The 116,732-nt window shown below is 39.8% G+C and overlaps 5 protein-coding genes across 8 annotated transcripts in view; 3 read left to right on the forward strand and 2 right to left on the reverse strand.

Moving 5' to 3' along the window:
• aup1 (AUP1 lipid droplet regulating VLDL assembly factor) overlaps positions 1-4,865 on the forward strand; it is an 11,483-nt gene extending 6,618 nt beyond the window's left edge. For both annotated transcript variants that reach the window (XM_069171794.1, XM_069171793.1), the window contains exons 6-12: positions 1-51; positions 399-465; positions 729-831; positions 941-1,078; positions 1,233-1,372; positions 2,683-2,771; positions 4,498-4,865. The exon at positions 1-51 is cut by the window's left edge and continues 23 nt beyond it. In XM_069171794.1, coding sequence (XP_069027895.1) covers positions 1-51; positions 399-465; positions 729-831; positions 941-1,078; positions 1,233-1,372; positions 2,683-2,771; positions 4,498-4,543 — 634 coding nt within the window. In that variant the 3' untranslated portion in view covers positions 4,544-4,865. The remainder of the gene's footprint in view (positions 52-398; positions 466-728; positions 832-940; positions 1,079-1,232; positions 1,373-2,682; positions 2,772-4,497) is intronic.
• A 998-nt stretch (positions 4,866-5,863) lies between these two features.
• Positions 5,864-11,659, forward strand: fnta (farnesyltransferase, CAAX box, subunit alpha). The gene is made up of 9 exons (XM_069171206.1): positions 5,864-6,040; positions 6,419-6,504; positions 6,887-7,001; positions 8,198-8,302; positions 8,406-8,532; positions 8,766-8,914; positions 9,392-9,454; positions 9,728-9,920; positions 10,071-11,659. Exons 1-9 carry the CDS (start codon positions 5,913-5,915, stop codon positions 10,236-10,238), a joined length of 1,134 nt encoding a protein of 377 aa, XP_069027307.1. The 5' UTR covers positions 5,864-5,912; the 3' UTR covers positions 10,239-11,659.
• A 7,910-nt stretch (positions 11,660-19,569) lies between these two features.
• LOC138211508 (transmembrane protein 271) lies at positions 19,570-29,611 on the forward strand. Of its 2 annotated transcripts, none has more exons than XM_069171459.1 (2): positions 19,570-19,587; positions 20,549-29,611. In XM_069171459.1, exon 2 carries the CDS (start codon positions 20,721-20,723, stop codon positions 21,507-21,509), a length of 789 nt encoding a protein of 262 aa, XP_069027560.1. In that variant the 5' UTR covers positions 19,570-19,587; positions 20,549-20,720; the 3' UTR covers positions 21,510-29,611. The 2 variants fall into 2 exon arrangements, with proteins under 2 accessions (XP_069027560.1, XP_069027559.1); XM_069171458.1 differs by lacking the exon at positions 19,570-19,587 and adding an exon at positions 20,338-20,452.
• Positions 29,612-34,281: 4,670 nt separating this feature from the next.
• pigg (phosphatidylinositol glycan anchor biosynthesis class G (EMM blood group)) lies at positions 34,282-99,648 on the reverse strand. 2 transcript variants are annotated; one of them, XM_069171069.1, is made up of 14 exons: positions 99,278-99,648; positions 98,998-99,203; positions 89,610-89,819; positions 86,801-86,989; positions 80,449-80,587; positions 76,780-76,992; positions 72,010-72,227; positions 71,364-71,648; positions 63,820-64,223; positions 60,296-60,487; positions 59,880-59,909; positions 48,356-48,665; positions 44,753-44,916; positions 34,282-40,243 (listed from the first exon to the last, which is right to left on the reverse strand). In XM_069171069.1, the coding sequence occupies exons 1-14, from the start codon at positions 99,429-99,431 to the stop codon at positions 40,003-40,005; spliced, it is 2,955 nt and encodes a 984-aa protein (XP_069027170.1). In that variant the 5' UTR covers positions 99,432-99,648; the 3' UTR covers positions 34,282-40,002. The 2 variants fall into 2 exon arrangements, with proteins under 2 accessions (XP_069027170.1, XP_069027171.1); XM_069171070.1 differs by lacking the exon at positions 59,880-59,909.
• Positions 99,649-102,559: 2,911 nt separating this feature from the next.
• Positions 102,560-114,486, reverse strand: guf1 (GTP binding elongation factor GUF1). Its single transcript, XM_069171446.1, has 17 exons — positions 114,088-114,486; positions 113,681-113,792; positions 113,155-113,303; positions 112,802-112,882; positions 112,637-112,714; positions 112,462-112,545; positions 111,469-111,533; positions 111,166-111,369; positions 109,884-110,023; positions 109,490-109,613; positions 108,917-109,049; positions 107,850-107,993; positions 107,263-107,396; positions 105,959-106,060; positions 103,126-103,245; positions 102,916-102,952; positions 102,560-102,818 (listed from the first exon to the last, which is right to left on the reverse strand). The coding sequence occupies exons 1-17, from the start codon at positions 114,274-114,276 to the stop codon at positions 102,684-102,686; spliced, it is 2,031 nt and encodes a 676-aa protein (XP_069027547.1). The 5' UTR covers positions 114,277-114,486; the 3' UTR covers positions 102,560-102,683.
• Between the last annotated feature and the right edge of the window lie 2,246 nt (positions 114,487-116,732).

The raw sequence follows: 116,732 nt of genomic DNA on the forward strand, positions 1-116,732 counted from the left end.
GATGGAGCTCTTATGGACATTTTTCGCTCCATGTACTGTGTATCATGTAAGGTACTAAATAATTTGTGTCATTATTTCTATCAGCTGTTGCTTCCTCTTGATATTTTACTTTCCTTGTAAACTTGTAAAAATGTTGTTTTCTTGAGATGTGGATTATGTAAAGTAGAGCTAAAAACTGATGAAAAAACTTGGCTTTGGCACAAGTAACAACCCCAGGCTCATCTGCTCCAGCCAGTAATGCTAATTAATGAGTATGTTATACTTGTTATGTTCTAAATTAAGTTTTTGACATGCTCTCTTGTTGAATTTGGGCCTTTCTGTTTCCATAAGTGTTGCCAGATTTACTTCTTATCCTTGCTTTTTTTTGTTGTTGTTGTGTTTCTTCATTTTTATCCCAGTTGGCTGCCACCAGTGTCCAGACAAGATGGCGAGTCCACGCAGGAGTTTGCCAACAAAGTCCAGGAGGTGAGACTAATGTTTGCCAGTTGAGAGCTTTCATACGGGTTATATTTGTGATGGTCAAAACAAATATGTGGAAAAGTTATAGAGTAATACAAATTATGCAAATCCCCGACTCCAGCATCTACCGCCAGATCAGTCTTTAGTATATTGCAGTATAGTGAATGATAGATCCCTAAAAGTACAGCTTTAATAGATTCATGATTTTCCACCTTTTTTTTTTTTTTTTTTGCTTCCCTTCCTCCTTTAAAATGTGTCTTGTTTTTCAGCTATTAGCAGGTGAACTCGGTCTGGTCTCCACCAAGATCACTAAAGCCGATAAAGCAGAGCACATCAAAAGGAAAAGACATTCTGCACCACAAACATCTACAAGTAAGTAAACAACATACTTTTGCAGTGAGTCAGATTCTGTACATGTGGAACATCCAGCTTCTTGTATTTGAGTTATGGGGAAAGTCAGCTGTTCTTTTACTTACCCGAGGTGTCACCCCCGGCTCTATTGGGCTCGGATTCATGGTCCAGAGTTTGGGCGCAGATGATCACAGGATTGCTAAAATGGCCCAACAGGTGAAGGACGTGCTGCCTCATGTCCCACTGAATGTCATTACAAAGGATTTGGGTAGGTCACTGTTTCAATGCATGTTCATATTTTGGCCACACATCCACATCACCTGGAATATATTTTCATGTTCATCATTCCTCCGAATTTGAACACATCCTTTAATAAGGCTTAATTTGCCATACACTTACAGTTGTTTCTTGATTGTGTACAGCAAAAACCAATTGTGTTGACACCACCATAACAAATCTGCTGGAGAACAAGGATGAAGCTCCAATGGAAGCCAGCGGGACGTTGACATTTGGGGCCTCTAAGATCAGATCCTATTCTTCTGTTTCTGCTCCCACCATCAAGGTTTGTCCACTCTAAATGAGATTATTAATAAATAAGCATCAGTAATGTGGATGTAATGGTTAAGTGGGTAAAAGCGAATAATAGAAGAGCTAGAACAGTCTGGTGAGCCCAGAAAATGGGTTCACTTTACTGTCATGCAGCCTTTAAAACCAGGAAAAGACAACAGTGGTGTCATATTACAAAATCTAAAATCCAAAAAAGGTGATGAGTAGTCACATATTATGATATGATCTTATATTATTTAACGCCCAGCCCTGTGTAAACCTATGAAGTTCATATTTCCTCAAATTGAACTAAGGATTATACTTTTTTTTAAATTTATTTCAGTTGGGTTACTTTATGTTGTGTCACTGATTAATTTTCTTTGTACTGATGAGACAAAACATTAAGACCACTCCTGCCTAAGAAGCTGTTGGTTCTTTGTGTGCAGTCAAAATGCTTTAATCCACAGAGGCATCAACTTCACAAGACCTCTGAAGGTACTCTGGTATCTGACATCAGCACGCTCACAGCAGGTTTTTTTTAAGTTGAGTTGGAGCTTCTGTGGATCAGCCTTGTTCCAGCACATCAACCAGCACCTCGTTAATTTGTCATGCATGTAAAACCTTTGCCTTCTACAGCGCTGATGAAAAGCTTGTCTCGAGCTATCATCTTTAAAATACGGACCATTGTTTGCTCAGCACGTCTAACATCAAACTTAGTTTGACTGGTGACAAAGCCAGCCATTGATTGTTGATCTGCGGATGTCTGCTCAGTGCTTCGATCTTAAATGCTGTGGCAGACTGATATTCTATCTTCACAGCACAGTTTAAGCACCACCGTATTTTCATTTATTTTTTGAAGGACACAGAACTTTTTGATGGTTGTAGTCCTTGGTACCGTAACATTGAATTGGACAGCACCAAACACATTTTACCCTAGCCTTGTAGTTCTGCGTTCTTCTCTTCCATTTTTGTTGTTCAAACAAAAGTGGAAATAGCAAACAGCTTGGAGGTGCATTACCGCCACTTTCTGGTGGTAGTAAAACAATTTACCAGTGAAATCAAGGCAAATGAGATGATAGTGACACAAACTATAATTTTTTTAAATTTTCTAATGACTGTTTGAAAATCATAACCCATCTTTAGGGCCTGCCTGCATCCAACACTGAAAACAACAACTATAAACTACAAACAAAATAATCAACTTTATCAACTTTATTCACTTTATCTAAGAGGTCGCAGTGTTTTGGCTCATCAGTGTTTGTTCAAATACAATCTATCTTTTTGGTTTTTGCTGAACTGATCATTCCACTTTCTCCTCATCTACAGCCTGCTTCCAAAAGTTTTGGGAAATCACCAGCTGACCGACATATGTCTCTCCAAGAAAGAAAAGAAGCGCTGTATAATTTTGCACGAAGGTGAGATTTTCTTGGCATTAGCCATATCTCCTCAGAGATTATTTTAGTATTTGCAAGAGGAGCAGAATTTGTTTGAACATTCCAGCAGCAGCTGCCAAATATGGTGGAGTTCATTTTTCCATTCGTCTCTTGACTGTTGTTTTAATCAGAGGTTTCTAGACTCTATTTCTTTTGCTCCATGTCTGTGCAGTTCATGTTAATAAGACACCTTAGACAACAGCCAAAACGGCTTCATTATGCACAAGATCTCACACTTGTGCTGTGCTGAATATTTATGTAATATTCATTTGGCTTGAGATTTGCTTTGAACACATTTCTTGAGTCGTGTCTCGTGCTCAATACTGATTCTACACCGTGTTACAGCTGTTTTATCCAAAAGAACAACTGTCTTACACAAATTTAGACCCGACAGGTTTGCTCTGAAATCCAGACTGTGTCTGAAACAGCAGTCGGAGAGCATTGAGCCATAGACAGGAAAGATGAGTGACCAACATCTCCAAACTGTTGTGTCTCTTTACATGAAGCATTGTCAGTCAATAGCACCTGAAAATATTCTGGGTCATGAAGTTCCACATTTTTATCAGATATCTAACTGCATCGGCAATGTCACTGATTAATAGTGCAATTTAAAGCTACACTTATCTATAGTTTTATCCTAAAAGTGGATCAAATTACTCTCATTAATGTGAAAAGGCTCGGTTGTAATGGCAAACTCTCAGGTTACACTAGATTGTTTTATGTCCTTTTAGCTTATTGTTTCGGTTTTATGGCCTGCAAATTCAATGTTTTGGTTCACTTACATCTGTCCCTGCATTGTTTACATTTACAGCCAGCAGTTGTTTACAGTTGAAGAGCTCAGATTAATGAACTCAGTCTCTCGGCCGCTTGAGCTCAGCAGAGAGCACCAAGTTAGCAACTGGCTGCTAAACATAATGGAGCATGTAGCAGCTAAAGATAGCAAGACCTCATATATTTTCATCTGGAGTCCGTGGAAAGCTAAACATAGCTTGAAATGAATGCTGTCAACTTGATGTGACCGAGAATTAAGGCCACAGTAAGGAGAAAAAAGAGAAAAGGAGAGGATTATTTTTATTTTGCTATTTGAGAATAATTTGGAAATGTCAAGAATAAAGTTGAAATACTATTTTGAGAATGAAGTTGAAATGTGTGGCTGGCACGGATACCAAAAGTTCAACTTCATCCTCAACATTTAGACTTTTATTCTTAAAATGGTTCTAGTAACTTTATGATCTTTTAAGATCAGTGTTGTGTTTAAAAGTTGTTGTGCTGCCCGCAAGTGGACAAAAATATATCATGATCTTTTTAATTAAAGGCAAGAAAAATGTATAAAATGGGAAAAAAAATTCCTTCAGTAAGCATCAGTTTCATGTGTTAGTTTTATGACACAGTATTACAGGTATGTGAGCAATAAACCATGACAGCTGAAAATAGTCTTGGACAAACTAACTCTAGGACTCGAGGGACCTTAAAATGTGGCAGATTACTGGTACAGCTTGAGAGAGTTTGACCATAAATCACTGCATTCAGTTTAATTTGGTCCAAGACGGGGACAAGACCACATTTATGCATTTACAGTGAGTCCAGAAGCAGTTAGACTGTCTGTCATGAAGTGTGTGTGTCATGTGCAGCATCTATAGGTGTGTGTTAAAATCTTGAAACATGAAACTCACATGAAGTGAAGTAAACATCTGCTTTTCTCTTCCAGGCGCTACATTGAAAAGCACGGATTGGATCAAGAAGACAGTCAGTGAAGACACTTTGGGTCAAGCCATTATTGAACACTTGTCAGAAAGAATCATATTCAACTTGCATAACTGTCTAATTTGAATGGTGATTTTATATTCCCTCGACCAGTTCTGTTGAAATAAGCAGATTTTATTATTTGCAAATGATGGCGACAAGTATTCAGAAACATGTATGAATTCATTGAACGGTGATTATGCATGTTTAATTCGTTCTGGCTGATACATGATTTTGATAACAGTTTGTATTACGATCCACTGACTGTGAATCATCTATTTATTTTTATAATGTCCAGAATCGTTGATGAAAATAAAGTTCAGCTTGACCTTGCTTTCATGAACTTCTTTCAGACAGATGTGGATTCATGTTATTGAGGGACTGTAGTGTAATTAAGATCTCCTAAGTTTAACATAAACAAGTATTTAAAGCAGGCTTGAGCAGGAAACCTCAAATAAAATGTATATACAATTTGTATAATATTAGTATGACAATAATAGTTTCAATTGTTATATTTCTTGTGTGTAATGCGTGCAAAACAACCAAATTCTGCCATAAGAGGGAGCCAGACAGTTGTTATTATGTACTTCTGAAGCTACAGACTATATGAAAGTGATCCCATTATGTTTTTTAAGGAAGATAGTCTGGCGTCTCCTCTGTCGTCTGCAGCTCTGAAGACATTTAAAATGGACACTGAAACACCCAAACATAGAAGAAACAAGACAAAAAAACAATTGTCTAAGAGAATGGTGAATCATGGATTTCAAGAATTTTACACGATGTCAACAAATGTGGAAATTTCACATCTAATTGAAACACACTTGCAACCCAGCAGAGTGATAAAAGGTTGAAAACAAATGTGACTGAAGAGTGGACTGAATGGGATAATTAATTGCAGTGTGGATGGATGTTGTTGACATGCAGATCAAATCGTCCAGACAGTAAATTAGGAGTTGCAAGTTGAAAGCTGAGATAAAAAAAAAAAAAAAAAAAAAAAAAAAACTTTACAGTGTTCTACATTTATAGTAAATATTTTCTGTATATAAAGCAAAGACATTTCAGCATGACCCAATAGAATTGTTCATTACTGCGACTATTTGAATGTTATTTGTCCTAAACGTCGCATTTGGACACCTCGTGTGTCAGACAGACACTGTCCCGGGACAGGTCCACAGACGAACACCGGTCGTGTTGGTTGTTTTAACAGCAGCTTCCCTGCGGCTGTGCAGCTGGCAGTATTTGATAAGTATTTCCAGACACGGCGGTGATGACCAGATGTCCGTGTTTCTTGCAGTACGTAAACGCACCTCTCCGCCACACCGGATGTGACGTTTCCTTCCGTCCTCAGAATACAGCCGCGATTAAGCTAGCCAGTTAGCAATGTCAGGTGTTGAGGAAACTTTAAATGAATCTGTAGAGGTTAAAGAAGACAAAGAGTTTGATGGAGAGGCTGAGGACCAACTCGGGGATGATTATGGTCTCGATCCGACTCGATATATGTTTTACAGGTAGTGTTTGGTTATCAGTTTCTCTAAATGTTCGGGTGGCTAACTTAGCTTTGTTAGCTGCACTGTTTAGCAAGTTCTTCTCCATTAACTTCAGTTTATTATAACTTGTTATACAAATATAATAACATTACCACCGGTGTCTTAGGAAGTGGAAGTTCAACTTTAAACAATTATTGACTGGAATACCTTTCTGCTTATTGAACAACCCGGTTCATCCCAACACAACACAAGTCGTCTGAATATTGACTGAAGATTCAATTAAAAACTTAAAACGTGTAAAAGTCTCCATGTACGTCATCAACGCCTTTGTTTGATGACGTGCTGTAACCAGCTGTGTCATTACGGTCAGACAGACCCACCGGCGTGTTTGTGTTTCAGAGACCGGAAGGAGTGGACAGACCTGGAGCCTGTCCCTCAGGACGATGGACCAAGTCCTGTCGTGAAGATCGCCTACTCTGAAAAGTGTAAGAGATGTTCACATACAGTCAAAACATAATCACATTAGTTGTTTAAAAAATAAATATATGTATATGTATATATATATATATATATATATATTTATTTATATATATATATATATATATATATATATATATATATATAAAGATAAACGACCAGTAAACACTAGATCATCTTTTCGTACATACATGTGCTTATTTATTTAGTTAAGCAAGTTATCGGTGTTTCCTACCTCCTGAATTTGATAGCAGGTGTATTTGCTGTTATTTTTGTCACCTTTTGCATTTTGTCGTGCACCGCGACACCCAGACACATTTCTTGTACGTGGAAATTTCCTCGACTGTAAACTTGATTCTGTTTGTAATGTACGTGTCTTTCTTCCAACAGTCTCAGATGTTTACAACTATTTCCGCGCCCTCCTAAAGAACGATGAAAAAAGCGAACGGGCTTTCGCTTTGACAGCAGATGCCATCGAGTTGAATGCTGCAAACTACACAGTCTGGTGAGCACGTTGATTGTTGAGAATATGGAAAGACAATGATGCGATACAATTTTCACAACATGATGGGAAACAAGAGCAAAAGAGGCCGTTCATAGATTTAAGCTTACTAGTGGTTAGGGTTGCAGCGGTATACCGTGATACAAACATCGGTGCTTACTATACTACGTACAATCGCATATGACCCTTATTGAAAAACATACAACAAACGGAGATTCTTGCCTGCGTGTTGCCGTCACTTTTCGTCCTTGACTTCCTGCCAGACTGTAATTAAAACCAGAGGGATAACTTTGAACATCCCACAAATGAATGTGGGGTTGCCCACAAGGATGGATATCCCATTTGCTGAAAAGCGTGGACACAGTGGCTTCTGATGCAGCAACATGTCAAACATTTTTGAGAATCGGCACGGATCAAATGTGTCCTGTTTAAATCCCAAATGATTAAAAAACCTCTGAACATTTGACCTTTTATCATAAAATGTGCGATCAAAATAATTCTCCAAATCCTGGTGCTGACAAACTGTGTGAGTTGAAGGTAATTAACAACTATTTTGATAGTTGTTAATTTACTGACTATTCCTGACCGCTTTTCATTGTTTAGAGAACATGTGACGACATTTCTCCTTATGTTTAGAATTTTTACAAACCAAACTATTAATCAATTGTTGGACAAAATATTTAGCATTAGTTGCAGTTGGATACAAAATAGTTCAAAAACCCTCCTCAACCAACTACAACAGTAAAAGTAATTATTTGTAGAAGACTTTTTAAACACGGCACCATTTAAGCCATATTTCTTGTAGTTTGTACAGGAAACTCGAATGTTTCAGATTTCAACTATAACTATGAAAAATAACCTTTCTGTTTTTGTTCCTTTAAGAGCAGTTGTACTTGATTATAATAACAATTGTAAAATACTTCTATATTGTGATATTTTTTGAGACGCTTATCCTACCATGAAAAACCATAGTTCAACCCTTCTAGTGGTGTTATGTTTATGCCAAAAAAATAACTTAGTCATTGTTCGTATGGATTTTTTTTTATTGGTGTTCAGTTTCACAATTTCTCATATAGTGACATAATTTACATGCTGTATTATCTAGCTTTTAAATAAAACAAAGAAACACCAATACATGATTGATATGTTAAAAAATGAGTGTCCTCTGGGAGTGTAACATTGGGTTTGGGAATGTCCAGGCACTACAGGCGAGTGCTCCTGCAGGCCCTATCAAAAGACCTGAGGGAGGAGATGAGGTACATTACTAACATCATCGAGGAACAACCCAAAAACTATCAAGTCTGGTGAGTGCTGGCGGCTGGGGGGAGGAGGGGGGGAGGGAGGGAGGGAGAAGGACACTCGGAAAACATTCAGTTTCATGAAAACACTTCCAAACTCCTCTCCCAGGCATCACAGACGTATGGTGGTGGAGTGGCTGAATGACCCCTCGGCGGAACTGGAGTTCATTGCAGACATTCTCAGCCAAGATGCGAAGAACTACCACGCCTGGCAGCACAGACAGTGGGTCATCCAGGTAGGTGTTTCTCTTAGCAGAATTTGGCTTCAAAACTGAGGAATGAGGTCCAGTTTTCTGCCCACAGCGAGCCTCTCTGCCAGACTGAATCCTTCGCTTATTAATTTGGTAATTTGTTGGTGTGCTGTTTCTTGTCCCTGTGGTCAGTATTTATCTCATGCATTGCAGCGACACTACTAAAAGTGATTACACAAACAAGACTGTTGCCAACATTTGTCCTATATGATCTTCAGGAGTACAAACTGTGGGACAGCGAGCTGGAGTTTGTGGAAAGTCTTTTGGAAGATGATGTGAGGAATAACTCTGCATGGAACCAGAGGCATTTTGTCATTTCTCACACTACAGGTTTCTCTGATCCGGCTGTCGTCGGGAGAGAAATACAGTGAGTGCTTTTTCTAAAGATCTGGACACACAATTCATTTTCACTTTTCAAGGTGGATGAAAAGTGATAGAAGTTACCATCAATAGCTTATTTAGCTTGATTAACATCAGCATCCTCATGTTTTTGAGACCACTGGTTCATGCGCATTTTTATTTGACCATGAACCTGAAACCAGAGAAATTATACATTTGGTGTCGAACTCGGGCAATCGACAACAGAAACCCTTGAAATGCAAATCTGCACGAACCGGTGATCACAGTCTTGTTCTACTGTACATGGTTGAGGAAACAATTCATTTGATATGAAATGACTACATTTAAGAAAATGTTCCTGTTTTTACTTTAAAAACTATAGACGTCTTATGAATAAGCTCTTTGATGAGTCCAAGTTTCTAATAACCTTACCATTGTCCTTCCTTCCATTTGTGCATTAATGTTTCTGATGCATACATTAGACTGATCTTTCTCTCTGTGTCAGGTATTGTCTGAACCAGATCAAGAAGGCTCCTCACAATGAAAGTGCATGGAATTATTTGAAAGGGTAAGACGTAAAACTCACAAAAGAGGATTATTTTCTATTGTAAAGTGTCTAAATGCCAGGAAATGTGTAAGGAGCAAAAATGTGTCCAATTTTCTTTGATGTATGAATTAATTTGTTCTCTTCATAATCTGAATTCAAGAATATTTCAGTGATTCAGACATTCACAATGTATAGCATGCTACAGAGGTGAAACCAGGTAGAGATTCAGTTATTAAATATAAAGAAGCTCACTGACAATATTCCCTCTTTTTCTTTCCGTTTTCTCCCCCAAAGGATGCTGCAAGATCGAGGCATGTCGTCTCAGCCCGGTCTGCTGGAGAGGGTTCTGGAGCTGAAGGAGACGCATTGCTCACCTTACCTTCTAGCATTTCTCTTTGATTGCTATGAGGATGCCTTAGAGAGCATCATGCAAGAGAAACATGTGGAGGAAGAGAAACAAAGGGAGATTTTGAGAAAGGCTCTAGAAGTAAGTGCTTCTGCAAACTTAGAAATACAAGTTAGAACTTTGCCGTAATAATTTTCTCATTAAAACTGAGGCCTGAAATTATGCCATTAATGCTGTTGTCTGACCCTTGTGTTTGTTGTCGTCCCCCCCTTCCGCCCCCACCCTTTGAAGATTTGTGAACATCTGGCAGAGGAGAAGGACACCATCCGTAAGGAGTACTGGCAGTTTTTGGGACGTTCTTTACAAAGCAAATGCGGAAGCGGCGATTCCTCTGACGAGCCTGTGGCAGACAATCCTGAGTTCTCGGTCCCAGCATCTGGACCACAGGAGATCAGCTAGACCTCCAGGAGACTTGCACCATCGCCACTCCCTGTACTGCTTCATCAACACGGTCGGCAGAATCAGTCCCCCTGACGTTTAGTATTGCTGTAAATGACTACAATGTATATTTCTGACAAAGTTTCCAAAAATCACAGCGAACATGAGGTCATGCATGCGAATGCCTTGATTTTGAAATACATAGAAATCTCCCTCTTACAATAGTTTAATTAGATTTGCACGGGAAAAGCAAAGTTCGTTTCATAAATAGGATTAAAAATGGATCATGTCTCCTTTTTTTCTACCATAAAGCAGGCGTCAGAAGCACAGCTGTGTCATACATCTGGATTTGACAGTCAGTTTATCGCCAGACTGCTTTTCCTCATTCTGTCTAAATACAGATGTCTTCACTGTCTTCTAAAATGTTGTCATGGTTACTGATACACCTCTGCATCACGCCAGAGGATGTAATACACCCGTCAGTCCACTAGAGGAAACCGTATCAATGTCATGTTTGGCCTCACACAGGCGTGAAAAGTACACGCATGCGTGATTGATAAAGTCTGTGTAGACAGCAGGTTGCAGATGGTTGGATGGAACAAACACGGGACAGTAACCCAGACGACAGGTGTTCAAGTTTGTGAGAAAGCAGAAGTCAACACTGATTTCTGTTACGTAATGCAAGTAAGTTACTTATGTAACGCTACATATTTAACATAGGTAATGTACATTAACATAGCTATATGACGTCATGTAACATAAAGTTACATATTGAACTCAAACTGATCTTTTGGTGCCTAAAATGAAGGCACCTTACTTTACTACCGAGAGAAAACGTGACTCTGACACGACACCCTCTAGTGGACCGGTGGGTGTATTACACACGTTGGTGTGCTACCGAGTTGTCCTCCAAGTATTTGAGTGCAAACCAATATCCGTTCACAGTCTTGAAAGTTGGTAGTTAAGATACTAGTAGAAACTAAATCTACGTAGGTCTTTTTCCCGCTTGACATTTTGACTTATTGTACGGAAAATACCACCGGTGTGTTAATGATGGCTGCATTCCATTGGTGAGGTCCTGCTTTTGTGCATGTTGGTCCACTCATGGTTTACTGGGACAGAGCCATCATTAATACACCTGTTCTGTCTCCACAATGACAAGTCAAAATGTCTGCTGTGAGAAAAGTTTATATGACGAAGAGCATTTCAACTGATGTTTATGTAATAGAAAGAAAAAAAAATAACTTAGTGGACATACGTTAACTCCAAAACTTTCATTTTGTTTGCAAACCCACATACATCATCTTGTTGCTTGTATGTTCGATGGTTGTCAGAGAATTCGTGTGTTTGTGTTTTAACACAATAATAACAGTTTGTAGTCGTACTGACATTTGGTTTGTCCAACTTTTATTCCGTGATAATAAATCAGTTGAGAGATGAAATGCGGTTTTACACTGCTGCATTCTGATCAATGACTCCCACAACATCACAGCCTCCCCTTCTTCCCAAATCTATATCGCTCACTTTAAGTGAGCCACTTTCTTGCTATTAGGCAGAGTTTGTTGTGTTTGGTCCTCCGAACTGTGCTGCAGGGACAAAAGTGAACGAAGCAGCACACAGCACATGCATCGACACTCATAAGCTCATGTCCTGGACTCCCTCGGAGCAAGGAAATGGATTTACTCCACGAGATGCAGCTGTTTCTACTTCTGCTGACACTACAACACAATCCATACCCCGACAGTTTCTAACCAAGCGGCCAGCGGTGTGTAATTAGAGCTTCTGTAGATCGTTGATATGAGAGTAGGACTGCTCGCTTTTCTCTGATTTTTCTCCGCCGTGTGAAGGAGCCTGTGATCAGCAAGCTCACGTCATATGACACCGACATGATACCACACAGCAGTGGAAGAAGTTTTCAGATACTTTACTTAAGTATTATATACAATGTAAAAATATGTCATTATAAGTAAAAGTCCTGCATGAAAAATCCTACTTGAGTACAGAAGTTTCAACAGCAACATGTAGTTAAATTATTAGAGTAGAAATACTGGTTTACTCCCTCTGACTGATATATTATTACATATGACATCATTAATACTGAAGTGTTGCAGCTGCTGCAGGTGGAGCTGGTTTAAACTACGTTATATCCAGTTTTATATCCAGCAGATAAATGTGAGGGGTCATCAGATGATTACTGACAGAAAAAACTGTTCTGATCCACAAATCTGTTTTCAAGTTTTGGACTTTTTTTCTCTAATCTTTGGTTTTTGTTGACATTTAGGATCATTTGAACTTTAATTGAAATGAAACCATGTGAGAAGTTTAGAGGGAAAAATGACCATTTGGTGGAGCTGATAACAACTTTTAGACATCTTAAATGTGACTCGTCTACACGCTGATTTTTGTCAGACATCAGAAGACAAACCGGTTGGAAAACACTGGTTCCATCTTTAACGATGTGGTGTAGAGTAGAAGTTGTTGTATTATCTATTGTGTCAAATCTTCATCTGGAAACTAACTGAAGCAATATCAATAACAATATTTCCCTCTAAAATCTAGTGCAGTGTAAATGTAAATGTAAATATTCAAATAAAGTAAAAATATCTCAAAATTGTACTTAAATACAGTTCTTAGTTACTTTTCACCTCACGTAGAAAAAAAAAATGCAAATTTACCAGTGAAGTGGAAAGCATTTCTCCTCTGGTCCTTGAAGAAAATCTTTTGAACTTTGGGTCGATCTGCATGAGTGTGAAGCTGCTACTTCAGTAAGTGACAGCTGGCTTAATGAACCCGGAGACACAATCCAGGCCGCTCAGTGAAGATGAATATTGGCCACGCTGTTTAAACTTATTAAACAAAACACATCAGATACCTGGTGCATCCCTTCAAGCAGTGTTTGGAGGACAGTGCTCCCTAGTGGTTAAACCCAGAACAAAAGGGATCGAGACAGTGTAATTAAAATACTAATTAAACTCAGCACAAGTCAAAACAAACCGGCCAGATTGCCTTTCATTCTGCTGGCTGTGGGAGTTCTTGAATGCAGGTGAGGAAGGCAGACTGCAGCCAATTGTTTTATGTGACGTCCATAACAGCAGCTGTAAGTGAAGGCTTGTATCGCCTGCTTTTTAAAATGCATGCACAGACACAGTGGATTAGCAGGAGGCCAGTGTATCGGTGTCGAGTCCTGGACGAGATCCAGGTCGGTTCTGAGACATCTGCTTCTTGTAAATGGCGGAAAAGGCAGCTAATCCTGTGTGGGATTCTGCAGCCTCTCTATTCATCAACGAGTGAGCCACGTGTCTGCGGTACACTCAGACACAGGAGCACTCGCATTAAAGACATGCAGCACATGTGCAGCTTCTGAGGGCGTGTGCATGAATCCTGTGCATGAATCCTGTGTTTTCACACGATCTCGGATAAAAGTAAGTTTAACAGAAGCGGTGACAAACTCGTGCCTTTATTTCTATCGCCTGATCATCGTCTTCTCCAGCAGTTTGAACACCTGAAAATAATATGCTATGTTTGTTGAGAAGGTTTTAATTATGACCAAAGAATACCCAAAACACAGATATGTTGAAGGTAAATCTGTTTATTATTGACAATAGAATTTGGATCGTGAACACCGACTCTTTGCTGTAAATTGTAACAGAAAAAAAAATGTAAATAAATACAATAAATAAATGAGTAAATACATCAATTATACAATAAAGCATGTGACGCTGTGGGAATATATGTAGAGATGCCAGAGGGAGGTATTTGTCACAAAATACATACATTAATGAATATACTGTCACTACACAGCATATCAGCATCGATTGAAAATCTGTTGTACAAAATTGGCATGCATTCACACGACTCAGCTCTCTAGTGAGAAACAACACAAGAACAACAAAATCCTTAAAAGAGGTCCAACGAAGTGAAAGCTAATGATAGATATTGGTGGATGTTTTTTTTTCCAGCTGTTTGCTTCGTGGTTGTTTGAACATTGTTTAAAAGCGAATCCATTAAAGTACAAAAAGAATAATTACATCTAACTCGATGCACTCAAACTACAAAAGACAGACAAATTATAAATATAAATTATGCAGAATAAAATTGAGAATAAATTGAACCTGAAGAAGTTCTGGTTCCTCATCAGCCAAATATTTCTTTGACTGCTGATTAACTTGAGCAAAACGTCTTTGTTCTGTACATGAATTCGGTCAAAATAGCTCATAATCTTTAAGATTCATTCCAAATATATAAAAATAGTCTACTTTGAACTGAAAAGTAATTCGAGTCCGTTAATAAGAAAAAAAAAAAAAATCTCTGAAATTTACATCAATACTTCCTCCTTCATTGAAATATCCAGACTGTAAATATGAGAGCATTGGACCACAAAATTGTCCTCAGACCTCAGCAGGTGAACGTGAAGGCAGCTTTATAGTGTCAAACTCTGCACACACATCAGTGAAGCTCCAGCACTGAAGTGAGAGGACAAATATTAAAGAACATTTTAGATCACGGGAGCCCACTGAAGTCACTGTAAACAAAAGTCGGCCTCGCGTGTCATCTCCCAGATGTGCTGCGATGCACAAAGAAAGAGACTTTTTGTCTGTAGGCTCGGCCCCTTGCTTCACATCTGTTCTCTGTATAGCATCATTTATCAGTTTCATTTAACCGGATGAACAAGGTGACTGATCACATTTAATTTGAACCTTCTTAAAGAAAATGACAAGAGGCAGCCTGGAGGACAAGAGGGAGGAAACTGGACGGGTCATTCTGAACCGTTAAATGTTCACAGGCACTTTGTGACACTTCATTTATGCGTCAGTACGAAACGGATATTTATGGCTACAACAGTGGTTAAAAGAACGATTGGGAATGAATGAGAAGCATTGTGGATATTATAAATCACAAATTTTCAATGACAGAAATGCACCGTGCTTACATGTCTAATGTCCAAGTACAATGACACAATCTGGAATCAAATGTTTTGTGTTGTTTACATCCTTTAATGCTGATCTAATGAGCAGACACTGGCGATGAGTAGGACCTGTAGTGATCTAGTAAAGTGGATCATTACCTTATTTGTATTTTCAAAATGGTGATTTAAAAGGTGACTGTGGAGAAACGGCTCCCCTGTAGACCGTGTTTGTGCCTCTTACATGTGATCTTCATCATTACTGGACATTCCCTCTTATCGTCACCTTTTCCTTCCTATTAATGAACCGCCGTAATGGTCTGATCATCATCATTACCTTCGTCATCATCCCAGCGCTCCTCTGGAAAGGAGAAGGACATTTTTCTTTGTAAAAAATGAATATCAATTTTTTTAAAATACCACTATTAATCCTCTTTAAGGCGCAGCAGAACAATCACAGTGATGGTACTGGATGTGGAGGGAATGTACTTCAGGTATCAATCAACTTTCAGCATCTGCTGTCTCCAGAGCAGGCCGCCAGGGCTGAAGGACGAGTCGTCATGTTCTTAGTCAACAAAATAAAGGGAGTGAGATGTTGAATGAGACGCTGCTCCAGCATCAACATGATTTAAACCTATTTCCTGGTGTGAAATGTGTATCACACTAACTTTGTTCTCAAATTTGACTCAAACTACAGTTTTCCAGAATTGATGAAGAATTTATAGAGTTGGGTGGTGAAGATTATATTATAACAATGGTGGAACACCAGCGACAGTCCTGATGATGGGATGTTGATGGCGGTTATTTTCAATTGATATTTTGAAGGATGATGCTTTGTTTTAAGATGTTTTAGTATTCAGTGTTTGTTGTTTTTATTCTCTATGTTTTGTTTCTTACAGATTGTTTTTCTCCTGATGATAAAACAACCTGATCAAAACCTGAAGGTATATTTTAGTAATCTAATCGAAAGAAAGAAACATGACCATACAATCATACAAGCAGAACTATTTGAAAACATGACATTAACATATTAAAGTTGATATGGCTAAAACATAGTTGCTTACATTCAGCATACATTAACAAACATCAGTATTAATTTGGTAAATCCAATATTTGTTCCTTTTTTAGTTCTGTTTTGGTCTCCACTAACTGCTACACAAGGTTTTCCAGCTCTTTAGCGTCTAAATTCTTTTCAATGTTCACCAGCTGATGTTTGTTCTTTTTGGTCGAGGGACCATACAGTATATTTTTCTTAGACTTTGTGCTGACAACACGAAGCTGTAGTAGCTGTAAATAAGGTTGTTAAGAGTAGAAGTTGCATTCTGGGAAAACAAAACTATTACCTAAAAGACGCTAAAAAGCTCTTTGAACTTACACAGACATTTAACCCATCTTTAACAGAAAAACATTGATTAGTGCAGCTTTGAATAACACTGGTTATTTGACCTACTTGCTTCATTGTTCATTTTCCTTACAGTCCACCCCACCTGACAGCTCCTGTCCGTGGTCTGACCCTGGTCTGACCCCGGTCTGAACCAGGTCTGTCCCCGGTCTGACCCCGGTCCGTCCTCAGTCTGAACCAGGTCTGTCCCCGGTCTGACCCTGGTCTGAACCCTGACCCCGGTCTGAACCAGGTCTGTCCTTGGTCAGACCCTGGTCTGAACCCTGACCCCGGTCTGTCCCCAGTCTGAACCTGGACTGACCCCGGTTTGAACCTGCAGCTCCTCAGCTTGTCTAGTAATCCCACAGTCTTGAGTCAGTTCCCCTCTTTAAGATAAACACTGTTTGAGTCCCTACCAGTTCCAGCCCTCAACAGTGGTGACTGCTCGAGGCTCATTAATATTTATAGGCTAACACAGGACTTTACAGGCTGACCTGTCACCGCTGTTGTAACTGCTGCTGTAAAATTGCACCTCGGATGCCGAAGCAGTCCCTTCACAGCTGAGTCTTGGCACGGCTGAAGCAATGGGCCACAAACACTCACACAAATTCACACACACAAACTGTGACTAGTAAGCAATTTAAGTTAAAAGGCTGCTCTTGAAAGGGGAAAAGGGTGATTTTACCACAGTGTTGGGGATCTGTGTGCGTTGTTGTGTGTCGCTGAGTGGGCCGAGTTATTTCCTACACTGCTGACTGAAAACTACAAAGTGGTAACACATTGGAGTCAAAAATGTCCTCCACATTCAAATTAAGCCGATTCAGGTGATTCTTCTGTGGTCGGCAGCCCTTCACCTCACAGCCTTGTGTGTGAGAGGGGCGATTTTACCTATTAGGATGGGAATTACTTTCCTCTTCAGTGACAGTATCTTCCAGGTTTGTGACCATGACAAGGAAATTGTCTGTGTTATGGAGGTGAGTGGGGCTCTCCTTGTGCCCTGATGAAAGACATATGCTGTTAACAACTTCTGCTTCATCAGATTTGTCGGGCAATTCAATCCAGTGGCTGAGATTAAAATGCATGCTGTGTACCGGTGGCAGCTCCTACTGTGAGTCAACTGAAGCCCTTTTCCTGAGATGCCCTGGTCCAGCTTTGGTTGTATCGCTCTCAATCACAGTTACAGTCTCAAAATGCTTCTCAACGCCCACATTATGGAAGAACAAATGTGGAAACTGGTTTGAATCTGCTGCCACACGAAGCCTGGATGTTCAACAGAGCTGGAACAGAAGGGATGACTCAGAGCTGGTTCTTCCTGCTTACAACTGCTCTGTTAGGGTCAAAATGATGCGAGGTAGCGGGTCCACTCAGTCGCATTGTTGTTGCTGATGGCGTTCGACATCCACAGCGCTGCCAATGGACTGACCCGCACTGGCAGAGACACCAACTGCCAGCAAGCAGGACTGCCAATCAATCAACCAATCACCAGATCATCAGCTCATCATTCACAGCATCTTTTCTTATCTGCAAACCTCTGCAAAGTGACCTAATTAGAGTGACACTCACACTTACTGGCAGCTGCACTGGTACAGTCAATGAGGTGGCTCATTGTGATGAATGGATGGGCCGGGGGCTTTCCCTCGTGTAATTCTCTCACCTGCACCGCTCAAACATTTGGTTAATTAAGTCGAGAACTCGAGTTTGTCCTCTGAGAGTTTTTCTCATCCAGGTAAAATGAACTGGAAACAATTCAGCTTCAACAGTTCTGCCAGGAGGTCCCAGCAAGGAATAGTTTTACATATCCTTGAACTTTTTTCACACAGTTGACTCTTAGGTTTGGAAATCAATGTTCAGTGAGCCCTGCTTCAATGACATATCTTTGTTGTTTGTTATTCTGGCAACATGTTTCTGAATGGTTGTCAGTCCGTTGGTCAGTCCACCGCTTTGTCCGGACTGAAATGTCTCGAGAACCGATGGATGGACCGCCATGAAATTTTGCACAGATGTTTGTAGTTCAGCCAGGAAGATAGAGACTTTGATGATCGTTGAACTTTTCCTCTGATGCCACCATGAGGTTGTGGTTTTGAGAAAAATGACTCAAGAAATTTGAAAGGATTGTCAGAACATTTGGTTCAGGCTTTCATGTTCCCCTCAGGACAAATTGAAATAACTCTATAACATTTTAGGGTAAGAACTGTTCTCTGAGGTAAGTTTGGCTCCAGGAAAAATCAACTGAATGGTTTGTCTGTCAAGACAGATGACCACAAAACTCCCAGACCATTGCTTTATTGAACTTCTAGCAGGATTGGACTGGTTTGGAACTTTTTATATATAATAACGGAAGAAAAAGAACATAAACAATCACGTTGATCTACATTTTAACATGTTCCCTTGACTAAATTAATTAACATCATTAAGATCATGCAAATGCTAACTTAAACAAATAAACCAAATATAATTCTAACATTAGTCACTGCTGAAACAAACGCAACAGTTCAGAAAGTAAATCTAATCACTATTTACCCATTAAAAGAAGACAAACTCACATTTGATTTCCAGTCCAAACATCACATTCACAAAACATTCACTTTTTAGTTTTATACTTTTTAAACTATTTAGCTTTATTCATTAATCTGTTTTATGGACATGGGCGTAAGTGTGACTTTGAATAGCTTACAGGCTACTTTCAAATTGGAAGTTCATGACTTTATTAACTAAGATAGTGAGGTGCTAACTGGTGAACACAAGGCCTCAGCATGTTTAACTGTGGACTTATTAGCATGCTGATGTTAGCACTTAGCTCAAAGCACTGCTGTGCCTCATAGGGCTGTTAGCGTGGCTGGAGACTGTCGGCCTCACTGTGATCCTCAAGTCAAGCTGAAAACTGAATGAGGTTTGGGACAAAATAAAATCTCTGAAATGTTCTCAACACATTTTAAGAGGAATTAATTACTTCTCTCTTTCATCTGCTCCCTCTATTTGTCTTTTATTAGGAACCATATTGGACTTCACACTCAAACATTTACATTTCGACTGTGGGCTGTAGCTTCTGTTCAGCATTACAGCATGGACTCTGGATGACTCACACGGTATGTCCTGAAAGACTGTCTCTAAACAGTCATCCACCCTTCATCACCATCACTTTTTTTGTAGTCCTATATTCACCATGCCAAGGTCATTTGGGCAGACAGTGACCAGAGGCTCCCACCTACACAACATGTTATTAAATCTGTTTAAAATAAAACGTGAGAAGTGTGTTTTTATGTGTGTTTTCAGCATGTTGGTGGAAGATGTGGACGAGTTGAGCTGTGTTTTCAGCACCATGGACAGCGCCGCTCCTCCTCCTATTGATGCTTTTGTTTATGATTTCCAGATAGAAAAAACACCTAACAAATAACAGCCCTCATGAGAAATGATGCACAGATGACATAGACAATGTATAGTGTGTATGCGGCCCATATATAACAGGTTATGAGGGAATGTACCATGGTTTTATAGAGATAGTGATTCCACTAAAACTCGTTTATTTAAGAGCACAATTTACCCCTTGCACAAATGAAATAACCTCCCAAACTGATTTTACTACACGGCTTAGGACTTTAAGGGTAAATTAATGCTCCTGAAAGTACATTTTTTTCTGTTACCGTTGGTGATTGTTTGCTTGATCACCTACCAAAAGTCGCTAAGCCTGCTTTTAATTTAACACTTCGTCGCTATAAAGTCATTACGCAGCACCTCGGCCACATTCGAGTCCCTGTAGGAGTGTTTGAGGGCCTCTAGGTCATTGGTCATTGGTCAACAAGACCCCTGAGCTTGACAGCAGCCGCCTCCTTCTCTGCCACAAAATCACCACACAGCATTCAACCCGACGACTTTGTAGACGGCAGATGAGTCTCTCTTCAGGAGGAGAAAAACGGACAAAACTTTTGGTCGGGAGAGCGCTTCGAGAGTCTGGTGGGCGGTTAGGTGATCTGGGGTGAAGTGATCATTGGTTGTGTATGGATTATCGATAAATGCAGTGCCATTAATTATTTATATATTCCTGTAAAGCGGCGGGTATGCGAGAGAGACGCCGCAGCGGCGAGGATCGCCCGCTCTGAACCGGAGGAGTCACCGGCGGATGATGTCCCGATGTGAGAGTGCTTCCAGAGGAGACGAAGGAGAGGACGAAGGAGGATGAAGAAGGGGGGAGAGGGATCGAGAGCGGCAGAGGTGGAATATAATGAAGTTGAGTGGGAAAGGACTGTGCACCGTCTTCTCCAGCACCCTCCTCTTCGTGTGCGCCCTGAGCGAAGTTGTCGTTGGATTAAGATGCGTCTCGCTGGGATCTACAGTGAAAGCGCATTTCCACCTCGGCGCCGCGGCCGGGGCTTTCTACTCCGGGCTACTTGTGGGAATCGGGCAGGTCCTGCTGGGCTGCGCGCTGCTCTGGTGCATGGAGAAGCCCGGCTGCAGGAATTTCTTTCTCCTCGGTGTTGTTGTCTTCTTGTTGGGAGTCCTCACCGCCTTCTCCGGCGCGGTGGTGGACGGGGACACAGCTTCTCTGGTGGAGAGGAAATATTCCCATTACTGCTTCCACTCTGTGGTTGTGAACCCTGCCTGCCAGCAGCTGAGGGATTACCAGCGGAGTCTGGTCATCTCCACTGTTCTCAGCACCTTGGAGTGCGTCCTCGGGCTCATCAACCTGGTGGTCATCAAAAGGTACAAAACAGAGCAGTTTTCTAGGAGGAGGTGTCAGCGGCGGAGCGCCGGTGCGATCTTCTTCAGCGAGGAGCGGGACTGCTCCTCGGCGGATTTCCAGCCGGTGTCTTACATCAATTTGGGTGTTTTTAATGTGTTTGACGAGACAGGTGCCGAAGTGCAGTGTGGGGGACACCCGTCCATCGAGCTGCCGGGATACTCGCCCACGGACCCGGAGCTCAATCACTGCTTCCCTTTCTCTTACCCGATCCCCAGTGAACTGCCACCCGCGTACGAAGACATTTTCCCCGTTGAGGCATGCAACACATAGCCGCTCTGGAGCAGCCCCGGCAGCGCGTCCCTCTGCTGTGACAATCAATTACTTTTTGCTTAAACAACCCCCTCCTCTTCCTCTTCCGACACAAAACAGTAAGTTACACAGGAGGACAGCAGCAGTGGATTTTAATTCATCTGATTCCTTCTCATCCTGATGAGTTTCTTACATCTTATAGCTTATATCGTACATCCAGTCCAACTGATCAAAGTGACATAGGCCCAGACAGTGCAGCCAGATCAAAGCCCATAAACGCAACAGCTTGCTAGTATAACAAAAGCAGAGTTTGTGTTTTGAATGTTTGCTGTTTTTACTGTGAATAAAATGTGTATTTAACCTCATCTGAAGTCATGAAGCTGCTGCCGGTAGAGCTTTTGGGAAGCTCTGTAATGGTGTGTGTTCAGTCAAAATGAATTGATCGTTTTATTGATATATTAATCAAGAGCCATTAGTGGTCAACTATATGAGCAGTTATTTTCTAATCCATAATTCATAATTTCTGGGGAAAATACCTGGAGCACATCATCATCATCACGCTCCAGTGTTAAGAAGGGAAAGGGCTCTGCTGCATCTCACACTGTGTGCTGTCCACTTTAAAAGGCACACTCCAGTGATTTGTTCTTGCACTTTAATAAAGCTTGGGGTCTAAAAAGAGAGTTGAAGTAGAATGGATAAAATCCAAGGAGCGGGGCCACCAAAGTGTGGGTTAAGCTCTAAAAACACTGACCTCCTACATTTCCCTTAATGCACCTGCAAAGTATTTTCATTAGGCCCTTATTGCCAAGTAAAAAATTGAATTACTCCACACCCTCAGGTTCTATTGCAGCCTTTCTAACCCTGACGACGTCATGACGACAGCATCAGGGTTATCATTTCTCATTGGACTACATTATTCAACTGTTTTTACAGTCCTGATGAGGAGGGAACTGCAGCTTGATGTGGGATTGTGAAAATGACACAGCAGATTATAATAATGATGGTAATGTGGGATTTAGAGGGAAGCAGAAGGTCAGCGGCGGGGTAATGATACTAAATCCCTCCTTTTAGAGCGTCTTTGTTGCACTCCAAGATGGGCCAGGCTGTCCGGGTATGATACAGACTGAAGGTGGTAAGGCACTGTTTCCAATTTAAAAGATTCACACTGAGCAGAGCTGCATCCCATATTGTTCCATTTGATGTGGCCTGAAGTCATTTATAAACCTCACCACACACAAACAACCACATCAGTTCTCAGCATGGATCCTCCCTGGACCATGAAAAGCTTTTCAACCTCACTGTTGCTAATTTCACTGAGCAGCCAGAACAGACAAACGGTAGATGTGCCTGTCATGATTGCGTGCCTACCTTGCTGCTGTGCGGTGAATTATATTGAAATGATTCCTTTTCCCTAAATGAGTATCCGTGGCTGAATGTCTGTCTCGGGGCACTTTGATGAGTGCTCTGTGATGAAGAACCTTTAAGAAGTATTTCACTGGCTCATTGTAATAATCCCAGTATTATCCTTTTCAAAACTGTGTGATGATGCTCTCCGCTGCTTCAGCTGGGCTTTACAAGCCACAGCTGAATACCGGTTAGGAAAAAAGGTGCTGCTCTGGTCTTCTCTGTTAAATTTACTGCCTGTAAAAAATGTGCCTATAACCTAAGATTAACTCAGCAGCCAAGCGGAGAACAAAAGAGGTCTTCAGGGAGTTGGTGCCCTAAAAGTTTCAGAGAGGGTTGTCCAAAGAAAGCTGCAAACGAAGCTAATGGTACGGGCTGTGGAAAAGTCACCTGCTGTGGCTGTGCATCGACAAAAAAAATCACAAGAGGAAACAAGGCTTTCGGTTCAGACCCTAAAAGAAAAGATGATTCCAGCAGCAGGAAGAAGGCTGCTGATCTGGAGCACACATGTCCAGGTCAGATGTATCACAACAGGCTTCATGACTTATCTGGCCTGAATATCCCTTTTAGAAAAAAAACTGGAGTTTCCCATGTTTTACACGTCATCACATGTATGACACATGTTTAAAATATGTGGAACATTTTTCACATGGGAATCTACATGGGCTGTACAACATGAAAATGTTCCAAAACCACATGTTTCACGTGTATGTGGTCACATATGATCATGAGTTCTTGCACATGTGGAATTCATGTGTTTTTTCTGTAAGGGATGTTTCAAGTCTGTTTTGTTTTTTCTATTCTATTTGACAGGTTTAAATGTACGTTTTTAGACAAATGTTTCTGTCTTCTCTCTTGGCTCTAAACACCTCAAAATATTGTACAATATCACATTGTGTAAGGATCACCCAAAGGGAGCGGCTTTTGTTTCGTCTATGTTTACTATGCATGGGGCTTCTTACTGCAGCAGAAATGGTCTAACATTCAATAACTGAAGTCAAAATGAGACCAAAGTAGCCGAGGTAAACGGGCATCATTTGGTTTTACTTGAATGCTTTCAGATGAGATCTTTAGGAGGCTGAATGTGGCATAAATAAAGCTCACATTTAGCTGGTGAAATAAGCTGTGGGTGAAGCTCCAGTCTGAAGGTATATGATCCCTCCTATTAAATCACTGGACCTGCAGTAATGGCTTGTTTGCATTTAGAGTTATTGGACTGAGGATATTTTCCACTTCCATTTTCCAGTTGATTGTGTGGTTTAGCGATGCATAGAGGTTTTATGTTTTTTCCAGGAAGCACAAGGTCACACATGACATACTTTAAAAAACCCAGAGTATACTTCCTCACTGCAGGTCGAACTTTGCATAAACATCATCACGGAATGGAGATAAAATGCTGCTTATATCTTCAAACTTATGGGGACACAATCATGCACATCGCATTTGCTGACATTTAGTGATGCAATCTATTGCAGTGATAACACAGGGGCATTAACTGGCAGACTGGACTCCAGAAAACATCATTATTAAGTACAAGTTTTTCAATAGAAAAAAGCATGTATTAACTTACTACGAGCTAAGTTAGCTCATTTCCACACGTTGCAGTTTAACTTACAAACTGAATGTGATGGACACTTCATTAATACCTCTACTTATGTGGCTTTAGTGCCTCTCTCAGTGTTTCCTAACTAAAAGTAGTGAAGGAGTTTGCTTTTGTTTGCAAATGTGGTCAGCTGAAAACGCAAAGAAATTATAGGTGCAAAAAAAAAATCAATTGCTTGCTCAAATTAAACTTCTCTTCACAGCATGATCATTTTTCTACACCATATGTTTCATCCCCAATGTGGCACAAACAACTCTTATTTTATTCAGACTTATTTTATCCAGCAGTTTTTCCAGTGGTGGTAATTAATGTAATACCGTTATTTAAGTCCTGCACTTAAGTACAGTTTTAAGGTACTTGTTCTTTACTTGAGTATTTCCATTTAAGGCTACTATATACTTCCACATTTCAGAGGGAAGTATTGTACTTCCTCCTCCACTACATTTATCTGAAAGATTTAGTTGCTTTCCAGAGGAAGATTTGACACCATCAACAGGCCTTTTAGAAATATATCACATTGCTAAAGATGAAACCAACTTTTTGACTTCTAATATACAAAACATTTGTGTACAGTCTACAGTCTACAGTCTAAAAGTTGTTAACAGTTCCACCAAAGATGTTCCACTCTATTCTTCAAATGATCCAATATCTCAGCAAAAATCAAAGATTAGAGAAAAAGTCCAAAAGATGAAAACAGATTTGTGGATCAAACTTAATTTTTTCTTCTCTACTCTCCCAGTAATCATCTGACGACCCCTCACATTTATCTGCTGGATATTAAACTGGATATAAAGTAGTTCAAACTAGCTCCACCTGCAGCAGCTCCAACACGAACATGCTGCTGACACACTGATGCTTCAGTATTAATGATCTCATGATGTCATTTATAATACTTATAATATCAGTCGGAGGGAATTACCCAGGACTTTTACTTTAATACTTTAATTACATTTCGCTGCTAATGTACTTCTGTACTTTTACTTCAGTAGGATTTTGCATGCACGACTCTTACATGTAACGGAGTATGTTCACATTGCTGTATTGATACTTCACTTTACTATCTGAATATTTTCCACTGCTGCTGTTTGTAAATATCAGCTCCCTCAGACACATGAACAAAATGACAAAGTGAATTCACCTTTACAAGTAATAGAAGGAGAGATTAACGTTGTAAAAGTCACCAGTGCTCTATCGTGGCAAACTGCATCTCGTACATCTCAGTGCTTGTTAACAAATGTCACCTGCCTGTTCACTGGAAAGAAAATCTCACATCACACCATAAATCTAATCTGTATTTATCCAGGAGAGTTGACTGAGCCTGGATGTTGTTTCCAAACAGATTCACACTGAGAGCCGAGGCAGTGCAGCCGGAGTCTGATGGCCGTCGAGCTGCTACATAAGGGAAGACGCGGGTTAAGTGCCTTGCTTAATGGCACCTTTACAAGCCTAAATCTGTGTTAAAACATCTCAATCCAGGAAAGGAGAATTCAAACAGAGCTGACAGATGTTTTAGAAATGTCATGTGTTATTTAATCACCAGTTTGTTGCTACTTTTAATGGCTAATGAAATGTCAAAAAAGCTTTAAAATGCCATTGACGGTGTGTATCTGTAAGTAAGTATCTCCATTAATGTTAATATATTAACTGTGCCTTTGAAGATAGCCAATGATATCCTTTCTACTTTATGGAAAAGTCCTGCTGCTTCACAGGTCTAATGATGAGTAATTGCACATTTAAAAAAAGCTAAGACATGTCAGGTTGTAATGTAGGGCAGTCCATTATCCTAAGATCTGTGTTCTCTGCAGTCCGGAGGCTTTTTTTCTTCTTCTTTATTCTCCTGGTGACAGATTCTTTGTTGGATAGCAGAGCTGCATTAGTGTAATGACAGCCTGCGGCTCTGGTCACACAAAGTGAAAAACCGCTGACTTGCATCTGAAAGTTCCTCACTCTGAGGCCTAGAAGGGAAGGTTTCTGCACAAGTGATTACTCTGCAGATATTTGGATGAATGATGTACGTGGACAGGAGCAGCCGTGGTGAACCCCGAGGCGAGGAAGCCACATCAAAAATGTCTTTAGCGCTACTTGAGACTTGGTTCCAATTATCTCATTAAAGTGTCTGTGTAATAACTTTTGAGATGCCGTAGTGCCACGTTTCTTTCCGGTGGCCACACACGGAAAATAATAGTGTTGCAGGGTTGACACACACATATCTTCAGCTACATTTTTTTTTCCATCTGCATACTTGTCCGAATGTATGTCAAGGACAAAACTGCCAACCGTACTTATGGAAAAAAAAAAATCAATACCCCCTAAAAGCCTTTCATTAGAAACCTATCCATTTGCTGTGTGCGGCTGCCAGGGAAAGTTGTGTCTGGAAAAGCTCCAGTGGCTTTTTAAAAGCTAACACTGGGCCTTTCCTGATAAAAATGTGGTTCATTGCCCGTGTGTGGGCTTCTAAGCAATGAGACTCGCCTGCGCCCATTTCTCAAAGGCTTGATTCTTCTTCATGATCTCTAATTTATCAATTTGAAGTTTCTGATTCTCACTTTTCTTACCAGGAGCAACAGTGTTAGTCCTCTCATTATGACTGAATTGAGCGCACAGTGACAAACAAGAGAAAAGCCCCATTGCAGAGGCCTTTATTTTTCAACTATCGGTTTACTGTGTCCACAATGTTGGCAAATAATGAAGAATCGATGGCTTGAAGCTCGATGTGCTGGAATCATGAGCAAAAAACCCTTCTGCTTTAGATTGAGTTAATAAAAGATCATTAATATCACACTGATACTGTATGCTTGGATACTATACAGTATGAGGTTGGCACCAAACAGCTCAAAGGAGTTGAAGCTGGCTCTGTGCTTTCAACATACTATTCACTGCACTGCTACAGTGGCACCAAAACATATTTGGACACTTAAGTCACAATTTAAAATGTATGAATGTTATTGTGTTAGAAAGCAGAAAGTAAAGGGTATTTTTTTTGTTTGAAGAATGATTGCCTATAGCATACCTGCTAAGAAGATAAAAGATAAAACAAGAGATTTAAAGTTCAAAATAAAAACAAAAAAGTCTTTAGAAACTAAATAGTTGGCTTCAATAAAAATCCCACTCAGATCCTCTCTGTGCTCTGTGGGATTTAGATCTAATTAAAATAGTCTTTCAGCTGATGAAAGATCCACTTCTGTCCCATGAATTCAGTTTTGGTTGATTTCTTTAAGTGCCCATCCAAAATAAATCCATTGTAATAAAAACATTCTCAGACTTTAACTCTCCCACCGTCACCATTTCTGGACCTCTTGTCCAGTCTGGTTGCAGCTCTTCTTCCACACCAACTTTCTACCATCACATTCATGGAGGTTGAATCTGGACTCAGCATCTCAGCTGTCTTTGATCTTATGATGGTTTCTGCTGTATCTCGCTCCCTCTGTACTCACACTTGTCGATCCTACTTTTAATAGTGTGTGAACCGACTTGTAGCTGGTCATTCTTGTTTTTCTCTACAGTGATCCAAGCTGCTGTTTCTCGCCCGTTTTTGTTAATTTTATTCACAATTCTGTTTTTGATTTTTTTGGGGTCCAGCTGTGGACCTTGTGTTCTTGTCACAAATCCTCCCATCAAGAACGTGTTGAAAACATGTTCGCTCCTCTGTCAAACAGAGTGGCCTTCTTTGTGCAAACAAACAATGCTTGACCTTTTCTCTGAGCTCACTTCACTTGTCTCTGACATTTTTGTTGCAGCTTTTAACTAAACGAGGTCATTTAGTAGATGAAGTCAGTTACCCTGAAGTTCACACAAGCAGAGGTGTAGTTCATCACAGTCAGATCGGATATGTTCCACGAACTTTAACAATCTGACTTGTCCAAATACTTTTTCATTTTCATTCAGAGGAGGATGTTCACGTTGTCTCAAGTGAGAACCTGATTTATTTATTTATTAGACAATATTTGGTTACAGTTGAGCTAAATGTGTTTTTATATGGATGATTGTTTTTAAACATGATGAACCTCCTGTAAATTAGATCATAGTCTGGAGGTGCAATATGTAAGATTATGATTAAGATTAAAATCATTTAATACCACTTTGTTAAGAGATGATACTGAGTCACTGCAGCAGCCGGTCAGTCTGCCTTCAGTCCGGCACTCTTGGTCAAATTTAGTGTATTCTGGTCCTGCCGTTAGTCTGGAGATGGCTTTTTTTCCCTTTTCAACTGATGATGTTAAAGTTAGTATGGACCCTCCAGTGGATTGTCTCGGAAAAGAGTTGCAAGAAAACAGCCACAGAAAAATCCCCCGTTAAGAATGCTTCTCTGAGGTTTGTGTTGTCATCAGCTGCTCTAAAGATCAGTTCTGAATCATCCAAACAAAGTCAGTCTGCTTGGTTTGGTAGATTGATAATTGAGCTGATCACATACACGAGTCTTACTGGTCTGAATCGCATGTCAACAAACAGCTAACTTAAAACATGAACTCTGTCGGTAACATTAAACAGTTTGTTATCTTTACAAGCAATCGCTACATGGCCAACGTCAGCATTAACAACCGCTAGTTACCCGTCGAGAAGAAATATTGAGAGTTCATTCCTCTACTCACCAGCAGCTGTCTGTAGTTTCACACCAAAGTTCACTCTGTTCAGCTCCTATTTTACTAAGAGTTTCAGTACAGTTGTGTTTACCATATTATCATAACCGGAGGTTATGCGACTTCTTCCTCCGTTGGACTGAGGCCAAACCGGATGGTACGGAGACTCTTTATTGGCGCTTGAGTTGTGGGGTTGTATTACGAGATGGGACGGGCTTGTGCTAGCTGGTTAGCATGCTGACTTCAATAGATACCTCTGCAACACAGAGATGTTTGACAAAACGTCAAAACTGTTATTTTTTCTCATTGTGTGGAAAATCTTAGCAAATGATTGAATGTTTTTAAACTAAAAATCTGCCATGCTGTACCTTTAACCGTCCAAGTACTTCTTTCTGGGTCTTCTGTACAAACAGCAGGTAGCAAACTGAGAAGTTATTATATAAATCAGCAAAGTTATGAACTTAGGTTTAAATGATCTCAAACATCTGATAATACAAATGTTCATGTTAAAATTTGAAATGTCAAAGATGATTAATAAAACATTTTCCAAACTCAATGTCCACTTACTAGCTTTTTTTTTCTCCTCGACTTAAGTTTGAATCCTAAAGTCTACATCAGTAGATAACGTTTGCTCAGTTATCACGGCGATGGATCTGTTGATATGATGGTTGATTAGATTTCTTGGGCTGCTTCTAACAACCTTTTTCATGATACAGGCTCACGATCTGATCGTATATATTATAAATTGATCTGGCAACTGAATGACTGACTAATTCTGTCAACTTTTAAGACTTCTTGTCAGTGTTTGCTCATAAAAGAGTTCTCTCTTGAAAAAATAACAACAATGCAAACTCAAGGTCCACCGACGAGATTTTTGTTGAGCTTTCAACTACAGCCCATTGTCCTCAACTGGGGCCGGGACAAGCTCACATATACATATAAACAGATCTGTTTCCATAGCAATTGAGAAAACGCCATTCACTGATGAAGACCATTTGTTTCCATTAAAAGCTCCAGAAAAGCTAGTGAGTGCACTTTGTGGTACAATTGTGGTTGTTGATCAGGAGCCCAGCAGTGGTTTCACATCCTGAGATGTCTGGTTGTTTTCCATCACAGTCCTATTTCAAAATGTACAGAGGATGAACAGACTTTTTACAGGAGAAAAAGTTCCATTATTTTCTTTCAGGTCACCTAAAAGAGGTCGATGAGCGTCAAGGATGACTTAGCAGCCCTTTATTAGCGACTTGGACCCCACCATCATTGACCTGCAGCTCACATGGCAACCTGCTGAAATTATATTTAATGAATGCTCCTCTTCACTGTTACAGTTGAAATATCTTTTATACTAAAGCAAACACTGCACTTAATTAGTCTGTTTCCTCTATTTGTCTTCAAATTAATGAGCACCTTGTGCTGGCTAGGTGTTTTATGTTATTGCTAACTCCTGCCTGGTTTGTTGTGATCTGTTTCTTCATACTGAAAATGTATAGAAAGTTAAGAGCAATGAAGAGTGCTGTATTTCTCACCTAAAACTTCTCCAAGAGAGACGTTGCAATATTTACAGAATGATTATATAAGCATCTGAAAGTGTTCACAGAGTCACCTCTTTGTTTTCACAGTGACTTCTTACACATAATCAGAGCAGCTCTAACTGATTTATCAGTGAAGATGCCTTGATTTAGAGGGTTTAATGAAGTTCATGAGGGGTTAACAAGCAGCTTCTCCACTGCTGTGTAAGTGTGGCCAGTAGTAATTTTATGCAAACAGCAAGTGTTTCCCTCCAGGTTTCTTAACGACTGAGCAGAGTTTTAGTGAGCTGGATTCCTCTCAGTAGCTTGGAACAGAAAGTGTGGCAGAGATGCAGTGAAGGGAGAAGGGGAACCCTGGCAGCAACTGCAGCCACCGAGTGAGTTGTGCGTCAATCAATAACTCCTGCAGTGACTGTGTTTTCAGAGGGAGCCAGCTCCAAACTTGCAATAACCTCTTTGGCTGACTGCCATCTGCCACTTAGCAGACAGCTCCTGGAGCATCAGAAGAGCGGAGCGGTGCCGCTGAGGTAAGGTCGCTTTCACCGAGAAAGCTCCAGCTCAAACGCACAACTTTAATTTAGTTCTCCAGCTGCTCCGTACCTGTAATTAGTTTTGTATTTTCTGCTGGACCGCCAGAACCGACAATGAAAGAGTGATGAAAAGCACATGCAAATCACGTGCTTCACATATGTATTCAAACAGAATACATGCTGAGAAGGTGCAAAGTGCTTACTGATTCATGAGAGCATGATTTATGGCTTTTCACATGGGCACAAACACAAGTGTCGGATGTTATAAAGAGACATTGCACCGCAACGTGAGGAAGTATCATTTCACACATTTTGTTTTTCTTCACTTTAGCTAAAATATTATTATATATAGAAATATAGAGATGTATTTCTAAACCTTTTACACATTTTTTTTTTTTTTGCATTATTAAAGAATTGCTTGTTATATAACAAGCGGCAGTAAAAATAAGATGGATTATGAATATTCACCTTCCACCATTTCCAGGGAAAATGTGGCTGTTCAGCTGCTAAATGCTCCACATTGTTCACCAGCTAGTTGATAAATTGGTCTGCCTTTGGTTTGGAGTTTGGCAGATTGTGCAGTCAGTTCTTTTTTTAACAACACAGATGTGTACTGCATCTGAAAATGATGCTGATTAGAGTGAAACAAAACAGTTATGGGGTCAGAAAACCAAAAGAATCAGCTGCAAGATGCTAAAAAAAACAACCTGTAGGGAACTGTAAAGTCTCACATACAAGTACTGACTGTATTTAATCCATTATTGTTATAAATATAATGATAATAGCAATCACTGATCCGTCTGTTTTGAGAAAGATTTACAATTGAATGGGGGAGATTGGATTTCATGAACAACATGGTGAAAGCTCTGTTATGAAACCGACTGAAATATGTGAAAAAAATTTATTTGTCTAACATTGGCTCTTGCCAATGTGATTGAATGTAAAAAAAAAATAAAAATAAAAGACTCTATCTTTACATCAGCAGGCGTGGACAGGAACCAGAAGCCTTCCTTTCACACAGACCCTGAGGTAAAACGTGGTAGCCAGATGTAGGGATATTCATGAGCTCCTGGCTGAGCACTGCAGCATTGGAGTTTGTCACAAAATACAAGCGCATCACCTCGATGTAACTGCAAGTCTCAGAGAGAAAGTCTCTGACTGTTATCTCTGCCTACATATGCAACATTTTACAGTTGCTGGTCTTCTCGTAGCCTTTTGGTTACCTGAAGTTGGTCACCTGGGCAACAACCCTGAGAGGGGCTGGGAGAAATGAGATGCTTGATCTGAACCCGAGCACTTAAATCAGATGTATGCGTTTCAGAGTGATGTTGACCTGGTAACAGAACACCTCAGGTTAAAAAGAGACTGGGCACAAACATGTGTCACCATGTTAAAGCCTTCATTGCATCAGTGCTGTGACCACAAGGTCACATGTGCGTTATCGTCATTCCTGGCAAACCAGAGAAGCAGGGTTTCACTCCCACACGCCTGTGGAGAGTGAAGTGTGTCTGTTTGATGACACTTGACTGTAACTTTGCAACAAAAGGAGCCAGTTGGACCCACCAACCTCAAAGGAGACCCAGGCGCAGGCTCTGACCCACCTGGAGATTACATATCCTTTTGAGCTCCAGAACACTTTCAGATCTCCCACAATAATAAGAGGTCCTGCAAAGAAGAATGGGAGAAACTGCCCAAGAATAGGTGCCAAGCTTGTAGCATCGTACTCAAAAAGACTTGAGGCTGTAATTGTTGCCAAAGGTGCTTCAACAAAGTATTGAGCAAAGGCTGTGAATACTTATGTACGAGTTATATTTTCGTTCTTTATTTTTAATAGATTTGCTAAAATTTTAAACAAACTTTTTTCACTGTCATTATGGGGTAACAACAAAATGTGGAAAAAGTGAAGCGCTGTGAATACTTTCCGGATGTACTGTAAATGTAGTTCCAACAACAACAGTGGAAGAGCTCGATGAAGTCATATGAACAGATGCAGCAACACCAGCGAATGTTGACGAATGGAAGCCGGAGTACACAAACTCTTGCCAACATGACGTTGCACTGCTCACACCGGGGGAGAGTCTCTGCTGTTTACAGCTTGATGAGTTTCGGCGCACAACATACATCATGATGGTCACTGCTGCTCCAATAGCCTCAAAATTGACCCTAAGCAATACACAATGGAGTCAGTCCATCTATTCATTCGGTGAGCTGGGGTCTGGTAAAACCAGCATAGGAGGACATGGCTCGGGTAGCTCAAAACTGTGACCCAAAACTGCTGGAAAATGGTTGGATTGAACATAAAATGGAGATTAAAATAACGAGTGAAAGTTAGTGACCAAATGAAGTGAACGGTGGTTTAATTAAGTCACAAATCGATCGCTGACAGGAAGCCTCAGGCAAAATTGGATGTAATGGAGATAAATCCTAAATACAATTTGCAGTTATTGAGGTCTACATGAAAGACTGGATATTAAAAATTGAAAAAGTAAGGGTAAAAACATTTGTCCTTATGTTTGAAACAAAACTGTACAAACACACGTCTAACATTTCTGGACATGTTCCATCTCAAACTGACCGAATTCAGCTTTGCGTGCTTCACATTTTGTGATGTCAGGGCAACAGTACATCTTTGGTGCATCATCACTTCAGAGATTTTAAGAGAGACTCCTACTCAGAAGTGAGCACAACATGGATTGTGTGGTTCCTTTAATGGTGGCATTGAAGTCCAGCTCCTGAAGGCATAAAATAATTATTTAGTGGGTGGATAGTAGATAAAAGGATGATTACTAAATTATCATCCTCCCACTACTACGCGGCATGTAAAGATGCACCATGTGCACTTTCACAGATGGTTTCTTGTCCAGTTTTACAAAGTCAGTAGGAAACTGACACGAGAAACTCCAGCAGAAAAAAGTGCATCATATGTCATCCGTCCTTCAGAGCGGGCCGGGCCTCAAGACAGATGGCCTCCGCCCAGACTGCACAAAGCTGAAAGACAATTTAATGGGCAGCTAATCACTAATATCACAGGAGGAATGTGCGCGGATTCTTATTAAAATGTCTGCTTAAAAGATGTGTGCATTCAGCCAGAGTCAGGCTTTGAAAGTTCTTCTAGTTTTTACAGCTGATTAAATCACAAAGAAACCTGAATAATGTTGTAAAAGAAGTCCTTTATTTCATTAAGAACATAAAGAATGCTTACAAAGGAATTCGGAAAATCTATCACTTTCCTTTCAGTTCACATTTGGCGCAGCGCTTTGCAACAAAGAAGCCAAAACCTCAGTTAGAAAATACAGAAATTAAAGCAGATAAAAAGCTGCATTGGTGATTTCATCAAGTTCCACGTTGAATTTAACAAAGAGGGATCACAGACAGACGGAGCGGTAAAAACGCCTGAATACATAAACAGGAGGATTTGTACAGTTTCCATACACTACATAAAAACAACAACAAGTGGGATGTTACCAGAAGTACATTTTAGTCACTAACAGGAAACACAATTTGGAGCCGTTTGTGTGTGTCTTTACAATCAGACATTTAAATATGAAACAAAACAAAAGTTATTTAAAACAGATTTTTTTTATCTACAGGATAGTGAAGTATGTAAACCTCATGATCAGCCACACGGTGTCTAAATTCAACACACATGTAACCGCAGGGTCATACAGAAATACAAGTTATCTCAACAGAAACTATGGAAAATAAAATCACAGTCCAGTTCTGATGTGATGTATGACACATGCTTGGAAGCTCTCAAACGTGTGACCAAAACAATTATTCTGATCAATTTCACGGGCTGCTGGATGTCTGGATACAGAGGAGTGATTTCACACACTAAGTGTTGCCCCATCAGATTTGAGAAGCTGCTTTGAGGCTTCTCCTTGCACCGGTGCAGACATCGTTTACAGACGATCCGTGAAGTTTTGGAAAACAATAACTGACTTACGAACCCATTACTGAGATTTATGTCTCCTCCGTGTGAATTTGATATATTTTAATGTTTTTAAAGCGACGACTTGTGACCTCAGTGTTGATAAAACACTTTACTTTCATCCGACCACAGATTATTGCCTTGTCATGAGAGGCTTCACATTTGTTGTTCCAGACACTCGCAGTCTTGTAGTTTTGTTTAAGAAGTGATGCTCTTTTTTTTTTTTTTTTTTTTTAAACTTCTGGTTTGTTTAGAATTAACAGATCAATAACTATGTAAGAAAAAAAAATAGCAGAAAAATCCCCCGTGACGAGACGAGACCAAAACGTCGAGTGACTGTTGCGTACGAACGGAGTGCAGCTCAGTAATACACACGGAGCAGGTGGAAGCTGTAACCTTCGTGGGTAAGTAGTCCAAGTTATCACACTCGATCAACATCGGCACCTGCGTTACACATGTCTTTGTGATCACTGCTATGTGTGCAATTTGCTATCGACTTGAGCAGAGAGCACACGTCAAATTTGCGTCAATTTTTCAGAAAGCCGACGGTAACGAAGCGACGAGCCGGGCGAGGTGTTGAGTGGCATTCACATTTCAAGGGGGGCGGTGCGTCACTGTCGGAGACCGAAAAGGTGCGTCGTGCGAGGAGAGCAACCAGGTGGGTTTTCTTTGACGTTTGCAGGCTGTGAATTCTTCCCCCAGAGTCCGACTGTCAACACCGAGTTCTGCTGTGACGTTCGGAGAGAAAATGACGCCGCTCACGGTGCATTGATGACGTGCAAGTTTCCAGCCCACAACAAATACTCACTAGATTTGGCTCCCTGCAAGTTATTTCCGTTCCCCAAAAGTTTGACACAGCAAGTTTTCTGTGCGCTCTCTGCTCAAGTTTTAGGACAATGCTGAAATTGCAAATGCACATGTTCTAAAAGGTCAAAAATGCATTTAACTCAGGTGATAACTTGCCAAACTTATTGCTTCCGCCTGCCTCGGTGTCAGAACTTTTTGATCACACCTCGTATAGAAACCCCCCCAAAAATCACCACCACATAAATTATATGATCAAATCAGAGTCCCAAAACACGACAGGCGTTTCATGAACCTCCCAGAACTGATCAGTTTTATAAAGTGTCACAGACTTTTCTTTTCAGAGGCTGATATAATGCAGATGGATGTCACTCGATGAAGCATAATTCATCTTCAGTACTGCAGAAACCCACTGAGCAGTCTGTAACAACAGCCCTTTTTATACCTCACAACAGAAAATCGATCTCCATCTGAGAAAATATATTGCTGTTCATTCTAAATTATTCTAAATCACCTTCAAGAATAACAATCACAGGAGTAATTCACACACACACACACACACACACACACACACACACACACACACACACACACACACACACACACACACACACACACACACACAAACACTCTCTCTCTTCTGGGCTCCCAGGTACCATCTGGTTGGTTTAACTGCTCAGTTTGCAGGAACATGGTGAAGGCTATCGGACAGGAGCAGTGATGTGAAGCATTCCAAACACTGACAAAGGAATCCTCACGAGTGTTTGCTGTAGATTATTATCTGCTTCATAAACTATCTACATCACACTTTGTTTGAAGTCTGTGTGAGACTCCTTGTTCGACTAAAGACAGGAAAAGGCACTTGACAATAGTGTGCTGCCAGAGTCTGGGAGAAGGTGTGTGTCGCTTTGAGCCTCGTTACCTCAAAACGAAATGCGTCCTGCCTCTGATGCAATCCAGCCGACCTGCAGTGATCCATATGCAGCGTGTGTCTGCCACTGACCCTGTGCATTCAGATGCAAATCCTGTTGTTTGTCTGACTTTCCAATGATGCTGGGGACATTTAAATTCCATTTTATGTCGGTGTAGTCAGCAGTGAGGTCCCTGTCAGGGTCAGTCACAGTAACAACTACGATGGCAGAGAAACAAACAGCCAAGCTCGTCTTGCATCAGAAGAAATCTATTCAAAAACACACCGACCGCCAGCTTTTTGTTTTTTCTCCCCCTTTTCCCGGTTTGGCATCTGCTTCTCTGACGCCCGTGGCGGCTGGGGGGGATGTCAGTGATCTTGGCCTCGGGCGAGATGCTGTTTCAAGCCAGACAGCCCATCAAGGTGAGTGACAAGTGTTGGGGCGGGAACTCACGGTTCACTTTTCTGCCTGGGGGTGATACGTTGCACACTGTAGCTTTAACGCTCATTCTTTCAACTTGCTTTTTTATGGTCAAATCCTAAAGGGTGGTGATGTTCGCACTGCCAGGTTATAATCAACAAGGAGCTTTGAAGCAGTCACAGCTGTTCATCGACATCACAGATGCCCAGTAGTCAACAGAATAAGGGCCGGGATGGAAGTCTTTGCTTTACGTTACGTACCGCTGCAATAAAAGTCTTTAAGTCCTGCATACTGGAGGTGGGAACACTTCTATAACACAAATGAACAAACATGATGAAGAGTTTCGGCCGTGCAGGATGAGACTTGGACACCAGTCTTCACTGTAGCTGCTTTGGACTTGTCCATTTTCAGATTTCACTTTCAAAGCAAGAGTCCAACACGGTGAGCTCCAGTAGCACTTGGACTGTGACACATTGTTTGCTCTTTTGGCTCCATACTCTTATTGCTTTGGATCGAAGCCAGCTTACTTGCCAGCTTCACTCTGGTGTTATCCTCAGTGATACTGAAGCAACAGATTGGGTGGACGTTAAAGAACTTTATGAGTCCGCAGCAAACATATAAACTCAGTAAATTATGTGATTTGTGCGACCAGATGCAAACGAAAATATTTTAACGATGTGAAATAAAACCAAAAATGAACGAAAAGGAAAGTGTTCGTAATTAGTTGACACTTTCTGGAAATTATGTTGCATTCTTTATCAACATTGACTTCAGTATTTGTGATTTTCACCTTTTAACTACATTTCACATCCTTGCTCAGTACAAATTTAACAATATATGTTGAATTAACTCTGACAGTGTTTCTCACAGGCTACCTTAACTTAGAGATTTTGTGACTATAACTTAATCCTCATTGACAGTGATAATAAAGGGCTAAAGGGGCAGAAAAGTGTGTGGTGTCTTAAAATGGTCGCATTTCTGTAGTTGTTATTGAATGCAGCAAAAATAATTGCAAACCATGGCTACTGGATTTTTAAGGCATCATATTTGATTTTTGTGTTGGCTAACTTTGGTCAGACCAGTTAACTATACTGGATGTCTGTAGAAAACTGTAATGGGAACTATATGGGAATCAGATTTTTTACTGATTTTTTTACATTTAGATTGTTAGAGGTTAATAATGCACAATTTGAAAAAACTGTTTTCTTGTCCAGCTCTCACCTTAATAAAGCAGCAAACAGGCACCTAAAGCTAACGTCGGTACTAAGAAGTTTGTTGGCTCACATCTACAGTCGGGTGACCTAGTTTATATACCACAACATTTTGTTGACGCTTCTAAAATGTCACCAGTGAGGGGAGGGTTAAATTCATATGAGGGTGAAAGAGGACAGAAAGAAGAAAAAAAAAACCCAATCATATAATATTTTACCTAATGGTCTGTGCAGCATATTGAAAATGTTCTTAAGAGAAATGACTGTAATATCTTGAGTGTCTGCACCCTCATGTTCCACCCACACAGGTGCTTCACTCATCCTGCCTAATAATTTCTCAGGACACACACACACACACACACACACACACACACACACACACACACACACACACACACACACACACACACACACACACACACACACAGAGCCTGATTAACAGGTTTGTTGTACCTTTTAGGGCAACACAAGATGAAGTAGTGATTAGGAAAACGTGTTACTAATAACATGAACAATGGCTGTGTAGTATTCAGCACCCATTTACCCCTGTGATCTTCCTACTTCCTATTGAGTTTGGTGACCTCACATATTTCCCAGCATTGTTCGACCTGCCTTCAGACAGAATAAGTGAGAACTACTATGAAACTGAAAACTAAAGTATTATTTTAAATTCATTCATAATATATTAAACTTACATAACACGCATCACGTAACCTGCTGACTTTAACCCAAACCTTTCCCAAAACCTAACCAACTAGTTTTGTTGCCTAAAACATAAACTGTGTATAAAATGAATGGAGCATCCGGGTCTGAAAAGTGAAGCTTTTGTCAAAGTGTCTTAAGGTGCAATTCCACTGAGGGCCACTAGGGGCTGGCTACAAAAAACCTCTGGCTCCGACAGACTCTCGTTCAAAAAGCATTAACGTCACTCATAAAATGCAAAGTAAATAGGCTACATTTCACTAAATCACTCCTTCTGATCAGTGTTCTCGTGGTCCCTCTGAAAATAACTTCACAAGTGATTATACATTCGGCCTCAAAGAGAGGGATGTTTGTGGGTGTGCCTGATTTGATTGACAGGCCCGGGGTGAAGTCAAGTTGCCGGCTTCAAAACGTTGCCAAACCGTGACTGTGTCATAAGGTGTTTATTACTATTACCATGACAACGAAGAGCCAGTGTGGTTGTAACTGGTCCCGTCCAACGGTTATATATGTCGATGTTACTGAGCTGACTGGGAAATGAAGGAAGGCCCACTAGCCAACGCTGTGGTCCCGATGGCCACCGATAACGGCCTTTTAATGAACTCGTCCCTGAGGTAATACACAACCTAAAAACGTTATTCTTCTTCAAAAATCTTTACATCATCTCACCTTTACTCATTCTCAAACTGTTTTTTTCTTAAAAGACTGAAATATTTAAATAGACTGTTCAAAAATACATTATAAGTGCATTCCTTAAGTATTTTTTGGAAATCCAAAAGATGGACTCGTTCTTAAACATCTATTCACATATTGTGAACAGAAGAGTATAAATTCCAGAGTGTGAGCGTATTGTAGTGAAGTCTCCACAGTATCAGTGACCAAGTCCGACCCTTTAGGGAAGATTCTCAGTCTTTGGCTTACTGGAGTCGTGGCTTTGCTCCATGGTGATGAAGAAGAGACAGACGCCTGCAGTCAGCAGGAGGTGCATCGACTCGTACAGTAATTTGGGTGAGAAAACGCTCCATATGAAGAGATGATAGCGCAGAACAGTTACCAACACGATGTAGGCTGCAGCTGGCACAGACCTCAGCAGGGCCAAACAGTAGCAGCCATGGCCGACCGCAACCGGGCTCCTGCGGAGAGAAAGATTCATCAGAGAGGAGGAAGCGCTGCAGAGAGCGAAGCAGGCAGCTCTGTGCTGTGAATAACAGGAAAAGTTCCTGAAGAGCAACACAGAAAAGTTTTGATGTAAACCAAAGTCAGTCTAAGCCGCTTCATTTTTTTTCTACGTGACACGTGATGACGTGGATTCAGTGCAGATGCAGATTGTTTAATGATTCATAACCACAATTTCACATTTATACCTTACATGTGTACCTAGGAGAAGAGCCTGATCCAATTATCTCCTCTCAATAACGCGGATTGCTGGCAAATTCTGATAAAGAAGTTAATGACTTTAAAAGCTGCATGATGGGAGGACGGACGCAGCAGGGAGATTAGGAGATGATGATGCAAAGCCCAAACACACAGATACACAAAGTTTTGTGTGCACGTACGCTGAGGCTTCATCCCTGATGCACTGAAACACATGCGTAAATTAGCACATGGATTTTGTTTCATTGCAACAGGCAAACTCCCAGCTGAGGGGGAGGAACGTGAAGCCTTCTCCCAAGACAAGAAGGCGAGCTGATGGAGTAGGAGACTTGGTAGGTTGTCCAGTTCGGAGGAGAACAGACCAGATTCACACAAATGTTGGCCAAGAATCTATTAAAAAGTGACCAATACCATTAATCAATAATATATTTTCTGATGCAGTGGACAACAGAGAAAAGAAAATGTTAGATTACAAGTTTGTGAAGCTACAGTGATCTCCTGTTTACTTATCAAATTACTTTAACTGTTCATCACTACAGATGTTTTTTAGCCACCAAATGACAGTTTGTTCTACTAGTCAGGTCGTGTGTTATGTTTTAATGGTGCCACACAACTTGATGAATCACTAGTTTGGCTCCTGCTAATAGTTCATCAAACCTTTTGATAGTGGAACCCCATCTGGATTTGGATGAATCAGAAACATGAACCACTCGTTTGGAAGTGAAAATAAATATCAACATACTTGAAAATGTCCATTACATTCATTCAATCAATAACTTCCGTTAAAAACTGTTTCCATGCATTAATGCATCCATTAAGAACAGCAGGTTAAAGGTGAACCAGTAATTATTCTTTGAACTTTGATGAATATTTCTAAAGGACAGTTTAGATAATAATATTAACATTCCCCTGTATTTCTTCATGGTCCGTGTAAGAGGCCGAGTTGATACATTCAAACATGTCTAGCTGCTTGCGCTGCCCTGATGGACTCATTTGTAAAACTGTGACTGACAAAGTCAGCATGTCCTCAGATGAATAGAAATAAAGTTGGTGAGTTTCATGTCATGTCAGAGTAACTTAAAATACATGAAATAACACAGGTAATAAAACCCCGAACGCCTCTACTCTGATCAGCGGTTAGCCTCCTCAGTTCAGGGCTTACTTCCCCGGTAGAGGTGGTAGAGACGCTTTTCAAAACAGCCTAACTTTATTTCTGTGTGCTGCCTCAAAGAGCTACTAAAACATTCATGCAGGACCGCTCAGGGGAAACCAGTGTAAACAGGCAGTCTGTGGAAACCTGCCAGCAACTTATTCTCTCATAGACAAGAAGCACATGTGATGTCCGCTCTAATTAAAAGATTTAGAAATGAATGCGATGGAGAGGCTGAAGCTTCATGCTTTAGCTTCATGACACTTATCCAAAGCATGTGGCTAAAACAGTAAAAATTATATAACGAAATTACCAAACTGAAGAAAAAGGCCTGGGTATAATTCAGGAAAAAAACAGATTTTTCTGCTGTCAAAGAAGTGCAATATAACGAATAAATGAGGAACTGAATGAGGACCCTCAACCACGGGACATCCTACACCCAGACACTGAAACAAAAATTATATTTCAGTAAACCACTTTACCTTTGAGGTCACAAAGCAGCAAGCGGCAGAAAAAAAAAAAAGAATCAACACATGTCACGATCTCCACGTTTTTATGTTTCCACAGCTGTCAACACAGGTAAGTTCAAAGAGGTGATGGAGTTTCCTGGAATTCGAGTACGTGGTGAAAATGGTTTGACGTGAAGATGCCTACTGGTACTTGTATTTATGTCAGATAATGAGAGTTTACAGGCAAGTTTAATGATGAAAGTACGGCCGAGGTGCACCTCCCTGATTGGTCAGATCTGAACATCTAGAGTAATTATGTGGACGAAAACAATGCAAACATTCCCTGGCTTGATGGTGTGGAGGGAAACCCGCTGAGCAGCTATCGATCAGAGGCCATTTCCAGTACTTGGCTTGCGGTCGAGCTGCTGATGCTGCAGAGTGAATTCTAAATGAGCGGAGACTATTTTAGATCCATTCGTCACGATATCTCTGAGTGCACATTACAGGTGAGGTCTCTGTGGGTGAGTGATGACTGTGAGGCGAGGCGGTCACATATCCTGCACTGTAATGCAGCACGTCATGTTTACAAGCCGGAGGAGAATCATAGAGGAAAGTGAAACGCCCTCCAGAGGCTGCAGTGTTCATCTCAGCCCACATACACACAACATCCCGGAGATTCAGCCACTCGAGGGTCAAACCACAGCGAATCTGGCGACCATCACCTCCCATAGTCGTCTGTTTGAAGGCAGATCAATTCTGCCATTGGTCTCAATATAATTTACTGCCTTTCATTGTTGCAGTTCAGGTTCTCGTGCGAAACGGATCAATGCAGATGTAGCTACTCTGCAAAGATGATGGAAGTTGCAGTTCTCACCCGGGAACCACACATGCTGACTACATGTTGATATTTCTGTGTAAAAGTGGACATTCTGGAGCGCTGATGGTGAAAACCTTAGGGAGGGTTTCATAATTTACTGTAATGAATGGAACTCTTGGTCACTTTTACCGGACATTAGTGCGAGATGAAATGTCATGGCGGGAGCCAATCTGGACTAAAGTGTTGGATGTTTTGATCAACTTTGTTGTCTCTCTGCTCCGCCGGAAGCAGCACTAAAGTTTTAAGCTGGATAGAACTTTTTAATCAGTGACTGTCTGCACTACTGAAATGTTAAACACAGCATATTCAAATGTGGAACCAAAGATGATTCAGAATATAAATCATGTAGGGCATATTCCCCGTCTGCAGACTTCTCTCTATGTGACCTTTGTGTCAATAAAATTAAAATAAATGTCTACATAAAGCAAGGATTTATTAGTAAATCACAATCTTTCAGCCTTAGATCTATTCTTGCATTTCTGTTACCGGTATCTTAAACACCAGGTTAAACAAACTACTTTTTATACAAACAGCGTTCATACATTTAAAGAAGCAGTTTAGTTTTGTCTCTATCAGCAGGGCAGCTGTTGTCCAGCCACAGACCTCATCACTCATCACTGTGCTGGGGTCCCATGCCGAGGGGACGCTGCACTGATTGGCTGCTTTCACACACATACAGCAACACAGCTACTGGCCTCTCTCCAGTTCAGGTGTTATGCAGGTTAAACTGTTTACATGCATTTCTCCTTGTCGCTTTGAGTAAACCAATTAACAGAATATTTGTGTTCACCTGCACTGCCTCACCCACAGGGAGGGTTCATACTGAAAAAGTAAAAAAAACAACAACAACACTCAAAAGCAACCGGGATAGTGATGACAGTGTTTGGCAGCGCCGGCAGAGTCAAAATAAAACAAAGTAAAAGAGAGGAGCGTGTTTGAATTCAGTTGTAACACGCAGCAGTGCTTTCCAACAGTTCACCTCTACTCACCTTTCAGATGAGCTTAAGTACTCCTCCATCAGTCTCACATAGTGTGTGCTCTTATAAATCGATTAAACATAATTATAATTGTCGCTTATAAAAAGATATGACTACAATATTGTTTTTATGCACCTGCAATGTCAGTGTAGAGGATACCATGGAAAAGTTAGAAATCATCTGATTACCGTTCAATGTGAGAAGCTGGACATTTCAACCATTCATAATTTCTGTTAGTAAACTTCTTGAGCAGTTTTTTCCATTTCGTTAGTAAACCAGTTCCAAAACATTTCAACCATTACTTGCAGCTAATAATTTAAATCATTAATTTGTTACTTTTAGCCAATTATTCCAACTGTTTATTCCATTTCTTCTTCCTATATTTACCACTAATTATTTAACAATTTCAACTTCTCTGCTTGCATGTTTAGTCAATAACATGCACCAACATCAAGTTGATGGGCAGCTTGCTGGTTATTAACAATATAGAAGTGAAGATCAACATCACAGCAGTTTCTAATCCTATTTTCTTCCATCACACAAATGTAGCTACATATTTTAATCTAATGAGAACATCTATTTTTTGGCTGCAGCAATACAATGTGCGATCAAAACGAACAAACAGAGCACAGCAGTATAATGTGCAGCGAGCAGAAAGAAGCAATAATTTTGTAAAATCCAAGTATTTCAAGCTGCAGTTCTTGATCAACATCAGCACCTGTTAGATGGGTTTTTGGAACTTTTTGATCGCACCTTGTACAAACACCCCTGATTGGGTGGTACTGCCACATAGATACTTTTAAAGTGACACTTACCGGTCTCTCTCTGAGCTGAGGTAGCAGACAAGGTGACACGCCCAAAGCAGGGGACCAGCGTAGGTGCTGAGAGCGGTTAAGAAGATGGCAGGTGCTTCAACGTAGCTCTCCAGTCCAACAAAACCAACTGAAATGTCCACGGTGGCTATGTTGTTGGAATTGCCCTGCAGGCGCACAAAGAAATCTTCTTTTAGAGTTGCAGAGGGCACAGAAATAACTTCCACAGCATACACATAGATCTGTGGATGAAGCTTTGTAAGCACTTCAGAGCTCTAAAGAACTGGGCCTTTGCTTCATCATCATTACTCTGAGCTTCTGGCGGCTTCCCAGCGGCCCAGTTGTTTGTGTTTTCCGGTCCCAGACCAGAGCAACACCCTAGAATCTGCGTCTGGAGCCGGACTTACAACCACTCAGGCTGCTGCGTAAGTCTGTGTACTTCATTTTCTTTTTTTTAAAACAACAGATTTCCAACTTATTTGACTTTATAACTAATTTCTCTGGAACAAGATAAACACGCCTGCAGTGAAGTGAAATTATTCCATGTTTCAAACTTGAGCTGCTCAGGTGGTTAATCTGATTTCTTGTTGGCACATTGAAATAGCTGATATCACCTGCGTCCTGATCGTGCCTCTGACATGCAGCCCTGAGACATATCGAGCACTGAGCCACAGGCCTCTGAGACCTGCAGTCCTGTGCGCTCACATCTTCTCTGACAGGCTTATTTACAGTAATCTATTTTGGTTTACTTAAAGTCAACCTACTATTGCGTAGCAAATGATACTTAGATTTAAAATTCATAGTGTTGGTTAGGCTGCTGAATGTTTGCTTCGCCCTCATCGTGCACACTAACGAGGAAACGGAGAATCACCGGGAATCGGCAGAGATCAAAAGGTGGCTTTCTGGTTAAATGTGAACGCAATGATGATCCAGAAGCAGCAACACATCAAGTAATGGTTTCTTTCGCTTCCGCGCATGCGTCTCTGATCACAGAGGAAGAAAACACTAACAGCTGGCTCCATTTTAAACAAACACAGAGGATATCAGTGAGCATGGTGGAGGCTGCGTGTGGATATTTTCTACCTGCCTACTTGCTGAAATCCTGCTGTGATCTTTCAAATGTCATTTTGAACTATCAACAAATGTTGTATGCCGATCATGAAAAAACAGAACAGTGACACGTTATTTCTGAATATAAGTTTCAGACAAAATTGAGTTTCAACAGAACTGTGGCGTCGGTCTACGGCTGCTCCTTGATGGCTCCTTCATATACTTTGGTATAAAGAACAGAAAACATACTGAAGTCTGAAATATGTGTGACAAAAAGGATCGTTGTCAGCATGAATGTTATGTGTGCCAAAATCCATAACCAAACATATATCCACTGTACGTTGTTGAGTGTTATTGGAATTAATCAATGAAATGTAAGTGTACTTTTAGTTCTGAGCTCTAAAAACATCCTCCCGATGAGTCATGTTTTCTACAGAAGGATGTTTCGTTGCCTCTGACTTCATCCCGTGGAGTGAATCGTTCCTTCTCATGTGGCAAAATTTGCAAAAACTGTCTCATTCCTGAAGAATAAACACCTCCTCTCTGACCATCTGGTTTTGGGACGGCGATAAATCCAGAGAAAATCCACTGCAGACTCGTCCATCACTCCCAATGATGGAGACAGCTGAATGCAGACGGCCAAATATTCTCCTGTGATACAGTTCTACTGTATTGTAGCATCAGTAATATCTGCAGCTAATGTTACCTGGAATATTTCCCATAATCCTCCTGTGTTTTTATGTGTTTGGCTGCCAGAAAACAAGGACACATTGAAAACAATAACTTTCTGCCAAACAATTATAATAAAGCTTCTGATAACACAACAGACAAAGCAGCTACGTTTCAACATTAATATCTTACATCTCAGTTCAATTTGGACCCTGGTGCTCACCAATAAACTGTAACAGCTGATTACAATTGAATTCAACATCATGTTGATTATTCTCATGACACTAGGTTTCGCTTCAGAGCAACAAACTTAAATTGCATATGTCGCTGCTTTACACATCCATTATGTTTAAAGCTGTGTTGAGAACGCCGTTACTCAAAGGTCTGTAATTACACGCCTAGACGCCGAGACGGAAAATTGTCTGGTGGCGGCGTATTCCCGATCCCATCACAGTATTAATGACCCAAGGGTGATGAGGGTTATTAAATTGTTAGGGATGTGGAAGTTCAGCGTTGACAACAATACACAGTTGTCAACCTAATATCTGTCGGAGGTGGAAGTTAAATCAAAAGGCAGGTATCATATCTGCATTTGAGGAGCAGTCATCCACGGGAAACAACTTGTCCAGTTGGCCTCCGTGACGGAAATATGATTTACACCCTAACACTTCCTCTGCCCAGAACTGCACCTCCTGCAGGATCTAACACCTTATCGGTGCTGCTAGCGTTCCTAATTGTTACTCCACTCTGTGTCACAGCGCTAAATTAGATGTCGCTTACAATCAGACAAGAAACACTTGCTTACCGTTTTGTTGTTCCCTGAACTTTCTTCTGCATATACGGTATAGGAGGAGGTGACTTTGGCTCTGATGCACAGATTCACACACACATCTCTTCTTTTAGCATCCGCACCGATAAATGTTTGTTTAATCTTTGTTGTATTTAAGGAAGTGTCACTGGTAGCAGTCTCCTCTCTTTCGGGAAGGCCCTGTTCATCTTACGTTTACTGTTTTCTCTGCACTGTGCTGTTTAGTGATATTTATTTTCTCCTGATTTTAAAACAGCAAAAAACAGCTGTCTGAACTAACAAACTTGCTCACGGCCACATTGGACTCTCTAGATTTCTGTTCCATCACAACAGCCCCACCAACATGTTTTCTATTGGTCCACGATGCAAATTTGGGTGTCAAATTTGACCAAATTTGAAATTGAGAATAAAAAAACATGTGCCACTGATTCCATTGGATTGATTTGATTCTGCTGTAAAATTTCAACATTAAATGCTGTGGCGGCCACACTCCCATTTCTCCAATATCAACACAGCTATTAGTGTATATTACTGGCTAGCCTTGTGGAGAAATGTTACTTTGTGGTTTTGGTGTCTAGCCACTCAAAACATCAACAAACTTAACAAGTACAGTTGACATAAAAAGACAGATTTTTTTTATTTTTATGTTAGAGCAATTTAAATTCACATGTTCTCTTACTTTATGCACCTTCCCTTGTACAATAGGTTATTTAAAGATCCCATATTTTACATATTCCTGTCGTTTTATTTGCAGTCTTGAGATCCATCCATCTTAATATAGTTTTACTTCTCTCTCTTAAGCTTTCCTCTGGAACTCCGCCAAGAACAGGCTGTTTAGTGTCTTTGTCATGAGGCATGTTGATATCAATCGTCCTTCCCAGGCCAACCACAAACTTTTTGTTTGTGTGTATCTCAGTGTGGACTGAGTGTTTTGACACAGTATTTATAGCAACCGAGAAACTTCATAATAAAACCCCCCCCCAAAAAAACTGAAGTCAGAATTTTTAACAATATGGGACCTTTAACAGACAAACTTTCTCTTAAAACTAGTAACTTTTGACCTCATTACTGTTACTTACCTGAAAGTAAAAAAAGGCCTGACCAAACCAGTAGTGCATGATTGTGGTCTGGGCTGCATCATAGTGTAGTTTCTTCCAGATAAACTGTGCCATGAGTGTCTGGATCAACAGGCAGCAGCAGAGGACCGGCAGGTTGTGAGTGCGAAACAACAGTGACACCAGCAAAACCAAGCCACTGTAAATCTCCCATAAGCCCCTGCTCTTCAGTTTGGCATCTGCTGTGATGATCTGGGATCGCAACAGGTCCTTGGAGCCCGTGAAGAGGATGCCCAAAACAAAGACATAAACAAATCGTGCCTCCACTGTTCCCCTAAAAGAGAAAGATTAAAGACTGTGTCATTTTCACATTTGCAGTTAACCTGTATTGATTTTCTTCCCCACAAAACTTCTCCTTCAATATTCAAGTAATTATGGTAAGTGACTGAGATGTGGATCCTGGCAGTCTTGCTGTAACTATCCATGTGTTAAGCAATTAAAAATCAAGAGATGGATACTGTAACATGAGGAAAATGATTAAATCCAGGCTCTGTACAGTACACTGAATGATAAAGGAAAGGTGCATCATCAGACTACCAAACAATCTGAATACATCAAAAGCTATAAACCCCAACAAACATCTTTCTAACAAAGGCAATTCACACAAACAAAACAAAACATTGCATGTGTTAATATGACTTAAAACAAGGCAGTGAAGTACCGTGTAGCACACACGTGTGTCATACATATTTCAGGCGGACCTTTTGGTTTAATAGGTTTTCAAAGTTCACCACTTTAATTAATTTCATATCCCCGTCTCTTGTTAGACAGCATTCCTTATATTTCTGTGACTCATAACCCTTCCTTCGTTCAGTATGCAGTGTGTCAATGTAACATTAATAATTAAAGCTTTGAGACTGGAAGACAGAATGAATCGCCGCAGGAAAACAGACTTTCTCACACCCATCACTTTGTCTATCGAGGTTTCTCCACTCCTATAATTTGAGAAATGTGGTATTAACATATTTTTTTGCACATTTTAAGGTCGTGTGACATTTTATCAAATTTCTCTTTCATGAGTGGAGAACCGCAGGTTGTAAGAAGAACGTGTAACAACGGTGGGAGTGAAACAACCCAGACGACAGAGAAATTTGCTCTGGGACTTTATAACAGCTGATCTGCAATGCTAAAAAGCTTCACGGGTATAATTTGAGTCTTTCTTTTGTCATTAATGACAGTGAAAGGTCTCAGCTCATGGATTAATTATACAGGTAGGTACCGGTACAAGGCTCCTACACGTTGCTTTCACTCAGGTGTCTCTGTGCCAGACCAATTGGTCGCCCTGGAACCTCTCACTCTCTGGACGGGCTATCATTGCCTCATTCCAGACATTTTGGTTCTGCACTTGTCCTCCAGGACATTCACCCTCTTCTCCTCTTGTCTCTCTCTCTCTCTCTCTCTCTCTCTCTCTCTCTCTCTCTCTCTCTCTCTCTCTCTCTCTCTCTCTCATGCAGTGGTTTCCTTCTCTGTTGCTCTCCTGAAGTTGTTTTTACTCGTCCGAGTCGAGGGTTGAAGGTCAGAAGAGGCGATGTGCTGTGCAGACTGTGAAGCCCCCTGAAGCAAATTTGTGATATTGGGTCATATCAGTAAAATGGATTTGACATCAGGACTGTACAGCAGGTCAGACAGGAATATAAGGGTTTGGAAAAATAGCATTCTGGGTGTTTCAGGGATGCATCTGTTTGAACATACTGTACTGCCGGGGCTATCTTTGTGTACATCTCCCATTTTTGACAAGAAGTTTAAAGTAAATAATGGAAAAGATTAGAAAAACAAACCAAGACTAACTGAGGGCACTAAGGAACATTATGGACAAATATTGATATAGGGAAGGAGAAAAAAAAACACCAAAAGTGTATGGTTAGCAGTTTGTTTCTTGAAATGACAAATTTGATACATTAATTTTTTTGAGTAATTAAGAGTATTTACCTTAAACTATCACTATAATAAAGACTATTCAATTATTTACTATCTATGCAAATTTCTGCTCAATATATATAATTATAATATATTATCCTAAATGAAAAAAGGGTAGGCCTCATGGCAAAAATAATCCACAAGATTGGATTTGCTCTCAGTTTGCGAAAAAGGACAATTAATAAACATAATCTGAAGATAACAGCCAAATCAGAGAGGAATGTTTTCATCATGAGTTTGTCAAAAACTCACAATAGGCTTCAATGACAATAGCAATGCAGTTATGTATGTGAATATACACTGAGCTCCCAGTTTATTAGGTACAGGCAAAAACCAATACAGGTCAGAGAAAAGTGTTTTTAAAATCATCCTAACCTCATTGATATAAATGTTGTAGATTAAATATAGAATAATATCAGTGTAACAATAGAAACCCCACAGCACCACAGTCTGTGACTGATTAAGCAGCTGAATTAACACCCCTCGACAACTGTTTCAACTAAAACTGATGACTGTATTCGTGCATTCAGGCAGCTGGGACATCAGAAAGTTCCCATTTGGGAACGTCCCACATCATGAGGAGTACAAACAGGCAACATGGCCTCCCCCACAAAGTGTGCTCTAATTCTGCTGTCAGAACACAGAAAAGAGCCAAACAACATCATCATCATCATCAGCATAAACCGGCACAGAGACTAAATTAATCTCAGGGGGTCAAAAATATTTGTACACAATGTTTCGAAACATTTTGATGTACAGTAGCTTTTAACATTGAATTACCAAACTAGGGAGGCTAACCAGGTCTGGCACATTTCTTCTCTTCAACACAAACTCTGCCATGTCAAGAGACGTCTAACCTACTGAGCTCTGAAAACCTCCACCTTTCCTGGTGGGATATTTCTAGTTTGACAGATGTTCACACTTTCTACCACTTAGCGGTCCTAACTTTCCCACTTCTAAGTTGTTACTGAACGCACCATAACTGTCATGAAGGCAGGATTTGTTTGCAAACTATTTTATTTGACTGCAAAGCCAGAGTCTCTAAAAAACAGAAAACTGACTGTCTACATTTTTGAATTTTGAATATGGGCCTCTAATTATATATAAAAAAAGAAAAGAAATAGTCAACATGGTTTCACGAAGCATGAAATGTTTGCCAACATTAAATGTCCAACACACAGATCCTTTCAATGACTCTGGCTGATTGGACCTGCACTCAGGTTGAAGTTGGGTGGAGCTGTGGAGGAATAACGTGATCAGGGCTGTAACCATCATGACATTTTTGTTGACGATTAATTATCATACAAATAATTGCGACTAATGATTATCCTTTTCTGTTCATTGCGACAGGCCTAACAGTGATGTGACAAAACTCTGGACCAATAAGGTTGACAGCAGGGTGCAACCAGTTGCAACAAAAATAACTTGAGAGCAAAGGACATCAAGTAATGTCCTGAAAGGAGGTCTCATCAGGTAACTTAGGTGAAAATACATGTGTGTAACTTTTCTGTGACTTTCTGCCTGTGTAAAACAGGAGTAACCTAAGGTTATTGCTTACTACAGTTGTGAAAACAATACATTTGTATTTTGTATCCAGCGTTTCTAATTGCCATTTTTTTAAGGTTTTCCTTGATTGGAAGAAGGATGTGAGGGAGGCCAGCAGGATTTAAAGATGGACGAGGACATTAATGTGGTGTACAACTATAAGCCTCAGTCTGCAAACTACTGCAAGGTTAAAAACACGTTTCCTGAAGCTCTTCTTCTTCTGAAAGGCTTACTCCACAAAAAACCTTTTCGAGATATCAATAATTTATATAGTGGAAAAGTCCCAAATTGAGGCTTTAAAGAAAAAGTGCTTTCGATTATGAAGGCAATTACATTTATTCTAATTTCCATTTCAGGCATTCAGCATGTGCTCTTATCCACAGAGACTTAAATGAAAAGATTTTGCCCCTAACATCTGCTGTTCAATTAACTTACATTTATTAATATTTGTACAAAAATGAGCAATACGTAGATTAGCCTTAAAAAAAAAAAAAAAAAAAAAAAAAAAAAAAAAAAAAAAAAAAAAACACGCAAAAAAGAACAACAAAAGAGCTGTGGCAACAATAAGTTGGTTTACCAAATTCTATAATGGATGGCGGGAAGGATGAGGAGGTAATGAAGTGAAGGATTTTCAAGGAGTGTAAATGAGGCTTAAATATATTCTGTGCAAACATGTGCAGATCAAAACAGTCATTAAGAGCACACTGCTTCTTATTTCTCACTTGTAAACCTTTTTTGAAGCAGATATTTAGATTTGACTTCGCAGTTAAAAGCACTGACAGGTGGAATTAAAACCATTAATGGCTCAGTTCCATTTAACGTCCGAATGAACCGTTCCCATGAGCCAACATGCACAATAGCACAACCTTCTCTGACTGGAACGCAGTCGTCATTAATGTGACAGAATCCATCAATGCTTTTTGTCGCTCCGACAGGTCGAAATGCCTGCTGTGAAAAAGCTCTATTCACGACCAAAAACCCAGATGATCTTTGGAGTAATCACTCACATTCATTTAAAGTTGTTTGATTGTATTTTCAAACTTCGACAGCTCAAAAGCGATTTTACACGTGAAGAGAGTCTCCTGCTCACAAGCGTGAATTCTCTTCAGCCACGCAGTAAAGGGTCATTTCTTTTGCAGCGTCAAAGCTGCAAAAGTACTACAGGATAATAACTGACCCAGAAGGAGTTCAGCAAGTATTGGACATATATTATTAATCAGTGTGTTTTATGGAAACCTGTTCCAACAGAGAAAGAGAGCAGAGTAATATGCTCGATACAGCATTATTCTTTATAATTCACAACTGTCCAAACAATATGGCAGGGACTGCAGTCATTATTATTTTATACAAAGGTAAGAGCAGAAAATGGATTGTGATTTTATGCGAGGGGAGTGTTGAGTGTGGGCTGTCGGTTTTACATGGTACTAGTAATACAAAATTTGGCAAAATGCACAAGCTGTCCTCCTTGTCTGAGCAATAAAGGCTATTTGTTATTTATGTAATTTTGCCTAACTGCAGCCCCTCAAAAAGTGGCTGCAGTTGTTTCAAGTGTCTCCTGATTACAGTCAATCACACAGAGCTGTTTTTGGTGCACAGTGTAAATGAGAGATTTTCTCCTATCAGGTTCCTAAACTTTCCCAGCTCTTACTTAAATGACATGAGTCATTTAGCTAAGGGAGTTTTATGTCATCTGTAATTCCCATACAACTTGAGAGACAGGCAGCTGGCAACAGGAAACACATTAATGTGGATGTTTCCATGGTATCGGAATTCTTTATCGTAAATGACATTTTCTGATAGTAGATGGTACCAAAGCAATTCTGTCGGTGCCATAAAAGTCAAAAGTTCAGCATCTCTGTAATTGACATAAATAAAGTTGTGGGTTTCCAATAGAGACATGCAAGCAGGCTGACAGCCAGTTCAAGATGGAGCATGTAAACATGGCAAATGCTGGGTTAATAATGCAGCTTTCTAATGAGAGCAAATGTGCTTTTGATGCGTGCCTGGATGTGACGGTATGTAAAATTACCTGGAACTGCAGTCTGAAGAGAGGTTTTGTTTCACACTACAGCCAGTGAAACTAAATCAGTCCCTCTTCAGATATGTTGTCATTTTGTATTGACGGATTTGTAAAAGTCCTTAGCTCTCTGGCCTGCTGCACTTCAGACCACCAAGTAAAGAAAGCTCACAGGAAGCTCGGCCTTATTCCAGAACAATAACAAAGAAGAGGGCAGAGTCGTTATGAAAATGGTGTTCAGCTGTGTCTTCCACATTTATCATAAAGAACAATGCTAAGAGTGCATTTTGTTGCTTTTGGCGTCATTTGCTGAGATTGCTTGTGGATCTGAGAACTACACTCGCAAACAAAACAGATCGTTGGTCCAGAGAGAGCCACTATCAGATTAAAAAGGAAAGACAGGACATTAACCATTTATTAAAGCAGATGCAGCAATAGTTACTGTAGCCTCAATGTACTCTTTAATCACGGGATCAAAGTTTATCTCATCAGGTATATACATAAAAAATGACTCAAAACAGCATTACTGACACACTGAATCTGGCATCACTTTAATACTATTTACTATTTATCACAGCTTTATAATTTCCATTTAAAAAGTTCCCAGACTATTTCTGCTGCACATGACTCAGAAATGCCATGGAGCAGGGCGAAGTAAATACCTTTATGAGTAATTACTCCAAGTTACATCACTTCGTCCACAGCAGCTCCTGAGTTACATATTGTTTTGTGATTTCACCATGGACCTGAAAATTGAGCAGGGAGTGCACATTCAAGTTTGTGTCAAATTCTGGAAACTGGCAGCTGAGACGCTTGAAACACTACAGAAAACCTACGGCAACGAAACAGTGAGCGAGGTGAGCTTGAGTGGCATTAATGCTTCAAAAGAGGCAAAACTTCAAGACCCCTCCAGGGTCAGACTGTCACAGTAGAACTACATCTGAGAAAACATTTGGCGCGAACAACTGACACTGTGGCACAGTGGCCATTGCTGGCTGAATTCGTCTCCCTGCGACTTCTTTCTGTTCCCCAAAATAAAGTTTAAGCTGAAGTGTCGCCGTTTTGACACCAGGGAGAAGATCCAGTGTGAACCGCAGAAGGTGTTCGACGCGCTTACAGAGCGAGATTTCCAGGAAGCGTTTAAGTGTGGCAGGAGCGCCGAGGCTTGTGTTGCTGCACAAGCAGACTACTTTGAAGATGATGGAAGCCAGATGTAAATCAGTTACTGGTTTTAGTTGTCGTGGCACAATCTCAGAACTTTTGATAGCACCTGGTATTTACCATCAATGTTTCTGAAGAAAGCCTATTGATCAAAATAACATCTTCTCTCAACCAAATCCTCACTATAGAATTCCTAACAGTGTTGGAACAGTTAAGTTTTTCTGTGTTCGTCTTCTTACTGGTTTGCAGTGGGTGCGGCTAAATGTGCAGCCTCAGCAGACAATCAGACGTGATGTCTTAAAGTCGCTCAGTATTCCTTTTACAACAAACACTAAAAAGTTCACTGCTCTATAACAAACCAGTAATTTAAGAATTATCAGTCAGCATCATTTTGCATAATCACCATCTGGTTCTGTATCACATGACACACCTGACAAGTTGCACTATGGGATTGTCCATCAAATCACACCAACACATCTGTGAAGCAGGAGGATAACTGTGTATGAAACTCCTCATAATTAATACCATTGGAAGTTTTTTTTGTCCAACGTTTAAGTTTGATTGCTCTCTATTTTGTCATAAATATTTAATGTTATTGAAAACAATTTCAGATTTGAAACTCAATTTTTAGGGGCTTTAAAGCCTTGGGGAATCCTTCACACTGTTTGATGAGGAGGAGCCACGAGTCCAATCAATATTATCTTCTTTACTGCCTTTTGTGATGTTAATAGTCTTAACAGTGGACAGAAAATAGTAGTTTGACAAGATACAGCGCTGCCTGGATTTCATGTTACCTTGGAAACAAGCGCTGAGTGCTCCAGCAAGTGAATAAGAAAAGGTAAGGCTACGTCCAATCCCCTTAACATGTTTGGTATGTCCCCTTCATCAATCACCTGCATCAGGCAAGCACTTACAGTATATCAGACAAAACAAGTAATTCAGTGCCAGAGGATGACAAGGGTCTGCCTGCTTCGTCTGAGCCCTTGTCTCTCTGTGGGATAAAGCTGAGCATGTCCAAGTGGCAACTATTAAAAAGCCACAGGGACTAAGAGGAAGACTTAAAAAACAGTTCCAGACAAAACATCTAATTACACAACAAGCAGTGAGATCAATAGCTGCTTTGCTGGCAGCATGTCCTGGTGTCTTTTGTTCTTCAGCTTTACGGTAGATTTTAAAACAGCATTTAAATCAGCATTACCCACAAAGATAGAATACAGGAAATGCAGTTTTACATCCAATGCTCTGTCAGTCAGTGGAGGATAGTCATTTGTTAAATGTTACCACTGATATACTGTACTAACACAGTATTGACTTTGAAAAAGAGCTATAAAATGCTCTACCTCCTGGGTAATAAAACTGAAGTCTCTCTGTGTGTGTGTGTGTGTGTGTGTGTGTGTGTGTGTGTGTGTGTGTGTGTGCGCGTGTGTGTGTGCGTGGCAAGGGTTCACAGGTGTTTTGAGGCGAGTTTGAATACATTTCCATTTTTAAGCGGGATCGGTATGCATGAATATTTTTAAATTGGAGAAAGCGCACAACAGTCCCCCTCTCTAGATGGAGCACTACATGATAAAATGGGTCATGTTTTGTGCAGGTGTGAAGCGCACACACACAAACACATGCATAAACATTGTAACTGCTTGTTGTAGCTTTATGTTTGGTAGAAAATGTGCCATAAATGCAGAGAATGGGGACGGAAGTTGGAAACAAACTTTAGCTATGATGCACACAGGCTCAGACAGGTTTGGCCCTCAGCCGGCTGCTTTGATGTTGAGCTACTTCCTACTGCAACATTCAATTTAATTCCTCTTTCATGTTACCTTTATTGTACCTTTTTCCAGACGCTTTATGTTGTTAGTGCTTCGGTAGTAATCTGTGATCCCTTCAGTTCAATACCAATAATGCAAAGGACATACTTGCTCTGTCAGTTGTCTATTTTTAGGTTCATTTCTGACAAAGCCATAAGGCAGCGTGTGTGTGGCAGAGAGAGCAAAAACAGACAGCAAACTGCATCCACAGTGACATCCAAGTAACTCTGTGAGCCCTTTAAAGTGAGCAGCACTGGCTGTTCTCCTCCCCATTAGCCATTTTGAAAGATGCAACAGCGCAATTAGGCAGTTGACACAAAGGGAAGGCGAGGGGGGGACCGGGGAGGTGTCAGGGGGGGCTTCACTGTGATAAAACACACAGAATGAGTAACCCAAGAAGACCAGACATTAAAAAGGGTCATTATAGAGAACTCTGGCTTTTTTACAAACACATTACAGAGTGAAGGAAAAAAAACATAGTCGTGAAAGTGAATGTGACATTTTTTGCCTTCTTTTCGTTTCTGAGAGACTGTTCTGATATCATGTGTAAAATAACCATCAATTACACAAGAAGGTTGTTCAAAAATACCAAACAAAACAAATCAGACCAATAAGAAATGATTAGGTTCCTCAACCACTGGAAGCTACTGGACTATATTTAAAGCACTACTTTAGTCTAACATTTCCTTCCCGTCAAAATACAGCAACTGAGACAGACAGCGTGCGATTGTCATAAATCCCAAGACTAAAGTTTGTCTATATAAAGAGCTTAGCCCAAGTAGCTGCAGTGTGAACCAAATCTAAAATAAACCCTTGAGGCGGAGCACTGTAAAGATCAATGTGGTGAGGTCTGAAGAAAAAGCTGAGGGACCGGGTGAACCGTCAAACCTTGTCAATCATACAGTTCGTCAAAAGCAGCCAGAGTCCCTGCGTGGCTTCAGTCAGGTGTCTTTGCATGGGTAAGGGTGAGAGGTTGAGTTTTTAATTAGGCGAGCAGGTAGGAGAGACTGCCAAGGAGAACAGGAAAGGTGAGAGAGGGCCAGGTACCGGTGCTAGATGAAGGGAGGTCAGGAGAACTAGACAGGAGAAGTGTGTGCAGTCCTGCGCGCTCATTATTTTCTGACGGGGGTTACTAGTCGATAACTCTGTGCCAAGCTACAGTCTGCACAATGAAAAATTACAACACTTAGGGGCTGCTAGACTCATGTTTCCTCTTTCTGGACAATGCTAACAACAACTAAATATCGACTGTACTGAAGGGTTAGATATATATATAGTGCACAGAGGAATCAGTCTTGGAGAATATCGATGCTTTTAAGGCCCACGTTAACATGATTCTTCATTATTCAGGCCGAGTTCAACGGGCACACTTAATATCCCAAATGCACCGGACACTGAAGGGTTGGCACCAGATGAAATGTTTTATCATCTGTGTAAAATGAACATGATTATGCACCTGGTATGCTTGATTAAGATTGGAGGGTCTAGGAGGGAAGACTCTTACCTTCAGGGATACACCAGGAAGGTTTCAATGCATTTGCAGGTTTAAGAAATCTAAACTCTTCTCAAGATTTATCTTTTAATGATAGCAGGGGGATCTGAGGGCCATTTTTAGAACGGAGATAAGAAAACCACAGAGATGGAAAAAAAAAAAGCACCAGCCTTATTAGGCCACAGTATTGTTGGTGGCAACATTTCTTGATGTCGAAGCTCAGCATTCATTTTCATTTCAGGACAAATATCTCAAATTATTGTTGTTATTGTTCTTGTTGTCTCAATTGCAGCCTGGCTTAATGCACCTATTGCTCACAGATTCAGTCTTTGCTGTTCACATGGAAGTTTGCTCAGCCAATCAGCAGTCAGTGCGATGACATTGAAGTCAAGCAATTGTTTGTAAATGTAGTTCCAACAATGATGGTGATGGGAGATGAAGCGCTACAAACAGTTGAACCAACACTGGCAAATATAAAGGAATTGAAGCTGGAAAAAGAGCAGTGACTAAAATTAAAACAAATATTTCATTGGCCATTTACCATTCCTATGATGGTCAATACTGATTGGTTAAAGGCTGCTACAATAGTTGCATCTTAATGGGCAGATAGACCCATCAGGATGCAATGATTGGAAACAATCTCCAATGCAGCGAGGCCTGTCCATTCACACAGAGAATTCAGACCTTGTAATACCATACTATCTCCATTCTGCCTGCAATGTGATCCTAATAAGTACATTAGTTGGGCTTGGCTGGCTGACATTTCAACACAAATAGCCCCCTGGTCAGAGTACTAATGCTGCTGTGGGGACTTTTCCTGTTACTACCTGAAGTGTTTGTCTATCTTGCTTGACATAGAGGTGCAGAAAGAGGCAGAGTTAAGTGACGTTTCAACATGTGAGACTCATGTTTCTTCAAGATGTGGTCAAGCTGTAGCGATTACATTTATATCTGCTGAGATTCATTCAGGATGTGAACCGAACCGATCCGACTGATTCGACTGCATTCTGATCTCAATTTGCATGAAAATGTATCACATAGGTATCAATTTATGATCTCACTTTAATGTGTTAGAGTGCTAATTGTGATAACGAGCGCTAAACTCAGATTAGGTTTGTGTGAATGTCGTCAGTGGTTCAAGTATTTGGTTAGAAACTAAACCAACTGGCCCAGGCCAGGCTAGAGGATCACCACAGTTATCACAATTTATTTATTACATTAATGTCTGCACCAAATTTCATTGCAATCTATCGAAAAGTTGTGAGATTTTTTACTCAAAACCACAAATATGAACCTCTTTTTGTGGATTGCAATGTGCTTTGCACATCTTGAGACTTTTTACTCCTCAGCAATGTAGAGAAATTCAGGGTCCTATATTTCAGCCATGAAAGCTACAAATATTCAAATTCAAATTAAAACCAGACAAAAAGCAAATTTACAAAACTATACAAAAACTATTCCAACATCCCTGCATATATTCCTACTCACTGCACTAATTATCTAGCTTACTGGTCTGTGATGTAAAAATGTGACTTTGGTTTCATCACTTACACGAGACAGGAGGGGAGGATGGGGTTCCGGCTGTGCCAGAGAGACATGTGTTAGAGGAGAAAAGACTTGTCGATACTCCTGCAAATTCCTGCTGCCTGCCAATTCAAATCAACAGTCATGGATTGCTGGATGCCTCTTTCAATGTAATTAATTAAATTTAAGACACTGTAACTTTTTTAGGGCCTGAAGGTAGACCAGGAGATTTACTGTAGGTAGATGTAAAGAAAAGAAAGTACAACAGTAAACGATGTTGCCTGAGCTTTTGTCCCAGAGGAAGAACTACAGCCTGCACGCTCATCTGCATCATAGCTTGACCTGGCACTCCTGCACTTTAAATCATGTCACTATCGGGGGACAGCAATTTGCTAACAGTTATGGTGAATGACATCATGGTTCCCTGGTTCACAAAAACTTACTTGGATGTAGTTCGACTAGAGTGTTGCCAGGGAAACAAGACATTGCCGACAGCTGCCCGGTAGCTGTAGACACCCAGGAGTCCGAGGGCGAGGGCAACCTTGGAAACCCACGAGCACCGTCTTTGAACCAGGAGGTAGATAAGAACCAAACAGAAGGCTGACAGTAGGGAGAGGATCATCTTGTGTTCAGAGCTAGAAAGAGACAACAGACAGACAAATGGTGTGAAAAATAATAAATGCAATTCTGAAGTTTGACACTGAAATTTGTTCATATTCTCCAGTTTTAATGTATTTCTATATTTCAGTACAAATATAGGATGAGCAAAAATTAAGTAAGTCATTCAGTTAACCAAAAACTGAAAGGTGAAATGTTGAAGCTGAGTATTAATGGAGCAACAGAGAATTTCTGATGAAATGAAACACTGTCAGTCATACTGTATCCTCCAGCATTAGATTAAACTTTAAAAAGACACGGATCTTCAATTGTTCACTGGATTTAAGGCTATAGAGTCTGAAATTACGCCACACTGAGCACAGACAGGAAATAATAAGACCTCAAAGGACATATCAAAGTTGAATAGAAAACGTGTATCTAGCCATTAGCTGGATCAGACAGCAGTGGAAGTTGGGTACTTTGAGACAAGATGAGGCATAACGCTACCTAGATCTCATTATCCAAGCAACAGGCAGTGCAGGTAGGAAGAAAGGGCAACGCTGGACAGGGAAAAGGTCAGAATCCACATCTCTATTCCACAATGTGATGCATGTTAAAGAACAAACTATAATCCCCTGCGCCGTGCTGTTGTCAGAATTTTAATGGCTCTGAAACAGTCACAGTTTTACTAAGAAATCACAGTTTTCCTAAAGCCTGAGCAATCACAGAAGGCGATTTTCCATTCCTAAATCTTTTTCAAAGAATGCTAAGTGGAGACTGCTGTCAGTTTCTCAGACAGAAAAACACCTCTAAAATGTTCCTGTGTCGGAAGAGACTTTCCTTCATCTGTTACTAGCATTAGTGTAATATATATATAGATTATTTGTCTACTACAGTAGGTGATATCCTATATCTCCCGCGGCTTTCAGTTCAGAAATAAATGCCACTTGATCTTTTACACTCGTGTAGATGGAGACAAATGGAGATTGAAAATTGTGTTGCTGCCTTGCATTCTAGTCTACTGAGAATACTTTCTTCAGACAAATTGGTGTATGCCTTTTTATAATTAATTTATTCCCAAGTGACTGTTGAACTTCTGTCCTTAAACAGTGAAAGAAGCCTCACTTTAACTCACTAAAACCACATGTTTACCACACATTTTTTTTTCTTTCCTCACCCTCAACTACAGCTGTGTTGAAAAGGAGTTCTTATGTCCTTTCACCTTCGTGTTCACACATATCCACATAAAAAAGATAAATATATATACAGTACACTGTACCACAAGACTAAGAGTCCTCAGCTCTACAGCAGCTCCATGTGTACCACAACCCCACAACAGAATAGTGGTTATAACAACAAACAATATTTCTGAAGGGTTTACAGTCAAATTTTATCAGTTGTAAAGTTTGCCCCAAGTCAAAAGAGAAAAATATTGGAGTGTTTCTCTACAGATTTCAGATTTACTTTTGAACTTCTGGATAATTGCTTTACGCATCATGTTCCGATTTGTTGCTTAATAGAAAACTCAGTGAAGAGCCACACCAGTCCATCTTTTTGCCATTCATTGAGTGCAGCGTCTTTCTCTCAGGGAACACCTTAAGAGTCCTAATTCTGCCAAGCTACTTCTGCATCAGCCAAGTAGCTGTTGCTGTTAACTCGCTCTCTTTCCAAAAACAGCATAGATGGCGAGCTACGTAGCATCACGAGCTTTATAGGGTGAAAGATGCTTAAATCAATATTTGTGTATTAACAAGGGAAAAGACGACTGTATAGGATGAGAGGTATCACTTGAAGTGACAAACACAAATAACTGTCATTCAACTCTAAAGCTCACCTCAACTTTATGGAGTTTCATAATATCTTTCAGCATATTGTGGTTTTACGGCACACAACTTTACTGTTTTGGTTGGCTCACTTTTCTCATCAATATCAACCCTAAGTTGCTGTCCGTCAAAAAGCTCCGATGAACCCACTGCCCACCACTTGCTCAGCACCAAAAGTGACACAAAGTTACTTGGGTTTTTTAACGGGCGTGGGTCCATCACATCGCATGAGTGACGCTGTTTTGCTCCGTTCTCAGCTTGGCTTCAGACCCCACCAGGAGAGCTGCAGAAGCAAAGTGATTTCCTTTTTTTATTTTTGATCAGATTTTTTTGCTTCTAGCAGTTTTGTTTTTGTTTGTTTATTTTGTGACTATTGTTATTATTTCCTACTTTGTGCTGTAGCCTACAAAGTTAATGGAGTTTCCTGTGTTTTAGTTGTCATATTTCCCTGAAGTAGTTGGTGGAAACCAAAACTGAGCAAAAAGAAGAATGAATGTTGGACATCAGGTGACCAGAAATATGACTCTAAATGAATGCTAATGTTGCTCTGCGTTGATTCACTGCCCTTAAAGGGATAGGTCGGTTACTTTGAAGTGGGGTTGCGGTCTGCGTATCACCAGAAGCCGACAGCTGCATCGGCACAGAAGTTAAACAATGTAATGCTGTGAACAAGGTCAATAAGAAAATTAATTTTAGAAACCTAAAGAAGTCAATATCTGTTTAAAAGTATGCTGCATTTAGATTATTTTCTCCGCTGTACCTTGCTGTTGGCCAACTCTTTCCGACAGAGAACTGCGCTGTTCAATCCAACTATGCACTTTTTAAAAACACCGAGCTCCATTAACAAAAACAGGAATCGTACATTGCACAACACAGAAGGTTCGGGTCTACCACTGCCTCCACCAGGTAGTTTGTTTTTGTTATCGTGTGAATTTGGTGATGTTTTGAAAAGTTTGTTCGAATCAGGAATAACACCAAGACGCCAAAGTACTATCCACAGCAGTAGGTTGCTTAGTGCCAGTGCAGCTGTCTGCTTTTCCAAAGTGGAGATGTGCCAACCCACTACTGCAGGAAACACACTGACTATGGACACTTCATACTTCCCACTTAAAAAAAAACCAAAAAACTAACTATCTCTTTAGGAGGCCAAAATAAATCAGTTATTCCAGGTTTAATTAAAATGTTCGAATTTTATAACATGATTGTTTCACGGTATTTAGAGCATCTGCTACATGGCTGATTCAGATATACTTTGGTATTGTAGTTGTTCAAGGTAACAGGAGCTCGCCGGCTAATTTGGTTGCAGTTGCCAGCTTCCTATGAATGTGCAAGGGTGTGATGGCTGTGGGGTCAGAACACTTAAACATAATCAAACCAATTTATTCAATCTTTTTTCTTTTCTGAATATTTCTAGTTAAATTGGAAGTATTTATTTATGTATTTATTATTGGCTATTTTGGAGCACTGCGCTTTAAAACCACTTTATTGCTGTTTGAATTAACTTTTAACAGCATATTGCATGTTTTTAGAAGATGGTTAAACCCAACCTGTTAAGCCAATGGCTGACGTCAGGAAGATGAGCCCACTGCACCCCAGTTTGGTTGAGGGAGCGCAGTATTCTGCAGCAGACCAGAGTGAAGGGTGGCGTGGCTAATGCTAGCCACTTTTCTGAGCAAATTTCTCCTCCTGGGTGAGCAGAGGGATGACAGTCTTTTGAAGGGAGGATATGCTCCTCTTCATCTCCAGAACCACTCTGCTCTCTGAAGTACTTGCGGCAGACATCCTGGAAGACGGTGAGGCAGAGTGTGTTGAGCAGAAAGTACCAGGTTTGATGCTCCTCCTCTACAAAACTGCTGGCCGCCAAGCTGAGAGTGTGGCCGATGGTGCCAGCCAGCAGCAGAACATCCAGTTCAGACAGAGACCACTCACCACCACTGCTCCTCACTGGAGACTATGAGAGAGAAGAAAAGTACATCACAACAGAACCTTTAAAACAGAGTAAAAGAAAGTACAAAATGTGAATGTTTACTTTAAGAGAGACACATTTACATCTGACAAAAATGTAGTTATTGTCCTTGTCTGTTTAACTCCATCAGTGGAATGTCTCATAACCCGAAGAATAGATTCCTAAGACATTTTGCAGAAGCAGGTCTTGGGCCCAGAAATATATGATAAAAGTTTGGTAAAGATTCTAGATCAGATATCTTCACTTGAGATGATTATTCTGTCTGTAGCTAAAAGTATAAGACCATTTATATTTGATACAATTTAGATATGGTGGAAGAGGCGACTACAACCACACAAGCCTGACTACACACTCAACCTATTTTCACCTCGCCCACCTCTGTACAATGGCATCATTATTTTCAGTGGGATAATTGGCTGGATCAAACTACCGCTTGGGTGATTCATACCGATGTACTTCAATATTGAAAATCTCATCCCGTGACACATTAAATGGCTCATGTACTTCACAATAAAACATTCCAATTTGCAGCCACTTGCAGGTTTACCAGCTCTCCTCATGGAGACCAAATAGAGAATATTGTACCCGCTGATGCACAAGACAATCACACTGAAAGTTAGACCACTATTCAGACTACTGTTTATGATGAAATGATTTTTGGTTAAAACATGAGGCTATCCATCACATGTCACTACTGGATGTATAGCAGTTATTTACTGCCTTGGCACTGCAGAGTGACCATGACCTGTCGCTCATAAATCGTGGTCCGTCTCTTATGGATGCTTCCATTCAATTTTTAAGATTGGTGTTTGTCCAATTGCATACTTGTATGCAAATTATTTTATTCAGTGCATGAGAAGTTCAAACGGAGTTCAGCCAACCTCTTTGCTCAGCACTAATATTTTAGCTCAACGAACAACAGACATACATCTTTGCTTGTGTTCACCTTGATGACGAAGAGAGGCTGAGCTGCTACATTCACTACCTGCAGGCTACAGTGGTGGGTTCACTCTGGGACTGAGCTGATTCGGTATTGTTTTTTTTACCTACAAAAGTACAGGTTATTTTTGAGGCCAGCTTTCATCATGTACAAAATGCTGTGATGTTAAATATTTCATTCTGGTAGTTAAGTCCAAAAAAGAGCAAAATATCACTCAACTGTGGCCCATTTAGGAAAGACAAATCTTGGCTGCATATATTTTTATGCATTGACAGTATTGAGGATATGTTTTTATGAAACACTCTTCAATCATAATTTTACTTTCCAAGTTTTCCTGAATGTCTTCAAGATTAAAACCCCTGTGTGCAAATAAATTGTGTCAAAATATAGTTCTCCATTCCTCAAATATTTCAGGGTTGTATAGACCTTTGGCTAAGTAAAGATTGTTCATTCATTCCTTGTACAAAACTCTGAGCCTTGCCTGCATTACTGAGTGGAGATTGATGTCCTGTATGCCTACAACTTTCTCTGTTTCTGAGATAAAAGATGTCACGGCCCAAAGGGAGCTAGGGGTGTTTTTCCAGCTCACAGCTCACAGCTCTGTGTCTCTGTGTGTCTCTGTCTCTCTCTCTCTCTCTCTCTCTCTCTCTCTCTCCTCCAGTAGTTGGAAAATTGTGAAATCAGAAAAAGCCACGATTCAAAATGTTTTCCTTTGTGGAGTAAACTTTTTGTATACTCATTTCTGCCCACGGTTTTGAAGTAAATTGAATACATACCTAATTACTTAAAAAAAATAATAAAAAGCCATTATATAGAATGAATAATACTTATTAGTAGAGTACATTAGGACATACATTTCTGATTGAAGGTAAGTATCAAATTTAACATAATAACCACAACAAAGGACTCAAGAGATATTTTAGTTTATCCTAAAGTTATTGTAAAAAGAGAAATATCACTGGCATATAAAAACACCTGCTCCACTCGCTGTGTGGAGGTGGTAATCACAATTCATTAAATTTTCCAGGCAAAATTTATATTCTGCAATAATTAGATCTTACTTCTCCTTTTAACACTTTGGATCATGTCCTGCTTTTGGACAGGTCTGAAAACTGGGTTGGGCTCCAAGGTGTGGTACTAAACTGGTTACGCTCCAATTTACAGACAGACTTAAGACAAGAATATATTTTCCTCCAATGTCAATTTCGTAATTTCCATCCCAAGTTAAGTACCACAAATATCCATAAATGGCCCCTTTCTGTTTAATATATACAATATATGTTTTCAAAGCATCTATATCAATCACCATACTTATGCTGATGATACTCAATTCTACATTTGATTATAGTAACTTAGTCTTTGTCTGTAAAGTGTAAGTCATTCTTCCTGAACACGTAGGCTACTGTTACAGAAAAACATATTACACCTATTTGAGTTGGTTAACAATATCAGATTCAATTTCAAAACATTGCTACTGGTCTATAAATCACCAAGTGGGTGAGGACCAAATTATATTCCTGTCATGCTTTCACTGTGTGAAACGTGTGTCTGCTGACTGTTCCAACCAGCAGAGTCAAGAAAGTTACTTTTGCCAGTCAAAAAAACCATCCTGGCACAGGGACACTTGTAAAAAGCAAATTGTAGTTTTTACACACTAAACAAATACGATTAAGTAGTGAGCTCTAGAGGTCCTGGGACGTGCATTAGCCATTTCCCTGCCATTTCGTGTCTTTGTTTAAAGCCAAGATAAACAGCTTCAGGCTGCATATACATCAAAGGTATAGATACAAGTGGTACTGATCTTGCCATTTACGTCTGCACCATAGAGAAAACCTAAATATAAAAAAATGACATGCTATTCCTTAAATTATCATTACTATTGAAACAATAAAAGACAGCTGAGATGTGCTCTTCAGTTGTCTTGACAAGCGTAAATGGGATGAATATTTTCTGAGCATCCTCAAGGCCTGCATGTGCAGAAGAACATGAATCAATCAAAACATGAACTGAAGCCTAATGTGCTGAAGAAGGATATTGCTCTCCTCCCCTGTCAAAAGCCTTCTCTGCTTCATGACAAAGCGAAGTGACAGAAAGAATGACCTTTTTGTCTAAAATGCAATATTTTGCCTGAAAAATCATTAGAGGATGTTTGGTGCCATCTTTGGTTCTATGCCCGTTAGTATCATATTACATATTTTAGCTCTATGATACCGATAACTCAGTTGTGATGCCTTTGAAAATACTTCAGTAAGTCTTTTATCGTGATCTACTGGCATACAACTGAACCTGCCTTTCCATCATGCAGCTGTGCAGCAGTATCGCTGACTCAGCCCTTGGTAATGACTTCCCAGCTTTCTCATTTTAATTATAATAATTTTCATTCAGGACAAAAAATATTATTAAATACTTACTGTTAAATCGTACTGTTTTAAAACTTAAGCAAGCTGCTTACAAAAGTTATGAGAGATTTAAATCATTTGTTAAAAGGGTCTTAGTCCTTTTTAAATATTACTGGTATTTCACACTGGTATTTCTGCAAGTTCACCTCCTTTATAGAAATAAGGTATACTCACCTTTACGTCATTAAAATTAATCCAGCTGGAATTTTAATCACATTTTATTGGAGTAGCGAGTTAGTTAGTGCGCTTAATCTTTGACTTTTTCCATCTAGGAGAGAAACTAATCAGAATACCTCTCAAACATTTTGGATGCCGCCCATAGTGCACTCATTTGTCAAGTCAAACCAGGCACAGCCCTGCATTTAGATCCACTCTTATTACACTGAATACGTATCCACATTGTACCCGAAGATAACTTCTTACCCTATTTTTCTTTTCCGTCCTTTTACATTTCGTAGCTTTACTTCCTGCTTCTGATTTGAATATTTTTTATTACTTTGGGGTTAGAAATGGACAGGTAGGTGAAGTCTGTCCAACGAGATGGTTGACGAGCAAAATCAGACCTAATGTTCAGAGGACTTCAAGCAAATTCAATAATTTCATGAACCAATACTGCTGTAGTTTAACAATAAACCAGCACCATTATTTAATCTCAATATCAAAATTAATTTCAGTCAGTCATGATTTAGAGGACATGGAGTCCACTAATTGTATTTCCTCACACAGGTTATTAAAAAGATTTTGGCTGTGAAGATGGGCCACGACTGAAAGCTTAATCAGCATTTTTGGAACAAGTTATAAAACATGGCAGGATACAGTGTAAGACAGCACTTCTGTATATGTCCTTCAAAAGCAGCAGGAACAAATCCATATGGCTTTAAATCAATCAATTAGAATTTAAAATTCAAAACCTCAACAGGAAGTCTATATTTTGAAGCTGAAATGCAAAGTTTACTGAACATGGTCTGAAACAGGATTCACGCAACTAGTAGTTTATAGTTGGGGACAAAATTACAGCAAGAGTTAATGAATAATTTTAGGAGCCTTTACAGCCTATTTTTAAGAAGCTTTTTGTGGAATTCCTAACAAAAGACAACAAAAGAAAATCAATGCAGCACTGAAATGAAGCACTTTCTGCAGATAAACTCTAAATGTTTCTATACACGTTAAACTTGCCAATCAGGTTCCAGCAGTGTTATTCTTCTGTAAGTGTTTCTCACCAAATGCATTTAAGATATATTATAACAGCACACAGAGACAACTGAAAGTTTTGGAAATTAATTAGTCATATCAATCAAAACGCCAAAACAATTTCTAAGTCAAAGGTGTAAAGATTTGCTTATTTCTGTTTTACATCGTTATATGTTGCATATCTTTGTATTTATGTGTGGACTTTTGCATCTTTCACTATTCACTGACATTTAATACACTAAACAATTGTTCAATCAAAACGTTTGATCATTACCTGTCTAATTAACTATGGACAAATGTTTTTTGACATTTGAGAGGTGTTTAAACTTGAAGAAAACATTTCAGAGTCTTTTCCAGGACACCTGCGTCACAGCAGCAGCTACAGCAGGGACGGTGGATTTTTTTTTTATACCTCATAGTATCGTAATATTTTGCATGGTATGCATAAAAATGACTGCAGTGATATGAACAAAGTAAAAAAAAAACAACAGATGTTGACAAAGTTTTCCTTTGGTGATAATTTGCAGTTGAAAAAAGGTAATAAGTCCCAATATAACGCCATACATATCATTACAATACTCAAAGTATCACAAAATGCTTAAAATCACTATTTTGTTGTATCATGACATAAGTATCAGGATGCTATCGTATCGTGGGATGTAATTTACAGCACTGTATAACTCCTCCACATGCTCTGCTCTATAGATTCGGGGGGTTATTTCCTCACCCAGCGTAATGGCCCAAGTGGATTTCTTTTGACTTTTTTGCCGTGTCAGCACTTTCTCCAAGTTCTCCCAGAAGGGAAATGAGATGTAACCTTTACAGATAATTTGTAATGAGCAAAGAGGTGCAGCAGGAAAGAGGAGTTACCTTTCAAGCCATTTAAACAAACACTTAAGACTGAAAGCTTCCACTTTCTGAATAACTACTGCCACTATGTATGATTGATTACTCACATTTAGAGAACCAATCTACATATTGATGGAAATAACTTGAATTTCTTGAGGTAAAATTCAACATGGGAAGGGAGGGGTAAGATACAATTCATAAAACAAGTTTGAATTGACAAAAAACATTGAAAGCACTGCCACAGCAGTGTATTCCTAAACCCCCTGTAGACTAGGATTTCACTCTGTTCGTCATGAAGATGGTTTCTATGACAATCTAAATCTTTTTTATTTTTTTTATTCGATGAGTGCACCAGCAGTGTGGGCTGAGATGCCCTGGCCCCTTTTCTCTGTTAATTTTCAACTTAGTTTGACAAGTTGTAAAAAATGCAAATACACGGATTGTCTGAGAACTGGCATTCATCAAAAATATGACCGATGTAAAGAGTTTGTATCTAGGATTACGTTACTACTGAGTCAAAGTCAATAGTAATAGTATGTCTATAATTCAGTGAAGGATACTAAATGTATTGATTTATTAGTTTAACTGTTGGTGAAATCAAACACTCCATCTGTCCTTTGTATTAATGTGGCTTTATTTATCGAGTAAATGAGGTCCAACTACTGTATGAACAACTGGCATGTTGATGATTTTGATGTCGTGATTTTAACAATTATGTTAAATGTGTGTGTGTGTGTGTGTGCATGTGTGTGGCGGTAGTGGGGAATGTCTCTTTGAATAACAGTCAAATAGTTTGTAGTAAATATGGAATTGTATGTTTGCTTAAAATGCCCATCGCTCGGCTGGCTAAACAACACATATGCTATTTAGAATAAAGGATTACATTCATGTGTGTGTTTCAGAAATATGTTTTAAATGGATTTTGAAATCAAGAAGAGCTTGTGACTTCTGGGATGTAGAGTAAACTTGCTTCTGCAACAAATCCATATTTCTTTTCTGTTCCTCCAACAGTCACTCTATTGAGAAAAGATTTCCATTCATAAGTGTGTCAGCATTAACCAATATCATTTGTTCATTTGTTCATGTGTAAAACCGTTCCCTTCCTTGTACCCTATCATTTTCCTGTGCAATTAAGGAGTAATTGAGGTGTCTTGTTGCAATCTTCGATTAAAAACACAACAAGGTGAGCATACAGCCAAGCACTGTTGATGAATATAAATGTTGCCCACAGTCGCAAATCGACTACAAGGCGCTGGCTGATTTTTCAGTTGTCACAGACCCAAGAAAATCCACTAAACCTTTTTCTGAGAGCTTTGTTTCACAGTGCAAAAGCATTGAAATGATTTAGAACTACATTTGTAAAGACTTTGCTAACTTAACTAAATCACAAAGTGGGTGAGCAATACGTGAGAGTGCACCTCCACCGAGCCCCAACAGATTTACTAGGTTTTCTCTCATAGATTCTGATAGTCTCAGAGCTGCTGCTTCTCCGCCCACAGGAAGTGAAAACTTTTAATGTAAGAGATATATACGAAAAATCTACAAGAATTCACTTTCATTAGATACTTTTCTTCATTGTCCCTTTAATATTCTGTGCTATAAAGCAATGACAGACCAACTGAACAAGTTACATTGCATATTCAAGCTTCACATGCAGCTCACTACGTGCGGGATTCGTCTCTGAAGGCAAACATCTGTTACAGTCTGTACTTGTGTTTGGGGATATATCTAAGTAGACTTACTCACCTTCCCGTGAATCTTCAGCCCCAGGGGTAGTCTCCGTGTTGCTATAGAGACCAGGATACAAAACATAGCCGAGGAGAAGGCAACAGCAGCAAACACCAGACCCCAGGAGAGGCTGCAGAAGTAACAGGAGCTCTCGGCAGATGTGCACACCAAGACGTGCACCGAGGCAAGAAGCAGGCACAAGAGGTAGAAAGGCAGGGAGAGCAGGGCTGAGAGGACGGGGAGGTCCACTGCTGCTGCACCACTGAGGGCTTCAGGCATCGCCAGCAGTAAGACCAACAGGAGCTTAAAGGCCAGGTGAGAGGGAGGAAAAAGGAGAGAAGCAAGTTTTTAACTTTGATCAACTGTTTGTGCAACAAATGCAACCACGGAAACCTGCAGCTGGATGGTTTGACCAATTCATGTGACCAGTGGAGACCATATTTGTGTATTTTGGCAGGTAAGAGATATTTGAAACAGAACAAACATACGATGCATGCAGGGCAGTTCAGTACATGTATAAAGTTGACATTCAAAAAGAATGTCAACATGACACTTTAGTTTTCTTTTCTTTCGTTTCCTGCACACGTGACTTCCACACAACTCTGACCTCCCGATCTCTCAGGTTTTAGAGAGCTTAGAATGAATGAAATTCCTCAGTACTCACCTGGAACAGGAAGACCATGCCTGCGATCATGGAGTACATGTCATATTTGCCCAGCTGTTTGCTGAGAGCAGAGCTCATGGCAGCTAAGGCCTCCAGATACTGCTTCAGGACCTTTTTGCCCATGTTGGTCAGCACCTCAGAGGTGTTTCCTTCCAGGTAGAGCTTCATCCAGCTCCCATGAGCCTTTTCTGCCACGCGAAACTGCTCAAAACCTGCCTCTGGATTGAAAAAAAAAAGAAATAAATAAAAAAAAAAAGAAGGGGGGGCATGTTTTAATGCACTGTAGTTTGATAGTGGAAATTCTCAATTGCTCTGCACCTGTGTGGTTCCCTCTTACCACTCAACTGACCCTAATTCTTAAATGTTTTCTTGTTGCTGTTGTTGTATTTTGTAGACCATATTAGCTATTATAATTTTCTACTTGTCAAAAGGAGGAGGACCTTCAAAGCATCTAATTTGTTTACACCGTATGTGGAATGTCATCAGTTTGTTGTTGTTGTTGTTTTTTAACAAAGTTTACTTGTCACACAATTACTGTTTGCTGCCATTTGATTAATCAGGACAATCAAACCTTTTTAAGACAATACACAAACTAAGGTTTAATCTTCTAATAATGAAACCAAACTTCATAATCTTCCTCCCTACAGCAGGAGAGTAATATTCCTAGTATTACAGGATAGTACAGATGTCAACTGGTGCCATTATGTTCTTGTGTATAATAACAATCGTTCCCCATATTGTGACTAGGGCTGCAAAAAACAATTGTCATTCTTGATCAATCTGTCGATTATTTTCTCAATTAATAACTTTGTTATTTGGTCTTTAAAAATGTCAAAAAAATGTCAAAAGGATCAGCCAAAAATGATTCTGACCTGACCAACAGTACACAAAGACTATTTAGTTTATGATCATGAAGGACTAAAGCAGCCATAATATATTCACATTTAATCTGCAAATTTGATCATTTTTACATTACAAAATGACTTAAATTAATGAATTGTATATAAAAATAACAGATTTTCTGCCAATCAACGAATTGATTAATTGACTAATCGCTGCTGCTCTAATTGTGACATATTAATAACTTCAGAACCAAGGATGAATTCTAAGCTACAGTTGGCTAAAGTTGGGACGGCTAGCAGAAAAGCCAATATGTTAAGGTGAACTTATTCAAAAACTAAATGGATCCATAAAATAAGTGAAGAAAAGTTGAGGCAGTCTGCAGTGCTTCATCTCACTTCAGAAAAACCTTCTTCAGACCTGCTGTATTTCATCATGAACATATTACAGACATTTTATAACTGTTTGTTTCCCTACAAACACAAGATCAGTAATCCTATTGATGACTTCATCAATCATCATAATGTATGTTGGATGTTTTTTCGAATGTGAAATCAATTAAATTTCTTTTTCTGCTTCCTGTGTGTCGATAATGTTCCTTAAATTGAAAAGACAATATGGCCCTGGTAAAACCCATTTGGTCTTGCAGAAAGCAATGTACAATTTGTCAGGATGCTAAGTACAGTATGACAAGCGATGACTCATTCACATGTTTACTCAAAGCAGAGGAAACAATGTCCACGTTCATTTTACTTCAGTGCTTTGGGAGCCTGTTCAAGGACAAAGCAATGTGGAGGTTTGATTTGTGGTATACTTCAAATGAAACACACGCATACACTCCTAAAAACAATATTTTGCAGTATAACACCTATCTCGGCAGCATAGGCATCGAGGTGATAAATAGTGACTGTGGCTTTGCCAGACAGAGGCGTTGGTAGAAATATTAGAACCTTAAGCCACGGGCATGAATCATACAGTATCGATGGCCCTGGCCATGTTTCATCTGTCTAAAAGAACAACGATTGGTTAATGGCCCTCCGAGATGCCGGAGGTTAGAAAAACATCATGTGAAGATTGAAACAAAGCAAACAGACATGAAGCAGCGAGATGAAGGCAGAACAAGGTTGTTAAAACTTTGTATCACATGTCTGTCACGTTATTCTCACTTTGGGACTGAGGAAAGTGACTGTAAAAACTTTGAAGGGACTGCACAGCCATGACAAAATCATTAAATCTGGCTGGCAAAAACAAATCCTTGCTAAATGATTGCTTAATTGAGGCACTTTTTGCCTCGTCTATGAAACATATTTAAAGACTGATATCAGATGCATTTCTTTTCAGACAGAAGGCAGTTTTTTTCTTTTAGGCGACTTCTTTCACTCCCAGAAAGGTTTGACCCCAACAGGTGTCCAACAGCCATGCTACTTAAAATATCATCCCAGGCGAATTTCCCAGCAGTGACAACTATTACACCCTTCTGCATAACAGCTTCATGATTACCCAAGTGGACAAATTAAAAAAAAAAATCAACACATCCAAATGTAGGTCTGCTGAAATAATTTCCCTTTCATCCCATCACTATGGAAACCAGGGACCAAAATAGAGAGATGGAGAATGTGCCGCCAGCGCAGTGAGTTTTTTTTTTTAATGTGACAGGAAGTTGTTTTCTTCAAGTTTTTTAAATGTTTGGTAAACAGTTAGCGTCTGTTCAACTGATGCGTTTTTTTGTGTGTTTTTTTTTGTCATTTGTTTGACATTTTAACATAAGATTGGAACAACAACAGTGTTATTATCACCAGCATGCAGTGAACTGACCACTGGGAAAACGTACAACTGTGCGTGGGCCTAAAGATGAGCAGTGCTTTGGGCTAACTGTTAACGTCTTCCGGGATGCTAACATGCTGCTGCTGCTGTAAAAGCGAGTAAAAGTTTACCATGTTCACTAGTTCAGTGTGTTAGCATGCTCATGTTTGCAAATTAGCACTAAACACAACACGCAGATGAGTCTCATGGGAATGTTATTAGTTTAAAAGTGTTTTGTCATACACCAAATTATTTGATCAAATTTGGACATTATTCAAGTATTTGGACAGAATTGAACAGAAATGTGTTGAATTTCTGTGCACACATGGTGGTTGACTAACCGACTGATATTGCCGTCCTTAAAGCTATGCCGCTAGCAGGTCGAAAAATGTATTTACATTCCTGTTAAAAATCTTCGTCATACGTCATATTTGCAAAAAATAAGTACCCCTTCTGAAATACACGACTCAGCCTTGTAATGCTCGTCAAGGATTTCTCACATTATTTTTTATTTAATTACCGAATCTTAAATTGTCACGTGAAATTATTTGTATATTTTCCCTGAGCCTCTTTGTTCCTGGCACATTTAAAGAGATAAGACAAATTACCTTGGACCCATCATACATTAGCAATGCTAATCGCTGCCATTGGTGTATCGAATGTTTGTGAAAGTGAAGGACAAGCAACAGAGAGACGGAAGGAGAGGGAGACAGATAAGAGGGCTGGAGGAGCGGCTCAAAGATGGATAACTCTGACAAACAGTGTGACCCCGAGATATAAGTAGGGAGCAAAACCATGTGAGGATATGTGCATGCATTTGCACAAAGACCAGTAAGCATTAATTTTCAAGACCAGATCACAGACTCTAAGTCTCCTGCTTGGAGTTTTCACAGTTATATATTCATATGTGGTTCTAATGGGAGCTGTTATCTAACCACTAGAGACCATTAACCAATCTAAAACACAAATTTTCATCTGAAACAAGTTGAAATATTCCAAAATTGAAATGACAGAGTCTGTATTTCTGCTAAGGATTACAGCATTAATGAGCTTTAATGGGTTTAATCTTTTTAACTTGTAAGATGATTCTTCCCTTGTTTTAATCACGCTGCTTCAGGTTAAAAGCTCTTCAGGAGCTGGTTTGAAGCACTCAACAACATGGAGACAGACTTAGAGCAAACCAGTCTGAGTCATCCTAAGGGTGTATATATATATATTGTTGGACTTCACGAAAGCAGCTTTCCATGATTCACACTTCACACTTCAAAAACATATACATTATACTGTGCAGCCCCTCATCCTCTGTCTGAGATAAGCTGTTTGAGCTCCTGTCTCTTTAAGTCCCTAAAAGCTCATTTTCTTGTGATTGGCCAACTTTTTTTTTTGCAAGTGAGGAGGTATCGAAACGACACTGTAAACTTACTAAGATAGTTTCTTGTCCTCGATTGGAAATGGCAACTTCTCAAATCCACCCGTATGTTCGAGCCAGAATTCAATCCAGAATATGAGAGGACAGCGCTATCATCTGAATCAACAAAGATTACAGCAGGGCCTCTGTGTGTGGTAAATATTATGCTCATTAACTTTTCCTATATATGCCCTTGTTAAGAAGTGTACATTACATTACATTTCATTTAGCTGACACTTTTATCCAAAGCAACTTACAACACACCAATGGTACACCATCGGGAGCAATTGTTTTTAGGGTTCAGTGTCTTGCTCAAGGACACTTAGGCATGTGGACAGGAGGACCCGGGGATCAAACTGCCAACCTAATGATTAGTGGGCAACTCTTCACTACTCCTCCGAGAAGAGAGAAGGCTGAGATGTAGTAATTGGGTCTGACTTGATGCGTGTTTAATGGTGCTACCAAATTAAATAGATTGACATAGTGTTCAACAAAAAACAAAAGAAAAAAGAACTACATTTTTATTTAGGGATGCACTGCTGTATGCCTGTATGAATACTGTATGTATTGGCAAGAGCCACAGTGCTGTGTGCATGCAAAAAAGTAGCCACTGAAACTGTCACCGGCCTCAAAACAATACAGCATAATGATGAGGCTGCATGCCAGACAAGGTCCTGGTTTTCAGTCCAGAGGTTGAACACTGTGAATTTGTAACCCACCTTTCTCATAGTCAGGCACGCTGTCTTTGAGCAGGCAGCTGAGCTGGTGACCATTGAGATGCAGAAAGCGCAGCTGGTCTCGGAGTGTGGTTTCCTCCAGGACGCCCGGGATGACACGGCCCACACTGTTCTGAGATATAGGCAGCCCGAGGCCCAGGGCCAGGGTCGGAGTCAGGTCGACCTGCTCCACCACTCCGGGCTTCTCCATCCCCACTGACATGACGGCAAAAACACACAAGCAAAACAGTCAAAACTACTGCCCCTGCATAGCTGATGGTCAAATAATAACTCCAGTTTCTGTCTTTGCAATCTCATATGTTGGTCATATCTTTGTTTTGCTTTCTGACATTTGTCATTCACTGCCGGGCATGATAATGTATATTTTCTGCTGATTAAGTTCAATGAATACACCATGCATCTGGTTTATCCAAAAATACTTGAGTTAAAATGCACCGCCTGCTCTGTGCCAATAGAGTTTCCTTAAAAACTTGCAGTGTCAGACAGAAAAAGGAAAAGCTTTCAGCAACGAGCCAAATGTTGAATCACAATCGTTTAACATCAATCAGCATTAGGAGATAGCAAAATGGAAATTTATTTATAAGAACAAAAATCACATTGTATTATTACAGTTGCAATTCAGAGACAAAATCAGTTTTCATGATGGACACAAGGAAAAGGCTTAATTTTCTTGTCTGTTCTGAAGGATTTCTCCCTTCACACAATAAGAGCTTGTCTCAAAGAATTTCACGAAACTCAGGATAAATTTCTGTCTCCTGACACAAACACTAACACTGAAAATATCTGTAGCTTTTGATTACTTGGAAGTTAATGATTATGTAGAAAATACCTCACTTGAACATATCCCTCTAATCACAGGAGCTTCAGCATCTCAACGCCACTACTTCCATTTTTCCCTTTTTCTTCTCAGGACAGTCAAACTGTGGTCGTAGGAAAATGACACGAGAGTGTGGAGGAAGTTCTGCATCAGTTGTGCACAACTGTCTCTCATTTCAAGCATTAGGGCACATTAGCGACATCCTGTTTGCGAGTTAAAATCAAACACAGAAGCAATAATTTGAACACAATAGCTTCAAAAATAACCTTTGTAATTATTCTTGTATTAATATCCATATGGGTGTTAGCATGGTTGTTGCAATATGTAAACCAACCACAAAAAAAAAAATTAAAAAAAGAATGAAATCATTATTAGGTGATTTGTGGTTTTCATTTTTCAAGGCAAACATTTTTATCTTGACATTTGGCTTCAAGCAGAGTTTCCACAAAAACAAACAGAAAGTGGGAGTCAGATTGTCTGCGATTGAAGTTTTCAGATGGCAAAAATCCACTACAGGGGTGTATAATAGATCCGAAGCTGAACAACGCGAAAGGGGAAGGGAGACAGCCGCATACAGACAGGGACAAACCCCAGAGCTATCTACTAATTTGGTAATTGGACACAATGATATAAAATGGGGAATTATCCGTTTTATATTAAAAGGGGGCGGATTTGCAAGAAGACAAGGACTTTGCTTTATTAAGCCCATAGCTATTTAGGATAATACCATAAATCTACCAAGTAAATCAGGCTTGTTTAAATCTGTTACTTAGCAATAACTGTCTGAAAGTTTTTAAGTTATGGCTTTAGCTGCTACAATTATATTAATGAGCCATCTTGATAGAGCCTTCTTTTCAAATTGGAATTTTTTTAAACCCCATGGAGAAAATCTGTTTTACAAAATGCTAATTCCACATTTTTTTTGTATATAAAATGCTGCAATCTATGCCCTGACAAGAATCTAAGAAATAAAACCACATGCTTATACTGTTCTATCCAACCAAACCTCATAAGACTTATATCTACCTTGCTTCTACTTTTCTGTTTGGCAACACAGAACAGAGCAACTCACATTCTGGCAGAACAGATGTGCCGTGACTCCGTTAAAGGTTTTACACACTGAATGCTGATTCATAGATGAGAAAACTACATCTGATGACGATGCCATATGTTTTACAGAATTGAGGTCGCTAATCGTGTCCCTAAACTACTCCCATTAAAGCTTTTTGTTTTATTCTTAATATGACTGTAGAGACCATGCATTTGCTCAGCTTGGAGACGACTTTGTACAAAAGCTGGAAATACAACTAGGTTTTTCTCAACATGTTGTAACAGAGTTTAAATATGCCTCTACCATATACATGGAAGGTTTACATATGGGTACTACAACTAATTACCAGCTCTCCCACGTCTGTAGGCTAAAATTTCATCCATCAATGCATCACAACAGTCTTGCTCCAGTTTCTGACGTGGTTGCACCATCGCTGCTGTAAATTACCCTGTGCATTCTTTGCTTTTGGCTTTCCTTGGTTTTGACTGCAATAGAGAGTAGCATGACCTCTTAAAGAACCCTCCTCGACATTTTCAAATATGTCAAAAAATACAAATACGAGATGTGTACATTGAGACTGAAACCTCAATGTACTTTATGCAATGCAGGCTTCAAATTTCCACACTACTCTTGTGTAAGTTTACTTTTGGACTGGGATTTATTGCTACAGTAGTTGTGCTGTCATAAATCCTTCAACTCAGATTTGAGGTGAGCACACAGGGACTTTCCACTTCCACACACACACACAATGAAGTTTAAACAGTGAAAGTCAAAAATTGAGGAGAAGTAAAAAAAAAAAAAAAAAAGACAAAACAAAAATCTAAGATGGTTACTGATGAACTGCATGCATAAACTGATAATTGTATGGGTTCTTATGGCCACACTGTTTGATTAAAGTGTCGATGCCTCCTAGGGTCGTCCCAGAAATGTCAATTAAATGTTCTGCCATTCTGTGCTAAGAGGGCTGTTTTCATCAATGAAATGTGAAGCTCAGGTACAGTCGTGAACTCTGATCCACTGCAGCATGTTCTAATTAGAAGAACAAGGAGAAGAGTTCTCTACTAATGAACCGTCATTCTCACTACGTATGTTAGCTTAGCCTTTGATTAGTGCTGATGCATAAGAATTAACTTTATAGAAACTATGGAGAAACTTATGGAAGAAAATTTGTATTTCTGTTAAAGACATATAGAAGATCAGCTCATGAGTAAATTTAGGAATTTATTCAAATGGCTCTGCATATATTCCATTGAATAAAACCAAAGTTAGGATTTACTTCCTGCCCCCTCTGTGATAAAATTTTAGAATTTAATAGAAAAAGTATTTTTGGTAAGAAAGTGAAGCTGTTGGCACCACGTGAAGTACAGAGTTCTACCAAAACCACAAGTTCTGTCGCCACAACTCAACTGTAAGTGATTCATTAACATGAATGGTCTATAAATAAAAAAAACTATGCAAAGTATATCTTAAAAATAGACTTGGCTGAGAAAGAAGCAATTATCACAATCACACTTTCACACTCAACCAGATTCATCACTTCAAAATAACGTTTTCTTCAGGTGCATCATGTGCAATGATGACACATTTCCTCACACTGAAATTAATGGAACGATATGTGCGAAAATATAAGAAAATGTTTCTAATACTAAACTGTTTTTTTACAAGGTTTTTTTTTTGTGATTCATAGTCTGAGATAAGCTACACACCACGAGATTACAGAATGTCTTGAAGTAAATCCGAGTCTGTTGCCCTCTGCCTCTTTTACGAAAACACAACATTTTACCTTTTCTTTTGAAGGCCGGACTTATGAGCACCAAAGGTGTATTGACTTCTGGCTCTGAGGAGCCTCCGTGGCTGCCGGTCTCCGACATGCCGTGGTCTCCACACAGCACCAGAAGGTAGGGCAAGGATCCCTCTGCCTCCTGAGAGAAGCAAACACAAGGTTAATAGACTCCCACTGCAGGTGCTGATATGGGAGGGCAAACCTCAAAGCTCCAAGATGTGAATTATTCAAGCCGGAAACTTAACACTTCTTGTGTGAGCGGCCAAAATGAAAGAATACATCCAGTTTTGAAAACAACACGACTGACTAAAATGAAGGCTGCTGAGGTAATGGATTGCTTCATCCTTTTTTATGATGTTTTTATGTTGGAGATATTCAACAGTACCACAAAAAGGAAAGTAAATTATTACTTCCAAAAAAAAAAGAGGAAGTCATGACAAACAGTCCTTTGAACAGCTTCATTCCATCTGCAGAAAAAAAATACAGTACAGGCAGCAAACAAACACACGGGGTGCATCGTTTGTTGAGGATGACAGACTTTGATCGAGCTTGGTTTCTTCCCTAAGTGATTCCCTTTCAACTAGACTCACAAGCGCCGTCCGTTGACGATGAATTCGACAGGGATGCCTTATGACTCACAACAGTGGGGCCGATTTAAAAACACGACTACAGATGTTAACAAAACAAAAGCCAAATCCTACCGCAGATCACAATACTCTCAAAAGACTCTTCAGTTCCACTGTTGCATCACACGCACACAAAATCAAAGGTCTTAGACTTCATAGACGATTGAAAATTGCATTCTATTAACCATAAATTAGCCTGACTGACAAAAAGAGCAATAATTGTTGAACAGTGGAGATAAATTCTGCTTTTATGTTTGTAATTCAAGTCAAATTAAATGGGTTGTTTTGTGTGTGTTTTTTTTTTAAGATGAATCTATCAAAACCATCGACTGTATATAAAAAAATTAAAAAAAAAAAAATTGAAGCCAATGAGAGACAATGACATATCTGGGGTGCAGCGAGGTTGTCAGTTACTTAGCACAAATATGGTCACAAGCTCATACTGACTCACACTACCGACAACCAAAATGCCAGAAACAAACTGTAAGTTCCTTCACATGATTTTCACGTGTAAAAACTCAAATGATCATGTGACCACATACACATGAAACATGTATTTTGCCCATGCAATCATGTGATTTTGGAAAACTTTTATGGTATAATGTTTGAATCTAACATAGATTACCAAAACTATTCCACATATTTTCCCACGTTGCAACATGTGGTAAACATGTGCTATACATGTGTCCCATGTGGTAAACATTGTGTTTAAAGGGCTGGCACAAGCTATATAAGTCTATTGATCCTACTTCTTTTGATACTCTCAGAAAGTGAAAACGTGATAAACGCACTGAGCAAACACTGCGGGTGGGAGCCTGAGCTAAACTGTGCCGCTGGGCTCAGCTGACCCATTATTTTGTTACCCAGCACAGAAGGAGCAAAAGACTATCCTGTGGCCTGGATTTGACCTTTTGGATGCTTGTTACAAATGGCACTGGACACAAAGGAAACAGAAAACCACCTCAAGACCGTCAATAAACACCACTGAGCCCCACAACGAGCGAGCCTCACTTCTGTTAGGGATGAGTCAGAGTTTACTCCTGTTCTTCAGGATGAAAGCATCAACTGGGCCTCTTTTGGGAGACTTTTTTTCCACACTTCATAAACATTTTTTTTTTTTTTTTTTTTTTTTAAACCAATACTCAGTGCTGAATCAGATAGTGCCTCATGCTCTCCATGAGAAAGTCAGAAAAAAAACCCACAAGCTTTATTTTACTCTGCAATGGTGTTATTCTGTCTAGTAAATCGGTGATCCCGACCCAGGAGCACTTCAGCAGGTAGGTGGAAAGCTCAACTAATTAACTAAAAACAAAGAAAGCTATTTAAAAAGCCCAATTTCATTACAAATTTGTGTGATGATGATCTTTAGAAAATCTTAAACTGTCCATCAACTTGGGCCTGAATAGAGTTAAAATAAAAGAAATGAATAAATGGTTGAAACATCCAGCTTCGGCCACTCAAAGTGGTAGGATACATGAAAGCTTGACCACATCAACCCCAACCCCAAACTAAGCAGCATTTTGTTGATAATAGGGCACTTTGCCCGCTCACACATATACCGACAACCTGATGCACCCTAGGCGTGTCAATCATACCAGCCACGCCCTCAAACATACCTCCCAATCTATATATCTAATTAATTATGAAATTATTTTCAGACAGACCACCAGAACACTAATCAGAAAGAGTCCATTTAACTATGACACCATTATGACTTGTGGAAAAACTAAAATCGACTGACTTTGTGTTTCATGAGAAGCTTTTTGAACGGAGGTCCTATTGGAGCAATTTTCTTTGGAGGCAACCCCAAGTGGCTCTCAGTGGTATTGTACTTTGAGGCATTTCCACATTAGCTTCACTTTTCAGACACCCAGAGACTACCTCTGTTTTTATATACAGTTTAGCATAGACTGTATATAAAAGTGGACGTAGCCTCCGGGTCTACAAAAATCAGGCCAGAGCAGAAGTGCCTTAAGCTGCATTACCATCGAGGGCTGCTAGTGCTTGGTCCCCTTTTTGGGGCCACAAATCAATGGGTGACATCATGGTTGATTGCCTCTTGATAAAAGGACAATAGTCAAGTATTGTGTCTGAACACAATACTATAAGAAGGAAGGTAAAAAGAAAAACAAATAGACACATATAAATCTAAATATTTGCAGCTATGAATCTCCATTTCTTTTGTCCCCTTACAGGACTCAGATTCTTTGCTTGTTTTGCAGGCCAGATTTAAGAAGTATTACACATCAAACAGCCAAAGAAGAAACACAACCTCAAAATCTAAAATATCAAGAAGAGAAGATTGAGGCCATGCACTCTCCATTAACACAGAGGTCTGACTGAGGTCTTTATGACGGGGAGATCTTGCTTTTCAATCATGTTTAAAAGGAGAGTGTTGCGTCTATTCGCTCTGCAGGTAAAGCATTTTCCTGCTGCTGATATGAGCTCGCTGAAATTGGCTCCTCGCATCACATTAGGAAATGAAACTTTGAGGGCTGTCACTTGTTTGCTACACTCCTTTTCTCCTCTTTTCATGATGAAGCAGCAAACAACACCCAGCTTCCGTGTGCAGTGAAACCCCCTGATATGATGAGATCACACCCGAACATGTTGAAAGCATGTGTTGATCAAAGAAAACATGGTTGTTTTTGTTGAAGTTTCTAAGATATCCTGCGGGACCCCACTGGGCCAGGTCTATATTTAGGTCACAGTGCTGCTGTAGAAAAGAACACACAGCTTTCAGTGATGGGACTGAAGCGAGACACATTTCATTCAAAGAGCTCATTGGGAAAGCGCATGAGGCCCCCGATGCCCACAACGCAAAGATGTCGCCATGAGCCTGGAGAGAAAAGATTTAACGAGACAGAATTAACAACTTTTAAGATGTGGTGAAATGTTGCATCAAAATATCCAAAAGATACCCTGCAAGGATATGTGCACTTGGCTTCTGTTCGCTCTGCCATTTCAGATATACAAAAGGGCAGGAAAGAAGGAGATTGTAGTCTCATATATATATATATATGACTTGACAATCTAAATACAAGCTATATAGGTGCATGACAGCGACACAATGCCCATTAGTAACGCACGGTGCAAATACAATATACAAGCACAGCTGTCAGAGCACGCAGAAAAAGACAAAAGCAGAAGGTAAGCACACTGATCACAGACAATATTATGGATAACAGAAAAGCTTAACATCTCTGGGGCCGCTGCAACAGATAACATAATAAAGGCTGGAAACCATACAAATTATCTGTGTAATTAAATGACTATCCAAAATCCAATCAAGCTAAAAAAATTCACTGGTAGCATCACATTAATATATTAACTATTGATCATGAATTTATATTTGCATATTTCCCTGTCATTACAAAGACTGACTACAATTAATAACCCTTAAAAATGCTAAAGTTAGGATTTAAATTTGAAGTGTCATGTTGAGTTTAATGAATGCTAATAAAGAGAAACATGTTGACAGCTAAATTCAACCCACTCATCGAGCGAACCAATAACTTGAATCAAGAACTAGGAGCCATGCAAAAATGTTCAAATACAGTGTAAATAACAGACAGGTTCAAGTTGTAATCCTTCAGATTGTTTAACAGTTGAGATTTTTTCCTACAGAACATTTCTCTGAATTCACATGATGTAATTACCTCTCCATACAGTTTTCATTGTTGGGACTTCCGGGAAACAAAAGTTGTCTCAGTGGTTGAAACATAATATGAATGTACATCACTCCTTTTGTTAAACTGAGGGCAAAGTGACAGGAAAGGTGACAGGAAAATTATATGGGTGGTTTTGCTTGATTTTTCTGCAGTTTTTGACCTTATTGATCATGAGTTAATGTTGGAAAAATTGTAATATTACGGTTTTAATCAATCTTACAAGTATTAACTACTACAGATAATAAGTTATTTGATTGAACTTCAATGGAAGTTACTCAGATGTTCAAGATGTAACATCTGAACAGTTTTAAAAACACATTAAAAGAGCACTACCTAATGAAGAAATGTCAGTGACTCTTAAGTATTCTGTGTACGGAGCGTCTTATGGGCATTTATGTTAAATGATTATATTCATTTTAGTTGATCATGGTAGTTTCAATCGGAGCAGGTCTTTGTTTTTTCTTGTGTTTTTGTCATTTAAAATTGTATCAATTGTTTACTGTTGTTTTTTCTTTTGGTTTGTAAAACAATGTGTTATGTTTGTGTATTTTATATGTTGTATAAAGCGTATTGTTATTTTCTAATGAAAATAGTTGCCATTTTATTTTGTATTGATTTGAATGATTGATTTCATCATCAATTATCTGCTTATTGTATTCTTGGTTAAATAATAATCTATTAGGTATATTAAATGTTACAAAAAATTTTAAATCACCATGACAATTTCCAAAAGATCAGGAGGATGTAAATAAATTGCCCTTTTCTTCACAATCACACTCTAAAACCTAAAGATATTCAGTTAAGCAGCAAAGGCAGGAACTATAACTTCAAAAAGTATTTGATTAATTCATCAAAGAACAAAATGCCTACTATTTTGCAGGTGACCTACTAATTGTTTTCGTTCTATTGTTGGGCTAAGTGCTGGCAAACAGATGACAAAATAACATTAATATTTATATAGAGATGTGTCTCAAGTGACACATTGATTAATGTAAGTTTAATATTCTCTTTCAAGTTCTGTTTTGTTCTTCACCCACTCTAAAGGAAAATATCTGGCTGTGTGACAGCTTAAGGCATTACGACACGAAGTCAGCTTTCTAGAACACAAATTGCCAAGAAAAATAAGGCCTCGTTTACAGCGAGGCTCTTTAACCTTTCCTCTCGTCGTCAAAACAAACCTCATGCTGGTTGATGGGGAAAAAAACAGCAATGCCAGCGGTGACAGGGTTTATGGGAAATGTGGTCTTATTGTGTGTAGGTAAGGTTACCAGCTGTAACACTTACCTACATCAGTCTAATCATACAGAATGTGTTGAGTTACATGACATTTATACAGCCTTCAGCTCATTTAAAGGACTTATTTTTACAGATGTAGCCTGTATACTCTATTAAAGTCACTGTCTGATTTGTAAAGCTACATCACTTTTATGACTCAGTTTTAAATTATTTAGGAACTTTGACTCCATGATTTTTTAAGTTTAGAAAATACATTTGTAAAAAAGAAAGAAATAGTTCCAGGTTTGCAGTATGCTTATTATCATATAAAGTGATTAAATATTACTTCTTCTTCATTATGTTATTGTTAAAAAAATGATTTTTTTTTTTCCCTTGACAAGCAGTATTATATATAATAATACTATTTTCCCAGAAAAAGATCACATAAAACTGAATGCCCCCCCCACACACTCTCTCTCTCTCTCTCTCTCTCTCTCTCTCTCTTTCTCTCTTTCTCTCTGGAGGGAATATAAAATGCTATTTGTGTTCGGCTGAGGTAAATGTCGGGTCATAATTCTCTACGGGTTTGCCAATATGAGCTACTCCTCTCACATGAAATGTAGTATTATAAGATGTTGTAAAAAAATTTAAGCATTTATATGAAAGTCAAACATCCCTTTAGCTTCAACTTCATAAAATGTTTGCCAGAAATGTCACTTTCTACAAATACAAAGGAAAAGGCAACACGCTGTGAACATCTATCACCACAAAGAATGCAGATGATGACAGTCGGAGTAACAGTAACTTCAACAATGAAGAGACATTAAGAAAAGACATTACCTTGGAAATGAGAGCGCTGTGGATCTTCTTCAGGATGTCGTCCATCTCCAGCAGTTTGGGTTGGATGAGAGAGCTGTGAGGTCCACTGATATGACCAATGTGGTCCAGTCCGAGATAGTGGAGGATCAAAATGTCCCAGTCATCTCTTTTTAGGGTGCTGTCCAAGTGACGGGTTACATTATTGTCAACCTAAATGGAAACAAGGAGCACATTTACTTCTACAATAGATTTCAACAGGTACTCAATTTAGGTTCATATCATGTAAATTAAGTTTACCCAAATCTGTGATACAAAACCACCCTGTATTTCAGGTACACGTCTCAGCACCACCAATATTGTAGCATCAACAAGAACAGATTGCCCACAGTCCCATAGAACATTTGTAGCTTAAGCATATGGAGCTAATTGATGGGGAGTTTTTGTGTGATCTCAGCTCTGTGCCTCCCTGGATGTCAGCTGCCTTCATCTCTCTAATGCTGATCACTTGGCCTCGCAGATAATACTGAACCTGAATCATTTCCAGACATACATGGGGAGCACAGAACAAATGCACCGAACTATAACGCTCTATTAAATTAAGTAAAATCTTTGACAACTTGATGACTTTGTGTGTAAATGATATTGGTGATGGAGGTAAAATCAGAGAAACATGAAGCTGCTGTGGGGTTCCACAAGGCAGCTGCCTCGGTCCTCTACTGTTCTCCCTCTACATGCTGCCACTGGGGAACATCCTGAGAGAGCAAAATGTGTGTTTTGGAGAGCAAAATGTTTGTTTTGGAGTTCACAATGTTTGTTTTAGAGAGCACAATGTTTGTTTTCACAGTTATGCAGATGATACACAATTGTACATCGCCACTGAACCAAAGGATGATGCAGCTACGCGCTCCATCACTGAATGTTTTTTAGCAATAAATAAATGGATGAGCAATAATTTGGGCAACTAACTCCGTGGGTACGGTAACTAGTCTTGGTGTAATCTTAGACTCTGATCTAAGTTTCAAGGCCATTGATAAGGTGACAAAAATTTATTTTTTTCCACCTCACAAACAAAGCCAGGGTTTAAAAATCAGACAGATGGTGAAAAGTTGATTCATGCCTTCATTTCTAGCCAACTGGACCACTTTCATGCACTTTTTACTGGCTGACCAAAGAAAACAACAGAGAGACTTCAGCTCATGCAAAACTCTGCAGCTCGAGTATTAACCAGAACCAAGAGCAGAGAACACATCAGTCCAGTTCTGGCTGCTCTGCACGGTTTACCTGTCAGACACAGGATTGACTTTAAGCTCCTCCTCCTCACATATAAAGCTCTTAATGGGCTCGGACCAAGTTACATCTCTAACTCTCTGGTGAACTATGAGTCTTCAAAAACACTGAGATCATCTGCTGCTGGTTTATTGGAGGTTCACAGCAACAGTTGAAAGAACATTGGGGATTCAGCTTTTGTCAGCGACGCTCCAAAGCTGTGGAACAAACTACCAGTTAGATATCAGGGAAGCTGCTCAGTTAATACCTTCAAAAGAAAGCTCAAAACATATATTATCTTTACAATAAACTTTAACTAGCTACTCTTGAAGCTGTCTTGCACTTGAACTACCGCGCCTTTAAAATGCATGTTGTTCATTTTATATTTTAACTCTATTTGTTTAATTTTATGCATTTTATCTGTTTCTTATGCATTATATCCGTTTTACCTCATTTCTTTTCTATATTTTTAAATGTTCCTCTATATCTGTTTATGTGAAACACTGCATGTAATTTTCTTGCTGTGAAGCACTTTGAGCTGCATTTCTTGTATGAAAGGTGCTATACAAATAAACTATTTGTATAGCACCTGTATTTGTATTTCTAAACACTATTATAAGTTTACCTTGCTCTTCCTTCCACAATTCCAAATCTTTATATCTTAAGAAAATGTGTTTTTCCGATCTGATCTTAAAGATTAGTATCCTGTATTTTACATCAGCTGTCACACAGGTGTCATAAACAGAGAGCACAGTTAGAGGCAAGTGGCTTATGTGCGACAAAATGTCTGCAGTGTGGAAACACAAAATCGCTCCAGTAGCCACTTGTTGTCCGCAGTGTCAGCATTTCGCGAGTAAGTGGTAACACAGCTGTGTTCAATACTGATAGTTTGATACGACACCTAAAAAATAAACACTCATCAAAGTACAGTGAGTTCATTCATTGGTGAAGTGGAATTGTGATCTTTATTTGTTTTGACTGTGAATGTTAAATTCAAGCTATTACACCACTTTGAAGAGGAATCACGATTATATTATTCATTTTGAATATGTTCTTACTGCAATGCTGCACTGAGTGGAATTTATAAAAGAGCTTAAGATAATAGTCAAATAAAAACATAAAAAATGGGAACCACCTGGATACAGAAGTTTTTTCTGGGTGCATTGCAGAACTATTCAACCGTCTTGCATATACATGGGAATAATTGTAACACTTAATAAACTTGAAGTGAGCACTGTGTAGCTGTATTATCTAGGAAAAGACAAGTATCGGATCAGGACTCAGTATCAACAGATTCTCTGAATCAAATGACTCAGATCAGAGCAAAAAATACGTCCCTACAATATGAAACACCCGAGGTGTGAGTGAGTCACTTCATGCTGCTATATGCCTGAACAGTACTAGTTAAAACACCAACCTCACCACTAACATAGAAAACGTTTTATTTTTTTTTTATTCTTTCACAATTTTTAATGTAGAATTATTTTTTTGCTTTAATCCTTCGTTGACAGTAGCAAAAAAAAATATGACTCAGCCAAATCCCAGCTGCTGAACTTGTACATACCTCAGTGTAGTCAGACACAAAGAAGGAGGTTGTGCCATCGGACTCCATGAAGTGTTTCGGGAAGAGGCGCATCCAGGTGTCATCGCCATAGAAGATGATCCTCTTCCCTGCTGTCTTGGCCTGCCAAATGAGGTTGTCTTCCAAGAGTGCAGGAGAATTCAGGTTCATTACCACATCAATGAAGCCTGGGATACTGCCAGTGGTGAGAGCCTGGGGAGGGATATGTTTTTGTCATTGTCCTTTGAACAATAATTGTCTTTTAATGGTGTTTTACAATCTTACAGTTTCATCATATTAACCCAGTTAATTAAGACTTGTACTGAAGTACAGGTTTTTTTTTAAAAAAGAAGAAAAGAAAAGTTATTTATCTATAATAATAACAACAAAAATACAAAAATAAATCGAATTAATTAATTTTACTGTAATCTGATTAGTCACTGCACTGATCAAACATTACAAACCAAACTAATTCCCAGATCCCCAAACCAATCTTGCTGCCACAAATGGAAACTGAAAGCTCAATCAGGTACCGGTAGATATTTATAAAGCACAATTTCTACTGATTTCATCATGGAATCTGAAATAAAACGACACTGGCCTCCATTTGACAGACAAGGAAAACACAGCCTATTTTGGAAGTCAGGAAAGAGCCTGCTGCATCGTCGAGGGGGAAGTACAAAGGCCTTGTCTTTATGCACTGAAGGAGACATGAGATTGCAGATACTGGCAGGAAACACTGTTATTTAAACCCCCGATGCGCTGCCTGGAGCGCAGCCTGAGATCCTTGGGGACACTCAAAAATCCAGGCTAAAAAAAATCAGTGGTGACCGGCCTTTATTGTTTGTGGGCCCAGGTGTTCGAGCGAACTGTCGAGGGGGCTCAACTGGCAAATTCACAGTCAGCTTTTAAATTACTATTTAGAGCACCGCTTTATGTTGCTGTATTGTCCTTATATAATCCTGCGTTTCAGTTTACATCTAAAAGTTTTGTTCATCCAATCAGATTTGATATGCTAGTGTTTTTTTCTGCTGACAAAACACTTTGTAGCAGTCAGTGTGTTGGTTAGTGTGCGAGTACCACTTTAGCTGCTCTATAGCAACGCTGTGGAAACTTCACAAGAGACAAACAGCAATAAAATTAAGATGTCACACCCCCACAAACATGGGCAGGATTCATAGACTGTAGGCTATATAAAAACAGACGTAGTCTCCGGATCTGGAAGGTGAAGCCAATGTGGAAGTGCTCTGAAGCGCAATATCACTGAGGACCACCAGGGGCTGGCTTCGTCAAACTTCTGCCTCCCACTGACTCCCATTCAAAAAGCATAATTAGCTAAATTCACTCCTTTGGATCGGTGTTGTGGTGGTCCTTCTGAAAGGAATTCCATAATTAAATATAATTAATAGTAATTAAACATCAGGCGTCGAAGGCAGGTATGTTTGGGAACGTGCCTGTTATAATTGACATGGCTGAGGTGCAGTCAGGTTGCTGGTATAGGTGGGCAGGTACAGTGTCCTCGGGTTCTCAGTTAGATTCACCCTTCACTCCTCCCAAGCTCGTCCAAATATGGAAACTTCTGGCTCCAAAACAACAATATGGCGACAGCCACAACACCAGACTCAAGGCTTCAAAACAGCAGTTCACAAACCAATGGATGACGGGATGGTGGGCTGCCACTCAGTTGTAGCTCTACAATACACAGCAAATTTCTGGAGTGAAATATCCTGGAGTTAAACAAAGGGTTTGATTTCGGGAGTTTATTTTCTAAGTTAGACTCCAGCTTGTGTTCAGGGAGACTCTTTGGCGGGTAATATTCTGGTGTTCATTCGCTGAGTGTTGAGGAACATGATTCAACACGACTCCCGGGGTTGACTGCACAGCTTTGTTGCTGTATTAGCATTTCCCAGGATGCCCAAGTTATTTCTTTGTAACTTTTGAGAGTAAAGCAAAAAAAAAAAAATCTAAGTGATGTGCAGAAATTATATTTAGTTTTGTTAAAACATGCTGTTTATTCATATTTCAATGAAGACATAATGATAAATAAAATGGGGCTATCATTCAAAACCATAAATGTACAAGGTAGGAACGTAACATATACACCTGGAACTGTTACTCTTTCCTATTTAACAATAAAACAGTTTGATCAATCGATTGATAAGTATAAAAATAAACTATAACTGGAAATTGAAGCTGAAATTTCGTGAACTTTGTTCCTCACTTATTTCCCACTTCCTTCCTCCCGATTGTTTTGCTCCTGCCGGTTCAGATGCTCGTTTCAGGACGAGATGGATGGTTCTGCTTCTCTTTCTGCCTGTTCAGTCACAGAGGTCCCCGGTTTATTAATACAGATAGTTTGACTCACCAAATCAGTGGACAAAAAATGTCTTTTGCTTAAATGGTAAAACCCTTTTCTGGTAGGTAATAATAAAGACAGGGGCATCTAAAGATCATTCTACTGTAAAGAAAATTATCAGTTCGAAAGCTCTGAGAAAAGGTTCACAGTTTAAAAAGGCTAAATTTCTCTAGATGCCAAAAAAACATTGAGAAGCTGCCGAAATGAATCAGTGACTCATCAACATACTAATTACTGGCCCACAGTGTGCGTCTAGGCTTGCGAAGTGCCACCGCTTAAATGTCAAATACAATATCAGTGGGTTATACAGACACTCTCTGGCATGGTGATGAAAACTTGTAAAGGTGCCAAAACACAGACGGAAGGGGCTGTGATTTCCAGTCCTCGAGCCTGGCACAAGATTTCTCAGTTTCCTTCTCAGTGCTTAATTTCTGTTGAGTCCTGAAAGGAAGGCTTTCTACCGTTAATGTGAAAATATCCTCAATTTTCTCAGGCCTTATTACCAGGTAACACCTATGGAGGCAATACAGTAGAGCTATTATGCACGACTGTATTCATTCCACCCTGGCAGAAACTGGCCTTTCAAACACCCACAGTGTGTTGCTGCTGCTACTGTTATGATTAACTGAATTCATTGTCCCAATCCTGCAGCTCAGGAATGCCCACTGACTGCTCTGCCGGGGTGGAGAGTGTGGCTCAAATGGCCACATGTGAATACAGGACCGGGGAGGAAACTTCTTTTGTCTTCCTGTCTTGGTTAGACTGACCGACTTCACTGGAAACGTCAAATTTAGTGGGAAGAGCCCGTTATAACAACTGTTTGCTTCCTGGCCCCAAATAAAAAATAATGCACGGTGGTTAAACTAGATAGTAAAATCCAACTGTGCATTCGAATAAGACTTGAAATTGAGCCATTCATTTTATCTGCATAGACACTGTTTCATTACTAGATACAGTGGAGGGGCTGTTGGCTGTAATGTGTGTGTAAATTAATAGCTGTGCCACTGAGAGATTATGATTTAGGTTAGTTGGCTGTGTCATACCAGTTAATTGGGTGCAATGCAGTGATAGTGGGCAGTAAAAGGAGGTTGGTCTATACTGCCACCTATTGGTGGATCATTAAAACTCAAAGGGACTACTTTTGGTTTGAAGCCCTTTGGATAACAGAACTTCTGAGTCACTTCAAGGTTAAAGTGACCAGCGTAGTTGCTACAAACTGATATGTGTTGCCTCAAACCCACGATGACTATATGATTGTTTTTGTTGAGCACCAGCTGCTGTGTGATAGTGCCAAAAAAAAAAATCAGAGGACGTCATGTAGCATGTCGTTGCTCATCCAGTTTATATTAATCCCTAAATAACGCAAGTTTCAACCCGATTTCAATAAGCAATTATCAATCATTTATTTTTGTTTTGGAGAAAAAAAAAAGATAAAGTATTACACTTAATACATGATGCCAAAAACCTGAAGTGCGGTGCATTGAATCTACTGTAAATACCAAGCTCGTACGCAAAGCTGTAAATACCAAAGTGATAAACTGGTCCTTTTGCAGGACTGCAAATGAACCTGTGTGCTCCCATGAAGCCTACAAATCCAACCTACATGTTTCTGGAAAGCTTAGGAAGTACATTCTTCAGTTGTCCACTCTGTACATCTCTGCTGCAACATAAACACTTCACGCAAGTGCTTCCAAATCAGAGATGTGTTTTTTGATTTGTCCTAACATCCTCCCAGCCTCTCTCCTTCATCAACAGAAGTCTTTAAAAAGTGTCACATCCAGGACTGTTTATCCCAAGCTGTCTTCAAGCTCCTTCCCTTCATCATCACTGCATCTTTCCCTAAACCCCTGGATTATGGTGAAACATCTGTCTCCCTGCAAATCCACCTCAATCTGGCTTCACTCATCAACGACATGCTTCTCTACGTGACAACCAGTGTCAGCTCTTCTTTGACGAGACTGAAGTGTGTTTGAGACGTTTTCTTCCATTTGCAGACGGTTAACTTGTTTCTGCTGAATTTAAATTTGCTCACTTTTACTTCTCAATAAGAATGAAAACATTTTATTGACTCCCAAAATAGACAACAGCTACCCAATAAAAGGCAAAGTGCTGCTCTGCTAATTTCAATCAGACAGAAAAGGACAACAGGTTCAATGTTTCACTCATCAGGGTGAGTAAAAATTGAACCAATTCACAGATTCAAATTATAGGACAGTTAGTTTAAATACAACATGGGTAAAAATTAGAGCCTGACTGAGAACCAGATTTTATTCAATATATTGATATCTGAATTTTTTTTTTACTTGCCAATATCAGTATCAACCCAAAAGTATCAAACATATTAAATGGAGGCAGGATACATTACAGTTTAAAGTTAAACTTTGTTGTCCAAAAGGACATCAGTGCAACAAAACAGTGAACTTCACTTGGAAATAAATAATTATAGATGACTATAAATACAAAATTCCAACAATGTACAATTTACCCCAACAATCTCTTTCAGCATTATGTTAAGTAAAATAAGTTTTCATATATATCGTTCAGGCTCTTGTAAAGTGTTTTCAGCAGCTGTTTTTGACTCCCGTTGAACATTTCCTGCCTGTCAAAATGTCAAAAAATAAAATAAAAAAACAACACAACGGCATTTGTCAGATTCTGTTTCAGACCAGAGCTGAAACACTTCAACTGAGAAACAACTGGCAGTTCTTTGTCCCGTGAGAAGAAATTGGGCATCAATACGTTTTGGGGTGTCGAGCTTCTCCTGTTGGGAGACGAGCGTTTATATTTGCCAAGTTTGATAGAAAACGTATTATCTTTAGGTTTTGACGTGTTGATCAGACAAAATGAGTCATCTGATGGCGTCACCTTGGGCTTTAGTATCTGGGATTGGCATTTTTAACTCTTTTGTAAAAATTTTTAGGTAAAACAATTAAATAATTAATAATTAATTGTTGCTTCCCTGAAGGGCAGATACATAGACTGTATATAAAAGTGGATTCAGCTTCCGGCCGATGCAGAAGTGCCTTAAGATGTAATACCACCGGGTGCCACTAAAGGTCGGCTCCAAAAAGCCTTCAGCTCCATAGACCCCCATTCAACTAGTCTCAAAATTCTCAGTCAATAAAATTTAGCTAGCTAAAGTCGCTTCTTCTTATTAGTTTTCTGGCTGTCCATCTTCAAATAATCCCATCATTAATTAGAAAATAAGCCTCAAGAGTGGGTTTTGGAGGGCGTGTTTGTTTAATTGACAGGCCTGTGGTGCAGTCAGGTTACAGCTGTCGGTGGGCGGGATGTAGTATCGCTGGGTTTCCAATCAGATCGAGTCAGATCCCCCCCCAGCTCGCCCAAATATGGTCAGTACCGACAAAATCTGACTTCATTACGGCCGTTCACACCAATGGGGGACGTCAACTGCCGCTTGAGTCGAACACTAACAAAAATGTTAAAAATGTATTATTTTAGTACAATTCTTTGGATTCTGATGCCTTTAACAGACATGTGTCACCATTGTATGAGTGCTTTCATTAAAAAACCACTCCAAAAACAATTGCCCATGAGCAGCTCCATTCTCTGCTGGTTCAGACCTCAGAAAGGTTTTTATTAGTGAAACTCTGCTCCAGGTGTCACTCCACCTACTCTTTGTCCTGTCCGCTGTTTTCAATACCGTCAACCAAAAAATGCTCTTTGCCGCCCTCGCTAACCCGAGAATCGCAGAGTCTGCACTCTTCTCCTATTCTACCTGACTGACCACATTAATCAGACATCACTGAGGAGGATTCTGTCCACACTGTGACTCTTCAGCCGTGGGGTTCATCCACGGCTGAGTTCTGCCTCCAATATTCTTCTGTCTTTATAACAGCTTGACAGCGTCAGCACATCCCCCTTCCTCCCAACGCTGCTAAAGCATGAATCTTGCCTTTTATTCGACCCTCTGACACTCAGGCTGAATATTCAGTTTCACCTGACAGCTTCAGTTAGACATCTTCCCGTCAGCTCAGCACTGCCCGGCGCCCGTACGGACAAGACTGAGCTGCTCCTTCTCCTGGAAAATCATTCCCTTTGCAAAAACCTCTCCAGCAGCAGTGACAGCAACGTGCTGACTCGTTCCCAGTCTGCCCACAATCTTTAGTGGGTTATAGCACAACCACCTGTCATGCGAGGCGCACATGACATGACTGTAATTCCCTCCTGGCACTGCTCCCAAAATACTCTCATCAGAACGACACATTATCCAAATGTGACAACGCATCACGTTTTCACACTTTCCCAGATTGTGCCATCTAACCCTATTTTCAGTTATAGGCTGGACACTTAGCACCTGTTTCAAGATGTTCCTCACATTTTCCTTTTACATGTTTATTCTGGGCTCAAAGGAACATCTGGCTCAAACACCCCTGAAGATAAAAGTCTGGCCTTCATCTGTGTCACTTTTGTCCTTTTACATGATTAAGTTAAATTTATTTAATCACAACATTCAAAGTCACAGATGTGAGCTGTGCTTTAAGACGCCTCAAAAGCAAAATCTGCTACTTTTTATGTGGGTGTCCAATTAGTGTTGATGGTAAATATAGACAACTGAAGCAATAGGTTCTCCGTGTCTTTGGAAAACAGCAGCAGAATCTGTTTTTCCTCCGTCCCCAATGCTGTCATTTGATGTCTACAGTGATGGAGTTGAAGGCTGGAAGAGCTAACTGAGCAGTCGGGGTCACCAGGGGGCGCTCTAGATGCCGCACCAAAACAAAATCGAGTTCTCTTCACTTTATTGCAATGCAGTACTATAATACAGCTACATTTCCAACAGTGCAAATGTCCTCCCAAAATATGAGTGTAGAAGATGTTGTGGACAAGGATACAATTCACAGTATTTTGCCTGACTCAGATATTCAGCTGTATTTATTTGACAAAGAAACGCAGTGGAGAAAGTGAGCTGCAGGGACCAAACACAAACTGGTGGTCGTCTCAGATGTCAATGGAAATATAATTTCAGTGTGGGCAGTTTTTGTTGGATGTTGTCGTCAGTGCCAACTGAGAGAGCTGTGTGTACGCTACTGTGCATGAAAGTTTTCTGCTTGCCTCGAGAAGAACTGGCGAACTTCTTCAGGATACCGATGATAAACTGAAAAACACAACTAAAACCAGCAGGGCCGAGAGGGCCGACGACCGTTTAGGATTTTATTCCCTGAATGCTGTTTTGGCCAACAAAGTGGGTGAAGGTGGTGACACACAGCAACACTGGACAAACGTTTCTCTTAAAAAGTGTGTTGTTTTGTTCATAAAAGCTGCTTACATTGCAATGTCCTGTAGATCAGTAGCTTCCTGATGAAGAGCCACCTTGTCTCTTGTCTTTTGCTCTCTGCATCGTCCAGCTGTTTATCAGTTTTTGGTTGAGTTGGTGCAACAAGGGGACAGACTTTGCAAAAGGAAGCAAATGATTTGGGGGTTCTGCATCAAAGGTTTACACACAATGCATCTTGGTTGTTGTTGGCACGCCATCACAGTTCGGTGAGCAGGAAAACGCAGAGACACTCCGCTTTCTCCTTCAATATAACATACAATGAGGAAATGTATTGCTTCACCTGACTAATCAAGACTGAGTGGACATCTACATGAAAAGTGGCAAATTGTTCCTTTAATTTTACTATGTCATAATGGCAGCACTTGTACAGCAGGCAGGTGAAAAGCATTGAGTTGTTCAAGCCTTGCTTTGAACTAAAACCTGCACATTTGCAGTCAGTATCGTCCACCTTAGTCTGACAAGAGATTCTCTTGACTTCCGTTTCAGTTCAACAGCACCACAAATTGTCGCTTCCAAAATGCTTGTTAAAATTGAACCTTTACGTTTCTATAATGTTCCAACAAACCTGAACAATAGGATTTAAACATATGCTGCCGTTTCAGTCGGCATTAGCTTCAGCAAGGTGGACATTACATCGGAGAAACTGTATCTATCAAAGTCTCCCTGACCACTGACATGAACATGGAACTTGTTACCAACAGAAAAATGGCAGCATAATAGCCAGACTTTTATCACCATAGGGTAAAGCGATAGTACACAGGCTATTTCAGAGCTATTCTTTTTTTTTTATATTAAATTTAATATTTAATCAATATACGGGTTCCGCACAAAAGTTAGATTTAAAAATACCTTTATTACCTTAATTTTGAATAGAAAATTTGTGCTTTTGGATCAGTTTGGTGAAATATTGATAATTTGGATCTGAATAGTGAACTCGCCACAGCAAATGTCTTTGCAGCTCCTGTCAATCCAAAACAAGTTCATTTGACAGACCAGCCTGTCCTCGTTCCCAGTGCGTTACAGAGATATGCCCAAAGGCCACCGTGACCACCAGGGCCCAACAAAGAGGTCATGTGGCAGAGTGAGAAGAAAAACAAAGTTCACCCCAGGAGGAGGTCAAAGGTGGTCTGATGGAGCAAACACACGGCTTTCACCATGGAGACTGTATGAGTCTGTGAGAAAATCAAAAGTCAATGTGGATTTCTCTAAACGTAATGTATGTAACATTGTTTTCATAAAATCACCTACTTTAAGCCAAACCATGATCTTTTCCTAACCCTGACGTGGTTTTTGTTCTCACCCCGACGTGGTTTTTGTCCTGATGTGGTTTTTGTCCTGATGTGGTTTTTGTCCTGATGTGGTTTTTGTTCTGATGTGGTTTTTGTTCTGATGTGGTTTTTGTCCTGACGTGGTTTTTGTTCTCACCCCGACGTGGTTTTTGTTCTCACCCCGACGTGTTTTTTGTTCTCACCCTGACGTGGTTTTTGTTCTCACCCCGACGTGGTTTTTGTTCTCACCCTGACGTGGTTTTTGTTCTCACCCCGACGTGGTTTTTGTTCTAACCCCGACGTGGTTTTTGTCCTGACGTGGTTTTTGTTCTGATGTGGTTTTTGTCCTGACGTGGTTTTTGTTCTCACCCCGGCGTGTTTTTTGGTGCCTGATCCTCGTCTGTATGTATGAGACGTCATGATGAGGAGTTCCCATTTCAACCTCCCCACCGTGCCCTCGTGCCCTCTTACCTTGATCCGGGGCATGGTGACTGTAGGAGGTCTCGCCTTGGCCACAAAGCTGTGCGTCGAGCCTCTCTCCACCAGGTGTCTGGTGTAGGGCATATACACGCGACCACTGGGTCCAAACACGAAGTCCTCTCGGAGGGCATCCACTAACATGATAACCACTCTTTTGAACAGGGGCTGGGGCAGGCGGGATGAGTTGGGAGAGCTGCCTGTAACGGGAGAAAGTGTGAGTTTGAGCGGTCACCAGGAGGAGACGCTCCGGGAGCTGAAGCCGTGAACTCACCTGCCAACGGCTCCGCCGGCAGATCCGACAGCTTGCTCTTGGATGAGACAGACGACTTGACAGGTACAGGGAAAAAACCCCGCAGGAAGACGGCGATGCCGATGACTTCAAAAATTAAAATAAACGAGGCAAAAACAGACGAGCGGACTTTCATGGTGCCGGTTGACGGACAGTAAGTGAAGCTAGTGAAACAACTTGCTAGCTAACCACCAACATGACACTTCCCATACGGTTTATAGAGGAGTGAAAGCTATGACACTGTCAAACAACATATTACAAAGCCACGTGTCTCAGTATTAAATACAATGTTGTTATATGGCCGTAACTACAAATGAAAACACAAATACCAGTCGGCGCTGTAACAATTCATAGCAGCTTCCGCACTACGGGTAGTGCGCGGAACCAAACCACACCAATACGCTTTTTATACAACGCAAATTTGTCAGGTAAACTAATGAATACATGTTAAAACAACCCAGCTTGTTAACGCTAACCAACTACCTACCGACAGCCTTCAACCACAAATCATCCATTCTGGTGATCACCAGCAGGCTGTCTCGTTTTAATAGTCTCACAAGTGTATTGCATCTAAATTAAAGTTTGACAAATAAAGACAAATATATATATATACACTGGTTTTATGAAAAGGCCACTGAATACAGTAAAGAGTGCATTTTTTTCTGCACTCAAGCACATACTATGAGTGCTGAAGTTGTCACCTATTACACGTAGCCCGACGATTTAACACCTGCCATAGTGTCGAGTTCCTAAATATGTTAAAAAATAATTTATCTTCAGGCCACTGTTGAAGGTCCAAGAATGACAATCTATGATGACACGTACCTCCAGATGTGAGCCTCCTCTTTCCTCTTGAATTTGGTATCAAAAAGAGCAGCTATAGAGTCTGAAAATCTGCTTGTAGATTAAATATTACAAAGAAAATTACAAAATTTACAGCTTGTTAAGAAATATATGGTAAAGTGAGACTACAAGCATTCCTAAAACAGACCCTAATGAAGCCAATGTAATGAACAAATGAATGTGATATGTGGAGGTTTTGCGTAGTATCAACAGTTTTCCTTGAACATTATAACAGCCAATGAAAGCTACATATTTGTTGGACAGAGTTGACTGATATGACAAAGTATTATGAGAAATAATAGTTGTAATGATGTTGGTGGAAAAATATCAACTGTCAGCTTGTGTTTGCACATTTTTGTGGTTTGAAGATGTTTTTTACAAAATGTGTCTGACTATAAAATGCTTTGGTCAGTATATATGCAGTCCAACAGTAAAAGGGGCTGTTGTGAATACTGACTTGACAAAAAGCATAAAAATCATATAAATACAGGCCTTTGAAATGGCTCAATCATACTGTACTAATGGCCGGCTCAGTCAGTGTTATTAATCACACCTTTGCTTTTCCTGCATAGCATTTCAATAAGTGAATGAAAAAGGTCTATAATCCTAAACCTTTAGCTGACACGTTCCAACAAAACGTGTTCTTTCTTGAATTTACTGCACACAGCTAAAGTACACCTTGTCCAAATTTGTCCTTTTCCTTTTTATTGCAGCAAAATGCCAGTTATTCCCTACATCAGATTTGGCCTACTTTTCCAAGACGTGAGCGGGGCAAAGGCGGATGAGTTCTGATTGTAAACCAGCTCAGGATGCAACTAACCTCCATTCAGGTCTGTTGTGTTTGAGCTGCTGCTGCCATCTACTGGGGAAACTTCGTAAAGGACAATAGTGGAGTTTCTTTTCCCCAAACACCAACAAATATTTAAATGTAATATATTCAATTTCTCTTTGGCATTTCAAAAGTCAGAGTGAGCAACCGATACTCACAGGCCCATAAGTAAATAGAAAGTGTAGTTGGTTGCTGCAGTCCTTCCTCTTCTTCTTACGGTCCCAGAAGTGATTCCTCATGGATCAGAATTCTGTCCTTACCGCATCTTTTTGTTCAGTTTAAGCTAAGATGACACTGTGAACTAATTAAATGGGGATCTTCCAATATAGATATTTTCATAGAAAATTTCACTTCACGTGTTTAACTTTGGATTGTAAATGTTGTGCTGAAAAGTTTGTTATTTGGTAAGTTAACAGGTAAGTTATGACACATTTGATGATTGGCACTAAAGGCAATAGTTTTTTTGACTGGTGGTTAAGAAATGATCAAAATAATCAAAATAAATTTTTCAACTAGAATTGCAGCATCATGGTTCAATGTCTCTGGTGACCTGGCACATTGCAGTTTACATCCATGTCTGTCCAGATATATTTAATAAATGTAGTGACTTAAGTGCATTCAATAAAATGTTTTATATTTATATAATTGATATCAATGAAATTGATTTGACTTGGCTTTGTTAGGCTGTACTATTCTTGTTCTGCTGTCTGTTTACTGTATTAGTGCGTACTTTTGTTGAGACAAAAATACTTACATTCCTTGTATTTGTTCACAAGCTGATTCTGGTAGAAAAAAAGAGTTGTTGCATGACAGGAGACTAATCTTTAATTATAGATGCTACTGCAAAAAAGCTGCAAATTCTAAATCGCTGCTTCATGCACATCTTCAACCCGACAGCACACAAAATCTATACAACGATCACAGTTTTAAGGTGGACGCCTGAGATTAGTGTCACCAATTCAACCAAATGTGAAATATGGTCCCAATGTCCCCTTTTGTTCCTGAGTTAATGACAAGAAAGGGTTTTTGCAGAACATTATTACTGCAGTGAAGTGGACCTTTTGCATATACAATGTTATAACTTTAACATTTTGTGAAACTTTGTCATCATTAGCATTTGGGTTCTGGAGTTATGACCAAAAACTTGTTTTCAGAGGTCACAGTGACCTTTGACCACCAAATTGTAACAAGTTCATCCTCAAGTTTGTGCCAGATGTAATGAAATTACATGCAGCGTGTACTATTACCTTACAGGCTACTTGATGTCAAAAATGCAGCAGTATCTATCTTTGACTAAGACTTTCTACCAGTTCCATGTCTCATTCGAACACCAAGATTAGAGGTAAAATGTCTTCAAGAACCTAAAACAAGTCGAGCTGCCGTCAGAAACACTATGATCACAGACAATGATCCAGTATCATTTTTTATCATAAAATTAAGCTCAAAATGATTTAAACTCAGTATGGCAGACTATTGTATAAATCCTCTGTGTCATTTGGTGATCAATGGAAATCACCAGCACAAACAGAAAGGTTAATAAAGCATTTAAATAATAAAAGGAAGGGAATGGAAATAATGACACATCTTTTGGAAATCAGTACAATCACTACAGTTTGCAGCACTTTATTCAAAGAAAATGCAGCAGGGCCTTTCAATAACAAAGACCTGTTATATATTATCTAATATATAGTAATAATTATGGATAGATGTCACAGTTTACTTTTCTTTTCTCTTCAGAACACTAATAAAAGCGTCTTTGGGAACTTCCACATTTCCGATTCGCCTCATCTTCTTTTTACCCTCTGCCTGTTTCTTCAGCAGCTTCATCTTCCGTGTTATGTCACCTCCATACTGTAGAAACAAAAAAAAAATAAAAAAAATTTAGGCACATGTAGTAGATCTTTTCTGCAGATTTTTTGGTAAGAGCAAAGAAAAAACATTTACTTACACATTTAGCTAGGACATTTTTTCTGAACGCCTTTATTCTGAAAGAGGCACATACGGTCAAACCACATATTAACTCTGATCCAGCAGGTACTTTCAAGGCAGGTTTATCCATTTAAAACATTTTGTTGGTACTTTACATCCTGTATGTGCATAATTTTGCATCTCATTCATTCTAATAAACCCTTCAGCTCGGTATACAGCTCGTACTTACGTTTCTCTTGCGATGACCTTATTTCCAATGGCTGCCTGAATGGCAATCTCAAACATCTGCCTTGGAATCGAGTCCTTCAGACGCTCACACATGGCTTTCCCTGTAATGTACGCACGGTCCCTGGAAGGAAATCACACTTATCAAAACTAGAAGCAGCAATAAAACTGCGAAACAGAGTGGTTGTCATTCATTAAATCTGTTCTACGCTGATGGAGAGGAAAATGAGGATTCCCCACAATATAGAGTAGTTGATAACATATACGTGCTTCTATATCTTCCATAATAAATCAATGAAGTATCCATTTTGGATAGTCAGTGACAAGATTACTCTGTACATCATCTTTTTCAGTTTCATCAAACTAGTGGTGAAGCTGTAGTCATTATATACAATTATTTGAATATGTTACTGATAATCTTTGCTTCCTCATCCGAAAAATATACATAGCGAGAATATAATTTTTTTTTTTAAATATATTTATATATAAATTATATCAATATCAATCCATCCATTTTACCACACAGAGCTCGAGATGCTAGTACATCCACACAAGATTAAATTGGTTCTTATGTTTTGAATAATGTTTGCGCATGAGATAAGTGTATATTTAAGAGAGCCCGTGTGTCAATGTACTTACCCTCCGATAGGAAGTGTGCGGATACATTTTGTGGGCAGGTTAAAATGCAGGCTGAAAGAATTTGTTGAACTTTTGCTCGGAAAGAAGGAACTCCTCCGTATTCTCCAAGGTTATCAGGTGTGATCTGAACTATCTACACGATAAAACACGTGATTGTGGGGCAGAGACTGTGCACCAAAGATGGGTTACATATTTTGGTAGACTGCATGTCCAGCCTGGTGTAAGAACCTTGATGGCTTTGCATTATCAGAAGCGACGATGATTATAATTATAGTTATTGATCCTTTAAAGAGGAGGAATACAGAATAATTTACAACAATATCAAAGGTAGGCTATCATTCGAAATGAGTAATTGGATAAAAATAACAAAATGTTGTTTACAATGCTGCATTCAGTTTGATGTATGTTTAACATTGTTGAATTATAGGAGGGAAGATACGACTGCCTTGGTTTTTAGAAGACATTTTCAGTTTAGTACATATAATATGGAGTTTTATAACATGCACAGAAGACTAGAAGCATTTATTTAGATGGATGAGCCACGTGTTACTTTGCAAAACCTCGCTGAAACTCCAAGACAATGAAATTAACAATTTACTTTGGTGAAATAAATGTGTCTTTTAGGACAACCTTAAAGACATTGGTTCTCAGGCGAGCAGGGACACACTTCCTATAAGAGGGTGTGTTCGGTGGCACACTGGCTCTCTGTATTTATACTTGGCTCATGTGGTTGAATGAACCAAAACATAGGAATGAATTCATGTATTATGATGTGGCCTCGATATAGATATTTTTTTTCTCAGTGGCCCTCCAGGGTTTTGCACGAATGAGCGTCAAAGCAAACTGCCAAGACACATCCTCTTTTCAAGTGATGTTAAAAACTGGACCAGGATTCCCCAAATGTCAGCATGATACAGATACAAAACCATCAAATGAAAAGTGCGTCGGAAAAGTTTTAGGTTTTAATAAGTAACTGAAAGACAATATTTTCAATGAATATTTCACTAAATTGTTCACTTTGTTGCCAAAGAGTTACCCGTGTGTGAAGTACAGAGCTACAGCCATGAGGTGATTAGCTTGACTTAAAAAAAAACAGAAGCAGGGGTAAAATAAACATATTCCAAAATATGTTATATTAAAACGTTGTATGTTGTTTAATCTAAACACAAAATAAATTGTTTTTAGGAAGTTAGACTGTATATAAAGAACAAGAACCACATGAAACCACACATTTTCCTTTTTACATGTATCTTTGTGTTTGTGTTAAACAAGCAGGATGTAGTGTATTAATTAGTGAACTTTGAAGGTGAAAGTGGGCAGGCTTTAATACTTGGATGCTTGCCATTTCCTCCTGCTAACAGTCTTTCTGTTAAGCTAAATTAATTGCTGCTTAGCTTTAAATGAAAGTGCCATTTAGTTTCTCATTAATTTTCTTGAAGAATTTGGCTTGAGTGTTTTCTTAGATGTCCAACTATCCACTCTGGAGTCTGGCAGTGATCCCCTGAATGCAGGGTTTCAGTGTGTCTGACCTTCAAACTGTAATGATCAAATCATTCATATCAAACAGATGTATGGGACTTTTCCACTTGAGAGGACGTGGAGTGACTGTGCCTCCTGTAAAACATATTCTGCTGTGTGATTGGTGCGTTGCCCTTAAACAGTAAGACTGAAGCTACGCTCGATTCGGCTCAGCTCCAAGGCTCACAGTATGAACGCTGCGAGAGTGGCCATCACTGGTGAAGCGTTGCGCCCTTCATGCACAGAGGTGCGTATTCACTGCTGTACTGGCTTTGGCAGCAAGTACATTAAACACAGACCTGCTGTGCGTCATCACTTTCCTTAATTACTCGATTGTCCTTGTCACAAATAGAGAGAAGTCCTTGTCCGGTGTGTCAAGTCGAGTTAACACCGGCTGCCAAGAGGCCATATTTTTATGGTTATCCAATGTGTTGAATACATTTCATGCTCCACAGCCTCAGATTAATTACTGTTGTAATGAAGGGCCGTATACTGTAACCTTGACAGCAACAACAATAATGACACCATGGGACACTGCTGTGACAAATAAAATGAAAAGGTGCTTCACAGCAGCATCAGTTACATGTCCTGAGAAACAAGTCAGTTCTTAATTAAATCATTTAGTGGAAAATCCCCTTTTTTACTTCAGAGCATCTAGTTGACCAATTATTTGAAAGTACCTGTGTACAATCGTGGTGAGTTCCTCCACCGATCGCCCATTCAGCAGAATGTCCATCTTTATCAAGTCGGCAGCCTGGTAGCCTGCGCTCTCATAATCAAAGCTGTGAAAGATTAAAATTAAAGATGATGACCATATGAAAATATAGAATACTTTCACAGTTAGTGAAGATAATTATTTCATGAATGGCGTGTCTGACATGAAGTACACAGGAGAGGGAAAGCTGCTGGACTGGAGGGAAAATATGTAAAGCCGTGTAAATGTCATTTGTGGAACTTAGTGTGTGAAATTTTGATTTATCATGAGGTCAAAAAGTTCCAAGACTACACCGTGATGTTCACGGAGCAGGGAGGATGCAAGGAATTTTGTGAGAAAGTATAGTAATTTACATTGCTTGATTAACATCAGCACGTTTTTGAGACCACTGGTACATGTGAATTTGTGATTTCACCACGGACCGGAAACTTGAGCAGAAAGCAAACAGCAAATTTTGTCTCAAACTCGGGAAATCGGCAACAAAGACCCATGAGATGCTTCAGAAAGCAATGAGCTGGGCCCGGGTGTATTCGAGGGGCATTACTGTTTCAAGACGGGCGAAATGTCACTGTTCAGGACCGAAGAAGGTGTGTCAGGTCAGGAGCAACCAGGTGGGTTTTTGTTTGACATTTCTGGGGATGTGCAACAGTGAATTTGTCCCCCAGGGTCAGACTGTCAACACTGAGTTCTACTCTGATGTCTTGAGGCGTCTGAGGTAAACATTCAGTGCAAACGACCTGAACTGTGGCACATTGGTTCTCCAACAGAGGCAAAAAAGCGCAGTAATAAATGTGAGAGTTTCTCGACCGCAACGAGACAACTGTCCCTCCCCACCACCAATACTCACCGGATTTGGCTCCCTGTGACTTCTTTCTGTTCCCCCAAAAATTTAAACATTGGATATACGCTCTCTGCTAAAGTTTGAGGTCCATGGTGAAATCACTAATGCGTACCTACCAGTGGTGTCGTAAACGTGTGTAAAACAATGTAATTTGGAATACTTAATAATGAAGTTTATTGTCTCCTCCTGCTACATGTACATTACTGTGTTGTACTCCGTTTGTGGGCAACAGGAACAGTCTCACAACCTTTTGATTGTACCTCAAATAAAGTGGGATTTTAAGGTTGCAACAGATGACTTTCCATCACCTACTCTTTCCTTATAAAACCTCATAAGCCATACCTGACATGCTTTAAGACTGTCCTAAAATCCACATTAATTATACATAACTGTGAATATGTATTTACTTAGTAAGTGATTAGTTTTACCTGGCATATCCAGATGACAGTGATTTGAGGAGGTCATAGAAATCTATGACGATTTCATTTAAAGGGAAGAGATATTTCATCATGACGCGCTGGTCATCTATGTACACCATGTTCTTCTGGACTGCCCGGCGATTCTATAACAACACAAACAATCAGCAATCCCACAGCCATGAAATATAATCTATCAAAGAAGGGATAACTTTGATAAACTAATACATGAATTACTTCTGAAATTGAGGGAGAGTGCCCAGAGACACTTCTTTTATGTGTGTCATCACAAAAATAAGAGCACTGTCTTTTTTTCCTGAATGGAACAGTAGAATATTTCTTTTCTGTTTGGCACTGGGCCGATTTGGAAAAAGTAAACAGCAAGGATGAACTCCAGCGTCTCCAGTCAAATTCCATTTTTGTACAAGCTAGAGTATTTAAAGATAGCATCCCTTTTATTAAATGAATTTACAATGTTTACAAGGCAGATACATATGTCAGACCTACACAAGAAAATCTAAATAAATCCCATATGGTGCAGAGGAATGGCAAAAATGTATGGACGGCAGTTTAATCTGTATTTTCCGTTTTCCTCTTACCAAGCAGAGAGTCATGATCTGGCCGGTGTAAGAGTCGGGAGTGAGGATGGTCCCCAGCACCATGGGCTCCAAATACTCGGACACTACCGATCTGTCTGGGAACTGAGCAGGATTCACAATGGTGATCTCCTTACTGCCGTGTTCCTGCAACCAAGAAGGAGGTTTGAACATGAGGATTTTAAAGGGACACTCCCTTCAAAAGTTATTGCGCTTACAGTCTTAAAAGACTGAGAAATAATGAACATTAAAATAATTTGTCTAAATACGATACTAAACTTGACATATTTACAGCGGTATCTCTATATAATTTCAAAAATCGGTCTGTCTGTTTGTCCTTCACATATCTCCACAACCTTTTGTCCCACTTCCTTCAAACTCGGTAAGTATGTTGCTGAGGACTCGAGGTTGCGCCTTTTGTGCAATTTGGACACACAATATTAATATTAAGATTAATATTAATATTAATCTTAATATTAATATTGTAGATGCAAGTGTGTGTCCTGTCCCTCTGTCACTGGAGCACAGGCAGATAATTGCAGCACGTTTAATATCTATTAACTTTCATAAAAAGGCGACCACCGCATTGCCCTGCTATGAAAACAGTGAAGAGCAGCGGCCAAGTGCTTTACTTTTACTTTCACATTAGCCGAATTAAAATCAAATTTCTGGTGAAGTAGTCGAGCGGGTCTTCACCTACGTCCGCAGCGAACTGTTCTCAAGAAGGCTACTCAACAATAACATGAGCCAGGGATCATACTGCCAAACAGGCTACTTTCAACGGGCACTGTACTAGTATTCACAATACTGCATATGGCGATGTGAGATGAGAAATGTGCATTAAAATTAGCTGGGATTCTCTCTTTGCGCTTTGATTGTCCTCTAAAGTATTTCCCATTGAAGTGTATCCCAGACTAAACCATTTCACGGGGGAGCGTGCCAGACACCAGACAGACTTGATCTATCATCAATTTCCAAGTCAGCTGAAACTTTTTTTTTGCTGAAATCACAGCGTGAGCCAAAGCTCTGCGGTGAAAGCAGAAGATCTACGAGCGGGAAGCAGCTCTTACCTTGATGAGTTTGGCTGAGGAGAGCATGGACTTGTACGGCACGGTGGGCGCAGTAACGATGACAGAGGCGTTGTACTCCTGCTCCAGCCGCTGATTGAACACCTCCATATGGAGAAGACCCAGGAACCCAAGTCTGTAGGAGGAACAGGAAGGTCCACAGGTGCAATCAAATTTTACAATTGAGATTCATGCTTTTAATTACAAAAAGCCTGTCTGGAAAGAGATTAGCAGGGAGTAAGACTTATTACACTTCCAGCACAGTGTTAAACTTCCAAGTTATGTAAATCTTTGCCACGAACAGAATCAAATTTACATCATCTGGACTGATAATAGAACTTATGACGATAAATAAACTCTTACTTGGCCGTCTATAATGGCAACATACAGTACGTCCTACAGAAAGTTGTTTAGACAGAGAAGATACTTTCGCAATGACAAAAAAAAACATGACTCCAGAAATGAGGCCGAAACATTTGTGGGTGAATTGCTGAGTGTCTCTAGCTGAATCTGATACTCAATGGTTGGGAAAAGCCACTTTTTTTTTTAATTCAAATTCAAAGCGTTGGTCCTGACCTCCAGCCTGCTCCCAGGGCCAGACTGCTGTCTCTCTGAACTGTGACACTTGAGTCATTCAGAGTCAGCCTTTCAATGGCACTGCGAAGGCCGGGGTATTCTGACTGGTCCATCGGATACATGCCTGAAGGACAGATTAAAAAAAAAGAAAGAAAGAAAGAAAGAAAGGAGTGCACATCAGCAGCAAACAGGACTCTTCGTTTATGTAGAATGTTCTGTGCTGACTGGTGAAACACAACAAGCACTGCAGCAGTTTTATGTTTGATACTGGAATATTTGTTACCAATATAATCATCTCAGATCTGTTATATTGAAACTGTTTCGTCAACTCAAGTTTTTACTCTCATGTTGAGGCATGAAAACATGAAGCAGGTGCAGTTAAGAGGAGTCTTACCTGCAAAGACCATTGCTTTGGCAGGTTTAAACCCTGGAAGAGCTTCGACTGGCTGCTCCTGGAGGTAGAGTGTGTCACCGACCTGGGCCTCTTTCACATCCTTCATCCCTGCTATTACGTAACCCACTTGGCCTGCAAACCTACACAACAGCCCACCTCAGAAAACGACACTAGTACAACTATAATCTGTTTGTACAGCTGCATAAATATTGAAAAAGAATCCATCATTTATCTATTGTGTGGACCGCTGCTTATTGCAAAAGGAAGTCCCACGACTGTGCTGTCAATTTAACACATATAAAGCAAAATGTTATATGAATGTTACAGTTTTAAGGTTTACTGTAACATGGCAGTAAATCTTTTATTTCTCTTTTTATAATTAAGGTGGTAAAAATAAACTCAAATAACCCCCACACATTGACTCAATTACTGATGATTTTTTATATCTTTTTGTCTAAATTACTTCGATCAGAAGCATCAAACAGTTATACAGAGATGCTAAATAGATTATAAACTCTGAATAAAATAAGTGAGCTGGTGCCAAAATCCATTCAGATAATTAAGTCAGAGAGGTATATTTTCTGAAAACAAAAAGGTGTATGCAAGAACAAATATCTATGTATTTACTGTATATCTGTTTAAATACAGGGAACTTATATGATACTTGCCCATACACCAATCAGTCATAACATTACAGCCACTTACAGGTGAAAAGTATGATAAATTGTAATACAACAGGCCGGAAATACATCCTCATAATGTATGTTCAGTTGTTAACTCGTGTGATTGAAAGATAGATTTATTTAAATGGACATTTTGGAGATGGTCATTTGTGGTGCTGTTGAACTGTTCTGGGTAATACCGAGAAGCGTCCCTAATATTTTGTCAGCCCAAGTAGTAAACATTGGAGGGTCAAAATATTAGGAACACCTCTCAGTATAACCCAGAACAGTTCAACAGCACCACAAACTGCAATCTCCGAAATGGCCATTTAAATAAATCACCACTTCTTTCAATCAGACTGAATAACAACTAAATAATAATGATCAATGCTGTGCAGTTGTGTTACGCTTAATACTTAGTGGTTTTAATGTTATGGCTGATTGATGTGTTTACCTGACAAAAAGCATTTAGGTTGAATCGTTATGTAAAATACACCAGCAGTAACTGAGACGGAGCACCGGGGGTTAACGACAGCTGGAGAAGGTTTCTGAGGGTTTATGCTGTCAGTTTTAGCGGGAGTGCTCTGACACATGTGAAGTGACATGAGAAGTCAGCGTACAGCCTCTGTGTTGGGTGCTCATCTGGCCTGAGCAAGCCCAGCTCGTTGACCTCGTAGGTTTTGCCAAGATGTGCCGACACGATCTTGTCCCCCTTTTTGACCCGACCGCCGAACACAGCGATGTTGGCCACCACTCCTCTGTAGTGGTCGAAATTGGAGTCAAACACGAGGGCTTTAAATGGGTCAGCAGTGCTCGCTACCGGCCTGAGACAAAAAAAAAAAAGAAAAAAAGGAAAAGCTCTTCGTTTGAAATGAAGAAAAAAATAAATAAACAAAAACAAACAAATACGTGAGCCTTCTTACGGTGGTATCCTGTCCACAACTGCTTGGAGAACCTTTTCAACATTTGTTCCAAGTTTAGCGGAAATCTGACAAACAGGAGACATTTCAGAAAGTGAATGACAATCAACTTAAAAGCAGCTCCAACAGTGTGCTCCATTGTAGAGTCGTGCTTGGGATTGGGGATCTACAGGTACCTGCAAAACGTTGTGTAACAGGTAAAAAAAATATAGTCATATAATATTCTTGAGGTATCAGTAACATCTTAATCAGCTAATATTATCACATCTGGTTGCCACCATGATCCTTTTTTTTTTTCATTGAGACTGCCAACAGCTCAACTTCTTCCCACTAATTTAACATTTGGTCGAAAAATATTACGTCACTGATCAGGCAAATGTGGCTACTTATGCTTTGAATTCAGATTCACACATTTTTCTCACATTAGATGAAGCTGTTACAGTTGAATGAGCCTATAAAGCCTCTTTAACCCTCCCGTTGTCTTTGGGTCAAAATGACCCGCAGCTGTGTTCAACCAAGTTCTTTTTTATTTATATGTTTTTATATTTTTTGGGATCATTGGTGATCATTCTTTAAAGAAACCCTCACAGCCTCCTTGTCACCAATGATCCCAAAAAAATATGAAAATAAAATAGAACTTGGTTGAACACAGCTGCGGGTCATTTTGACCCAAAGACAACGGGAGAGCTGACCTTACACTCAAAATAAGTTGAAACAATCTTTGAGAAAGCCAGCCAGTTGTACTTAGGTATTAAACTAAATCTTTATTGTCCTGTTTTTGTATGATTTTCTTGTGTCCTGTAGGTTCACATTCTAAGTTTATACAGTTTAATCAAAGCAATTCATGAACCAATATGAAAAATCTGATGTTTAGTATATTTTAGGCAATAGGCTTTTATTAGACATTTGTCTGTGACCCTGTACAGGACAAAGCCGGTATAGATAATGGATGGATGGATGATTGTGGGTCAGGGGTCGGATGCGAGTCCATCTTACCCTGATGCATTCTTCACGAGGAATATCGAACACCTTCTCAATCTGCGACTCCACTCGCTCTGGTTCAGCATTTTTCAGGTCAATCTGAGGGAGAAAGGCCACAGTCACCTGCCTCGTAGTTAAATGGAACAATAAGACATGTAATTCACCGAAACAACGGTGGGTCTGAAAGTACCTTATTGATGACAGGTATGATTGCCAGCTGAGCTTCAAAAGCCAGGTAGAAATTAGCCACCGTTTGCGCTTGAATGCCCTTCACACGACACCAAAATATCAACACATTCATTAAATTGCAGCAAGAACGTTCAGAGTGATTCACTATGAGAATATGGTTTAGTACCTGATTGGCATCAACTATCAACAGCACACCTTGGCATGCTGAAATGGAGCGAGACACCTCGTAACTGAAGTCAACGTGACCCTGGAGAGACATCAAACACGGGCTTAGAGTAGGTTGAGAGATTCAGGGGTGCAACATGTGAACTTTACAGGAAAACCTCACTCAGATCTGATTTTTCAGCAATGAATATTTAGGACAAGAGAGCTGATTGGTTTAAAGCGGAAATCTGCAACATGAAACTATTTCAGATTAAAACTATAATAAATAAATACCAGATATTGTACATCTTCATGATTTCAAGCAAATCAATGGACTCCTCCTCATTCCAACGACCAGCCCAGCTCAGGACATACCGGTGTGTCGATGAGGTTCAGGAGGTACTGATGTCCCTCGTGGTTGTAAAACAAGGAAGCTGTCTGGGCCTTCACCGTTATCCCTCTCTCTCGCTCCACCTGAAGTTTGTCCAGCACCTGCTTGTTCTTCTCAGTCTTTGCTATGGTGCCTGTTTGGCAAATACGTCATCAGTGAGTATAATCAACAAGTATAACATGATTTACTCGCCGTTCTCAACATTTATTTGACACAAAGAGAGAGGAGCTCAGACTGCATCTGCAAAATGTCAAGGATAAGACGACAAAGAAGAATTACATCCAAACTGCGGAGGTGTAACGTAGGCCCTCGTATCACTGGACCTAACTGGAGATTCACGGAGGGACCACTGTGCCGCTGATTCATGCAAAGAGGGGCGATTATACATGCGGACCTTTGTTACACGATGAACGCGTTCAAGATTATAAATACAAATCTTTGTAAATGACTCTGATTCCCTAAAAAAATAAGGGGGAAAGGCGGACAGCGCGGGGCGGTGAGCACACGTACCTGTCATTTCCAACAGCCTGTCAGCCAAAGTGCTTTTTCCGTGATCAATGTGGGCAATGATGCAGAAATTCCTGATTCTGTCTGCGGGGAACTTGGACATGTCAACAGTGGCCTTGAAAGCAAAATGAAAGAAGCCTGCTCACTCCTGACACCCACAACTTTTAACATTGTCACAGAAACCCACCTGACATCTTAATCATTGTTCAATGGGTTGGTCCGTTTGTAAAAGGGACAAATACAGAGGCAGTAATGTTGTGAGCAGCTTTATGGATCTGCACATCTCAAACTCTTTCCAAACTGAGAGACGTCAGCCTTTATGTGTGTGTTTTAACTGTAACAAAAGTGTATGACTGAAGTATGAGTGGAAAGTTATCTCGTGATGTACTTTGCCGCTTTCTGTTTGTTACCTCGTCCTGTTGAGTGCTCGCCCTCCTGAAGCTGCCGGACACCACCGGAAGTCGTTTCATCCAGATGTGTCGCAGCATCGTGTAGGTCACGTTATAGTTCTGTGTCTTTCTTCTGCACATTTTAAACTGCAGTAACCGTTTTAATAGCGGTGCTGTTTCACACCACCGGTTCACCAGACACGACGACATGTCTTTGTTCGGCTCGTAAACTCACAGCATGAAGACCGGACGGGTGAACAATGTCAGCGAGCGCGAGCTGGCTGCGAGAAACGTCTAATGTGATAAAATGATCAAACGCAGACTATTGAAGCATAAACTACAAACAGCTTTAAAACAGATAGTCCTGTATTAACCCCGATGCGTGAGCTCTCAGGGGGCTGACATGTTGGATGACAAGCCAGCAGCAAAGACGTCTGGGAAATGGTGTTGATTTGTTCAAACCAAAGATGAAGACATGAAACAAGATGAAGCCCTTCAGGAACTTCCGTTTTCGTCTTTACCTGCTCGAGCAAGCGAAACAATTGCTCTAATTTAAAATGTATACTTAATGCGATTTTAGCGCTTTTATCCTTCAGTGTATCGAGGCTGTATCGTGATGCTAATTAGCTTAGCTGAAATCCAATCATGACTATGCACCACAGGAGACTTTTGAGTCGTGTCTGTCGTGATTAACACAACATCAATAATCTACAGACACGTTTGAAACATTTGAACGCGTCAAACGAGGGTAGCCTATTTGTGTCTTGTGTGTATCTTTGGGAACTTATTGACGGCCGGAAGTCCCGCCTACCCAGCCTGTCAGATGAAGGATAAAAATGGATATCAGTTGCTATGACAACGAAGCTGCCTCTTGCACAAGAATAGATTACTGCTTCTCTTCTTTGTGCAACCAGAGATAATAAGCCTCTATTAGACCCGGTTTCTGCCTGTCATGCAGTCATCTTTTTTCTTCTTACGTTGCAGACTTTTGCACATTTGATTCAATAGCTTGTGTTTTCCAGAATTAAATACAGACCAGTCCTTTAACAAAAGAAATCCAACAGGATGCAGTCATATCTGCTTTGAAGACATCGCCTGATTCCTCAACGACTCTTCTGTCTCGCTTCTTCTGCTCAACAATAACTGATGTTTATCGACATGCCCAGTTATAAATCTGTCAGGAATCTAATCGCTCGGGTGTGAACCATTATGGACACGTTATGTTACACTGTGTGAAAACCTGTTGTTATGCTGGTAATAACAGAAAAGATGAATATAAATAAGATGTAGCCTATAACATGAGAAAAGGGACTGTAACTTCTGGCTTTTAATGACCAGCTGAACAAAAGAAATTGGAAATGGAAATGAGTTGAAATAAAAGGTTTGACAATGAGGTTTTTGAGGATTTAAGAAATGTCTTGAGAAGCAGCTCTGTGACTCAAACATCATCACCAAAGCAAAAGTATCAAAAAATAATCTTGCGGGAGGTACACAAACTGGGGATACTCTATTTGATCTCAAATAGCTCTCTAAATGATTTGGCTTTGTCTCAAGACAACTATATCAGATGACATATTTTAGTGTTGCTTCATCAGGGTTGGAGCTGTTCGTTGTGTTCGAAAACAAAGTGTGATTTTCTCTTGACTTACACAGAGTGAAGTACAGGCCTTGTTATGATATTCATTGAGGACCGCTGAAGCTGGTGCCTTTTCTGACTTGTAGTCCTGCTCTGTCTGCATTTAAACAACATTTCGGTGTTTGGTGCTAGATTCAGATTTTAAATTCTCCTCTTGACGTGGTAAGAAATTTCTCTTTTTGTTGGAAAATCAATAGTTTTGAACAGTGAACTACCAAAAACATCATTGTAGATCAAGTGTCAACATCTTAAAATGATCAGATTATTTGAATGTGATTGTAGTCGAAACTATTCACATTTTGTATTCTTCTTATAGACTTTGTACAGTTGTTCAGTTTTACAGCAGTGCACTATATTGTAAGAGTTGTAAGTAACTTTCCAATTCAAACCAGTGGCTTAAAACAACACACATTAGGTTGGTGCACTTTCACTGAAGAGCTGAACTGTCTAGAAATGTGACTCATTTTATGAATCCTCCAGCCTGACATGTACAAATTGTAAGTAATCATCAATTATGAAGATTCTTAGACATGTATACAAGCAGCTCTGCTGTGCTGTCCTACCAACTAGATACCTCCCATCCATCAGCATAGATTTCTGTCAGGCCGCGGTCTCTGAGCGGTTGAGCAGGGTCAGCTGTGGATGGAGGAGACAGGGCTCAGGGAAGAGGAGATCTCACCCTGGGGTCTGCATGACACTTGAGTGGTGGAAAGATCAGGCTGGAAAATAAAACTTCAGCGAGCTGTGCATTGCAGCTCAGTGCCACAGGGCTTTTTTGTGGGTTTTACCACACTCATGATGATAGTCCCTGGCAGCACGGGAGCATTGGTTGACAGCGCTCACTCCTGCTGAAGAAGGGCTGAGCTGCCTCACTCGTGCGCCTACTGAGCTGTGAATTGTAGTTCTACTAACATGCTACTCATGAGATGCCGAGGAATTCTCTAAGTAATGATGTAATAGGTTGAGCTTATATATAGTTTTAGTTCATTCACTTGCTGTCACACCGAAATAGAAAAAAAAAATCATCTGT

The sequence above is a fragment of the Embiotoca jacksoni genome, unplaced genomic scaffold, assembly GCF_022577435.1.
Source record: "Embiotoca jacksoni isolate LCO1_2020_lvr unplaced genomic scaffold, fEmbJac1.0.p SCAF_5, whole genome shotgun sequence".
Lineage (NCBI taxonomy): Eukaryota > Metazoa > Chordata > Actinopteri > Embiotocidae > Embiotoca > Embiotoca jacksoni.

Bases quoted from the DNA above. Each gene is read 5' to 3' on its own strand.
- guf1 (XM_069171446.1), bottom strand. From the start codon at position 114,276: ATGTCGTCGTGTCTGGTGAACCGGTGGTGTGAAACAGCACCGCTATTA. The intron at 111,534-112,461 runs GTAAGATGGACT...CCTGTTTGTCAG, and splicing joins CTCGTGAAGAATGCATCAGG to ATTTCCGCTAAACTTGGAAC. The intron at 111,370-111,468 runs GTAAGAAGGCTC...TTTTTGTCTCAG, and splicing joins GTTGTGGACAGGATACCACC to GCCGGTAGCGAGCACTGCTG.
- pigg (XM_069171069.1), bottom strand. From the start codon at position 99,431: ATGAAAGTCCGCTCGTCTGTTTTTGCCTCGTTTATTTTAATTTTTGAA. The intron at 76,993-80,448 runs GTAAAATGTTGT...CCGTCATGTCAG, and splicing joins TCCGGCCTTCAAAAGAAAAG to TGGGGATGGAGAAGCCCGGA. The intron at 71,649-72,009 runs GTGAGTACTGAG...CTGGCCTTTAAG, and splicing joins GCATGGTCTTCCTGTTCCAG to CTCCTGTTGGTCTTACTGCT.
- LOC138211508 (XM_069171459.1), top strand. From the start codon at position 20,721: ATGAAGTTGAGTGGGAAAGGACTGTGCACCGTCTTCTCCAGCACCCTC.
- fnta (XM_069171206.1), top strand. From the start codon at position 5,913: ATGTCAGGTGTTGAGGAAACTTTAAATGAATCTGTAGAGGTTAAAGAA. The intron at 6,505-6,886 runs GTAAGAGATGTT...TTCTTCCAACAG, and splicing joins GATCGCCTACTCTGAAAAGT to TCTCAGATGTTTACAACTAT. The intron at 8,303-8,405 runs GTGAGTGCTGGC...CTCCTCTCCCAG, and splicing joins CCCAAAAACTATCAAGTCTG to GCATCACAGACGTATGGTGG.